General features: G+C 40.6%; 1 protein-coding gene across 2 annotated transcripts; it reads left to right on the top strand.

Moving 5' to 3' along the window:
- MAATS1 (MYCBP associated and testis expressed 1) lies at nt 17,041–101,461 on the top strand. 2 transcript variants are annotated; one of them, XM_013962739.2, is made up of 17 exons: nt 17,041–17,292; nt 28,299–28,375; nt 28,878–29,035; nt 31,490–31,573; nt 32,859–32,915; nt 46,872–47,053; nt 53,771–53,948; nt 55,809–55,966; nt 58,355–58,537; nt 59,846–59,988; nt 80,445–80,561; nt 82,697–82,768; nt 83,912–84,058; nt 86,071–86,292; nt 89,901–90,049; nt 90,604–90,695; nt 101,309–101,461. In XM_013962739.2, the coding sequence occupies exons 1-17, from the start codon at nt 17,169–17,171 to the stop codon at nt 101,458–101,460; spliced, it is 2,295 nt and encodes a 764-aa protein (XP_013818193.1). In that variant the 5' UTR covers nt 17,041–17,168; the 3' UTR covers nt 101,461. The 2 variants fall into 2 exon arrangements, with proteins under 2 accessions (XP_013818193.1, XP_013818196.1); XM_013962742.2 differs by lacking the exon at nt 28,299–28,375 and having other exon boundaries at nt 17,167–17,292.

Genomic DNA, 108,131 nt, shown 5'->3' on the forward strand with positions numbered 1-108,131 from the left:
CTGTCACTTTCACTGTATAACTGTAAGGGAGTTGATTTAGGTCGTACCTGAATGACCTAGTGGTTTTCTCTACTTTCTTCAATTTAAGCCTGAATTTTGCAATAAGGAGCTGATAATCTGACCCACAGTCAGCTCCAGGCCTTGTTTTTGCTGACTGTATAGAACTTCTCTATCTTCAGCTGAAGCGAATATAATCAATCTGATTTTGGTATTGACCATCTGGTTATGCCCATGTGTGGAGTCATCTCTTGTATTGTTGGAAGAGGGTGTATGCTGTGACCAGTGTATTCTCTTGACAAAACTCTGTTAGCCTTTGCGTTGCTTCATTTTGTACTCCAAGGCCACACTTGCCTGTTACTCCAGATATCTCTTGACTTCCTACTTTTGCATCCCAATCCTCTATGATGAAAAGGACATCGTTTTTTGGTGTTAGTTCTAGAAGGTCTTGTCGGTCTTCATAAAACCGTTCAGGTTTTTTGGCATCAGAGGTTGGGGCATAGACTTGGACTACTGCAATGCTGAATGATTTACCATGGAAATGAACCAAGATCATTCTTTAATTTTTGAGATTGCACCCAAGTACTGCATTTTTGGATTCTTTTGTAGACTATGAAGGCTACTCCAATCTTCTAAGGAATTCTTTTAGAGATCTCTTCAAGAAAATTTGAGATACCAAGGGAACATCTCATGCAAGAATGGGCACAGTGAAGGACAGAAATGACAAGGACCTGAGAGATGCAGAAGAGATTAAGAAGCGGCAAGAATACACAGAAGAACTATACAAAAAAAAGGTCTTAATGACCCAAATAACCACGATAGTGTGGTCACTCACCTAGAGCCAGACATCCTGGAATGTGAAGTCAAGGAAGCATTACTATGAAAAAAGCTACTGGAGGTGATGGAAGTCCAACTGAGCTATTTCAAATCCTAAAAGGTGATGCCATTAAAGTGCTGCACTCAATATGCCAACAAATTTGGAACACTTAGCAGTGGCCACAGGACTGGAAAGGGTCAATTTTCATTCCAATCCCAAAGAAGGACAATGCTGAAGAATGTTCAGACTACCACACAATTGCACTTAGTTCACATGCTAGTAAGAAATGGCAACCCACTCCAGTGTTCTTGCCTGGAGAATCCCAGGGACGGGGGAGCCTGGTAGGCTGCCGTCTATGCGGTCGCACAGAGTCGGACACAACTGAAGCGACTTAGCAGCAGCAGCAGCAGCAGCAGCAGCAAGGTAATACTTAAAATCCTTCAAACTAGGCTTCAGCAGTACCTGAACTGAGAACTTCCAGATGTACAAGCTGGATTTAGAAAAGGCAGATGAACCAGAGATCAAATTGCCAACATCTGCTGGATCATAGAAAAAGCAAGGGATTTCCAGAAAAGCATCTATCTGTTTTATTCACTATGCTAAACCCTTTGACTGTGTGGATTACAACAAACTGGAAAATTATGAAAGAGTTGGAAATACCAGACCATGTTACCTGCCTCCTGAAAAACCTGTATACAGTCCAGGAGGCAACAGTTAGAACTAGATATGGAACAACAGGCTGGTTCAAAATTGAGAAAGGAGTTCATTAGGCTCTATATTGTCACCTTGCTTATTTAACTTATATGCAGTGTGCATGGGTGCTAAGTCACTTCACTCATGTCCACTCTTTGCAACCCTATTAACTGTAGCCTGCCAGCTCCACTGTCCAAGGGGACTCTCCAGGCAAGAATATTGGAGTGGGTTCCCATGCCCTCCTCCAGGGGATCGTTCTCATCCAGGGATCAAACCTGCATCTCTTAAGTTTCCTACATTGGCAGGTGGGTTCTTTATCATTAGCGCCACCTGGGAAGTGCCTATATGCAGAGTAGTTGTTCAGTCGCCCAGTCATGTCTGACTCTGTGTGATCCCATGGATTGCAGCATACCAGGCCTCCCTGTCCCTCACCATCTCCCAAAGTTTGCCCAAGTTCATGTCCATTGCATAGGTGATGCCATCCAGCCATCTCTTCCTCTGATGCCCTCTTCTCCTTCTGTCCTCAATCTTTCCCAGCATCAGGGACTTTTCCAATGAGTCAGCTGTTCTCATTGGATGACCAAAATACTGGAGCTTCAGCTTCATCATCAGTCCTTCCAAGGAATATCCAGGGTTGATTTCACTTAAGATTGACTGATTTGATCTCCTTGCTGTCCAAGGGACTTTCAGAAGTCTTCTCCAGCACCACAGATTGAAGGCATCAATTCTTCGGTGTTCTGTCTTCTTTACCGCCCAGCTCTCACAACTGTACATGACCGCTGGGAAGACCATAAATAAGCCTTGACTATACAAACCTTTATCAGGAGAGACGTTACGTCTCTGCTTTTCAATGCACTGTCTAGGTTTGTCATAGCTTTCCTGCCAAGAAGCAATCACCTCTGATTTCATAACTGCAGCATCCACAGTAATTTTTAGAGCCCAAGAAGAGGAAACCTGTCGCAACTTTCACCCTTTCCCCTCTATTTGCCATGAAGTAATAGGGCCAGACACCATGATTTTAGTTTTTTTAATATTTAGTTTTAGGCTGGCTCTTTCACTCTCCTCCTTCACCCTTATCAAGAGGCTCTTTAGCTCCTCTTCGCTTTCTGCCATTAGAGTGGTGTGATCCACATGTCTGAGGTTTTTCACATTTCTCCCACCTATCTTGATTCCAAATTGTAACTCATCCAGCCCGGCTTTTCTCATGACATGCTCAGCATATAGGTTAAACAAACAGGGTGGCAGCAGACAGCCCTGTTGTACTCCTTTCTCAATCTTGAACCCCGTCAGTAGTTCCATGCAGGGTTCTAGCTGTTGCTTCTTGACCCACAGACAGGTTTCTCAGTAGACAGGTAAGATGGTCTGGTATTCCCATCTCTTTAAGAGCTTTTCACAATTTGTTATGATCCACACAAAGGCTTTAGCATAGTCGATGAAACAGAGGTAGATGTTTTTTCTGGAATATGCGGAGTACATCATGAGAAATGCCAGGCTGGATGACTCATAAGCTGGAATCAAGATTGCTGGTGGAAATATCAACAACCTTAGATACGCATATGCTGCTGCTGCTAAGTCGCTTCGGTCGTGTCCGACTCTGTGTGACCCCATAGATGGCAGCCCTCCACCCATGGGATTTTCCAGGCAAGAGTACTGGAGTGGGGTGCCATTGCCTTCTCCGAGATATGCATATAATACCATGCTAATGGCAGAAAGTGAAGAGAAACTTAAGAGCTTCTTGATGAAGGTGAAATAGAGTGAAAAAGGCTGGCTTACAACTCAACATTAAAAAAATAAGATTGTGGCATCTGGTCCCAACACTTCATGGCAAATAGATGGGGAAACAGTGGAAACAGTAACAGATTTTACTTTTTTGGACTCCAAAATCACTGAGGATGGTGATTGCAGCCATAAAATTAAAAAATGCTTGGCCCTTGGATACAAACCTAGACAATGTATTAAAACACAGAGATATTAGTTTGCCAACAAATGCACATATAGTCAAAGCTCTGGTTTTTCCAGTAGTCATGTATGGATGTGAGAGTTGGACCATAAAGAAGGCTGAGCACCGAAGAATTGATGCTTTTGAATTGTGTTGCTGGAGAAGATTCTTGAGAGTTTCATGGACTGCAAGGAGATCAAACCAGTTGATCCTAAAGGAAATCAAACCTGAATATTCATTGGAAGGACTGATACGGAAGCTGAAACTCCAATACTTTGGCCACCTGATATGAAGAACTGACTCACTGGAAAAGACCCTGATGTTGGGAAAGGTTGAGGGCAGGAAAAGATAAGGGTGACAGAGGGTGAGATGGTTGCTTGGCATCACTGACTTAATGGACATGAGTTTGAACAAACTCCAGGAGATAGTGTAGAACAGGGAAGCCCGATGTGCTGCAGTCCGTGGGGCTGCAAAGAGTCAGACACAACTTAGTGACTGAACAGCAACACAAAGAAGGAAAGTAGTAAGGCAGCTCGGCTCTCTCAACCCTGCGCCCACCACAAATGATGACAGCTGAACGAGAGTAACCGCTAGTGTAAGCCATTTCCTCTTGAATATCACATTAGCTCCCAGTATTTTACGCTCAGCATTATTTGCCATCTTATTGTCCTTCCTACCCCCCTTCACTGATGTAGTTAAAAGACATTTGAACAATCCAATCCACAAGTCTTGAAAAAAAATTCCCCACTACTCATACCTCACCCGACTCAATTTAAATTCTCAATTTATAGCTCATTCTCTTACTGATTTGATTTCAGTATGAATTGTCCAATCATAGGGCAAATATGCCAGTTAGTAAAACTGAAAATTGCCTTTTCCTTGTTATTTCTCAAAGTCAAGTAATACCTATCTTCCTAGGTAGTTAAGTAAACTGGTGCTTATGTTACTTGCAATAAAATGCACATAGCCATTGCTTTTTTCCCTGCAATGAATTGTTGGAGGAAGAATGAACGTATTTTTTAAAGCAAGATTTCCAGACATTATTTAAGTAGCTGCCTAGAGATAGATATTTGGGGTGATCAAGCTTTCAGGATCACCTAACTGAGGTTTCTTTCTGTATTTCAGAGATTTAGCTTAGGGAATCCTGAGGTGTATCTGTGACCTGGTGCTGTGTAGGAGTAATTTCTATATGTACGTTTTCAAAGATACTAAAACCATCCCCATTTTGTCATCTAAAAACTACTAATAAGCATGATTTTTACTTCATTCTGGGCTGATATGTTTAATAACACAATATATTTGTTGTTGTTTAATCACTAAGTCATGTCTGACTCTTTTTCTACCCCAGGGGATCTTTCCAAGCCAGGGATTGGCTCCTGCATTGGTGGCATATTCTTTACCACTGAGCCACCAGGTGAGTCCTTACATTCTCTCGAATTCACCTTTATCCACCATTCCTTCAGCTAGCCGTTCACTCCCATTGTTCAGTTATCTTGTTATTCATACAGTGCTTCTTGAACCAGCAACATCAACATCACTTGGAAATGGAATCTACAATAAACACAGTTCAAGTCAATGGGGAAAAGAAAAATAAACTAGAAAAAATTAAGTACTGCATCTACATGTAAAAGACCAAACTATACCAAGAGGTGGGGAACTACCTTTTTGACAACATTTCAAAAGCATAAATTGTAAGTAAAAAACTTCATGAAATTGATTACATGAAAATAAAGGCTTGAGGATGTACAAAGGACATGTTAAATTACTTGAACTGTACACATACCTGCCCCCGAGAATTAATGGATGCTTGCCTTGATTTATCTCTTTACTTATTTCAAAGCACCTGGTGTTTGTCAAGGATGTTTTACAGCTGTGCTTCAAGAAATGTGCAATGGTCAACCAAACTGGGCTGGCTCTGACATAACCACAGGAATCTTTCGGAGTAGATGAAACCTGGCAGAGTGCAAAAGTTACTTTTTGCTTCATTACTATGTTAAAATCTCCACCCAGGCAGGAGACTTGTGCTTTGCTAGGCATGATTCATGCTGTGGGCAAAGAAGCATGGAAGACTGTGTGTGCCCCAGCTGCCACTGAAAATCTCCCCCCATTTCCTAGAGCCTTGATGATGTCCCTACCTCTTAACCAATTTCCCCCTCCCCCAGGGGAGAAGGTGTATTTAGAGAATGAACTCTCTCTTCTCCATTTCTTGATCAATGAATGAAGTGTATGCTTTGCTATACTGAACCCCATGTTTGTTTGATTGGTATTGGCAACTCAAGGCCAAGGACCCACTGAGGAGGTCACTGACCCATTGGGGATCTGTAACAATAAGGAGACTGTTAGACTCATGTGGTTCTGATGCCATGACAACCTATGTAGGCAAACCAAAATTTAAGCCTATTAATGCCTCAGAGTTACAGACTTAAAATGCTAAAGGCAGAGTACATCAGGAGAAACCCTGGGCTGGAGGAAGCGCAAGCTGGAATCAAGACTGCCCGGAGATATATCAATAACCTCAGATATGCAGATGACACCACCCTTATGGCAGAAAGTGAAGAAGAACTAAAAAGCCTCTTGATGAAAGTGACACAGGAGAGTGAAAAAGTTGGCTTAAAGCTCAACATTCAGAAAACTAAGACCATGGCATCTGGTCCCATCACTTCATGGGAAATAGATGGGGAAACAGTGGAAACGGTGGCTGACTTTATTTTTCTGGGCTCCAAAATCACTGCAGATGGTGACTGCAGCCATGAAATTGAAAGACGCTTACTCCTTGGAAGGAAAGTTATGAGCAACCTAGACAGCATATTGAAAAGCAGAGACATTACTTTGCCAACAAAGGTCCATCTAGTCAAGGCTATGGTTTTTCCAGTGGTCATGTATGGATGTGAGAGTTGGACTATAAAGAAAGCTGAATGCCGAAGAATTGATGCTTTTGAACTGTGGTGTTGGAGGAGGCTCTTGAGAGTCCCTTGGACTGCAAGGAGATCCAACCAGTCCATCCTAAAGGAGATCAGTCCTGGGTGTTCATTGGAAGGACTGATGCTGAAGCTGAAACTCGTACATTTTGGTCACCTGATATGAAGAGCCGACTCATTTGAAAAGACCCTGATGCTGGGAAAGATTGAAGGCAGGAGGAGAAGGGGACAACAGAGGATGAGATGGTTGGATGGCATCACTGACACAATGGACATGGGTTTGGGTAAACTCCGGGAATTGGTGATGGACAGGGAGGCCTGGTGTGCTTCGGTTCATGGGGTTGCAAAGAGTTGGACACGACTGATCGACTGAACTGAACTGAACTGAAAGGCAACCAATCACAAGTAGTTAACAAGGCTTTATACTGCAGCCAGGCCATAACTAATATCCTTACTTTTCCTTCACCTATTTTCTATTAAAGCATCTCCCTAAGCTTATGCCGGTGAAGCTTTCCTAACCACTTCTTATTTGGTGCTACTGAATGGAATCAATTTTTGCTCAAATAAACTCTTAAAAAATTTAATATGTCTCAGTGTCTTTTAACAGACACTGTAGACCAAGTTAACAAGTTGATGACAAACTGGTAAAAGATACCTGAAACAATCAAGTCCAACAAGGTAGTAATGTCAAGAATATTTAAGGAACGTACATAAAATAACAACAAGAAAATAACAACCTCAATAGGAAAATGGAGAAGAGATATTAAAACTGTGTCTCAGATTGGGACTTGAACTCAGTCTTTTAACTGAGATCACACCTGATGTCAGGACTTAATGAAGCTCAGGTTCTTAATGTCTCATCACAGCTTGGTGAAAGACAAAGTGATAGATAAGAAGTAGATTTATTTAGAGAAAATCCACTCCATAAACAGAGTGTGGGTCATCTCAGAAGGTGAGAGTGGCCTTAGGGTATAGGGGGTTGTCAGTTTTTATAGGGGTGGGTAATTTCATAGCCTGTGAGTAGGAGTAGTATTCCAGCTATTTGGGGGAAGGGGTGGGGATTTCCAGAAATTGGGTCACCGCCCACTTTTTGACCTTTATGATCAGCCTTGGAACTGTCATGGTGCTTATGGGTGTATCATTTAGCTTGCTTGTGTTAAAGTGAGTGTATGAAAGTGAAAGTGTTAGTCATTCAGTCATGTCTGATTCTTGGCAACCCCATGACTGTAGCCCACCGGGCTCCTCTGTCCATGGAATTCTCTAGGCAAGAATACTGGAATGGATAGCCATTCCCTTCTCCAGAGGATCTTCCCAATACAGGGATTGAACCTGGTCTCCTGCATTGCAGGCAGACTCTTTATCATCTGAGCCACCAGGAAGCCCAATGAACGTATTAGTGAGGCTCAAGGTCTAGTGTAAGTGTACTTGCAGCCCATTCCAGAATTCTTGCCTGGAGAATCCCATGGACAGAGGAGCCTGGCAGGCTACAGTCCATGGGGTCACAGGAGTCAGACACGATAGCAACTAAACCACCTGCAGAAGAATGGAAAGGGGAGCAGGAGCGCTAATGTTGTTTCGGGACTTCCCTGGGTGGCTTAGACAGTAAAGAATCTGTCTGCAATGCAGAAGACCTGTGTTCAATACCTGGGTCAGGAAGATCCCCTGGAGAAGGGAATGGCAACCCACTCCAGTATTCTTGCCTGGAGAATCCCATGGACAGAGGAGCCTGGTGGGCTACACTCTATGTGGCTGCAAAGAGTTGGACATGACTGAGCGACTAACACACACTTGTCTACCATCTTGGAGCTCTTTGGTTCAAACCAGTTTATTTTGTGTCCTTGGGCTATGTCATTCTTTTAAAGGCTGTGTCCTGCCCCCTTCCTTCCTGTTTCAATATGAACAGACAATATATAGAAGCACAAATAGTCAACCAGTTTTTTTGTTTTTCTGCTTATTTAACACAGGAGAATATGTAGAATATATAGTAGCAAAAAACCAAGGTCAACACTCATGAGCTGTTCCAAGAGTACTAATCATAAAAATGGAAAATAAATTAACAATGAGGTATCACTTTACAGCCATTAGACTGAAATTAAACAACTGGATAATGCCAAGTACTCGTGAGTATGCAGGAATCCTTGGGAATGGAGACTGGTCCTGCCATTTTGGAAGGCAGTTAGGCAGTACCTAGTTAATTTAAGAATGGGTGCATACCTGCTGCTGCTGCTGCTGCTAAGTCGCTTCAGTCGTGGCCAACTCTGTGCCACCCCACAGACAGCAGCCCACCAGGTTCCCCTGTCCCTGGGATTCTTCAGGCAAGAACACTGGAGAGGGTTGTCATTTCCTTCTCCAATGCATGAAAGTGAAAAGTGAAAGTGAAGTCACTCAGTCGTGTCCGACTCTTCGTGACCCCGTGGACTGCAGCCCACCAGGCTCCTCTGCCCATGGGATTTTCCAGGCAAGAGTACTGGAGTGGGGTGCCATTGCCTTCTCCAGGGTGAATACCTATGACACAGCAATTCTATTCCTGGATCTATATTCCAAGTCCATAATGGAACATGTTATGGTGATCATTGTCATAGCATATTTATGTAGCAAGGAATTGAAGGCAATCTGGGTGTTCATACTGGGGAGGTAGATAGGTATATGTGGAGTTCAAGGCCCAAACTAGAAGAAACTAACAACATACACACAGAGTGAAATGGATGCATTTTTAAAATGCATGGGTAGTGGGAAAAAGTCAGAACGAGAATAGATACACAGCCCAATACTATTTGCATAAATTTAAAGAAGGTGTTTGGGGGCAGGAGGAGAAGGGGATGACGGAGGATGAGATGGCTGGATGGCATTACCAACTCAATGGACATGAGTTTAAGTGAACTCCAGAGTTGGTGATGGACAGGGAGGCCTGGCGTGCTGCGATTCATGAGGTTGCAAAGAGTTGGACACGACTGAGCAACTGAACTGAACAAAAACAAAAATACATGTTTGAACACAATGTGTGAAACAGTTTGCTTATTTAAACAGAGTGGTTGCTTATAAGCAGAGGTAAGTTGGGGCAGAGAACAGAGATAAATGCAAATAAAGTACCCATGCAGGGACCAATAATGATAATGCGTCCTGCACAGAGGAGGACAATTAAGTCAAACGTTTGTACTTGAGGTCCAAGGACAACTATGCTGACTGCATCCTACTCCATGAAGTTTAGAAAGCACTGCTTTATGGGGTAAAAATGGAATTTAATCATTTTAATATCCTCTTTCCTTGCTTTTAAGTGAAAACAGTCATGTTGTCATGATCAGATACTGTGACTTTCTAGATGTGTGGTCATCCTGTCATAAGCGTTTTGGCCTCCCAATAGTAGTGAGCACATGAGACATGGCACAAATGTTTTTACTCAAATTATTCCCCCCAAACTATTTTTCCCTGCCAAGAATCTAGAAGTCCTTTTTCCCATAGTAAGAGCTCTCTTAAATAAGCAGAGAAACAAACAAAAGAAAGAAAATGTTGCCTGAACTGATTTTCTCTTCTAGTACTGTCCAATAACTCATATTGGCACAGATAATTCTTAACAGAGAACCCAGATTTTTTAGAATGTGCTTACTCAGAATGAATTATCAGTTGAAATGACGACATAAATCTTCAGCTACATTACCTTCTTTCATATAGAACTACATACCTTTCTTACATATAGAACTGTTGAGTTTGTCAACCATCATTTAATCTTCACAGTAGTTGTGAAACTGAGCAGGGACCCTTTGGGGGGTCTTTCTAGGTCCCCCATTTCTTGTTTATAGGAAAAATGCTTCAGCCTCTTAGACCTTGAGTTCTTGAGGTACAGAGTCAAACAGTTAGTGATTAGAAATAGTTTCTCCTAAAGAGATATACCGGCTCAGAGGTTAAAGTGTCTGCCTGCAATGCAGGAGACCTGGGTTTGATCCCTGGGTTGGGAAGATCCCCTGGAGAAGGAAATGGCAACCCACTCCAGTATTCTTGCCTGGAGAATCCCATGGACACAGGAGCCTGGTGGGCTACAGTCCACGGGGTCGCAAAGAGTGGGACACGACTGAGCGACTTCACTTTCACTTTCAAAGAGATATACATAACAACCTGATACAGATCGCCGTTCTGCTGCAAGAACTAAGGTCCCCACCCAGGTGGAGGATGGTATCTTCAGGCTGAACACAAGCACATGGACCTCTGGCTGGTTGGAACCGGAATGCTGATTAAGATTTCTGGAGCACTACCTCACCACCAACCAATCAGAACAAAGTCACACACCCTGTGGCTATCCCCACAAATTTGCCTGAAACCCTTGGGGGAGTTCAGGTCTTTTCCACAGGAGCCGCCCATTCTCTTTGTTTGGCCCTCGCAATACACCTTTCTCTGCTCCAAACTCCAGCGTTTTAGTTTGTTTGGCCTTGTTGTGCATCCAGCATGTGAACCTGGGTTCAAAAACAGTTGAATGTGTTATCTACATCTCAGTCGGTCTAAATGAAAGATGAATATCATTTTAAAATCAATCATTATTATTACATATTTAATTGTGCTACTGAACTTTTGTGTCTAGGAAATGAACAAAGAAGAAATGAGAAATAGCCACGTGTTTAGGAAATTAACAGAATTGTGATAAGCTGTAGATGCAGGTTATAGACTGAAAAGCTGAAGCAGCCTTTCTGTAACCGAGGAAAGATTTTTCTTGCCCACTGTCCTTTGGTGCTTCAATGAAGACAGGGTTCTTGCAGTGACCACACTGACTTTCTCAGGGTAAGCTAGTATCGGCAGGTCTTGTCCCACCCACACTTCCTTTAAGCTGTTGCATTCAAGACATAAACAAGACCTTGTTTTCCTCCCTGAGCACTGTGGGTCTTAAACTCTTTCAAAAAGCACTTCTTTCTGATGAATGTTCTCCTGCCCTTGAATACCAAGGATATTCCTTTTCAAAGTGAAATATATAGCCATTTATATTCAGCTACTGAACTCTTGTTTCAGAAAAGTACAGCTAACCTACACATGTGGGTTGCTTTTTTTCTGCTTTTTAATCTATGAATAAGTAAGATTTCAGATCAACTGTTGATTTTTACTTTGACATCATGCTTTACTTTTCTTACCCAGCTTAAATGCCTTTAGATTTATGGTGACCTTAGTTAAAGAAAAAGGAGGATTATAAAATATTGTAATTCAATGTTTCCCATTCTACCCTAGGGAAAATCTCAATAATTCACTTCCCCCTGGAAAAACACAGCAGTTCGGGAAACCTGTAATTGGAGATTAAGCTGAGTAGGTAGCTCATGGAGATAATAATGAAAGACTGGATTCAACCAGCCACCTCTGTAAAGATGGGGGACACTTGGAGGTTCTATCTGTGGGGTTCCCTGGTGGCTCAGGTGGTAAAGAATCTGCCTGCAGTGCAGGAGACCCAGGTTCAGTCCCTGGGTCGGGAAGATCCCCTGGTAAAAGAAATGGATGGCAACTCACTCCAGTGTTCTCACCTGGAAAATTCTGTGGACAGAATTTTGTATCAAGTTCTCACTTCCCAGTTACAATTTTAACCAGCAATACTTTACTTTTAAGCCTCTGGCACTCTTTGCTGTTGCTGTAATTGCTAAATTAGTAGGCAGCAAGAGTTGCAATAGTTACTGTAATGGATTTTTTCACAATACAGTGGATATATTACTGTACGGTGCGATGGGAATGCAAGCTACAGATGGAACTAAGCGGGCATCTGTGGCTAGGATGACCAGCCTGGTGATATAACAAGCAACAACTAAGGGAATACTTTCTAAAATCTCTCCCATGATAAAGGCATTAGCCGTTTTTCAAGCCTAACTAGCTCCAGGTGTGGAGACTATTAAGGGTGGATAATTGAGGCTGGTAGAGAAGGAGTGACACCATATGCTGAGAGAGAGGAATTACAAGGCTTGAACTCTCAAGTTTCGCTAGAAATAATAGGTTCAGTGGAAACTTTGTATAGTATTTACATTTCTGCCCCTGGGGGGGAAAATGCTTTCCAATTGCCACAATAAATACGTGCTGTACATAAATTCTCAATAGCTTTTTAGGAAGTCTGAAGGGTCTGAGATTTACTTTGTCTGCCACAGTTTCATGAATGCTGGTAGAAACCGGCAAACTGTTGAGTCAGAGATGAAGGATCATTTATTACTTATAGCAGAAATGGCAAGTATCAGCATTTTTGCAACACTTCTCTAAGCCCCGAGTTCCACAGAAAGCCAGGTGACATCACAGGTGTTACAACACAGGAAAGGAAGCTTAGGAAATTCAAATCTTTGACAATGGGCAGTGAGAAAGATTGCCGTTTGCTCAAAGGGAGACAGGATCTCTGATTTCTAAGGCAGCAAGCAAACTTGCCCCTTGCTCCAGAGACAGACACTACCTCTATTGTCCAAGGTTACTCCCTACACAAACAAAGGAAAAGACAGATAGCTACTTCCTTGCAAGACAAGTAGAAGCAAGAGACCCATGGAGAACTGTCTCCCAAATGTGCATGGTGTAAGTGCATGGTATAATTTTGATTTTAATGAAGCTGTGTTATTAAGGAGCACCCCTCTCCAGCCTAATTTCATAAAGATTGCACATTAGTCACTTTTTGCTGTGCAATATTGTTACCACAAACCTAGTTGTAACACATGTATTTTTTTTTAAAGGTAATTGGATTCTTTAAAAAGTTTTTTTTAATTTATTTTTTAATTGAAGGATAATTGCTTTCCACAATTGTGTTGGTTTGTGCCATTTCACAGTTTCTGCACTTAGGCACCTGGGAATGGCTTAAATGGCTCCTCTGATTAGGGTCTCACAAAATGCACTGAGAATTTTGGCTGAAACTGTGGTTTATCTGAGATTCTACTGGAGAAAAAATATGCTTTTAATCTCATTCAGGTTGTTGGCAGTATTCAGTTTCTTGCAGTTATAGGACTGAAGAATTTTATTTCTTCCTTGTGGTCAGAGGCCACCCTCATTTCTGAGAAGCTACCTGTAGTTCCTTGCCATTTGGGGTTTTCAAATACGGCCACCTGCTTCCCCCAAGCCAGCAAGGGAGAGGTTGAGCAACTCCAGCAAAATGACCACTATGGTGTATGTAGAACAATCATGTTTAATATATATTAATATAATATATAAACCATTATATTTGACATATTCTATTGGTTAGTGTCTTCCAATATGTTTATCAAGGGGGCTGGCTGTTGGCTACTTCAGATAATATATCTGAGAGATGAAAAGTCTTTCTGAGGAGGGGACATCATTCTAGCTGAGACCACAGATGATGAGGGTGGGATAAGATAGGGGTGAGGAGCATTTTGGGGAAAAGGAACAGAAAATGGGAAATGCAGCTGTCCCCAGAGATAGAAAAATATCATCATGCCACTATAAGACCATATTTTACATGTTTTTTAAATCTGTTTTTTCCCATCATACAGTGAGTTGTACCAATATCTTAGATCTTCAGTACCTATTTCATAGTAGACAGTGTTGTTGTTATTCAGTCACTAAGTCATGTCTGATTCTTTGTGATCCCATGGACTGCAACATGCCAGGCCTCCCTGTTCCTCACCATCTCCTGGAGTTTGCCCAAGTTCGTGTCCGTTGAATTGGTGATGCCATCCAATCATCTCATCCTCTGCTGCCCTCTTCTACTTTTGCCTTCAATCTTTCCCAGCATCAGGTGGCCAAAGTATTGGAGCTTCAGCTTCAGAATCAGTCCTTCCAATGAGTACTCAGGGTTGATTTCCCTTAGGATAGCCTGGTTTGATCTTGCAGGTCAAGGGACTCTCAAAAGAATCTTTTCCAGCACCACAATTCAAAAGAATCAATTCTTCAGTGTTCAGCCTTCTTTACGGTCCTGTAAATTTATATAATAAATGGATAGATTTATTCATTTAGGAAACATTTGACTAAGCTTTCATGTACTAGGTGCCAAAGAATGCTCAAACTACCCGCACAGTTGCACTCATCTCACACGCTAGTAAAGTAATGCTTAAAATTCTCCAAGCCAGGCTTCAGCAATATGTGAACCGTGAACTTTCAGATGTTCAAGCTGGTTTTAGAAAAGGCAGAAGAACCAGAGATCAAATTGCCAACATCCGTTGGATCACTGAAAAAGCAAGAGAGTTCCAAAAAAACATCTATTTCTGCTTTATTGACTATGCCAAAGCCTTTGACTGTGTGGATCACAATAAACTGTGGAAAATTCTGAAAAATATGGGAATACCAGACCACCTGACCTATCTCTTGAGAAACCTATATGCAGGTCAGGAAGCAACAGTTAGAACTGGACATGGAACAACAGACTGGTTCCAAATAGGAAAAGGAGTGCGTCAAGGCTGTATATTGTCACCCTGCTTATTTAACTTACATGCAGAGTACATCATGAGAAATGCTGGGCTGGAGGAAGCACAAGCTGGAATCAAGATTGCCGGGAGAAATATCAATAGCTTCAGATATGCAGATGACACCACCCTTATGGCAGAAAGTGAAGAAGAACTAAAAAGCCTCTTGATGAAAGTGAAAGAGGAGTGAAAAAGTTGGCTTAAAGCTCAACATTCAGAAAACTAAGATTATGGCATCCGGTCCCATCACTTCATGGCAAATAGATGGGGAAACAGTGGAGTGGCTGACTTTATTTTTCTGGGCTCCAAAATCACTGCAGATGGTGACTGCAGCCATGAAATTAAAGACGCTTACTTCTTGGAAGGAAAGTTATGAGCAACCTAGACAGCATATTTAAAAGCAGAGACATTACTTTGTCAACAAAGGTCCATCTAGTCAAGACTATGGTTTTTCCAGTAGTCATGTATGGATGTGGGAGTTGGACTATAAAGAAAGCTGAGCGCTGAAGAATTCGTACGTTTGAACTGTGGTTTTGGAGAAGACTCTTGAGAGTCCCTTGGACTGCAAGGAGATCCAACCAGTCCATCCTAAAGGAGATCAGTCCTGGCTATTCATTGGAAGGACTGATGTTGAAGCTGAAACTCCAATACTTTGGCCACCTGATGCAAAGAGCTGACTCATTTGAAAAGACCCTGATGCTGGGAAAGATTGAGGGCAGGAGAAGAAGGGGACGACAGAGGATGAGATGGTTGGATGGCATCACCGACTCAATGGACATGGGTTTGGGTGGACTCCGGGAGTTGGTGATGGACAGGGAGGCCTGGTGTGCTGTGGTTCATGGGGCCGTAAAGAGTCGGACATGACTGAGGACTGAACTGAACTAGGTACTTCAGAGATACAAAATGACCATGTGAAGGCCTGTGCCCTCAATGAGCTCACAGTTGCAGGGAGCCAAGTTACAATTACTAATACAAAGTGGTCAATGCCACTGGTGCTACATAACAGCACTGGAATAAAGAAGTCTGGGTCTACTTGCAGAACTTGGGAGGCTACATAAAGGTGGCAAAATTAGCATTAAGTCTTGAAGGATACCTAAATTAATTGAGGGGCATAAGTACGAAAAGCATTTTAGGCAAAGCAAGCAGTTTGAGCAAAGGCTTGGAAATGGCAAAATACATGGCTGATAGGCAAAAAAACCAAGAAGTTCATGAGTAGAGCAAAATAAAACCAAGAATATGTGTGAAAAGAAGAATAGAAGGCAGGAGGCTTGTTGAAGTGCCTATGGATTACATGAAAAAGACAAAGAAGCTAACTCTAACGTGTGTCACTAGCCAAATGGGATAATTCAAACATCACAAAGTATAATGATCATAACGGACGAAAAGAATCTGATATGTAAAATGCACTCATTCCTAGTGATACTAAGCAAACAATATCTTTTTGGTTAACACTGGTGGTTACTAGGGCACCACCAATTTTTCTTAAATTTGATAACTAAAGTGAAAAAATCCGTATCAGTTTGAAATGCAGAATCTGCCTGCAATGCAGGAGACCTAGGTTCCATTTCTGGGTGGAGAAGATCCCTCGGAGAAGGGAATGGCAACCCACTCCAGTATTCCTGCCTGGAAAATCCCATGGAGAGATGAGCCTGGAGGGTCACAGGCCATGGGATCGCAAAGAGTTGAACACGACTGAGCGGCTAACACATACACACAGATAGCAGAGGGATAGCAGAATGCGCATGAACATTTAATTAGCCCACCACAAACGCTGATAATCAGGACCAGAGCTCATAGTGTGCCAAAGGCTGACGCTCAGATTCTTTAGTTCGAACATGCCCTGCGGAAAGGGGTTGTCCGAAATGAAAGTCCCCAACTATTCTAGAAGGCTCTAAGATTTCCCAGGGATTTCCGAAAGAGGCTACGGAGTGTGATTGGTAAATGGCTGCAGGGATTTCAGCAGCAACCTTCTCCCCAGTCTGCGGCCCCCTGGCGTTGACCGTGGGTGGGCCGCTAAATGCTCGTAACTTTATCACCGGAGTGCAACTGGGAAGTGAGGCAGTCCCTCTCCCACCCCGCCCTTCTCTCCCCTCCCTCGCCTTTCTCTCCACCGAGCCCTTCGTCCTTCTCTACCCTCGCCCCGCCCTTTTCTCCTTGCCCTCCCCTCCCTAGGCCAGCCCCTCCTTTTCTCCTTTCTCCCCTCCTCTTCCCCCACCCCTCACGCTCCACCCCTCTGCGCATGTCCCCGTCCTTCGGCTTCTGCTCCTCGCCCCGCCCCTTCCTGTCGTCACTCGACCCCGCCTCTCTGACGCTAGTCCCGCCCCTCTCCTCTGGACTAGCTGCCTATCTTCGCCTGGCGTTTGCTCTCTGGTCCCTGCGGAGGTTACCATAGCTACGGTGCACGCAGCAGCTAGGTTTCCCTAGTTGAACCTGGCTGGCGGCAGGGAAGAGCCGGCACCATGAGTCACGTAGTGACTATCGAAGAACCCCAGGCCAAGTCGCAGGTGTCTCAAACCCGGTTCGGAGGGAAGTCAGGGGCCTGGGGCAAAGTCTCTGCCAGTCGAACGTATGATTTCTTATACGGTAAGGGCGGCTCCAAACCTCCCTCCTGAGTTGTCGACACCTGGGCCAGGTGGGCGTCGAGACTGTCGGACCTGGCCGGGAACGCGGCGGACGAAAGACAAGCCTCAGGAGGGATCTCTAGCCCGGGTTGTCTTTTGTTGGTTAGGGGCAGCTCCACGCCCTGCAGGAGGTGGCTCTTGGGCTGGCTGGGGGGAGGAGGCGGTCTCGGAAGCCGCAGGTGCGCTCTGCATCTCAGAGTAGCGAGCAGGAACACCTCATTCTTCTTTACCCTGACAATTCGCACAGCCCTAAGCAATTGTCCTGAATGCCGTTCCTGGCGTTCTAACTTGGAGATTCACTCGACACTCCGTCATTCAAACTGCATAAAATGCCCAATTCTCTGGGCAACTCCAAACTTGTCATTCTGGGTAGGTAAAGAAGGGCCAGGTTGTCTCATCTTTGTTTTTAGGTTTCTCTTTTTATTTGAGCTTATTCTTATCCGTCAAAGTATTGCTTGTAAACTAGGTCCACTAGGTCTTTTGGGCCAGTAAAGCCCCAGTTTATTTAATGCCCTGATTGTTCATTTATGTTCTGTCTCTTCTACTGGACCATAAATTCCTGAGTTATTTAAGTTCTTGTTCTCTCCATTTTTGTAGCATTCTCAGCACCTTTTCCAGTGCTGGTACATATGTTGGGTGCTATATAATTTGTTATGAATCATTTATTTAATTTACTACTACAATAAGTACAATCAGTAAAGCATGATTTCCCTCCCCCGCCCCCCGTTTTGCCCTCTTTGCCCTTCTTTTAACGGTGTGGTATCTCCTCTGAGAATCCCAGGGTTTCCTTTGGATGGGAGTCTTTAGGGTAGCCGTTCCCTGCTGTTGGGAATATGTAATGATTGCTTACATTTGTGTATGCTTCACAGTTAATAGCATTCTTTTCTAAATCTTACCTCATTTATATACTGTTTCACATTTGACTGAATGTTATGTGAATACTTTGTATCTCTAAAGTGCCTCACTTGAAGTGCCTACAGTACTCTGTCGCTTCCCTGAATCTACATTTGTTGGTGGATTAATAGCTACACTATTGCACTGCTAATTATAAAGTCTTTTAAATATGATATATTTTCCTAGCTTCCAAAAATGTCGTTTTTAAAAATATTTATCTATTGGTTGTGCTGGGTCTTCATTGCTGCGCGGGGGCCTTCTCTAGTTGCAGTGTGAGGGCTTCTCATTGCAGTGGTTTCTCTTGTTGCGAAGCACGGGCTCTAGGGACAGGGCCTTCAGTAGTTGTGGGCTGTGGGCTTAGTAGTTGTGGTGCACGGGCTTATTGTCCCATGGCATGTGGGATCTTCCTGGACCAGGAATCGAACCCATGTCCCCTGCATTGCCCAGCAGATTCTTCACCACTGAGCTACCATGGAAGCCCCCAAAATATCTTAAATACTTCTTGGGTTTATCATTTATCATGAGCTCTTTCCCTCCTTTCTTTTCTTTCTCTATAGAATAAACAACAAGGACCTACTGTATTTATGTTAATTCCAAAGTCCTAATTTATTTCTCCCCTCCCCTCCTCTGCTATCCCCTTTGATAACCATAAATTTGTTTTCTATTTCCATGAGTTTGTCTGTTTTGTAAATAAGTTTATTTGTATTTTTAAAAAATTCTACACATAAGTGATACGATATTTGTCTTTGATTTACTTCACTTAATAGGATAATCTCTAGGTCCATCCATGTTGCTGCAAATGGCATTATTTCATTCTTTTTTATGGCTAGTAATAGTCCATTGTGTGCTTGTATACATATGTATATACATATGTTATTTATTTTATACATTTTCTTTATCCATTCATCTGTTGATAGACATTTAGGTTGCTTCCAGGGCTTGGCCTTTGTAAATATGAGTTGCTGTGAACATTGGGGTGCATGTATCTTTTCAAATTAGAGTTTTCTCTGGATATATGCCCATGAGTGGGATTGCAAGATTATATGGTAACTCTATTTTTAGTTTTTTGTTTTTTTTTTTAATGGAACCTCCATGATCTTCTCCACAGCGGTTGCACCAACTTTCATTCCCACTAACAGAGTAGGAGAGTTTCTTTTTCTTCACTCTCTCTCCAGCATTTATTTGTAGGCTTGTTAATAATGGCCATTCTGATGTGAGATGATACTACACTGTAGTTTTGATTTGCATTTCTCTAATAATTAGTGATATTAAACATCTTTTCATGTGTGTGTGGGTCATCTGTATGTCTTCTTGGAGAAATGTTTAGGTCTTCTGGCTATTTTTTAATTGGGTTGTTTGTTTTTTTGATGTTAAGCTATATGAGCTGTTGGTATATTTTGGAAACTAATCATTGTTGTAGCATCATTTAGAAATATTTTCTCCCACTTTGTAGGTTGTCGTTTTGTTTATGTTTTCCTTTGTTGCGCTAAAGCTTTTAGACTTAATTATATACTGTTTATTTCTGTTCCAGAAACATCTTGCTGCAGTGTATGTCAGAGTCTTCTGCCCATATTTTCCTCTAGAAGTTTTATCCAGACTTACATTTAAGCCTTTAATCAATTTGAGTTTATTTTTGTATGTGGTATTGGAGAATGTTCTAATTTCATTCTTTTACATGTAGCTGTCCAGTTTTTCTCAGAACCATTTAGCGAAAAGGCTGTCTTTTCTCCACTGTGTTTTCTTACCTACTTTTCTTAGATTAATTGGCCATAAGTGTATTGGTTTACTGCTGGACTGTCTGTTCTGTTCAGTTGATCTCTATGTCCATTTCTATGTCAGTGTCAGACGGTTTTGATTATGGTAGCTTTATAATATTGTCTGAAGGCATAGAGTGTGATTTCTACAGCTCTGTTCTTCTCTCTCAAGATTATTTTCATTATTCAGGGTCTTTTGTGTTTTCATCCAAATTAAAAATTCAGTTCAGTTCAGTTGCTCAGTTGTGTCTGACTCTTTGTGACCCCATGAATCGCAGCATGCCAGGCCTTCCTGTCCATCACCAACTCCTGGAGTCTATCCAAACCCATGTCCATCGAGTCAGTGATGTCATGCAACCATCTCATCCCCTGTCATCCCCTTCTCCTCCTGCCCCCAGTCCTTCCCAGCATTCGGGTCTTTTCCAACGAGTCAGCTCTTTGTATGAGGCGGCCAAAGTATTGGAGTTTCAGCTTCAACATCAGTCCTTCCAATGAATAGCCAGGACTGATCTCCTTTAGGATGGACTGGTTGGATCTTCTTGCAGTCCAAGGGATTCTCAAGAGTCTCCAACACCACACTTCAAAGCATCAATTCTTTGGCGCTCAGCTTTCTTCACCATCCAACTCTCACATCCATACATGACCACTGGAAAAACCATAGCCTTGACTAGACAGACCTTTGTTGGCAAAGTAATGTCTCTGCTTTTCAACATGCTATCTAGGTTGGTCATAACTTTCCTTTTAAGGAGTAAGCGTCTTTTAATTTCATGGCTGCAGTCACCATCTGCAGTGATTTTGGAGCCCCCCAAAATAAAGTCTGACACTGTTTCCACTGTTTCCCCATCTATTTCCCATGAAGTGATGGGACCAGATGCCATGATCTTCGTTTTCTGAATGTTGAGTTTTAAGCCAACTTTTCCACTCTCCTCTTTTACTTTCATCAAGAGGCTTTTTAGTTCTTTTTCACTTTCTGCCATAAGGGTGGTGTCATCTGCATATCTGAGGTTATTGATATTTCTCCCGGCAATCTTGATTCCAGCTTGTGCTTCCTCCAGCCCAGTGTTTCTTGTGATGTACTCTGCATAGAAGTTAAATAAGCAGGGTGACAATATACAGCCTTGATGTACTCCTTTTCCTATTTGGAACCAATCTGTTGTTCCATGTCCAGTTCTAACTGTTGCTTCCTGACCTGCATACAGATTTCTCAAGAGGCAGGTCAGGTGGTCTGGTATTCCCATCTCTCTCAGAATTTTCCACAGTTTATTGTGATCCACACAGTCAAAGGCTTTGGCAGAGTCAATAAAGCAGAAATAGATGTTTTTCTGGAACTCTCTTACTTTTTCCATGATCCAGTGGGTGTTGGCAATTTGATCTCTGGTTCCTCTGCCTTTTTGAAAACCAGCTTGAACATCTGGAAGTTCACGGTTCACGTATTGCTGAAGCCTGGCTTGGAGAATTATTTTGTCCTAATTCTGTGATAATGCCATTGGTAATGTAATAGGGATTGCATTGAGTCTGTAGATTCCATTGAGTAGTATGGTCATTTTAACAATATGGATTCTCCCATTTCAGGAACACATATATCTTTCCATTTATTTGTGTCATCTTCAGTTTCTTTCATTAGTGTCCTATAGTTTTCAGAGTAGAGATCTTTTGTCAACTTAGGTAGGTTTATTCTAGGTATTTTATTCTTTTTAATGCAATGGTAAATTAAATTGTTTCCTTAATTGTTTTCGATATTTCCTTGTTAGTGTACAGAAATGCAATAGATTTCTATATATTAATTTTGTATCTAGCAGCTTTATCACATTTATTGATGAGCTTTAGTAGTTTTCTGGTAGTTTCTTTAGGGTTTTCTATGTGTAGCATCATGTTATATACAAACAGCGACAACTCTGTTTTTTTGTAATTTGGATTCCTTTTTTTAAAAAAATATACTTATTTTTATTTATTTGGCTGCACTGGGTCTTAGTTGCAGAATGTGATATCTTTTGAATGGTAGCATGTGAATTCTTAGTTGTAGCATGTGGGATCCAGTTCCCTCACCGGGGACTGAACCCAGGCCCCTTGCATTGGGAGCACAGAGTCTCAGCCACTGGACCAGCAGAGAAGTCCCTGGATTCCTTTTCTTTTTCTTCTCTGATTGCCATGACTAGGACATCCAAAACTATGTTGAATCAGAGTGGTGAGAATGAGCATCCTTGTCTTGTTCCTGATCTTAGAGGAAATATTTCAGCTTTTACGTTGAGTATGATGTTAGCTATGGCTTTGTCATATATGGCCTTTGTTATGGTTAGGTAAGTTCCCTCTATGCCCACTTTCTGAAGCGTTTTTTAAAAATCATAAATGGATATTGAATTTTATAAAAAGTTTTTTCTGAATCTATTGAGATGTTCATATGGTTTTTATCTTCAGTTTGTTAATGTGGTGTATCACACTGACTGATTTGCAGATATTGAAAACTCCTTGTATCTCTGGAATAAATCCTACTTTATTACGGTGTATGATCCTTTTAATGTGTTGTTGGAGTCAGTTTGCTGGTATCTTGTTGAGAATTTTTGCATCTATGTTCATTTGTGATATTGGCCTTAATTTTCTGTTATTGTGATCTTTCCTGGTGGCTCAGACAGTAAAGAATCTTTCTGCAGTGTGGGGGAACTGGGTTCAATCTCTGGGTCGGGAAGATCCCTGGAAAAGGAAATGGCTACCCATTCCAGTATTTTTGCCTGGAGAATTCCATGGACAGAGGAGCCGAGTTGGATACGACTGAGCGACTAACACTTTCACTTTTGTTTGGTTTTGGTATCAGGTTGATGGTGGCCTTGTGGAATGAGTTTGGAAGTGTTCTTTCTTCTGCAATTTTTGGGAATAGTTTCAGAAGGATAGGTGTTAACTGTTCTCTGAATGTTTCATGACATTCCCTTGTGAAGCCGTCTGGTCCTGGACTTTTGTTTGTTGGGCTTGTTTTGTTGTATATTGCTTTTGGCTGTGTCATGTAGCTTGTGGGATCTTAGTGCCCTGACCAGGGATTGAACCCACACCCCCTGCGTTGAAAGGCAAAGTATTAACCACTGGACCACCAGGGAAGTCCCTAAAATACAATTTTTTATCCATTCTCTCTTTCTTCTTCTAGAACCCCTATTATGTGTAGGTTGGCACATTTTGTATTATCCTGTAGAGTTCAATTGTGGCCTTTACTTTTTTCATTTGTCTTTCCACTGTTCTGATTGAATAATTTACTATTCTGTCTTCCAGATCACTTATCATTCTTCTGTGTCCTTTAGTCTGCTATTCATTGCTTCTAGATTGGTTTTTATCTCAGCAATGGAATTGTCTAATTTTGATTGGTTCACCTTTATAGATTGCATTAATAGTTCCTTGTTACAGAGATCTGCATTTCTTTTGATATGTTTCTTAATTCATTTAGCATTTTTATTACCTTCTCTTAACTCAAAAGTTTAGACCTTTTAACTCAAGGTCTAAAAGACTGATGAGGACTGTTTCATTATTTGTTCTTTCAGGGCATTTCTCTTGTTCTTTTGATTTGAAATAGTTCCTATGCTTTTTAATTTTACTTACCTTTTTCTGTCTCTCTGAATTTAGGAGAATCTGCTCTCCACTGTGGTCTTGAAGGGATGTTTTTATGTAGGGTTGTCCCTGCGTAGACTCTGTGTCTCCAGTCCTTTGGTGGGAGACTGATTTTGGTATGGATGCCCACCATGTCTTTCCTCAGTCTGGACTGGTTGTTATCCCCTGGATAGGAAGTGTGGTTGGCTTGTAGCATCTACAGCCTGTGCTGGATGTGAGGCAGGGCTTCTTCTCAGCTCCATGGCTGTCATCATCCTATTGGGAGTGGGGTGCACTCCCCAGTTGTTTGAATAGAAGGCTTGAGGGTTGTTTGATCATGCTCTGTAGCCCTTGAGTGTGCTTCAGGTGAATCCTGAAGCAAGTAAGGTCTGTGAGGTCGCAGAATACCTGTGTCTCACCTGTGTAGACATCGTGCTCAGAAGCAGCCCAGATTCACGTCCCTTTCTCTGTTGTAACATCCCAGATCTAGGGCAGGGCTGTGTTGTGCAGTGACTGGGAGTCAGGTGGTTGTGGCTGCAGGAGCTGCTTTGCCACCTGAGATCTGGGCTGCCTCTATGGTGGTCTTCTCCCAGTCTTCTCTTTCTGCCCCAGATGTAGTGCTGAGCTGTGGTGTGGTATGGAGTGGGTGGAGCCACTCCAGCACACCCAGCGTGCTCTTGCTGGGAAATAAACTGCTGCGTACTAGTATCTGCACCCTCTTATGATGCCACCAGTTATGCATGCTGGCAATATCTGCCCAGCTAGACCCACCACCCGCCATGCGCCCATTTATAATGGGGCTTGCAGCGCCCCCAGATCACACCTCAGGCCCTCTGGTCTGTCTCTGCATGGCTAGACCAAGCCTCTGCCCAGATCTCACACTAGGCTGTGGTGTAGACTGAGGGGGCTGGGGCATTTGCCTGTTGGGGTTGGAAAGTGTGGTAAAGTGGCAACCATCACTTCCGGTGGCTCTCTTGGCCCTGACTGTTAGTGAGCCGGCACACATACACTCCTTATGAGTAGAGTCCAGCCTTCTTCAGTCTGTCTGTCTCAGTGAATTTCCTCGCAAATGAGGGGGTTTTTCTTGTCTGTGCAGGAGCCCAGGAATGGGATGCCAAAATTGTGGCTTGACCTGCTTGCTCCCCAGAGTGAAGGTCCACCCATGTGGACCTTCTCTTCCTTTCAGATCCCTCCCAGGGATGCAGGTCCCAACCTGATGCCTTTTTTTTTTTCCCACATCCTACCTTGCTTCCCAAATGTTGCTAGTAGTAAAGAATCCACCTGCCAATGCAGGAGACTTAAAGAGATGTGGGTTTGATCCCTGGTCAGGAGGATCCACTGGAGGAGGGCATGGCAACCCACTCCATGCCTGGAGAATCCCATGGACAGAGGAGCCTTGTAGGCTACAGTTCATAGGGTCGCAAAGAGTTGGACATGACTGAAGCGACTTAGCACACTCCCTGGTACATGGAGCTATTTATTGCAGCTCTGGTTGTTTGTATAGAAGTCCTGCTGCCAGTTTCCAGCTAGTTTTCACTGAGAATTGTTCTACATGTAGATATATCTTTGATGTGTTTTGGGGGGAAGGGGAGCTCTCTGTCGTCTTATTCCACCATCTTGATCCCCTTGGTTGCTGACTTCTTGAAGCCTTGGTTTCCTTTTCTGTAAAATGGAGGCCTCATGCTTACCTTATTAACTTTTTGAGAATTAAAAGGAATACTATACACAAAGCACTCAATACTGTCTAGGAATAAGTAAGTGATAACCGGGTGATTGCTATTGCTTGGGGCTTCCCTCCGTGACTCATGTTGATGTATGGCAAAACCAATGCAATATTGTAAAAATAATAATAATAAATTTAAAAATCTACCAAAAAAAAAAACAAAAAAAGAATACACTTGCAATGCAGGAGCCACAGGAGATGCGAGTTTGATTCCTGGATTGGGAAGATTCCCCAGAGGAGAGCATGACAACCCACTCCAGTGTTCCTTTTTAAAAAATATTAATTTATTTTAATTGGAGGCTGATTACTTTACAATATTGTAGTGGTTTCTGCCTTACATTGACATGAATCAGCCATCCACTCCAGTATTCTTGCCTGGAAAATTCCATGGGCAGAGGAGCCTGGCAGGCTAAAGTCTACAGGGTCACAAAGAGCTGGACATGATTGCAGCGACACTGCATGCACGCTATTGCTGGGGCATCTCAGGGGCCTCTCCAGTGCCGTTTGAGCACTGATTTTGAGCACAGTTGTAGACTATGCTTATTTAACTTATATGCAGAGTACATCATGAGAAATGCTGGGCTGGTTGAAACACAAGCTGGAATCAAGATTGCTGGGAGAAATATCAATAACCTGAGATAAGCAGATGACACCACCTTTATGGCAGAAAGCAAAGAACTAAAGAGCCTCTTGGTGAAAGTGAAGAGGAGAGTGGAGAAGTTGGCTTAAAACTCAACATTCAGAAAACTAAGATCATGGCATCTGGTCTCATCACTTCATGGCAAATAGATGGGGAAGCAATGGGAGACAGTGACAGACTACTTTTGGGGGCTTCAAAATCGCTGCATTGATGATGACTGCAGCCATGAAATTAAAAGACGCTTACTTCTTGGGAGAAAGGTTATGACCAACCTAGGCAGTATATTAAAAAGCAGAGACATTACTTTGCAAACAAAGGTCCATCTAGTCAAGGCTATGGCTTTCCAGTGGTCATGTATGGATGTGAGAGTTGGACTGTAAGGAAAGCTGAGTGCTGAAGAATTGATGCTTTTGAACTGTGGTGTTGGAGAAGACTCTTGAGAGTCCTTTGAACTGCAGGGAGATCCAACCAGTCCATCCTAAAGGAAATCAGTCCTGAATATTCATTGGAAGGACTGATGCTGAAGCTGAAACTCCAGTACTTTGGCCACCTCATGCGAAGAACTGACTCATTTGAAAAGACCTTGATGCTGGGAAAGATTGAAGGCAGTTAGGAGAAGGGGACAACAGAGGATGAGATGGTTGAATGGCATCACTGACTCAATGGACATGAGTTCGAGTAAACTTCAGGAGTTGGTGATGGACAAGGGAGGCTTGGCCTGCTGCAGTCCATGGGATCGCAGAGTCGAACATAACTGAGTGACTGAACTGAACTGTAGACTATGTTGTAGAATGTATAGTCACAAATCATACAGTATTGTGTTGTTGTCTGTAGATTAAAAAATGTTTCTATAGATATCATTTTCACATTCCTTATGGAAATATTAATAAGAGGAGAATGATTCATTATCCAGACTTAGGGGAAATGTGGGTTAAATTAATTTCAGATGACCAGCACAATTGCAGCCATTGACCCAGTGATATCAAGTTGAGAAGTGATGGAAATTGGGCTGATTAGGAATGAAGAGGCCAAATTTTATGCCCTCAAATTATAGGCTACTGAATTTGGAGAATGAATGCACCTATTTAGACAGAAGAATATATCTTCAGCATCGCTAATATGTTGGAAATCGTATAAGACAAAGTGAAGTTTCTACATTCTCTTGTCTCTTGTTTTAAGTGATTTAGAAGGTATCACTGGACCAGTGGTTGTGATTGTTTGTGTTGGCCAGCTGGGTCTTCACTGGTGCGCGGGTTTCTCTCGCAGCGAAGCACAGGCTCTAGAATGTGTGGGCGCAGTGTGTGCAGGATGCAGGCTCAGTGGTCGCAGCTTGTGGGCTTCTCTCGTTGTGGTGCATGGGCTCAGTTGTCCCACAGCATGTGGGATCTTAGTTCCCAGACCAGGGATTGAACCCATGCCCCCTGTGTTGGAAGGTGGATTTTCAACCACTGGACCACCGGGGAAGTCCTCAATGGTTGTGACTGTGCTGTTCGCCTGAAATTGGGTAACTGAGGAAGTAACTAAGTTCCGGAAATTGACAAATCGTCTAAATTCAAGAGACTTAATTCTAAATCACAATAACAATTTAATGATTTCTGCAGAGAAATATACGTTACCAAGATGTCTAGACTAGTTCAAGGTATTTATTTGTCTAGACATATCTACTTGAGAAATCAAGTCTATACCTGAAGATTGCTTGTGATTTCAATGTCAAATTGTTTGATTTTTAAGTGATAGTAAAATCAATCATGAATTTCATTGTCACTTTAAAGGTATACCTAACAAATACGTACTTACAGCAACAGGGCAATCTTATTTAAACTTGGAGGAAATAACTTAGTTCCATTTTAAGGGGTGAATTCTAAAAATAGCTGATCTTATTTATGTCTTACTAGAGAATGACATTTTTTTTACCCTGTCTACCAGCTCTGGGTGATACACTGTTAAGTGTGTATCTTCCCTGTGAACTGAAGATGGGAGGCAGTGCCCAAAGTTATTGTTTCTTTACCCTGGAAACGGGTGTAGTGTCTGTGTATACATGGTCCTTCCTCTTAGAGTATTTCCAGAGCTACCCAGACCCAGAAGGTGGTTTGTTCGTAAGAGAGGAGAGCCTGTTGAGGTTATGGTGCTTGAAAACATGTTCAGCCTTCTTTTTGCATTCCGATTCTATTCACTGACATTGGAGCGTACAGCGAACACATGCATCTCACAGACTCTCACTGATGGTGAGTAATAGAGCTATGAGCTGCCGCAGAGTTAGATGATATCTGAATTTTCTAATTTGTTTTCCAATTAAGAAATTACAATTCTTTATTGTTTTTTTCTACCTGGGAGTAGATATGTGCTAGATTTGTGGTCTTCCTTATACTGCTTTATTGTTTATTTCACAGACCCGTTGTTTATTGTATCAAGTGAGAAAGACCACAACCAGGCAAATATTCAGGCCACCGTGATTCGAAGCAAACTGGTAGGTCTTACTCATCTGCTCAGGCAGCCTAATGAACCTGAACCATCTAGTTTGGCTAACTGTGCTGATCAAATTTTCTAATCACCAAATCTCCACTGGAGTTTATGTTCTTCAGAAATTTCTTTGCCATGGTTACCAGGGGACAAGATGTTTTAATACTTGTGGCCTAATGTGAGGATTAACTAACTAATAGTGAATAAAGGACTCAGACGATAACCTAAATTATTTCAATGAGAAAAGTAATAGATGTCTGTGTTGAAAAAATTCCAGTAGTGCAAAAGCATATATAGTATAAAATAAATGCTACCCTTAGCCCTCTTCACATAATCACCCCTTGTCATCAGTTTCTTCAGTATCCTTCTAGAGATAGTCTATACATATACCAATAGCCTATGCCGTATAGATAGTTTTGTACCTTTCAAAAGTTTGCAGTAGTAAAATACTTTAGAAAATCCGGTGTAATTTTGTCCTTTTTCCCTCTGCCCTCCTGTCTTAACATTAGAGAAGGGTTCCCAGGTTTAGAACCATGTTCAGCAGCATGTTCCATTATCCAAGATATTCTGTTTATTGGAGCAAGGCAGATCCTGTTCCATCATTCATCAGCCGGGACTGGAAGCGACATGAGCCATGGCACAGAGAGGCCCTCCAGCAACTTGCCGCGTAAGTGTCAGGTGGCTCCAGCTGCTATTCATGTGTTTGATGGATGCATTTTTCTTCTTAAAAAGTTTTGTTTATTCATTCTGTATTATTTTAAAATGTACAATTGTGATGTTATACCTAGACCAGTTGAGCTCAAGTTCTCTTTCTTAACCCCTTTGACCAAAACAATCTGGATTTGGGAGCAACAGTTATAGGTTTATTGGTTAGTAATAGGTTGGTACAAAAGTAATTGTGATTTCAGACTGTGAATTTTAAATCATTATAATGAGGCTCAAACACATCTTTATTAATCACAATAGGAACCATTACAGTCAACACATTTGTGTCAATGAGAAATAAGTTGGTTGGTTCCTGTAGTGTAAAAATATATGTTTCAGGATTTGATGAACTCTTGGAAAGCATTTTCTGCCTTCTGCTGGTTGTGGAAGCGTTTTCCTGGCAAAAAGTTGTTGAGATGCTTGAAGAAGTGGTGGTTGGTTGGAGAGAGGTCAGGTAAATATGGCAAATGAGGTAAAACTTTTTAGCCCAATTTGTTCAACTTTTGGATTGCTGGTTGTGAAACTTGCAGTCAGGCACTGTGGAGAAGAACTGGGTCCATTCTGTTGACCAATAGTGGCTGCAGGTGTTGCAGTTTTTGGTGCATTTCATTATTTGCTGAGCATACTTCTCAGATGTAATGGTTTTGCTGGGACTCAGAAAAATGTAGTGGATCAGACAGACAGCAGACCACCAAAACAATGACCACGACCTTTTTTTGGTGCACGTTTGGTTTTGGGAAGTGTTTTAGGAGCTTCTTCTCCATCCAACCACTGAGCTAGTTGTTGCCAGTTTTGTTTTATAAAATCCACTTTTTGTCACGCGTCATAATCTGATCGAGAAGTGGTTCAGTGTCGCGTAGAATAAGAGGTGACATTTCAAAATGATGGTTTTTTTGATTTGCAGTCAGTTCATGAGGCACGACTGAGCGACTTCACTTTCACTTTTCACTTTCCTGCATTGGAGAAGGCAATGGCAACCCACTCCAGTGTTCTTGCCTAGAGAATCCCAGGGACGGTGGAGCCTTGTGGGCTGCTGTCTATGGGGTCGCACAGAGTTGGACACGACTGAAGCAACTTAGCAGCAGCAGCAGCATGAGGCACCGTTATCAAGCTTTTTCACGTTTCCAATTTGCTTCAAAGGCCAAATGACCATAGAAAGGTTGACGCTGAGTTCTTAGGCAGCTTCTTATGTAGTTGTATGAGGATCAGTTTCGATGATGGCTCTCAGTTGGTCGTTGTCAACTGCGGATGACTGGCTACTATGCTCCTCATCTTCAAGGCTCTTGTCTCCTTTGCAAAATTTCTTTAATCACCACTGCACTATATGTTTGTTAGCAGTTTCTGGGCCAAATGCATTGTTGATGTTGCTAGTTTCCTGCTCTGCTTTATGACCCATTTTGAACTTGAATAAGAAAATTGCTTGAACTTGCTTTTTATTTAACATCATTTCCATAGTCTAAAATAAGTATAAAATAAACAGCAAGTGATAAGTCATTAGCAAAAGAAAATATAAAGCAAGAAATGAGCATTAAAATGGTGTATAACATAACCACATTCCAGTATCAAATGGCAAAATTCAACAGTGCAAAACCGCAGTTACTTTTGCACCAACCTAATAGGTGTTCTCCAAAGGTTATAGTATATATTACATGATAACTTACCACCAAAGGTAGAGGTGACTGCATTTTGATCCATCCAATTTCTTTGATCCGTCTTAGAAATTGCAAGTGTACTTTTCTGCTAGTATCCAAGTAGACTTTTTGGAGACCTGCAACCAAAGTACCTTCAGTGATAGGTCTGTCAAATTCCTTATTTGTTTAAAGAATATTTACAAGTTCATACATAGTAAATTTCTTTTACAATGCTACCTTACAGCCTAGACATAAAATTTTGTGTTTTTTTTTTAAATTTTGTAATTCTCATGCACTGTTAACTAAAAATGAACATTTTTGTATGTGGAATTTCATAAATTTACTCATTTATTAGCTTTCAGTTCCTCTTGTTGGCTCCTGGTTTCCTGGCTCAGGAAAAGTAATTATTGAGGTGTAGGACAGTAAGACACATGTTATAGAAGACTTTGCTCTCAGTCTCAGGTGTATCTCCTACTTTATAGACATATAAATATGAAATAGGGGCTTCCCAGTGGTGCTAGTGGTAAAGAATCTGTCTATCAGTGCAGGAGATGCGAGAGACATGGGTTCGATCCCTGGCGTGGGAAAATTCCCTGGAGTAGAAAGTGGCAACCACTTCAGTATTCTTGCCTGGAAAACTCCATGGACAGAGAAACCTGGTGGGCTATAGTCCATGGGATCCAAAGAGTCAGACACGATTTAGCAACTGAGAATGAATATGAAATAAAAATTATATTTGGAAATAATATGTTCGACTTGAATAATGTTTTCCTGCTTCGTTTTAGAATTGATGCTTCTTTTCAGATGCCTAAAGAAGTTTATGAAGATCCTGATGTTACTGGAAAGAATCGCTATAAATATTTTGAAAGGTAGGAAATAATTACTGATGAATATGAGCCCTAATATTATTAGAGACCTCTTTGTAATAATGATAGCAGCTCTCATATTTAAGTCATGCAATATGCCAGGTATCATTTTATAAGTGCTTTACATATATAACATCAATTTTCAGAACAGAAATCTAGGATAGGATATATTATCCCCATTTTACCAGTTAGGAAGCTGAGACCAAAAGAGGAGAAGTAAATTACTCAAGGTTACTCTATTATGAATTAGCAAGTGTAGAGCTGGGATTCCAACTAAGTCTGCCTGACCTTAGAGATACTAATTGCAAATAAGAATGTATCTTTGAGAACAAAATGAAGTCATCAAATGAGGTGAGATAGAGGAAAGACACATGACAGCGATAGTGCAGGGAGAAGTGTTAAAAGAGGGCAGATAGGTGACATTTGCTGTCTTTGTGTGAATGTTACCAAAACCAACATAGTCAAAAGATTCACCTTGTTTCATTCGTGATGAATACACACATGTGATAATCATACGCTCAGATTAGAAAAAAATTAGATGCGGATTTCCCTCTAGGTCCTATCTGAGTCAGCAAAATAGCTAACTCGGATGTATAACTTGATGTCATACCTACATAAGCTCATTAGAGAAAGTAAATTTGTAATACACGTTATTTATGAACAACCTCCTTATGGATGTTTGATGATGCTGAGTTTTTCAGAGGAATGAAATTCTTTACATAGTATACTCAGTTCCTAGACTTTCGGGGTGGGGGCGGGGGGGCGGCCTAAAGTAAATCACTGGAAATTTCAGAACATCTCAGGGAACTTGAGAAGTTGCTGGGAACTAATGACCAGCTGAAGCCTAAGTATAAGGCACTGTTTCTCAGGTGTGGCTTGTTTCCCATCTGCAGCAAACACATGGGGATGTTTATTACAAATGCAGATTAATTGGCTCTACCTTGTATCCACTGAGTCTGCTGGGCTAGACCTGTGGATTTGAACTTTAAACAAGAATCTTCCTACTCCCACCTACTCCAGCGTTCTTGCCTGGAGAATCCCAGGGACGGGGGAGCCTGGTGGGTGCCGTCTCTGGGGTCACACAGGGTCGGATACGACTGAAGCGGCTTAGCAGCAGAAGCAGCAGCTTCCCACTCCCCAGTGATTTTGTGTGTGCCAAAGTTTGAGAATTGCTGATATACAAAGTATTCAAACTCACTGATTTTAAGGGACAAATATTGGCAGTGGCAGGAAACTTAGCAAACACACAGTGCAGAAGTCCCACGTTTGTGTTTCCTTTCTTCCCCAGGCCTTTCCTTCCAGTTTATCAGCAGATGCCATTCAATGTTGTTTTTGCATCAACCAGGTAAGTAACCGTTATTTTAAAACTTTTTTCCAGTTTATTTATTATTTGCTTCCACATTTGTTTCTAAAAGATAGTTCTCTGAATCATTATTTTTAAAGAATGGATCATAAATCATTAGAACATTTTCTAGTGGTCATTAGCAGCATTTAAAAAAACAAAATAGAAAATAACCAAGAGCTTCAGATGTATTGAGGGTAGTTATGTTTTTGCTTATAACTTTTGATTTAAATAGATAAATGTATATGTTCATAGGTATATAATTGTTATGGTATATAGTGTAGTTTTTATTATGAGTTATGGTAAAAATGAAAGTTGAAAGTGCTCTAAATGTTCTCTTTTGCTTCTCTGAAGTGTACTTATTTGACAACAGTTCTTCAACGTTTGATCAAGAAAACCAGTGAAAATATTTTTTAATAGTAGAATTTATAATTTAATCATCTAATGCACCCAAGGCAGTGTGCTATACAAAGATACATCCAACGTGGTGTCTGTCCCACAAAGGAATGTGAACCAAGGTGAAAAGAAAGTAAAGGACAAGAGCTGAATCTGGGATTATTGAGCAGTTCCTGGGTCTTTTGTTTTAGGGCAAGATAGCAGGTTTGGTAAAGTGTCCCATTAAAAAGCTAACTTTTGCTATACTCTTCCCCATGTCAGTATAACTTAATGTTTCTATAAGAGAAGAAAATCCAAGGTATTCATGAAGTGAGTGAGAAGATAAACATTTTTTAAGGCCTAAGATTTCTGAATAGAAAGTTAAATAGGTCTGGATTTTCAAACATGCATGCATTTAAAAGGTATGGTTACTCTTAATGATACAGCGTCTTATAAATAGGATATATGTTATCAAAGGTCTGTAATCCTCAATATAAGTGCCAATTATGATTCCAGTTTCTCCTCAAATTTTTTAAGACTGTGTATGGATTCCTTTGGCTCTTATATGGATGTAGGAAAGATGCTTTGCTTATTGCAGCAATATTTTGGGGGATCAGTCTCCTAAAGCAAAGGAAATAAAAGCAAAAATAAATAGAACATAATTAAACTTAAAAGATTTTGCACAGTAAGGGAAACCATTGACAGTATGGAAAGATAGCCCACTGAATGGGAGAAAATATTGGCAAATGATATGACCCATAAAGGGTTAATATCCAAAATATATAAACAGCTCATAAAATTCAACATAAAAAAATCCAAAACAACCTGATTAAAAAATGTGCAGAAGACCTGAATAGACATTTCTCCAAAGAGGACATGCAGATGGCCAGTAGGCACATGCAAAGATGTTCAACATTGCTAATCCATCAAAACCATAAGGAGATGGTACTCCCACTCCTGGGTATGTGTCTGAAAAAACCCACTATTTTGAAAAGATACATGCACCCCGATGTTCATAGCAGCATTATTCACCATTGCCAAAATATGGGAGCAACTCACATGTCCATCAACAAATGAATGGATAAATAAAATGTGGTTTATATACACAATGGACTATTAGCCATAAAAAAGAATGAAAATTTTCCACTTGGAACAACATGGATGATTTCGAAAATATGCTAAGTGAAGTTAGCAAAAGACAAATGCTGTGTGATATTACTTATTTGTGGAGTCTAAAAAATACAACAAACTAGTGAATGTAACAAAAAAGAAATACTCACAGATTCAGGGTACAAATCTGGGTGGTTAGCAGAGGGGAAAGGGAAAAAGGAAAGGCCAGTATAGGAACAGGGTATTAAGAGATACAAACTATAATACATATTACATAAAATATTATATAAAATAATCTACAAGGATATATTGAACAACACAAGAAATATAGCCAATATTTTAAACTATAAATGGAATATAACATTTAAAAATTGTGAAATACTGTATTGTATTTGTTGTTGTTCCATTGCTAAGTTGTGTCCAACTCTTTGTAACACCATGGGCTACAGCACGCCAGGCTTCACTGTCCCTTCACTATCTCCTTGAGTTTGCTCAAACTCATGTGCATTGAGTCAGTGATGCCATCCAACCATTTCATCCTCTGTCACCCACTTCTCCTGCCCTCTGTCTGTAAGTTCTTGGTTCTTGTGCTGATGAGGCCTGGCTTGAAGGATTTTGAGCATAATCTTGCTAGCATGTGAAATGAGTGCAATTGTACGATAATTTGAACATTCTTTGGCATTGCTCTTCTCTTTGGGATTGGAATGGAAACTGACCTTTTCCAGTCCTGTGGCCCCTGCTGAGTTTTCCAGATTTACCAGCGTATTGAGTGAAGCACTGTTAAAGTGCTGCTAAAGCATCATCTTGGAGGATTTGAAGTAACTCAGCTAGAATTCCATCACCTCCACTCGCTTTATCTGTAGTGATGCTTCCTAAGGTCCGCTTGACTTCACACTCCCGGATGTCTGGCTCTAGGTGAGTGACCATACCATTGTGGTTATCCAGGTCATTAAGACCTTTTTTGTACAGTTCTTCTGTGTATTCTTGCCACCTCTTCTTAATGTCTTCTGCTTCTGTTAGCTCCTTGCTGTTTCTGTCTTATATTGTGCCCATCTTTGCATGAAATGGTCCCTTAGTATCTCCATCTTGAAGAGATCTCTAGTCTTTCTCTTTCTGTTGTTTGCCTCTGTTTCTTTTCATTGTTCATTTAAGAAGGCTTTCTTTTCTCTCCTTACTATTCTCTGGAACTTTGCATTCAGTTGGGTATATCTTTCCCTTTCTCCTTTGCCTTTCGCTGCTCTTTTCCCAGTTATTTGTATGGCCTCTTCAGGCAATCACTTTGCCTTCTTGCATTTCTTTTTCTTGGGGATAGTTCTGGTCACCACCTTCTATAAACAGTGTTCCGAACCTCCATCCATACTTCCTCAGGCACTCTTGTCCACCAGATCTAATCCCTTGAATCTGTTTGTCACCTCCACTGTATAATCATAAGGGATTTGATTTAGGTCATACCTGAATGGCCTAGTAGTTTTCCCTGCTTTCTTCAATTTGAGCCCAGATTTTGTGTAAGGAGCTGATGATCTGAGTCACAATCAACCCCAGATTTTGTTTTGCTGACTGTTTAGAGCTTCTTCTTTGGCTACAAAGAATATAATCAATCTGATTTTGGTATTGACCATCTGGTGATGGCCATGTGTAGAGTCATTTCTTGTGTTGTTGAAAGAGGATGTTTGCTATGACCAGTGTGTTCTTTTGGCAAAGCTCTGTTAGCCTTTGTCCTACTTCATTTTGTATTCCAAGGCCAAACTTGCCTGTTACTCTAGGTGTCTCTTGGCTTCCTATTTTTGCATTCCAGTCCTTGTGATGAAAAGGACATCTTTTTTTGGTGTTAGTTCTAGAAGGACTTCTAGGTCTTCATAAAACTGTTTAACTTCATCTTCTTCAGCATTAGTGGTTGGGGCATAGACTTGGATTACTGTAATGCTGAACGGTTTGCCTTAGAAATGAACCGAGATCATCCTGTAACTTTTGAGATTACCCCCAAGTACTGCATTTCGGATTCTTTTGTTGACTATGAGGGCCACTCCATTCCTTCTAAGGGATTCTTGCCCACCTATAACATGTTGTACATCAACTATATTTCAGTAAAAATGTTAAAAGAAAATAAATGGATAGAGGAAAATATAGCATGCTAACATTAAAAGAAAGCAACAGTAGCTATAATAATTTCAGACAGAGCAGACTTCAAGGAGGAGTATCAGGGATAAAGAGAGGCATTATGTAATGAAAAAGAGGTCAGTTCTCCAAGAAGACATAATAATCCTTAATGTATACATACCTAATGACAGAGTGTCAGACTGCATGTGACAAAAACTAATAGAATTACAAAGTAAATGAATTCACTATCACAGTGGGGGCTTCAATACCCTCATGTAGAAAGTGGATACATCTAACAGGCAGAAAGTCAGTAAGGCCCTAGCATACCACTTATCAGCTGGATATAATTGGTATCTATAGACTACTTATTCAGCAACAATAGAGTATACATTCTTCTGAAGCTGGAACATTCAGCAAGATAAACCACATTCTGGACCATTAAACATACTTTAATAAATGTAAAAAGCACAAAAGTTATACAATGTCTTCTCTCAGATCATAGTGATATTAAACTAGAAATTAAGAACAGGGAGATAACTGAAAACCCCCAAATCTGTTGATATTAAACAATACATTTCTAAATAGCATGGGTTAAAGCAGATGTTTCAAGAGAAATTTTAAAATATTTTAAACTTAATGAAAAACTTATTATGAAAACTTATGGAATGAAACGAAAGCAGTGCTTAGTGGGAAATTTATAGCATTGAATACATGTATTAGAAAAGAAGACAGATTTAAATCAATCATATAAGCTTCCACCTTGAGAAACTAGAAAAAGAAGAGCAAATTACATCCAAAGCAAGCAGAAGAAAATAATAAATCAATGGACTTGACCAAGGAAATTGATAGAAAAAGTAAGTGAAACCAGAGAGTTCTTTGAAAAGCTCACAAAAACTGGTAAGTCTCTAGGGAGACTTAACTAAGAGAAAAAGAGAGAGGGCACAATTTACTAACATCAGAAATGAAAAAGGATCACTACAGATCCTATGGCACTGAACAGATAATGAAGGGATATTGTGAATAACTCTTTGCCTACAATAGAATTGATAATGTAGATGAAAAGGGCTAATTACTTGAAATACAACTTGCCAAAACTCAGAAGAAATAGGAAATCTGAATAGGCCTTAATCTATTAAACTTCTTTGACGTAATAATTAATAGCTTTCTAAAACATAAAGCACCAGGCCCGGAAGGGGTCTCTGGTGATTCTACCAAACATTCAAGGAAGAAATTATACCATTCTCTACAATCTGTTTCAGGTAGTAGAAGCTTACTCATTCTATAAGGCCAGCATTACCCTAATACCAAAATCAGACAAAGACATTAAGAAAGAAAGAAAGAAAGATAGTGCTAAGTCATGTACCTCTCTTGAGATCCCATGAACTATCGTCTGTCCGTGGGATTCTCCAGGCAAGAATACTGGAGTGAGTTGCCATAAAGAAAACTACAAACCAACATCCCTCATAAATGTAGGCTTGGAAATCCTCAACAAAATACTAGCAAATCAAATCCAACAATGTATAATAAGAGTTATACACCACATCCAAGTGGAATTCATCCCAGGCATGCAAGGTGGTACCACATTTTAAAATCAGTTAATGTAATGGATCATGTCAACAGACTGAAAAAGAACATGATCATATTAATAGAGGCAGAAAAACTATTTGACAGTACCCGATACCCTTCATGACAAAAACTCTCGGTTATCTAGAATTAGAGAGGAACATCTTCAACCTTATGAAGAATGTGTACTGAAAACCTACCTCATACTTAATGGTTATTCTGCCATTTTTCTAGATTTTTGAGTTGCACATCAAATCTGGGCTGATCACTCCACACTTACTTAGCCTGCCTGTGAGGTTCATGACAGTTTCCCTAGCCCTGTGATCATCAATGATTTCAAACTCACCAATGCAACCATGCTTCATCATCACAGTTAGAAACCTGGCGATGACTTTGCAGCATGGCCTAATAGGGACCTGGCGTTTGCCTCTCTTTTCAGCATTGTTGATACTCTTGAGGGCGTCAGCCAGGACATTCATGTGCACCATTCTGGCAGCATGGAAAGGTGGTGCAAAGAGCAGTGATAAAACTTTTAGCAGGTGGCATGTTCATCTTTGTAGAAAATCAGAATGAATTGACTTAAAAAAAAATAAGTGGGGTTAATAAGTAAATAAGTGATTATAGCAGGGTTGTAGGATACAAGGTTAGTATACAAAAGTCAGCTGCTTTCCTACATACCTATATAGAACAAGTGGAATTTGAAATATAAAACACAGTGCCATTTAAATTAGCATCAACAACTGAAATACTTAAGTATAAATTTAATAAAATACAAGATCTATTTAAGGAAAACTATGACACTTCAGTGGAATAAATCAAAGAAGAACTATAAATAAGTGGAGAAATATTCCATGGTTGTCGATGGGAAGATTCAGTGGTGTCAGTATGTCAAGTCTTCCCAGTTTGAAGTATAGACTCCATGTAATCTCAACCAAAATTCCTGCAAGTTATTTTGTGGATATTGACAAGGTGATTCTAAAGCTTACCTGAAGAAACAAGAAACCTGAGAATAAGCAGTACAGTATTAGAGAAGGGCAGAGTTGGAGGACTGACACAACATGACTTCAAGCTATTATAATCAAGAAAGGGTGGTGTTGACCTTCCCTGGTAGCTCAGTGGTAAAGCAGCCACCTGCCAGTACAGGAGATACGGGTTTGATCCCTGGTTCTGGGACAATCTCACATGCCATGGAGCAACTAAACTCGTGCACCACAACTAGAGTCTGTGATCTAGAACCTGGGAGCCACAGCTACTGAAGCCCTTGGGCCCTAAGCCCATGCTCCTCAACAAGAGAAGCCACTGCAAGGGAGGCCTGTGCACAACAACTAGAGAGTAGCCCCTGCTTGGTACCACTAGAGGGAAGCCCCCCTAGCAACAAAGATCCCGCACAGCCAAAAATAAATAAATAATTTTTAAAAAAGCTGCGATGTTACGGAAAGAATAGACAGATGAAATAGCCCAGAGATAGACCCATATCCTTATAATCAGCTAATCTTTCACAAAAGAGGAGATGGTTCGATAGCATCACTGACTCAATGGACATGAATGTGAGCAAAGTCCAGGAGGTAGTGAAGGACAAGGAAGCCTGGTGTGCTGCAGTCCATGGGGTCGCAAAGAGTTGGACACGACTTAGTGACTGAATGACAATCTTTGGCAAAAAGAGCAAAGACAATACAATGGAGCAAAGATAGTCTTTTTAACAAGTGATGTTGGAACAACTGGACATCTACATTTAAAAATGAATTTAGATACAACTCTTACACCCTTCACAAAATTAACTTAAAATGGATCACAGACCTCAGTGTAGAATACAAAAATATGAAATTCTTAGATTACATGGGAAAAACCTAGATGGTCTTGGGTAGGGTGATGACTTTTTAGATACAACATCAAAATCATGATCCATTAAAGAAATAATGGGTAATTTGGACTTCATTAAAAAAAGGTCAAAGACCTTAACAGACACCTCACAAAAGAAGATATACAAATGACAAATAAGTAGAAATGCAAATTAAAACAATATACCACTATACAACTGTTAGAATGGCCAAAATCTGGAACACTAACACCACCAAATATTGACCAACAGGAATTTTCATTTTTGATGGAAGTGCAAAATGCTATAGTCACTTCACGTTGTCAGTTTCTTACAAGACTATGCATACTGTATACAATATGGTATTATCTTCTGTTCTGAACGATGCACTTCATGGAAATGAGACATCTGTAAATGACTATCTGGATTGAACTTTAATCCCTATGCACTCAAGACACATTTATTTAATGAGTGAAAATTACTAATACTATTATGACTCATCTGTAGAAATGTTAGTGATTCTAACCTGAATCGTGAATGTTAATGTATTGACACACCAAAATAAAATTTCTCTAAACTCTTAAAAAAAAGTCTATACACATACTCTTAACATATGATTCGGCAGTCCTACTCCTTGGTATTTACCTGAAGGGGTTGAAAACTCATGTCTACACAAAAGCCTGCACACAGATGTTTATAGCAGCTTTATTCATAGTTGCTGAATCATGGAAGCAACCAAAATGACCTTCAGCAGGTGAATGGATAAGTAAACCATGGTACACTGAGACAACAAAATATTATTCAGCACTAAAAAGAAATGAGCTATCAAGTCATGAAAAGACATGGAGGAACCTTAAGTGCATATTGTTAAGAGAAAGAAGCTAATTGAAAGGGCTGCATATGTATGATTCCAACCATATGACATTCTGGAAAAGGTAAAACTATGGAGATGATAAAAAGATTATTGGTTGCCAGGGGGCTGGGGAGAATGGGGAAAGGATGAATAGGAGCACAGAGGATTTAAAGGGAGGGCAAATATACATCATGAGAAATGCTGGACTGGAAGAAACACAAGCTGAAATCAAGATTGCCAGGAGAAATATCAATAACCTCAGATATGCAGATGACACCACCCTTATGGCAGAAAGTGAAGAAGAACTAAAAGCCTCTTGATGAAAGTGAAAGTGGAAAGTGAAAAAGTTGGCCTAAAGCTCAACATTCAGAAAACGAAGATCATGGTATCTGGTCCCATCACTTTATGGGAAATAGATGGGGAAACAGTGTCAGACTTTATTTTTTGGGGCTCCAAAATCACTGCAGATGGTGATTGCAGCCATGAAATTAAAAGACGCTTACTCCTTGGAACAAAAGTTATGACCAACCTAGATAGTATATTCAAAAGCAGAGACATTACTTTGCCGACTAAGGTCCGTCTAGTCAAGGCTATGGTTTTTCCAGTAGTCATGTATGGATGTGAGAGTTGGACTGTGAAGAAGGCTGAGCGCCGAAGAATTGATGCTTTTGAACTGTGGTGTTGGAGAAGACTCTTGAGAGTCCCTTGGACTGCAAGGAGATCCAACCAGTCCATTCTGAAGGAGATCAGCCCTGGGATTTCTTTGGAAGGAATGATGCTAAAGCTGAAACTCCAGTACTTTGGCCACCTCATGCGAAGAGTTGACTCATTGGAAAAGACTTTGACGCTGGGAGGGATTGAGGGCAGGAGAAGAAGGGGACAACCGAGGATGAGATGGCTGGATGGCATCACGGACTCGATGGACGTGAATCTGAGTGGACTTCGGGAGTTGGTGATGGACAGGGAGGCCTGGTGTGCTGCGATTCATGGGTTCGCAATGAGTCGGACACGACTGAGCAACTGAACTGAAATACTCTGCATGTTACTATGTGGTGGATACAGATTATTATACATGTCTATTTCAAATCCTGAAAGATGATGCTGTGAAAGTGCTGCACTCAATATGCCAGCAAATTTGGAAAACTCAGCAGTGGCCACAGGACTGGAAAAGGTCAGTTTTCATTCCAATCCCAAAGAAAGGCAATGCCAAAGAATGATCAAACTACCGCACAATTGCACTCATCTCACATGCTAGTAAAGTAATGCTCAAAATTCTCCAAGCCAGGCTTCAGCAATACGTGAACTGTGAACTTCCTGATGTTCAAGCTGGTTTTAGAAAAGGCAGAGGAACCAGAGATCAAATTACCAACATCTGCTGGATCATGGAAAAAGCAAGAGTTCCAGAAAAACATCTATTTCTGCTTTATTGACTATGCCAAAGCCTTTGACTGTGTGAATCACAATAAACTGTGGATAATTCTTCAGGAGATGGGAATACCAGACCACGTGACCTGCCTCTTGCGAAATCTGTATGCAGGTCAAGAAGCAACAGTTAGAACTGGACATGGAACAACAGACTGGTTCCAAATAGGAAAAGGAGTACATCAAGGCTGTATATTGTCACCCTGCTTATTTAACTTTTATGCAGAGTACATCATGAGAAACGCTGGACTGGAAGAAACACAAGCTGGAATCAAGGTTGCTGGGAGAAATATCAATAACCTCAGATATGCAGATGACACCACCCTTATGGCAGAAAGTGAAGAGGAACTAAAAAGCCTTTTGATGAAAGTGAAAGAGGAAAGTGAAAAAGTTGGCTTAAAACTCAACATTCAGGAAACAAAGATCATGGCATCCGGTCCCATCACTTCATGGGAAATAGATGGGGAAACAGTGGAAACAGTATCAGACTTTATTTTTGGGGGTTCCAAAATCACTGCAGATGGTGACTGCAGCCATGAAATTAAAAGACGCTTACTCCTTGGAAGAAAAGTTATGCCCAACCTAGATAGCACGTTGAAAAGCAGAGACATCTTTGCCAACAAAGGTCCATCTAGTCAAGGCTATGGTTTTCCCTGTGGTCATGTATGGATGTGAGAGTTGGACTGTGAAGAAAGCTGAGCGCTGAAGAATTGATGCTTTTGAACTGTGGTGTTGGAGAAGACTCTTGAGAGTCCCTTGGACTGCAAGGAGATCCAACCAGTCCATTCTGAAGGAGATCAGCCCTGGGATTTCTTTGGAAGGAATGATGCTAAAGCTGAAACTGCAGTACTTTGGCCACCTCATGCAAAGAGTTAACTCGTTAGAAAAGACTGTGATGCTGGGAGGGATTGGGGGCAGGAGGAGAAGGGGACAACAGAGGATGAGATGGCTGGATGGCATCACGGACTCGATGGACGTGAATCTGAGTGGACTCCGGGAGTTGGTGATGGACAGGGAGGCCTGGTGTGCTGAGATTCATGGGGTCGCAAAGAGTCAGACACGACTGAGCAACTGAACTGAACAATGACATGTAAGGATTTGTCTATACCCATGTAATATACGACACCAAGAGTGAACCTTAACAGGGAACTATACTCAATATCTTGTAATAAACTATAATGGAAAATAATCTAAAAGATTATGTGTGTGTATATAAATATATATATATATATAACTGAATCACATTGCTGCGCACCTGAAACATTGTAAGTCAGCTGTGCTTGATTACAGTATATATATTTAAAAAAGAAAAAACTGAACCTTAATGTAAACTGTGTATTTTGGATGACTGTGAAGTGCCAGTGTAGGTACATCAGTTGTAACAAAGGTACCACCTGGTCAGTGATGTTGATGGTGGGTCGGGCTATGCACATGATGGGGAAGGGGTATATGGGAAGTTTTTGTGCCTTCTCAATTTTGCTGTGACTTAAGATTGCTCTAAAAATTGTCTTTAAAAATGCGAACGTTCAATAGAGTTCATAATAACAGAATAAGATTTGCTAGCTTTGTGAAGCTCCTCTTTGTGTGTAGGTTTTTAAGTGTGTATTTATTATTCATTTTTAGTTGAGTGGGTCTTTGTTGCTGTGCTTGCTTTTCTCTAGTTGCAGAGAGCGGGGGCTCTTCTTTGTTGCATTGCAAGGGCTTCTCATTGTGGTGGCTTCTCTTGCTGATGGGCTCTAGGGCACACGGGCTTCAGTTGCAGCGTGTGGGTTCAGTGGTTGCAGTCCCTGAGCTCTAGAGCAAGCCTTAGTGCTTGTGGTACAGGGCTTAGATGCTCCATGGCGTGTGGGATCTTCCTGGACCAGGGATCAAACCTGTGTCTCCTGCACTGGCAGGTAGATTCTTTACCCCTGGACCACCAGGGTAGGCCTGCGTGTAGTTTTGTTGGGACTAGAAGGGGAAAATTAAAAAGACTGTGGGTGTGCAGACAGTGCCTGCTTTGATGGTGGCTGGTATTAGAGGAGGGAGGGTCTAGATGGAGGGTATGGGGCAATAGGAGCTGCTGAAAGGATACCATCCTTAAACAGACTAAGTGAGGCTAAGGATGTGATCCAGGACCAGGCAGAGCTCAAGCCAAGTATGGAGCAGATGTGGGGTCTTTCTGGTGTTGGGTCCTGTTTGAGGTTGGGCAGAGCTGGGAAAGAAGATTTTTTTGCTTGTTCTTTTTCACATTTTACTCTCCCTTGAAACCAACTGAAATGGAGAGAAGAAGAATAGGTTGGAGAAAAATAAGTTAATTAGGAAAGGAACTGTGCTATTAAGTGACACCAGACTTTTGTCCAAGTAGCATTGCTCCTTTGCATCCTCTCCTCAGACCCACGGAGAAGGGTCCCAAGTCAGCAGAAAGCTTTGGCAGAACGATTCCTCAGGCTTTGCCATAATCTTAGCACGTTTAAGCAGATGGGTCAAATGTGAAGCTAATTTGGAAAGCAATAATTTATTCTCTTGATCCAAGCTGATGGTTTTATAATAATATTCATGTGACCTGGGATGATATAAAGGTAATTTAAAGTTATTTCCTCAAGTAGAATTTTTATAGTAGAATACTTTCTGCTGAAAACATAAGAAACTATATATACTTATATTGTCTATTTATGTTAGAAATTAATAGCAACTGCTGAAAAAATGATTTCAGTACCTGTTAGATTTCAACATTAAAATCTGTTTAAAGTACTGTTCCATCACAGGTTGAACTGCAAAATAGACACTTCTTTCCAATTGGCTTGAAATGCATTTTTCTTTGAGCTAAGATGTACATGCTGTGCTCATGTATAAGCACCTCCCATTGCCTTTGACTATTTTTCTTAATGGAAATCTCTTTGTTCCACTATATTTATTTATGTAATTAAATAAATTCTTCTACCAACTAGAAAAAAGATTTATTTTAAATGGAAGTGGTATATATACATATATATATATTTCTTACTTTATAAGTAGTATATGTACAGGTTAAAAAAAGTTAGAAAATTCAAAAGACTATAAACATGAAAAAATTCTCTCTTTAATCATACTATCCAGAAATAATTCGGAGAAGGCAATGGCACCCCACTCCAGTACTCTTGCCTGGAAAATCCCATGGATGGAGGAGCTTGGTGGGCTGCAGTCCATGGACTCGCTAGGAGTTGGACATGACTGAGTGACTTCACTTTCACTTTTCACTTTCATGCATTGGAGAAGGAAATGGCAACCCATTCCAGTGTTCTTGCCTGGAGAATTCCAGGGATGGGGGAGCCTGGTGGGCTGCCATCTATGGGGTTGCACAGAGTCGGACACGACTGAAGCGACTTAGCAGCAGCAGCAGCAGCAGAAATAATTGCTTTTATTATTGTATATCCATTTAGGAATTTTTATGTGCCCAGTAGCACAGTCTATAAAAACATAAAAATGTACTCCTAATGTACATAACTGCTTTATAGTGTTCTTTTTTCTACTTTACATTAGATCATAGACATTTTTGTTCATTCATATAGATTACCTTGTTAATTTTAATAGCTGGATAAAAATTATGGCTATGCCATTTTTTAAACAGTTTTTCTACTTATGGTCAATATTTAGGTTTGTGACTTTTTTAGAGTCACATGAGTAGATTGGGAAAGATTTCCATGAAGTGTTGTTTAGTCAAAAAAGCAACATGAAAAACTGTACTTATAATATGATTTCATGTTAGTCAAACAGTAAAATAAACTGTATTTGTGTCAGTTGTAGAAAATAAGTGTGCAAAAAATAAGGAGGATGTAGTTCAAGGATACATCTGGGGTATATATCCTAGATGGGCTTCCCCGGTGGGAACCCGCCTGCCATTGCAGGAGACTTAAGAGACACAGGTTCAACCCTGGGGTTGGGAAGATCCTAGGTACCAGGTATATAGAAAGGGTACTGTGATGGGTGGAAAAGGAACAAAAAGGGATTGCGGGATGCAAACTCAAAAGTAAAAGAAAACACTGTGCTAGAAGATTAAACCATGTGTGCTACTATACTTTTTGTTAAATTATGGGTAAGGGTAGGCACGTGTTTAAGTGAATTTGTAAGTTTTTCTGTGCTTAAAAATAAAATGAAAAAAAAAGGTGAAAATAATGGATCCAAGGTTGATGCCTAATGACTCCAGATGTAACCACTTTTAAAAATAAAATTAGCCATTAAGTTTTCTACTCTTGACTTTATAAACATGTTTGCATATATCTTTGCACACTCATTGACTTATTCCCCATAATAAATTCCTAGGAGCACAGTTTCTTGGGCAAAAGGGTGTTTTAAGGGTTTGATATATATTTAGTCACTTGTTAGTTAGGTTTACCTGTTTGCATTTTAATCAGCAGTTTATGAGAATGCCTGTTTCTTCACAAGTTCATTAATGCTAAGTACTTTCAATTGTTTAAATCATTGCTTATGTGATATAATTAAATAGCATCCTGCTGTTTTAATTTAATTTTCTTTGATTATGTTATGTTCATTATATTTTCATATGATTGTTAGAAGTTTTACTTTTTGTTTTCTGACTCTCCTTTACTCATTTTTCTGTGGCTATTTAACTGTCTTATTGATTCACAAGTGCATTTTACATAAAGAGACTATTTAACTCTTAATCATATATGTTGCAAAACCTATTGATAGGTATAAAGTGATTATATCAGGTTTCAATTTTTAAAATAATTTTCCCTTTTAGGGCAGATCCGTATACTTTTCCTCCTCCTCCAACTAAGTACCTGCCCCTTCCTTCGAAGTACACGGTGGGCACTCAGACTGATTATCGGGATGCTGAAGTTCAAACAGACCCATATTCTCCAGAATATGTAGTATGTCAGGATTCCATCCCTGAGCTCCTGACCCTGGCTACTCTCACTTGGGGTGAGTTGGAAATTCTTTTGAATATTTGCAGATGACAGTCCTGATGACCACACATGCTATTGAGTTCTTGGAAATGACACAAACAGGCAACTGTGTTTTAAAGTATTGCTGTTTAAAGTGTCTTGCTCAGTAGAGCTACTTCATAGACTCATACACTTTCTGATAGATTTGTTCAAAGAGAGATACGCCATTATCATTGTAAGGACACTTCTTGTCCTTTTTCCCTGAAGTTGAAGTTACATTTAGACTTAATTTTGTGGTTACTTTGCTGACGATTCACCTCCCGCTTCTCACTGTTTCTCTCAGTGAATCAGCTCCTTTTCACTGAGAAATTTATATTCTTTCTTTACACAGAAGTTTTTTTGAGTATATAATACTGAATGCATATTCCAACATGTAATACACATGACATATTCATATTCCAACAAGAAATAATGTTATCTTATAATATACATTATGCATATTGTAAATAAAGCAATAATATGCATTTTGCATTTTCCAACAAGTAATAATATCCTCTTACTTTGCTAAAATATCTTGGGATTTATCAAGGCTCTCTTATACACTTTATTTGATGATTTGGATGATTTCTTTTGATATTGTATCTGAAATGCTCAGAAATTCACTCTCAGAGTATAGAAATTCACTCTGGTCTAGGCCTTTATAATGTGAAACTATAAAAATTAATGAGAAGGGGCCTTTAGAAATTGTTAGAAATTACCTTATTAAACTCATTTGATTGTGCCTAGGAAGCTGAGAACCAGAGACTGATTCCTTAAAGGTCATGGAAATACTTAGTACATTGTAATGATTTTTATTAAAATCATTTTATCAAAATGAGGTTACTTTTGTTTCCCCAATGTAATGAATTGCTGTGATCAAATCTGTGTTAGTAGCAACAAGGATGTTCACGTCTGAGTTCTAGTTTTGATTCTTGTTTCTTGGCTCACTTCTTGGATCCAGATTAAGCATTCTTAACACCCACAGTTTAAAGCAGAGACTCTACCTTAAGTCTAGATGACAGATTCAGAGTATGCTGAAATCTTTCCTTCTCCTTTGAACACACAGAAAACATAATTATGAAAATTAATAACCACACTTAAAATCAAGAAAATCGATCATTTAGCAGTGAAGACTTCTTCCTAAAAGGGAATCTGTGATGATGAGCAGGGACTCTGAATGGTGAGGAGCCAGACCTGAGTTACCTGATTAAACTAAAGGAGGGAGAAACTTCTCTCCTGCCCACAGGTAGGACTGAAGCCCAGTGCTTGCCAGTCTAAGCCAGGTACTCCTACCTGCAGCCTTGAGCTTTACCTCTTGGTGTGGGAAGGGCTTAGCTTTGAGCTGCAGAAGGACTGGGGCCACACCCTCAAAAACAAGAGGTTTAGGTAGGGGCTCAGAAATGCTTCACTTGGTAAAGACCTAATTGGAGCCCTGCCCTGGCAGCTCTGGGGTTGAAGTATCAATAAAAAGCTCCATGAGTCAGGCCTACCTCCTTGTTGGTGAGGCCCTGGGTTAAAGTTTAAATGGAGGCCTACATATTATGTGTGTAGACGTTTAAACATTATAAATCAAGCTACTGTCTTTTAGATACAATACAGTCTATATTTTTCACAAATTTTTATAAAAAGCTGAAAGGACAAGTGCGCACTTGAAGCTCTTAGACTCCTTGGGATTGCACGCTGGCGTGTGGCCGCAGCGGGAGAGGCTGCCTGGTGGCCGGCCCTTTTCTCTGGCTCTGTTCCTCATCATGAGGGCTTGCTGCACATGCCTGTGATTGCCTCTCCTGTCCTGCTCTTCCATTTTCTGTTTAGACATCCTTGCAAACAGCTGCTCTGTGGCCACCCCTTGGGCTTAAGGCTGAACAAACAGCAGCATGTAGTCTGCCCTCAGGAGTCTGAATCCTGCGAAGTGGCCCGTATAGATTTTGGAAGTGGGCATGGGGCCGTTTACGCAAGGAATTCCAGGCTCCCCAAGAGATGGAGTACCTCCAGGTGGGCATTCTGTAGTATCTTTAAAGTGCTGTGGGAAAATAAGCCAAATCTAGAATTCTTCCACTAGCCAAACTCTTACTCAGGAGAGAAGGTGAAATAAAGATACTTTCATAGGACAGAACATTTCATAGGTCTATCTCATAGGATATTGTAAACACTAATTAAATTCATTTATGTAATGTGCTTAGGCCAATGCCTAGTATGGAAATAAGCATTCTATAAATGTTAGCTATTGATCTGAATAAGGTAAGAATAAAAGGACATCGTTGAACATACTTCCAAGTTCAGTCGCTCAGTCATGTCCAACTCTTTGCGGCCCCATGGACCGCCAGGCCTCCCTGTCCCTCACCAACTCCCAGATCTTACTCAAACTCATGGCCATTGAGTCGGTGATGCCATCCAGCTATCTCATCCTCTGTCATCCCCTTCTCCTCCTGCCTTCAATCTTTCCCAGCATCAGGGTCTTTTCCAATCAAGTGGCCAAAATATTGGAGTTTCAGCTTCAACATCAGTCCTTCCAGTGAATATTCAGGATTGATTCCCTTTAGGAAGGACTGGTTGGATCGCCTTGCTGTCCAAGGGACTCTCAAAAGTCTTCTCCAACACCACAGTTCAAAAGCATCAATTCTTCAGCGCTCAGCTTTCTTTATAGTCCAACTCTCATGTCCATACATGACTACTGGAAAAGCATAGCTTTGACTAGATGGACCTTTGTTAGCAAAGTAATGTCTCTGCTTTTGAATATGCTGTCTAGGTTGGTCATAACTTTTCTTCCAAGGAGTAAGTGTTTTTTAATTTCATGGCTGCAATCACCATCAGCATTAATTTTGGAGCACCCAAAAATAAAGTCTGTCACTGTTTCCACTGTTTCGCCATCTATTTCCCATGAAGTGATGGGACCATATGCCATGATCTTAGCTTTCTGAATGTTGAGTTTTAAGCCAGCTTTTTTCATTCTCCTCTTTCACTTTCATCAAGAGGCTCTTTAGTTCTTCTTCACTTTTTGCCGTAAGGGTGGTATCATCTGTGTATTTGAGGTTATTGATATTTCTCCCAGAAGTCTTGATTCTAGACTGTGTTTCATCCAGTCCAGCATTTCTCATGATGTACTCTGCATAAAAGTTGAATAAGCAGGGTGACAATATACAGCCTTGACGTACTCCTTTCCCTATTTGGAACCCGTCTGTTGTTCCATGTCCAATTCTAACTGTTGCTTCTTGACCTGCATACAGACTTCTCAGGAGGCAAGTCAGGTGTTCTGGCATTCCAATCTTTTGAAGAATTTTCCACAGTTTATTGTGATCCACACAGTCAATAAAGCAGAAGTAGATGTTTTTCTGGAACTCTCTTGAAAAGATCTCTAGTCTTTCCCATTCTATTGTTTTCCTCTATTTCTTTGCACTAATCACTGAGGAAGGCTTTCTTATCTCTCCTAGCTATTCTTTGGAACTCTGCTTTCAAATGGGTATATCTTTCCTTTTCTCCTTTGCCTTTCGCTTGTCTTCTTTTCATAGCTGTTTGTAAAGCCTCCTCAGACAACCATTTTGCTTTTTTGTATTTCTTGGGGATGGTCTTGATTCCTGTCTCCTGTACAGTGTCCCGAACCTCCGTCCATAGTTCTTCCGGCACTCTATCAGATCTAATCCCTTGAATCTATTTGTTGCTTCCATTGTATAGTCATTAGGGATTTGATTTAGGTCATACCTGAATCATCTAATGGTTTTTCCCTACTTTCTTCAATTTAAGTTTGAATTTGGCAATAAGGAGTTCATGATCTGAGCCACAGTCAACTCCCAGTCTTGTGTTTGCTGACTGTATAGAGCTTCTTCATCTTTGGCTGCAAAGAATATAATTAATCTGATTTCGGTATGGACCATCTGGTGATGTCCACGTGTAGAGTCTTCTCTTTTGTTGTTGGAAGAGGATGTTTGCTATGACCAGTGCATTCTCTTGGCAAAACCCTGCTTCATTCTGTACTCCAAGGCCCAATTTGCCCATTACTCCAGGTATTTCTTGACTTCCTACTTTTGCATTCCAGTCCCCTATAATGAAAAGGACATCTATTTGGGGTGTTAGTTCCAGAAAGTCTTGTAGGTCTTCATGTATGCATGTGTGCTAAGTCACTTCAGTCATGCCTGACTCTTTGTGACCCTATGGATTGTAGCCTGCCAGGCTATCTTGTCCAAGGGATTCTCTAGCCAAGAATACTTGAGTGGGTTGCCACTCCCTCCTCTGGGGGATCCTCCAGAACCAGGGATCGAACCTTCGTCTCTTGCATCTCCTGCATTGGGAGATGGGTTCTTTACCATTAGCACCACCTGGGAAGCCCATAGGTATTCATAGAACCTTTCAACTCAGCCTCTTTGGCATTAGTGGTTGGGGCATAGACTTGGATTACTATGATGTTGAATGGTTTGCTTTGCAAACAAACTGAGAAAATTCTGTCATTTTTGTGATTGGACCCAAGTGCTGCATTTCAGACTCTTTTGTTGGCTATGAAGACTACTCCATTTCTCCTAAGGGATTCTTGCCCACAGTAGTAGATATAATGGTCTTCTGAATTATTTTTGCCTTTCCTGCCCATTTGAGTTCACTGATTCATAAAATGTTGATGTTTACTCTTGCCATCTCCTGTTTGACCACTTCCAGTTTATCTTGGTTATGGCCTGACATTCCAGGTTCCTGTACAATATTGTTGTTTACAGTATGAGACTTTACTTTCACCACCAGACATCCACAACTGGGCGTCATCTCCACTTTGGCTCAGCCTCTTCATTCCTTCTGGAGCTATTTCTCCGCTCTTCTCCAGCAGCATATTGGACACCTACCAATCCAGGGGGCTCATCTTTCAGTGTCATCTCTTTTTGCCTTTTCATACTGTTCATGGGGTTCTCAGGGCAAGAATGCCGAAGTGGTTTGTCATCTTCTGCAGTGGACCTCGTTTTGTCATATCTCTCTGCCATAACCCGGCAGTCTTGCGTGGTCCTATATGGCATGGTTCAAAGTTTCATTGAGTTCTACAAGGCCACCATTTTGGTTCATTTTCTGTGATTGTGGTTTCCATTCTGTCTGCCCTCTGATGGATGGGAGTGCATGCTTCCTGATGGGAGGGACTGGCTGTGGGGGAAACTAGGTCTTTCTCTGGTGGGCAGGGCCATGCCCAGTATATCTTTAATCCAGTTTTCTGCTGATGGGTGGGGCTGTGCTCCCTCTCCGTAGGTTGGACTAAGGTGGCCCAGTCCTTGAGTTTTCAGGCTCTATGGTGGAGCTATAGGGTCTATGGGAGGGGTAATGGTGACCTCCTCCACAAGGACTCATGCTAGTACATTGTGCCTCCCAGGACTATTGCTGTCAATACCTCTGACCCTGTGGCAGGCCACTGTTGACCTGTGCCTCTGTTGGAGACTCCCAAACACTCATAGGCAAGTCTGGCTCAGTCTCTGTGGGGTCACTGCTCCTTTCTCCTGGGTCCTGGAGCACATATGGTTTTGTCTTTTCCTTCCAACAGTTTATTTCCCCAGTGCTGTGGGAACTTTATAATCAAATCCCACTGAGATTCTTATCATTAATGATAAGGCAAATGGGTTGGGTTTGGGGGAGCTAGGCTGGTGTGGATACTAAGCATCCTGCCCTGCATGGGGCAGGCCCATCCAAAAATTAATTGTTGACCTAATACGGTATTAATAGCATCCTGATTGAGAAATAATTGAGTTAATGCAGTAAAATAAGAGAAGAAAAATTAGGTTTGCGGATTAGAAAGAAGCAAAACTATTTTCACTTGTAGGCAATGCACTCATTTTAAAAATTTTAATGAACTGAACTAAGAATCTCAGTTCAGTAAGGTAGCTTATTGTGATATCTACATATAATTTTACTTCTTCCTTCCCTGGTAGCTGTACAGGAGACACTGGTTCTATCCCTGAGTTGGGAAGATCCCCTGGAGAAGGGCATGGCAACCCGCTCCAGTATTCTTGCCTGGAGAAGGGCATGGCAACCCGCTCCAGTATTCTTGCCTGGAGAATTCTGTGGACAGCCCATGCGATTGCAAGAAGTCAGACATGACTGAGCGACTCACACTTTCACTTTCCGACTTGGATGCATTTTTCTTTATTTCTTTCTCTCTCTCTCTCTGTTTTTCCCCCAATTTCTCTGGTTAGGGTTTCCAGTACTATGTTGAATAGGAGTGGTGAGAGTGTGCACTGTTACCTTGTTCCTGATCTTAGAGAAAAAGCTTTTAACCTTTCACTGTTGAGTATAGTATTAGCTGTGGGATTCTCTGTATAGTTCATTTTTGTTTAATATTTGTTTCTAGAGAGGGAGTATAGTGTATGTAAGACTGCAAGGGCCAGATTGTCATGGGCAAATTATGGGTTTCACCACCTACTAACTATGATCTTCTGCAAGTTATTTTGATATTTCTTTGTATTTCAAAAGATGGATTTTTCCAATACAGAACGTTCCAAGGTGTGATTATTTAGTAATCACCTAATATCTTTAAATACTTCCATGTAAATAAAATGTCTTCCGACTGAGTTGCTAATAAGAAAGAGTGCAGGCACAGATACTATACTCTCAGGCACATGTGGAGACGTATCCCAATATCATTTCATCTTGTCATAACCTTGTTTTTAAAGAGGACAGGAGCTGAGAGGGAGTCAATTAAATACTAGTAGGTATGTGAGTGTGTCTGTGTGTTTATTAAGTGTTCTGCCTCATCCTCTAGGTCGAGGTCTCCCGGCAGGACAAGCTGAAGTAGAGATGATAGAACGTGCCCGGGAGAAGCGTGCTTGGGAAGACACCCTGCCCTCTCTGAGTGACACCTCCCAGTTTGAGAAAAGGAGGCGGATGATGAATGCCATGGAGAGGAAGGAGTGGGCCTTCAGAGAGCAGGAGATTGAGAAGTAGGTTCTCCGTTACCCAGACAATTGCTCCTACACTGATGGGATTACTGTTAATACTTTTAAGCAACAGAGCAAATAGAGTTCCCAAATGTAAGGGTTTAAAAGCAATCCTTAACCTGTAGAGTTAGGAGACTGGGTTTTAGGAGCAATAACTCCATTATTTTTTCTCCAATAATATAAATATATATATAATGCCTTCTTTATGTGTGAAGTTCAATGTGGGACCCAGATTTGAACAACTCCTCACAGCATCTCTCATCTTCTCTTTTCTCTTTAGTAACTTATCTAGACTGTCACAGAATTCCACTGATTTTTGCAAAATGTCTTTCAGACTGACCCTTTCTGTTCTTTACCAGCTCCAGGGTCCCTCGACTTTGACCCTCCTCCTATCCGTCAAACAGCCTCCTGGCTGACCCTGTCTCTTCCCCCTGGTACCGGATTCAGTCAGAACCTCTTGGGTTCTAGCTGCAGCTAATAAGGCATTTATATTTAAAAGACAAATTGTGGAATGTTTCAGTTAAGAGATGACCTCACAGTACATAAGTAACAATATGCTAGGGTATTTCTGGTTGAATTTTTAGACATTTTAACTGATGCATTTTCAGTAATGAGATTATCTCTGAATATGTAGAAATGATGAGGACCAAAAAACTCCAGCTCCTTAGCAAGAAGGGGGGGGGGAATTCTTGAGGTGCCCTTTGTTCCTGTGCTGAGGTGCTTCGTTGCCCACAGCATTGCTGCCAAGCCCCTGACAATGTGCTGTCTCTGCTGAGGCCCCACTTCTCGCTTGTCAGTGTGGCGAACCTCAACCCTTTTGATCCTCAAGTGCCGAGCTAATGGCTACTTTTAAGAAGCCTTTCCCACCACCCCGTTCCTTCCTTCTGATCAACTGGGAATAGCACTGAAAGAGGTGCAGAAGTCTTTTCATTCTCTGCCCTGGGGTTTTGATCCCTGTGTTGTAAATGTTGGCTTATAGGCCTACTTCATTGAAACAGTGCTCCCTGAGACGGTGCATTTTATCTTGTTCACCATTGTTTTATTCCCTGCCTGGCATACGTGTTTGACAAATAAGTGATTGGATAAATTATTATGTAAAATTTTAAGTAAGAGTAAAATGTTCACATCTCCATTTTAGAAAGGAAAATCTTGACCACGACATGGAGCAAAGATTGGAAGGCGGCGAGACTAGACTAACACGTAGAGTCCGAGTCAGGAGAGAGGTGACCAAGACCTGAGCTAGGGGACAGGTGCAAGAAGCGTTTCAGAGGAGGGAAGGAGGTAGGAGAGGGAGTAGGTTTCCGGGGGAATAAAGTGAGTGAGGTTTCTTTGAAGGGATGATTGGAGATTCAAGTAGATGGACGTTCCGGTTCAGAGATATCTGGGCTGAAGCAGATACTTTGAAGTCGTATGTGCACATAAGCAAGGTAGTCCTGGAGAACAGTGAGAAGGTGAGGTAAAGGGAAGTGAAGAATGAATATCCGTATGCGTCAGATGCTGGCATTTTCGCATTCACCCCTTAAGGTAGCATGCCACAACCACGTTTTCTCTCAATCCTCCTGTTCCTTACCTCTCCAGCAATACCTGTCGGCCTGAAACTGTGGACAAACATTTTTCTGTTCATTTAGGCCCTTCTGCCTAGAGATGCACCCATATAATATTCTTCTTATATAAAGCCTATAGAGTGCCTACCCCAACCCCCAACTCATTTTCCACAGTTTTGCCAGAGTGGTCTTTTTAAAATGCATGAATATGGTGCCAGCCTGAAGAGAAGGTCCTATTTATGGCAAATGTTCCCTTTCTTTAATAGAGCATCCTGTTTGAGAGACCATAGGCTTCTTTATGATTGTAATTTGCTTGAAGATTGCAGGAGATTCGCCTGGAAGTTCTAAAAGAGCTGCTGAAGAAGCGTGACGAGAATCAAAAAGAAGTGAACATGGCACGCTTGAATGCCCAGTGGTCTAAACTACAGGAAGCGAAGGAGGCAAAGTTGGCACAGATTCAGCGCAAGCACGTGTCAGGTGATGGTGCAGCACCAGCCCGCAAGGGGTGGAAAAGCTGGCTCCGCTTTGGGTTTTTGGCCAAAGCTGATTTAACTGTGATAGAATTCTTTTTTGGTCCTAGTGTTATTTAACTGATAAGTAACAATATGATAAGGAGATGAGTTATTTCTCAAAAGTAGAAGAGTGGAGGAAAATTCATCACTAAGAAAATCAAGTAATGGTATTCTAACGGGTAGCAGGTGTTGGCATTTATGGAGTGTGTGTGTGTGTGTGTTGTGTGTTGTGTGTTGTGTGTTGTGTGTTGTGTGTAGGTATTGGGCTACCCACATTCATAGGCTGAAGCCCTGGATAGAGAGCTTTATTTCTCAACCTGTTTTTCATTGTTTCCCACTAAAAGAGGCATTCAGATATCTTTTTTCCTATTTATCCCCCTTCCATGAAATTAAAAAATTTTTAAAAGCCCCCTGTGCTGGGTCTTCTTTTCCATGCAGGGCCTTCAGTATTGTGGCACGTGGGCTTAGTTGCCCCATGCCTGGCATGGGAGATCTTAGTTCCCCGACCAGGGATCAGATCCACATCCCATGCATTGCAAGGCAGACTCTTAACCACTGGACCAGTAGGGAAGTCCCTCTTATGAAATTTTAATACCATAGGTGTACTATATATCTGTTTATATACTATAAATATATCTGTACTTTATACGTAAAAGAGAAGTCAGTGGAGGATTAAAAATGACTTAATAAAAATTTTTAGTTAGAATTTAAAGTAAAAAATTTTAATTTAGCATTTAGCTTTATAGCTGTACTTGCTGAGTAACTTTTAATATAATTTATTTACTTATAAAAGTTATACTGTACCATTTATATATGCAGATTAGCAATCTATACACATAATAATAGCAATGTAATCACAGTAAAGAAGTATTCAGAAATTTCCTAGTAAAACAATTACAAAAATTAATTTCTTAAAAATTATTTTTAGTGAACTTTTAACTTGTTGATGTGAGAAAATAACTTTAACTTAATTAGCTGCTACATATGCATTTAGATACTGCCCACATTTTTTTCTTTTCAGCAGTTGACATAATTAGCAATGGGTTGACTCTGTTTTTCTTGTTACTCCTTCTATCCCTCTCTCTTCATCCTCTGGGATCACCTCCCAATAAACTACCTGCACACATGCCCTTATCTCAGGTTCTGTCTTTGGGGGAACCCAGGCTAAGAAAGGACTCAAATGTCACTTCCTCCAGGAAGACCTTCAAGGACCCCTGCCCCCAGAAAGTCAAGTGCTTGTTGTCTGCTCTCAGTGTTATATGCCCCTGAATTTTTTTGAGTGTGTAAGAAAATGACTTTTCACTTAACTAGCTTTTAGGTATGCATTTAGATATTGTCAACAGTATTTTCTTTTCGGTCCTTGAAATAACCAGTGATGGGTTGACTAATTTTCATAAATAACTAAGGCTTCCCAGGTGGCTCAATGGTAAAGAATCTGCCTGCTAGTGCCCGAGACACCAGTTTGATCCCTGGGTGAAAAAGATCCCCTGTAGAAGGAAATGGCAACCCACTTCAATATTCTTGCCTGGGAAATCCCATGGACAGAGCAACTTGGCGGGTGCAGTTCATGAGGTTGCAAAAGAGTCAGACACAACTTAGCAATTAAACAAAAACAAAATAAAATATGCAGTATTTTGATCATGGAATTCCAACTCACACACAAAAGCCCTGAGGGTCACATATAGATAACATTCAAAAGGCAGCAGTGGTACATGCAGCCACCTCTTACAATATGGCTTCAAAATCTCACAATCTGATTTTACACCCGTTGAGAGTACCTGATGTAGAGCCTTCAAAAGAGGGTGTCTGTGTTGGGTTTGAAAGAAAAGGAGCACGTAGAGGTAGTAATCCTGACTCCTTAAATTAGTAAACTAGTATGTACAGCTGAGCCTGCCAAATAATTCTGAAACTATAAGCTTGGATATATTCTAATTTATTCTGGTGTTAGCCAAGATGACCAGAGATTTTTTGAAGAGCTTGTAGCCTTCCTTTCCTTTTAATTATTCTCTTAGGAGAAAATAATTCCCTTATCTCTATTGAAGAAATGTATTTTTCAGTTATTTTGAGTTTCTTTCATTCACTGCACAAACTTATTTCTGGCCCAGAGCTTAGAATGCAGTTATAAAAGATTTTTGATGAATACCAATTGAGGACACTAGCTGATCCAGCTTCTGTCATATCCACCTGTTCTTTGTCTTAAGTGTTATATTCGGGCTACAGTTAGTGATCATGATGAAATTTATTCAGCTCAATAATCTCCTTGTGAATAAAACTACAACTGGTTTACTAGCCTGTATTTGGATCATTCAGAAAAATATTTTAGAGATAGTCATAGAGGTATGTTTTATTTTAGCAATCAGAAAACTTATGGGAAAGGGAAAGAATATAGAAGGGAAGTTGGAGAGAAGAAATATCATCAAGGATTATTGTGATTATGCATCACAGGTCTATGGACCTCTATCTCGCCTTGGTCGTTTCCCAGACAACAATTCAGAGGACTTTGTAGTAAAAAACCACTATCTCAACACCTATGAAGGTAAGCAGTTCCCATAATTATAAGCCTAGTATAAGAGAGTTATCTTAGAAATATGAAATATAGCAATTTAGATTAAAAGCTAATCAAAAATAAAATATTTGCAAGAAATAGCCATTACACGTTTAGTATTATTAATAATGAGTTCATAGAAACCAATAAAAACTATAAAGACCCAAATAAATGGATACACTATGCAACAATTTACCAAGCAGTAAAGTCAATAAACTACTAAACATTTAAACATGTTTAATGTCACTAAAATCAAAGTTATGCAAAAATAAAATAGAAGAAGTTTTTATACCAGGTTTATGATGCAAACAAGAAATATGTAATGAAATCAGCCCTTTATGAAGAAACACCAGAATACTAGTGGGCAAGGGAATGGATAAACTAGGGGATAAATTAATGGAGAGGGTTATACCTGTTGTATACCTGGAGAAGGGAATGGCATCCCACTTCAGTATTCTTGCCTGGAGGATCCCACGGACAGAGGAGCCTAGCAGACTTCAGTCCATGGGGTCACAAAGAGTCGGACACGACTGTGTGACTACCACCACTATGCTGCTAAGTCACTTCAGTCGTGTCCGACTCTGTGTGACCCCATAGATGGCAGCCCACCAGGCTCCCCTGTCCCTGGGATTCTCCAGGCAAGAACACTGGAGTGGGTTGCCATTTCCTTCTCCAATGCATGAAAGTGAAAAGTGAAAGTGAAGTCGCTCAGTTGTGTCCGACCCTCAGCGACCCCATGGACTGCAGCCTTCCAGGCTCCTCCATCCATGGGATTTCCAGGCAAGAGTACTGGAGTGGGGTGCCATTGCCTTCTCCGACCACCACTATACCTGTTGTAAAGTCCAAGAGAGCCTTAATTAAATTATGTAAATTTCAGTTGAGAGGTTGGAGAATCATATGGCCAAGATCGTGCATTGACGGTCACACCACTGAACTTGCACCTCTGGCTGACCCTCTCTAGAGCTGAATATGATAACCTGGTGTACAGCCACTTTAGAATGGTGGTGCCATGTATCATATGATCATTAACTTCCTGTTTATTATTGTGATATTATTACTTTTTGGTAGGACAGTGGTTTCATTTTAGACTGCATTTCTTATTTTATAATCTAAGTTACCAAGAATATGTTAATTATATAGAAATTTCCTTTGTATTTCAAGGACAATTCAATTATATGAGGTACACCTTGTCAATAATCCTAAATAAAACCACTTGGCAAACTGCTAATAAAATTAACAGTATGCTTTCAAATGATATATTTAAGCACCAGATGCTAATCATGTACTTCCTTTCCATAGGATTAGTTGAGCTTGAGTCATGTCTCCCAGATTTTGTGACACAACCCCGAGTTAAACCACCAAAACCAAAAGTCACTACTACCAAAGATGGTTTTCTAAAGAGGGCTGCAAGGGTGGACCGTGAGTTGGCAGAGGTTCATAAGGTATGCTGCTGCTGCTGCTTTTTTTTTAACTTTCTTAGCAAATTTTATTTATTTTTATTTATTGGAAGATAATTGCTTTACAATGTTGTGTTGGTTTCTGTTGTACAACTTGAATCAGCTATAAGTATACATATATCCCCTTCCTCTTAGCCTCCCTCCCACCCTTCTTGATCATCACAGAGCACTGAGGTGAGTTCCTATCTGGATGACAAGATGCTTCTAGTGGGGCTTTTGCAGAGTTATACTACACTCCAAAACTGCACTTTGTCTTGGGCAGCAATGGGCACAACACACAAGCCTACTTTTTTTTCTCCTCTCTAGACCTTTCTGGTGGTTGCCTGTGTTGTGCTAAATCAGAGTTTTACCCCCTCATTTCAAAACGTAGGAAAACCCTCTCTTGGAGGGTATTCTCCCCATTTGCAGAAGTCACGGTACTTTCTAAAAATGGTTCTGACTTGGTATCTACCCAATAAAATATGACACAGCATTGATGTATAACAAGTTTCTAGCATTCAGGATTACTGTTGGTTTTAATAGTGTAATAGGCCTTATTTTTCTCCTTTAAATTTGTTAGCATCATGAATAAAGGGAGTCATGTTCAGCATCCCTCTCATCTAGTTTAAAATCAACTAAATGAGAACGTTTGATGGTCATCCCATGAGCCAACTGTACAGCTTCATCCATTAGCTGGCCTTTCTCTTTTCTTAATTGGACTATAGGTGTTCAGACTTGTATACTTTTGAATCTGTAGGTTATGATTGTAGTGCTCAGTCTTTATGCTGCATCAGAATCACCTGGAGGGCTTGTTAAGACATGTGCTGCTGGGCCCCACCCCCAAAGTTTCTGATTCAGTAGTGGAGAGAGGCCTGGAGTATTGGCATTTTTCGCAAGTTTCCAGGGGATGCTGATGCTGCAGGGACCACACTTTGAGACTCACTGATTTATGACATACCCTCCTCACTGGCCCAAGCATGTTGGTTTGTTCAGTTAGTAATAGCGTAAGGATCCAGGGCTTCCCTGGTGGCTCAGACAGTGAAGAATTTACCTGCAATGCAGGAGATGTGGGTTGAATCCCTCAACTGGAAAGATCCCCTGGAGAAGGAAATGAACCTGCTCCAGTGTTCTTCCCTGGCGAATTCCATGGATAGAGGAGCCTGGTGGGGTTGCAAAGGGTCGGACACTACTGAGCAACTAACACTTCCACTTTCCAGGGAGCTCACACTGAAGATAAAAATTAGGTCCTTGACAATATAAGAATTAGGACATTTAAAATAGTATATGTATGTGGTTCTTTCCTACCTCATCCTGCAGTCTCTTTACTGATTCTAAATTCTATATTCATCATTTTCTCACTTTCTATAAGATTGTTTTGTAGATATTCTTATTAGAGTGTGGAAGTTCCCATCTATTCCTAACATACTGAAGCTTTTAATGATGTGTTTATGTTGAATTTTATCAAATGTTTTATCTGCATTTATTGAGATAATTATACAGTTTTTCTTTTGAAAAATTACTATTCTAATAAGGAACATTTATAGCTTTTTATAAATGTTAATTTGTGCTCACATACTTAGTACTTCCCTGAAGTACTTCCCTTAGTACTTCACATACTTAGCCATATTTGGGCTTCCCTGGTGGCTCAGCTGGTAAAGGATCCACCTACAATGCGGGAGACCTAGGTTTGATCCCTGGGTTGGAAAGATCCCCTGGAGAAGGGAAAGACTACTCACTCCAGTATTCTGGCCTGGAGAATTGCCTGGACTGTATAGTCCATGGGCTTGCAAACAGTTGGACATGACCGGGTTACTTTCACTTAGTATGAACATAACATGGTCAGAGTGTATTATTTTTATTACATTGTTGGATTTGATATATTGATATTTTGCTCAGAATTTTTATTGTATATTCATGAGGGAAACAGCTTTATTTTTCTTACTCAGAAAGAAGAACTATATGACTGTATGTGACACTGGTCTTAGAGTTATACACATCTTCTGAAATGGACTGGAGAGTATTCCTTCTTCCTTCCTTTGGAAAGAGTTTAAATAAGTTTAAGATGATCTGTTTCTTCAGTTTGGTACCTATTCGTATAAAATTATCTGAGACAGATGTTTTCTTCATGGGAAAAATTCTTAAACACTCCTTCAGTTTTCTTAAAACTTATAGAACTTTGTGCGTCGTATTGGTAAATTATATTTTCTTTACAAATTCTATTTCACCTAACCTTTCAGTATTTTTGCATATGGTTGTTGATAGTATTACTTTAAAATCTTTTTTAGTGTGTTTATCTATAATCATGCCCATTCTTTTCATTCATCAAGTTATTTATTTGTCCTTTAACTCTTTTTTCCTTAATCAACTTTACTGAAGGGTTGTTTATTTTCTTGGTATTTTTTTCAAACATTGAACTTTTGATTTTGTTGATTTTCTCTGTTGTGTATATATTTTCAGTTTCATTAGTTCCCACTCATATTTATTTTATTTTTCTTTAGACTTTCTTTGCTTCTGTTTTGTGGTTCTTTTCCTAACTTACAATAGAAACGTAGCTCATTAATTTTCAGGTACTCATCAGTTTTGTTTAATATCTAAAGCTAACCATTTTCCTTCAAAACACTGATTTTGGTACTTTCCATTAGTTTTGGTATATAGTTTGACATTATTGCTAATATCTTTTTTTTAAAACATTTATTATGATTTTTTAACCTGTGAGTATTTAACAATGTGTTTTAAAATTTCCAAACATGCAGGAATTGTACTCAATTGCTCTGTGGTCAGAGATCCTAGCCTGTATGATACCTATTCTTTGAAATTTAGTGAGACTTGCTTTGCGAACTAGTATAATGATTTTACATATAAAATAATCTAAGTCCACCTTCAAATAATATGTCATGTGGTCACCGTATAGCAGATTATTCTAATTCCTCCGTACCATCCCTGTGACGTTGCTGTCATTTATTTCACTGATTCCTATGCTATAATCACCCAGTACATTTTTACTCTTACAGTTTTAGCAGTTATCCTTTACAGCAATTAAAAATAAAACATTTTATTTTACCTTTATTTATTCCACCTCTTCCACTCTTCCTTTTTTTAAAAAAAATTATTTATTTATTTATTTATTTATTTATGGTGGTGCTGGGTCTTTGTTGACGTGCTCAGCTTTCCCCAGTGGCGGAGAACAGGGAACACTCTCTAGTTGCAGTGTGTGGGCTTCTGGTTGTGGTGACTTCTCTTGCTGTGGAGCACAGGCTCGAGGGCTCACAGCCTCAGTAGCTGTGCTCCCAGGCTCTGGAGCACAGGCTCGAGGGCTCACAGCCTCAGTAGCTGTGCTCCCAGGCTCTGGAGCACAGGGGCTTACTCCATGGCATGTGGAATCTTCCCAGACCAGGGATCGAACCCTTGTCTCCTGCATTGGCAGGAGGCTTCTTTACCAATGGGCCGCCTGGGAAACCTCACTCTTCCTTTCTTAAATAGATCCAAGTTTCTGACCTATGTTATTTTATCTCCTTCCTAAAGAACTTGTTTCACTATTTATTACAGGGCAGGTCTACTGGGAGTGAACTCCCTCGGTTTTATCTGGAAGTCTTTACTTCTCCTTTACTTTTTATTGAGATATAATTCATGTACCATAAACTTAACCTTATAAAGTATACAATTTATTTATTTTTAGCATTCTTAAAGATTGTTCTCCCACTTACCTGTGGTAATAGGATGATAAGCAGTTTCTGAAATTATGAGAGAGAAAAGCATTCAGTATGGTAATGTATTGGAGAATGAAATGGCAACCCACTCCAGTGTTCTTGCCTGGAGAATCCCAGGGACGGGGGAGCCTGGTGGGCTGCTGTCTATGGGGTCGCACAGAGTTGGACATGACTGAAGTGACTTAGCAGCATGGTAATGTAATTCTTTGAAAGCAAAGTTATAAAACAGTAATAAAACTTATGTTAATTTCATATTAAATATCACTCACCTTGTGTCTGTGTTAAGATAGGCTATCCATTCCAAGACAGTCTTTTTTTCTCATTAAAGTACAGTTGATTTACATTGTTAGTTTCAGGTATACAACACAGTGATTCAGTAGGTTGTCTTTTCATCTTGTTGATGGTTTCCTGTGCAAAAGCTCAAGTTTAATTAGGTCCTGTTTGTTTATTTTTGCTTTTTGTTCTTTTGCCTTAGGAGTTGTTACTGTTGTTTAGTTACTAAGTCATGTCCAACTCTTTTGTGAACCCACGGACTGTAGTCCACCAGGTTCCTCTGTCCATGAGATTTCCCAGGCAAGAATATTGGAGAGGGCTGCCATTTCCTTCTCCAGGGGATCTTCCCAACCCAAGGACTGAACCCGTGTCTCCTGCACTGGCAGGTGGATTCTTTACCATTGAGCCACCTGGGAAGCCCTTGGCTTAAGAGACGGATCCATAAAAGACATTGCTACAATTTATGTCAAAGAGTGTTCTGCTTATGTTCTTTACTAGGAATTTTATGGTCTCCAGTCTTAGATGGAGGTCTTTAATCCATTTATTTTTGTATATGATGTGAGCAAAGTTTCTAGTATTATCCTTTTTAAAAATTATTTATTTATTAATTTTTTGGTTGAACTGGATCTTCACTGTTGTGCGTGGGCTTTCTCCAGTTGCAATGAACAGGGGCTACTCTTTTTTGCAATGCACAGACTTCTCATTGCAGTGGCGTCTCTTGTACAGCACAAGCTCTAGGCACACAGCCTTCAGTAACTGTGACACAGGGGCTCATTAGTTGTGGGTCACAGGCCCTAGAGTGCATGAGCTCAGTAGTAGTGGTGTACGGGCTTAGTTGCCTGCAGCATGTGGAATTTTCCTGGACCAGTGATCAAACCTGTGTTTCTTACACTGGCAGGCAGATTCCTATCGACTGTACCACCAGGGAAGTCCTCTAATATTATCCTTTTACATGTTGCTGTCCAGTTTTTGCAGCACCACTTACTGAAGAGATTGTCATATCTCTATTGTATATTCTTGTGTCTTTCGTCAAAGATTAATTGAAAATAAGTGCATGGGTTTATTTCTGAGCTCTTTATTCTGTTCTGTTGATCTATGTGTGTCTCTTCATGGCAGTATCATACTGTCTTGATTACTATAGCTTTGTAGTATAGTCTGAAGCCAGGGAGCATGTTAATTCCAGATTTATCCTTTTTTCTTAAGATTGCATTAGTAATTTGGGGTCTTTTGTGATTCATATGAATTTTGGGGTTGTTTCTTTTGGTTCTGTTGAAAATGTCTTGGATATTTTGATAGGGATTGCATTAAATATGCAGATGGCTTTGGGTAGTATGGACATTTTAACTATTAATTCTTCCAATCCAAGAACACAGGTTATATTTCCATTTCTTTATCATTTTCAGATTTCTTCATCAGTGTTTTATAGTTTCAGAGTATAGGTATTTGACCTCAGTGGTAAGTTTATTCTTTGGGTATTTTATTCTTTTTGGTGTGTTTTCAAATGGGACCATTTCTTTATTTTCTCTTTATGATATTTCATTATTAGTATATAGAAAAGCAACAGATTTCTGTATATTACTCTTGTATCTTACAACTTTAGTGAATTAATTCATTGGTTCTAATAGTTTCTTTTGTGGAAACTTTAGGTTTTCTATATATGGTATCATATCATTTGCAAATAGTGACAGTTTTACTTCTTCTGTTTCAGTTTGGATGGATTTTTTTCCTTGTCTGATTGCTGTGATGAGAACTTCCAATACTATATTAAATAGAAGTGGCAAGAGTGGGCATTCTTATCTTGTTTCTGATTTTGGAGAAAAAACTTTCAGTTTTTCACCATGGAGTATGTTAGTCCTTGTGGGTTTGTGATAAATGACTTTTATTATATTGAGATATGTTCCCTCTGTATCCACATTACTGAGAGTTTTTATCATGAATGGATGTTGAATTTTATCATGAATGGATGTTGAATTTTGTCAAATGCTTTTTCTCTGTCTGTTGAAATGAATGATTGTTGCCTTTCCTTTTGTTAATGTGGTGTTTCATATTGATTGGTGAATATTGAACCATCTTTGCATCACCTCAAACAAATCCCATTTGATCATGGTGTGTGATCCTTTTTATTATTGTTGATTGGGTTTGCTGATATTTTGTTGAGGATTTTTGTATCTATATTCATTAAATTTATTGGCTTGTAATTTCCTTTTTTTTCTGTCTGGTTTTGATATCAGGGTAATTGCCGGGGTCCAGCCCCGGTGGATCCAGGGTGATTCGAAGGTGGGGGGACGGAGTCGGGGTCTTTGGAAAAATACATATTTAATCACAGATATAGAGAGATTAGAAATGGATAGTGTAGTAGGAAGATTGGTGGAGAAAAGGAGGCTGAATAATTTGGATTACATGGAATAGCATCCATGCTGCAGATGGGAATTCAGCCAGAAAAACGGGAGCAAGAAAGAAGCGACATGGGGGAATCAGTCTTTCCGGAAACTGATCCGATTTCTTTATTTTTGGGTTTGCTTATATACCTTTTGTTACACATAGGGATGAATACAGAGTCACGCGGGGGTCAGCAGTCCTGACCTTTATCAAAATCAGGTGCTTCACATAAATGTATTAAAAAAAAAGGTCTTAGGGATATTACATCATCTTCTGGCCATGAGTGAGACCTGCTGACATTTTATGATCCTTTCTTTCTGATAACCAAAAAAACTTATTTCTTCCAAGGGTGTTTTTTCTTAGACCAGGCACCACCCTCCAAATAAAGTTACATTCCTATAGGGTGAGGGTGTAGTGAGTTACAATCAAGAAAGGAATTTATTTAACCCAAGGTTAATATGATTAGTCTTAAAGGTTAATACTTATTTCTTCCTATATGCTTAAAGGTTAATACTTATTTCTCCTATATGTTAGTTATATTCATTATAAGAGTAGGGAACATGAAGATTTAGCAGCAAACATCAGCCCAACAAATGAAAATCCTTTCACCAATGCTCCCCTTAAGATCTATTTAGTCTTAAGATATGATAAAGTTACATTCTTACATAGCAAGGACACAGTGATATATAACAAAGTACAGTGATCTATTACAAAAGAGAAAATCCATTAACTCAAAAAGTCTAGTATTGCTAACCTTAAAAACTACTATATTTCCTTTGCTATATTCCAAATACATTGATTAATATATTCCCAAGTGCCTAAGGATATGGAGGCCTGGCGGCAATCATTGACTCAACAAGAAGAAAAAGTCCTATGCTAATTAAGACTCTCAAAATACTCCAAAACTCTCTGTGCTGTTTATGGTTAAGAGGTAGTAAACAATCATGTGACTAGTGGCAGCAGTATGGATAATCCTGTCACACAAGCTAGTCTGTCAGCAGAGAGGTTTGACCTGAGACATCCTTGTCCCACCCAGAGCAGGGAATTAGCAGCAATTATTGACACAACAAATGAAGAACCCTTCACCAATATAATTCCTAACCAACACATTATACTAATAATTTCTAACTCCCCAAAATAATTTGCCTTTAGTAAGTCTAAAACATCTTGTGCCTCTCAGGTTGGGAGGCTGTAAGCAATCACATGTGGCCGGACAAACCTATACAGGTGGGCTAGATAACCTTCAGAGGAGTCCGTAAGCTGAAACACTCTTGTCACGCCCAAGAGTTTTTATTGTCTTGGAGCTGCATGTTTACCCCTTCTCCGAGAGAAACGGTTATGGGGGAGAGCCCCCCGTAAAGTCAGAAGTGTAGGTGAGAGCATAAAACAGACTCTGGTTTTGGGGTTAGATGCTCGGGAACAGGGGGTTTCCTGAGGCTTGATCACGCCTTTGCGTATGCCAAGCCTCCTTCCTCATGACCTTTGCCATGGGCGGAATTCCTCACCCTGGCCCCCGGCAGGTAATGGTAGCTTGAGAATGATTTTGAAAGTGTTCCATCCTCATCTATATTTTGGAAAAGTTTGAGAAGGTTACCGTGGTAGAATTCCCTTGTGAAGCCGTCTCATTCTGAACTTTTGTTTCCTGGGAATTTTATTGTTTTTATTTTGTTCATTTGGTTTTGATGGGGTTTTTTTGTTTGTTTTTACAAATTCAAGTCACTAGTAGTGATCTATCTGTTCAGATTATCTGTTTCTTCCTGATTCAGTCTTGGAAAGTTATGTTTCTAGACTTTTGTCCATTTCTTTAGACTGTCCAATTTGTCATATAACTATTCACATTATTTTCAAAATTTTGTTTGTTTTTAGCTGTGCTGAGTCCTGATTGCTGTGCCAGCTTTCTCTTGTTGCAGAGAGCAGGGGCTACTCTCTAGTTGCAGTGCACGGCTCCTCATTGTAGTGGCTTTTCATGTTGTGGAGCGCGGGCTCTAGGGTGCACGGGCTTCAGGAGTTGTGGCGTGTAGGCTCAGTAACTGTTGCAGCTTCCAGACTCTAGGGCACAGGCTCAGTGGTTGTTGCACACAGGCTTAGTTACTCCACGGCATGTGGGATCTTCCCAGATCAGGGGTTGAACCTGTGTCTTCTGAATTGCCATGTAGATTCGTTACCACTGAGCCACCAGGGAAGCCCAGTATTTTCTTATTTTTGTGTCTTTGTGACATCTGTTGCTATTTTTCCTCTTTCATTTCTTTTTGTGTTGATTTGGGTCCTCTCTCTCTTCCTCTTGATGAGCCTGGCTAAAGGTTTGTCAGTTGTGTTTATCTTTTCAAAAACCAGTCCTTGGTTGTTGTTTTTAATTGTTTATTTGGTCTCTAAATGTTTATTATTTCCTTCCTTATGCTGACTTAGGGCTTTATTTGATTTTCTTTTTCTAATTACTTTTGATGGAAGGTTAGGTTGTTCATTTTAGATTTTTTGTTTGTTTGTTTGTTTCTTGAGGTGGGCCTGTATCATTATAAACTTTCCTGTTAGGACTGCTTTTGCTGAATTCCATCAGTTCTGAAAAGTTGTGTGTCCATTTTCATTTGTCTTGGGGTGTTTCATCTTTGACATCCTTGTTGACCTATTCTTTTTTTCAGTAACACATATTTTAGTCTCCATGTGTTTGTGCTCCCCCCTCCTTTTGTTTTGCTATAACTGATTTTTAGTTTCATAGGTTTATGGTCAAAAAAATTTCTATTCTCTTAAATTTACTGGGGACTTGTTTTGTGGCCTAACATGTGATCCATCCTGGAGAATGTTCCCTGTGCATTAGAAAACAAAGTATATTCTGCTATTTTTGAATAGAGCATCCTTCAGTTCAGTTCAGTTGCTCAGTCGTGTCCAACTCTTTGCGACCCCATGAATCACAGCACATCAGGCCTCCCTGTCCATCACCAACTCCCAGAGTTCACTCAGACTCACGTCCATCAAGTCAGTGATGCCATCCAGCCATCTCATCCTCTGTCGTCCCCTTCTCCACCTGGCCCCCCTCTCCCAGTATCACAGTTTTTTCCAATGAGTCAACTCTTTGCATAAGGTTCTTAGATATCTATTAAGTCTAACTGGTTAATTGTATCATTTGAAATTGCTATTTAGTTATTGATATTCTGTCTGGGTGATCTATCCATTGATACAAGTCAGGTGTAAGCCCCTACTATTATTATATTATTATCAATTTCTCCCTTTATGTCTATTAATGTTTAATTTAAATATTTATATTTAGTTGTTCCTTTAATGGGTTACATATATGTTAATGAGTGTAATATCTTCTTTATTGATCTTTTTTCTTTATATAAAGCTCTTCATCTCTTGATAGACTTTTTAAAAAAACCTATTTTATCTGATATGAGTATTGCTACCCCTGCTTTCTTATTTCTATTTGAATGAAATATCTTTTTCCACCACTCACTTTCAATCTGTATGTGTCTTTAGCTGTGAAGTGAATCCTCTTCTAAGTAGCATGTAGATGGGTCTTATTTTTAATCTTCTAAGTAGTATATAGATGGGTCTTATTTTTAATCCACGTCTTTTGTTTGGACCCTTTATTCCATTGATATTTAAAGTAATTATTGGTAGGTATATACTTATTACTATTTTATTACTTGTTTTCCGGTTGTTTCTGTAGTTCTCCGTTCATTCTCCTTTTTGCTTCTTCTCTTGCAGTTTGATGATTTCCTTTAGTAGAATGCTTATATTCCTTTCCTCTCCATTTTTGAATATCTATTGTAAGTTTTTGATTTGTGGTTACCATGGGATTCATACATGTTGATCTATAACTAAGTCTGCTTCTTTCAAACCGGTAGTAACAAGTTCAGATACATTCTAAAAGATTTACCTTTCTCACTCCTTCCTCACATTTTGTGTTTTGATATCCTATTTTATGTCTTCATGTTTATACCTTCATTGTGTATTGTAGTTACAGTTACTTTTACAGTTGTTATCTTTTAACCTTTGTCCTTGCTTATTCAAGTGGCTGAAACTTAGCCCTTACTATTTGCCTTTCTTAGTGGGATTTTTCCTTGACTATAGTTTCTAAATTCTTGTCATAGGGTTTTTTAATTGAGAGAAGACCCCTTAACATTTCTTTTAGTGTAAGTCTAGTATTGAACTTCTTTAGTTTTTGTTTGTCTGAGAAATTCTTTGTCTCTCCTTCAATTCTAAATGATAATCTTGCTAGATTACAGATTTTTCTCTTTGGACACATTATGAATATATTATGGCCCTCCCTTCTGATTTGCAGAGTTTCTGCTGAAAAATCAGCTGACAGCTTTATGGGGGTTCCCTTGTGTATGACTCTTTGTTTTTCTCTTGCTCCTTTCAGAATCCCGGGTTTAACCATTGCCATTTTAATTATGTCTTAGTGTGGGTCTGTTTGGGTTCATCTTGTTTGGGACACTATGTGCTTCCTGTACCTGAATACATTTCCTTCGTCAAGTTTGGAAAGTTTTCAGTCATACTTTTAACAAATATACTTTGACCCCTTTTTCTCTCTTTTCTTCTTCTGCAACCCTTATAACACAAATGTTGATATCTTTGATGTTGTCCTATAGATCCATTAAACTATTCTCATTTTTTTTTGTTTTCCTTTTCCTGTTCTGATTAGATGACTTCTGTTATTCCATCTTCCAGATTACTTATGTCTCTTCTTTATCACCAGTAACCTATTCATGCCTTCTAACGTGTTTTCTTTATTTCAGTTATTGTATTCTTTGTTCTGGCTAGTCCTTTTTTATATTTTTTAGTTCCTTGTTAAAATTCTCATGATGTTCATCTATCCTTTTTCCTAATTCAATTAGCACACTTATTACTGATGCTTCAAATTCTTTATCTGGTAAATTGTTTATTTCTGTTTAATTAGTTGTTTTTTCAGGTTTTTTTTTTAAATGTCTATATTTATTTATGTGGCTGTGCTGGGTCTTAGTTGCACTGTGTGGGATCTTTAGTCATGGCACACTGATTCTTAGTTGCAGCGTGTGGGATCTAATTCCTAACAAGGGATCAAACTCAGGCTGCTGTGTTGGGAACATGGAGCCTTAGCCACTGGACCACCAAGGAAGGCTCTTTCAGGGGTTTTGACTTACTTTCAATTAAGACACATTCCTCTGTCTTCTCATTTTGGTTTTCTTTCTGCTTCTATGGAATTAGATAAAACAGTTACCTATTGTGGTCTTGAAGGGGTGTCCTTATGTGGGAGCATCCCTAACAGCCTGTCTGTACCCAATGGCTTTGGTGGGAGAGTTGGGTTTGACATGAACTCAAGTGATGTTTTCTCAGGGCATGTTGGCATCTATCCCTTGGTAGGAGGTGAGGCTAGAGGTGGAGGTGCTAGGGCTGAAGCCAGTTGTAAGACGAAGTTTCCCTTCTGCTTGGTGGCCATACTGCCCTGTTGAAGGTTAACTCCTATACCATGTTGTAGCAGAAGCCCTGAGGATCGGGTCAAAGCTGGCTCCATTCCTTCCAAGTGTACACTCTCCCCCTTCTCAGCTCTGACACGCTTGCCCCAGATGAGAACAATGCTGAGGCAAGGGGGGGTGGCGGGGGTAGTTGGCATGGATTAAAGTGCAAACCTTGGCACAGGCCATAGTGGCCCCACTAGGACCAGAGATCTGGACTATCCCTGCTGCCCTGCCTCTGTAAGCACCAGAGATGGCTGTCCCCCCACCGTGTTCAGATGCTGCTTTATGTTGAACCACTTCTCTATCTCACAGCCAAGTTCCTAAGAGGGCTGGAGTGTTCTCTTGGCTCAGGCTGGTCTGCATGCCAAGGCATTCATGAGAAACCAACCAGCCACCCATGCGATTTTCAGCCCACCCTCTTTGTTCTGCTTTGTGAGCAATCAAGCATGCATGTGCTCTTTACAAGCAGAGTCCAGGCTTCCTACAGTCCTCCTGTTACTCCCACTGGCTCTCTAACCCGCCAAGGAGACTTGTCATCCCTGTGTCAGACCCCAGGGCTGGGATGCCCAATATGTGACAAACTGCTCACTCTCTTGGGAAGATCTCTGCCTGTGTTAACCTCCTCCTCTTCTGAATCCCCTGGGAAATCTTGCCTTAATCACTTCTCTCTTCTTTCTGCCCAGTTCAGTATAGGTCTTACAGCTGTGTTTGTGCAAGAGTCCGTGAGTCTCCAGGTAGTTTTCACTGAGAATTGTTCCACATGTGTATTTGTAGAACAGTTTTTGGAAAAATTAAATATATTTTTGATATGCTCAGTGGAGGAAGTGAGTTCTGTGTCCTACTCCACCATCTTGATCTCTTTCTTCGGACAAATTAGACTTTAAAACAGACTCTCCAGTGAGTCTGCTGTTGTCCGGCAGTGCCCTCTGCATTGCTAGCTCCCACACAGCAGTCAGATCTCTGTAGTATATGACTGGTGATTCTTTCCTTCTTGAAACTTTTTTCAATTGAAATCTGTAGCACAGCTTCCTTGTTTGGCCTTACTTCACTGAATTTAATACAAGTCTTGGGCACGATGCTCCATATGATAAATACTTAGGTGATCATGATGACATGAAAATGTATAGTTATTCGATTTTTACACAGAGACAGTTGCACGCGTGTATAACAGATAAATTTATTAACTGTATGGCATGGTGATTATTTACCGTTCATTAGATGGAAGTGGATCACAATAAAGGTCTTCATCTTTGTGGTCTCCGTGTTGAATAGACTGAGGATGAGGAAGATGAGAGGTTGGTCTTGCTGTCTCAGAGGAGGCAGAGATGGAAGAGATAGAGGAGGTGGAAGGGGAGGCCAGAGAGGTAGGCACACCCAGTGTAACTTTACAGAAATACATTTTTTTTTTTAGTTTTTTATTTTTTAAATTTTAAAATCTTTAATTCTTACATGCATTCCCAAACATGAACCCCCCTCCCACCTCCCTCCCCACAACATCTCTAATACATTTAATTGCTGTCTGACTTTTTTGGTTTTTCATTTTTCCAAAAATGTTTCTATATAGTACCAATCCTTCTTTCATCATTTGCTTTTTGTTTCAGTGCCATAGCCCTGAACATAGAAGGGTCTGTGTCTTACATGAAGTCACGTGCAGCCTTGAGTAATCAAAATTGCTCTCCCGGGTCATCCATCAGTTGTTTCCTGTCGCTGGTTCTTCTACACTCTCTTCCTCACTGGTGGCCCTCATTTGGAAGCAGTCCCCTCCATCAGGTCATCTTCTGTTCATTCCTCTGGTGTGGTATCCTTCTGCTGTTGTTCAGTCACTAAGTTGTGTCTGACTCTGCGACCCCCATGAACTGCAGCCTGTGAGGCTCCCCTGTCCTTCACTGTCTTCCCAAGTTTGCTCAAACTCATGTCCATTGAGTCAGTGATGCCATCCAACCATCTCATCCTCGTCACCTCCTTCTCCACTTACTCTTAGTTTTTCCCAGCATCAGGGTCTTTTTCAATAAGTCAGCTCTTCACATCAGGTGGCCTAAGTATTGGAGCTTCAGCTTTAGCACCAGCCCTTCCAATGAATATTCAGGGTTAATTTCCTTTAGGTTCCTGGTTTGATCTACCTGCTGTCCAGGAGACTCTCTAGCACCACAGTTCAAAAGCATCAATTCTTTGGCACTCAGATCCATGTCTTGAAACCCTTCACCCCCACCACCACCTTTTTAGCCAACTCCAGAATCTCTTTCGTGATTTCCTTGAATGGCTTTGTCATAAATCCTGTGAAGTCATGCATAAAATCTGAACACAGTTTTCTCTAGCAGGAATTCATTGTTTGGGGCTTATTGACTTTTACAACTTTTTCTGTAACTGTGATGGCATCTTCAATGGCAGACTTGCATGGTGTCTGCATTAATAATCCTTTAATAAATAATCCTTTCCATAAAGTACCATGTGTAACAAGCCTTAAAGGTCTTTATGGCCTGCTGATCTAGAGGCTGAATTACAGCCATTGTGTTCAGGGGCAAGTAGATCACTTTGATGCCTTTGTTGTTGAACTCATGGGATTCTGAATGGCCAGGTATGACCTAAATCAAATCCCTAATGATTATATAGTGGAAATAACAGACTCAAGGGATTATATCTGATAGAGTCCCTGAAGAACTGTGGATGGAGGTTTATAACACTGTATGTGAGGCAGTGACCAAAACCATCCCCAAGAAAAAGAAATGCAAGAAGGCACAGTGGTTGTCTGAGGAGGCCTTACAGATAGCTGAGAAAAGAAGAGATGAGAAAGGAAAAGATATGTCCATCTGAATGAAGATTTCCAAAGAATAGCAAGGAGAGGTAAGAAAGCTTTCTTAACAATGCAAAGATATGGAGGAAAATGATAGAATGGGAAAGACTAGATGTCCCTTCAAGAAAATCAGAGATACAAAGAGAACCTTTCATACAATGATGGGCTCAATAAAGGACAGACATGGTAAGGACCAAACAGAAACAGAAGACATTAAGAAGAGGTGTTAAGAATACCCAGAACTGTACCAAAAAAGGTCTTAATGACCCAGATAACCACAATGATGTAGTCACAGACCTAGAGCCAGACATCCTGGAGTGTGAAGTCAAGTGGACCTCATTAGGAAGTGTTACTACAAACAAAGCTAATGCAGGTGATTGAATTCCAGCTGAGCTATTTCATATCTTAAAAGATGATGCTGTTAAAGCGCTGTATCAATATGCCACCAAATTTGGAAAACTTATCAGTGGCCACAGGACTAAACAAGGTCAGTTTTCATTCCAACCCCAAAGAAGGGTAGAGTCAAAGAATGTTCAAACTACCATACAGCTGTGTTCATTTCACATGCTAGCAAAGTAATGCTTAAACTCTTTCAAGCTAGGCTTCAACAGTATGTGAACCAAGAATTTCCAGATGTACAAGCTGCTGGATTTAGAAAAGGCAGAGAAACCAGAGATCAAATTGCCAACATCCATTGGATCACAGAAAAAGCAAGAGAATTCCAGAAAAAAAAATCTGCTTCTGCTTTGTTGACTATGCTGAAGTTTTTGACAGTGTGGATCACAGCAAACTCTGGAAAATTCTTCAAAAGATGAGAATACCAGACCACCTGACCTGCCTTCCTGAGAAATCTGTATGCAGGTCAACAGTTAGAACTGGACATGGAACAACAGACTAGTTTCAAATTGGGAAAGGAGTACATCAAGGCTGTATATTGTCACCCTGCTTATTTAACTTATATGGAGAGTATATCATGTGAAATGCTGGGCTGGATGGAGCTCAAGCTGGAATCAAGATTGCTGGGAGAAATATCAACAACCTCAGATATGCAGATGACACAACCCTAATGGCACAAAGCAAAGAGGAACTGAAGAGCCTCTTGATGAAAGAAAAAGATGAAGGTGATGAAGGTGAAAGAGGAAAGTGCAAATACTGACTTAAAAATCAACATTCAAAATATTAAGATTATGGCTTCTGGTCCCATCACTTCATGGCAAATAGATGGGGTAAAAATGAAAGCAGTACAGACTATTTTCTTGGGCTCCAAAATCACTGCCGATGGTGACTACAGCCATGAAATTAAAAGATGCTTGCTCCTTGGAAGAAAAGCTATGACAATCCAAGACAGCATATTAAAAAGCAGAGACATCACTTTGCTGACAAATCCTTTGAGGATTTCCCAACCCAGGGATTGAACCCACATCTCTTGCATTGGCAGGCATATTCTTTAGCACTAGTGGCATCTGGTAAGCTCTTTTGAATCATATTAGAGTCTATAGATGTGCCTTTCTTTTTTCCCCAAAACACTCAGACTTTTGACTCCGTTGAGTCAAAGTATGGTTTTTCCAGTGGTCATGTATGGATGTGAGAGTTGAACTATAAAAAAAGCTGAGTGCCAAATAATTGGTGCTTTTGAACTGTGGTGCTGGAGGAGACTCTTGAGAGTCCCTTGGGCTGCAAGGAGATCAAACCAGTTGATTCTAAAGGAAATCAACCCTGAATATTCTTTGGAAGGACTGATGCTGAGGCTGAAGCTCCAATACTTTGGCTACCTGATGTGAAGAACTGACTTATTGGAGAAGACCTTGATGCTGGGAAAGATTGAAGGCAAAGGAGAAGGGGACGACAGAGGATGAGATGGTTGAATGGCATCACTGACTCAATGGACATAAATTTGAGCAAACTCTGGGATATGGTGAAGGACAGGGATGCCTGGTGTCTGTAGTTCATGGGGTTGCAGAGTTGGACATGACTTAGTGACTGAAAAACAATGAACGTCAACAGGGACATTGTCCAATATCTAAAGAACTTTAAGAGGCAGTCCTTTTTAGGCAAGGTACTTCCTGACTTTAGGAACAACACATTAATTAATGGAACCAATCCAGAAACCTGGAACCTGTCCAGGCTTTCTTTTACAGCCAGAAGATTGGCAACTGGTGATTGTCATTTTCCCTTCAAGGCTGGGGTCTTAGCAGCTTTGTAGATAATGCAGTTCTGATCATAACCTAACTGCATTTGCACAAAACAGAGTTAGCATTTCCTCTCCTGCCTTGAATCCTGGTGCTTCCTTCTACTCCTTACTAAAAAGTATCTTTTGTGGCATTTTCCCCCAGAGCAGGGTACTTTCATCAGCATTAAAAACCTGTTCAGGAAGATATTCTTTCCCCTCAATGATTTTCTTAATGGTGTCTGGGAATCTTCTGCCTTTTGGTCAGCAGAAGCTACTTCTGTTATCTTGGTTTAAGCCAAACCTCTTTAGAAAATTATCAAACCATCCTTTGCTGACATTATATTCTCCAGCTTTAGATCCTCACCTTCCTTGTACTTAAAGTTCTCATATAATGACTTCAATTTTTTTTTAATCGTGTGTGTGTGCACGTGCGTGCTCAATCATGTCTAACTCTGTGCTACCCATGGAATATAGCCTACAATACTTCTCTGTCCAGGAATTTCCCAGGCAAGAATACTGGAGTGGGTTGCCATTTCCTACTCTAGGGGATTTGCCAACCCGGGGATTGAACCCACATCTCTTGCATTGGCAGGCGTATTCTTTACCACTAGTGGCATCTGGTAAGCTCTTTTGAATCATATTAGAGTCTATAGGTGTGCCTTTCTTTTATCCCCCCCAAAGCTCATCAAATTATGCTCTGTCCTTTACTTTTGACTGTGCCGGTCTTTGTTTTGCATTTCTCCAGTTGTAGCCAGTGGGCTACTCTCTGGTTGAAGTGTGCAGGCCTCTCATTGCAGCGGCTTCTCTTGTTGCAGAGCACGGGCTCTAGAGCACATGGGTGTCAGTAGTTGCGGCATGTGGGCTTAGTTGTTCGATGGCAGGTGGAATCTTCTTGGACCAGGGATTGAGCCTATAATCCCTGTACTGGCAGGCAGATTCTTAACCCACTGAACCACCAGGGAAGTCCAAGTATGCCTTTCTTATAGCAATCCTGCATCCACATGAAAGCTTCCTTTTCAACATGAGATAAGGTGTTTTGCAAATGGTGCAAGGTTTTCAGTCTGCTTGTAACCATGGCTTCTTGAATTTCCTTTTCTTTTTTCACAGTGGTCCTTACGCTAGATTCATTTATCCTGAAATGGTGGGGAACTGCAGCTGCAAACCTCCATTTATGGTGAATATAAAGCACTTCACCTTTTTCTTGTTAATATCATGACTTTTCTCTTCTTCTTGGGAGCAAACCCAGCATCACTAGTGGCATTTCATATGGGTCCCATATTGTTACTCAAGGTTTATGGTATTGCACTAAACACAGTGAAAAATATACAAGAACCGCTAGAGATCACTTGTTACCATGACATGCAGGTTATTGCAGAGACGAATTTCTCCTTCAGATGCTTGGCATCACCTTACATTTTAAGTGGACACTCAACAATGCTTGCTGTTCAGTTGCTCAGTCATGTCCGACTCTTTGTGACTCCGTAGACTGCAGAACACCAGGCTTCCCTGTCCTTCACCATCTCCTGGAGCTTGCTCAAACTCATGTCCATTGAATTGGTGATGCCATCCAACCATCTTGTCCTCTGTCGTCCCCTTCTCCTCTGCCTTCAATCTTTCCCAACATCAGGGTCTTTTCCAGTGAGTCATCTCTTCACATCAGGTGGCCAAAGTATTGAAGCTTTAGCCTCAGTCTCAGTCCTTCCAGTGAATATTCAGGGTTGATTTCCTTTAGGATTGACTGGCTTGATCTCCTTGCTGTTCCAGGGACTCTTCAAGTGTCTTCTCCAGCACCGCAATTCAAAAGCACACAGCACTCAGCCTTCTTTATGGTCTGACTCTCACATCCATACTTGACTACTGGAAAAGCCATAGCTGTGACTATATGGACCTTTGGAGGCAAAGTAATGTCTCTGCTTTTTAATGCCTCTAGGTTTGTCACAACACTTAAGTTCACAGCAAAAGCAACAGGAGTTAGTTATGAATTTATTATAGTAGTATAGTATGTCCTACAGCTTTGTGCAGTTATCATTTAATATTGCATCTTTGTTTACGTTCCTCTTGACTTTGAATGGCATCACGTATGGTCTGTAAGTGTCTGTGTGCATAAGTTCAATAAACTTTAACTTTTTATAATAGATTTGTGTGTAGTCTTGGGAAGGATTGAGGGCAGGAGGAGAAGGGGGTGACAGAGGATAAGATGGTTGGATGGCAACAATGACTCAACGGACAAGAGTTTGAGCAATCTCTAGGAGATGGTGAAAGACAGGGAAACCTGGTGTGATGCAGTCCATGTGGTTGCGAAGAGTCAGACATGACTTAGTGACTGAACAACAACAAAGGGATAACACAGACTAATAGCTACATATACTTTATGCATTCATGACATACCTGACTTTTTCTATATTTCTAGGCTGTGTGGTTCATATGGAAGTTTCTTCAAATTGTCAAAAATCTCCAAAAATTTTTCCAATATATTTATTGAAAAAAATCTGTATATAAGTGGATCCATGCAGTTCAAACCTATGTCGTTCAAGGGTCAACTCTACTTTTAAACCACTGCTGCTTCCTGTTGATCCGGTAGTTTTGGCTATTATAGAGCTGTTATATATATATATATAGAGAGAGAGCTGTTATATATATATATATATATATATATATATTTGCCATCAGATTTATTTTCAAGAAACTCAGAGTCTCTATTACAGCCATGGTAATTGGATGTGGCTCCAAATTTTACTCATAATTAGCATATTTTTTATAAATCTTAACTCTTGACTTAGTGTTTGTTTTGTCACTTATTTATGTTTTTGTGGAAAAACAGTGTAAAAATTATTAAATGATGAAAAAGTAATTAAAGTGTGGTTTTAAAATTTAAAATCATAGAGAACACATTTTTTGATACTTTTAAGCTAAAAACATCCCCCTATGTCTGAAAATGGAACCAATGAACAAAACCTTATGTATAATTCTGTCAGGATTTTTTGATGATCAAAAGTAAAATGTGTATATATCATGCATGTTGAAATAGAAACACATTCTTTCACAAGGAACCAGATTTAAAAATCTTGATGTGCTTGGCTTCAAGCCCAAAGTCAAGCTGTCTTCACTTGAAAACAATTGCCAATTAATACTCTTCATTTCCCCCATAACAATAAAATATACGCTATGTTTCAGTCAGACACTGCACAGGACAATTTTCTATTGCCCCAGGCAAGTCATTTAAAACAGCAGATTAGCTTATGTGGAAGAACAGAAGTTGGGGGATTTGCTTGCATACACACATCATAGAACCTTTTAAAAACTCAAAAACATTTTTAAAGTCTCCAAAACGTTTTATTAAAATGGATGCACCCAGAATGTTTCATGTTTGTTTAGAGGTTAACTTACTCATGGAATATCATAGGTGCACCCTGGTTTGTACTTTCTCAAACTGTCCTAGCATGGCCGTAGAGAAGATTGTTTCTGACTGATCTGGTAGTAGGAAAAAATACAAATGTAAGAAATGACACTGATTTTTTTTTTAAAGACTTCACTTTTCAGAGCAATTTTAGATTCACAGCTAAATTAAGAGGAAGGTAGAGATACTTTCTTATTCCCCCATATGTATAACCTCCCCCATTATCAATATCCACCACCAGAGCAGTACACTTGTTACAGTTGATGAACATATGTTGACATATCATTGTCAGACACTGGTGTTATTTCAGGCACTGTTGGAAAAGAAGAATAAGGATTTCGAAGCAAAGAAACCTATGCGTTTTCTTCAAAGAAAGCCAGTACCTCAACCTCGACTTCCAACTCCAACCCTGGAGATGAGTTCCAATGTAAGTTTGAGGCTTTTTCAATTTGAAAAGCTAAATTCAGCTTCGCTATTTGTTTGTTCTCCAGATAGTTTGGGTTAAAAACAAACCTAGTATAACCATGTTCATTTCCCAAGATCTGAATTACATTTCCTTTATCCTTATATTTCAAATGCACACAGGAAAAAAAAGCAAAATGAAATCTAGATCCAGTCCTTTTCAAGAATAAATACACAAAGAATGAAGTCTTCCCCAGAAAAATAGGCATCAGAAGGTAATCCTGATGTATATCAAATAAGAAGATGGAATGATGATCAGATACTGTAACTGTATTCCCACATGAAGTGGTTGATGATAGCTGAAATTAGCAAGGAATCATCAAGACAGGCCAGCTTCTGGGTTAAGATTGGCCAGAGAGCTCACTCTGACTCCAGGGCTGTGCCTTACCTTCTCAGGGCCCCACACTCAGTTTAGTCAGCATTTCCAGAGTTGGTTAGGATTTAAAGGACTGACTCAGAAAACTCACAAGAAACTGCTGGAGATGCCACAAATTTGCAAGTTTGTTATTTATAGTCAAAGCTATGGTTTTTCTAGTAGTCATGTACAGATGTGAAAGTTAGACCATAAAGAAGGTTGGGCACTGAAGAATTAATGCTTTTGCACTATGGTGCTGGAAAAGACTCTTGAGAGTCCCTTGGACTGCACAGAGATCAAACCTGTCTGTCCTGAAGGAAAGCAACTCTGAATATTCATTGGAAGGACTGATGCTAAAGTTAAAACTCCAATACTTTGGCCACCTAATGCAAAGAGCGAAGTCACTGGGAAAGACCCTGATGTCAGAAAGATTGCAGCCAAAAGGAGAAGGGGGCAGCAAAGGATGAGATAGTTAGATAGCATCACCAACTCACGGGACATGAGTCTGAGCAAACTCCGGGAGATGGTGAAGGATGGGAGCCTGGCCTCCTGCAGTCCATGGGACTGCAAAGAGTTGACACAACTTAGCAACTGAACAACAACAACATACTTTACAGAGAGAACTATAACTACCTGGTATATCAAGATGTTGCTCTCGGGAAGTCAGCTTGTTCTCTCCCAACACAGGGACATTCTCACACAAAGCCAAACTGCACATAAGGTTGTGCTTTGCCAGAGTGGGGGAGTTGATGGGAGACCTCACTAGCACCTCCAATGGCTCTGAGATCTCTGGAGGGGTGGGAATGTTCCTGCTGACTGGCCACAATGCACTTCTGGGCAGCATCCTCTTTTCAAGACTTTGTGCTGACCACTGCCTGTGGTTAACATGTCTTTCACAAGTGTTAATGCCATTGATTCCACTATTGATGTCTTTTGCATTCAGAGGGGCTTTAATTTGTAGACTCTGCTCTTTTTGCCTGTACACATACTTATTTAAGGTGACTTTTGTAGATTGCTGATTTTGTCCATTATATTCTGATTTTACCAGTTTAGCTAAATTCTTGTGAAAAGCACCTCATTTTTGACTCCAGTGTATCCCATCTGCATTCTTTGTCTCATGTTCATGCTCAATCACTAAGTTGTGTCTGACCTTTTCAACTCCATGGACTGTAGCCTGCCAGGCTCCTCTGTTCATGGGATTTCTCTGACAAGAATACTGGAGAGGGTTGCCGTTTCCTTCTCCAGGGGATCTTCTCCCTTCTCCCAGGGATCAAACCCTTGTCTCCTACATCTCCTGCATTGGCAGGTAGATTCTTTACCACTGACCCACCAGGGAAGCCTGCATTCTTTGTCTACTCATGATTAAACATGGAAAAAAAAAAAACTATTGCAAAAGGGTTTTTATTAACAATACATACTGCTTCAAGAAAGATTTTGTTAGAAAGGAATATAGAAAAAATGAAAATGGCTTAACTTGTAAGGATAGCACAACAGTGGATGAATTTTTTGCTTTTGATATAATTTACCAGTTTTCATGATATCTTATCATGAAAAATATGATGAATTTTGACAATACTTTAATGTCATGTTTAAAGTCCTATATGTTCAAAGAAGGGTGATTTTTTGCTTCTCTTTAAATCCTTCTGGTGTCTAGTTTTTTTGCTAGATATAAATCTTCAAAAAAGTATTTGATGCCAACTGCTGCAGTTCTCAAGCTGCTTCGTTCTCTCTCTTTGTTTTTTTAGGAGGAAGAAGATATAGAAATGGCTGTGATCTACCTTCAAAAGCTGCTCCGGGGCAGAGTTGTTCAAAACATGGTGTGTAGGGTGGAGCCTGGTCCTGTTCTTCTCCTTTGAGGCCAGATTCACAGAGTGCACCTGTGCTTATTTCCTTGGGGTGAATTGCCTCCCACACCCTGCCGTCCTGTGGAACGATGCTGTTGAGTTACCTACTCTTTCCCTTTTCCTGCCATAGCTGGCCCAAGTGAGTGGCGCAGTATCAAGGAAAGAAAGGAGCCGCCTGCTGTTTCCCGTGTGTAACCAAAGCAGTGTGAAGCTAGTGTCGTCCATGGAACTGCTGAATCCAGCAGTTTTCATACATGAATTTTGACTATTAAGCATTGCAAACTAAGTGGATTCTCTAATTTTCCACAGTCATAATAATCTGAGTTTGTATATTAGCTAGCAATGCATGAATAATAAATGAAATAGCTAAGTAAATAACTATAGTTTTGAACTCTTACTGTATGCTCACATTATATATTCTTTGCTCTACATATATCAGCATATTTTTTTTTCTATCAATTACCCATTTTATAGGTGAGTAATACGAGCCTGAATGAGATTATGTTAAGTGCCAGCAAATTCAACTCTGGTCTTCCTGACCGTAAAGCCTTAGTCAGATCATTGTGCTTCTTAAGTTTAAAAAGGGACTATTGTAAAGCCTCAGCTAAAACATTTTTTCTTCCCCAGACAGCTATAACTTAAGAGACTCAGTTATGGTGAGTCAGTCCAGGGAGGCTGGATGAGCGTCTTGTGTTCACCGCTCTTCCCTGTCCTGCCAGTATTTCTGCAGGAGAAACGCCGCAGTGAAGTTCAGACAGCAGGTTGTGTATTCCAGACCAGGAGCAGATCTCTCAGAAAAGAAAAATGACAATGAAAAATACCCCCCAGGCTTCTTAGGGGAAGAGCCAGGAAACGAAGGGAAGGTTCCAGTTTCTTAACATTACCCTAGAATTGTCACCTTGTCTTTGAGAGGCATTTTAAGAAATTCAATCAACGGTTACCTGATAGTTGAGTTCCTGTCTGCCTGAATAGCTGAAGGAGCTTTAGAAAACAGGGCTGATGCCCGGCTCAGTGGCATACACCTGGCCCGTGGCCCTGAATGGCGGAGCAGAACCCGCGGTTCATGAGCGCCTCACCGGTCTGATTTGTGGGTCTCTCTGATTTGATTTGATACAGATGTTTGAAGGGAAGGAGAAGCGACTGGAGTTGATCCAGGAGCTGCGCACCAGCCATGCACTGCAAGAAGATGACAGGCTGGTGAAGAAAGCCGAGAAGCAGGTGACCCTGGCCCTGCAGCGGCAGAGGAACTTGCACGAGCACAAGGTTCTTTCCTCTCCTTCCTTCTCCCATTTTCACCCGTGATTTTTATTACTGTGCAAACAACAGATGAGGTGGTGTAAAAGAAACAGCCCCCACAATCCCAGCATTTTTCACCAGTGGCACGACAGTCCACAATTTGAATGGACTGTATCCTCCCTGAGTTGAATATGCTTTTTTTTTTTTAATTTGCAAAAAGGAAAGGAAAAAAGCTTCACTGTTTTAAAAGGTTTTCTTTTCCAATTTTTCTTAACTATTTAGTGACTCTATTATATTTCAGTGGAAGCTAAGTAGAATGAATAAATACTGAAAGCAATAAGAAAAAGTGAGAAACGAGATTTTAAAAACTGTCCACACTCATGTATGCGTTTTGGAGCTGTACATAGCTCGTGCTCCTTAAACTGCACATTAAATATGTTAATATGTTATTCTGTGACTTTCCTCAGGTTCTCTGAGCTCTGTGTGACTGACAATAGCTGGTGATTGCAGGTCTAACCCAACAACTGTAAATGTGTTTCCTACTTTCTGCTGGTATTTGTGTATATATACACAGTATTTAACGTTGACTAAAGTGGAGGTATACTTTTACTGTCTCTCCCACTTATCTGTAAATCAATGTGAAAAGAATCAATTTGCAAAGTGTTGTAAGAAAGTAGACGTACAGCAAAGTTAATATTACCCACCTTTAGTGACACACACAGCTCTCATGCTGTGAACTGGGCACAAATGGTCAGCAGCTCTGAAGCGAGCATCCCTGTGCTCCCTTCATGTGACAGCAGGGCTGAGAGTGCTCTCTGAGTGATGGGGGCTGGTTTAGGGGAGGGAAGAAGAAAGCCACAGATGGTGAGACCCAGCCAAGGGACCAGAGAAGGAAGAGGAGAATGTAGTCGCTGGAGTCTCTGAATCTGGGGGCCCTGGAGCCCTGGATATGATGGAAACGAGCTGCACATCTGTTCAGAGAGAGAGCAGAATGCTCAGGCAGTGGAATGCCCAGGACCTGGATGCAAGAATGCCCGCTTTGGCCCCTTCAAGGTTTCTGATTATAGACTTGAGCGGCTATAGCTAAGACAATCCAGAGTTTTTAATTCATCTATCCCATTGAGTGGATAAATACTTGACTGATAGACATGATGACGGCTAAGAGCTAAGGGAGGAATTAATGGGAAGAGCTGTCACATAGCCACAGACTCGCCCTGTTTACCTTCGGCTGCTCCTGGCTACGCCTGTGGGATGCGGGCATCTGGGGCAGTGGGCGTCTCACGTACCTATAGCAGTTCTGATCCTCTCATTTTCTCCCTCTCTTATATCAAGGGGAATCGTCAGTGTGAGAGCAGCAAGTGTCTGGGAGAAGAGCCTTTCCCCCTTACCACTGAGGCTAGGAGCAGGAACACAGTACAGTCTTCTTAAACACTTTTATTCTCATTGTGCCAAAGCCAGGATGGAGGGATCCATAAATAAACACAGTGGCTTATTCCTGGCCAGGAACTCTGGGCCCCTATCTACCTCAGTGACTACATAGACATGTAGGCTTATTTCCTACTCTGTTTCAAAGGCAGTTCTTAATGACTTTGAAGTTACTTAAATTAATAAAAAGTACCAAGGTTTTCTACTTTCATGTTACTGAAAAGCTTGAAAACTTGGTGTTAAAGGATCAAGCATTGAAAAATTAAAAGGTATCATGAGTGAATTTCTAGGAGATTCTATTTTTTTGAACTCCAATATTATCTTTTAATCAAAACCTTGACATTTCCCTTCATGTCTGGGGAGACATAAGCACTTTACCTTCTGGATAAAATTGAAAAAAAAAATTGTGTGGATGCTAACTAATGTTTTGCTAAACGATCATCCATTGCTGAACAATCCGCTTTCTCAAGTCTAAGTTTGTATCGTAAGTTTTCCTAGTAAAACCATTGCGTCCTGAAAGGGAAGTGCCTGCCGAGGGTAATCCAGCATCCCTCCGGATGAATCACACTTCTTAGTGTAATCTGTATCCTCACAGTCATATTATTATTTTTAAGGTGTCGCTGGTTGAAAACCACTTGGCTGGACTGGAAGGAAGGGTGCTGGCAGACATGTTTGACTTCCTGTCCAAAGAGCTGGTAAGACTGCAGGAGGAGAGGCGGGTCCACGCCCTGGCCATGCTGGCCGAGCGGCAGCGCCGGATGCGCGAAGCTGAAGAGAGCGGCCGGCGCCAGGTGGAGCAGAGGCGCCTGCAGGAGGAGGACCAGATATTTAAGGAGGCAAGTGGGGATGTCGTAAGGAAGCCGTTTATAAGGAGCTGAGTCAAACCCAAGGAACCTCAAGATAGGAGATGGCTTTCATTTCTTAATTGTCTTCAACAGATAATATATTGGGTTCCTAGGATATGCCCAGCAGTATGTAAAGGCATTGTGGGGTACTCTGGAGGGAAATACCAGGCATGGCCCCTTCTTTCCTGGAGCTTAAATCCTATATAACATGCAAATAAGGGTAGAATAAGAAAAGATGGTGTTTCATGAGGGAAACAAATGGGGCCCAGTGACACATTTTTACAGAGGTCATTGGGGGTACTTGTTGTATGAACAGGTTGGAGGGAGGACAGGGTGGAAATAAGGGACTTGAAAGGAGGCTGATGAACTAACTTAGGTCAGAGTGAGAAATAGGGTGAAGTCAAGTATAAAGTCCAGTTTCCGGTGTCAGTGAGTAGGGAGATGACGGTTGTTTTCCGAGGCAGGAAAGCTGAGGGCGGAATAGGTTTGGGGCAGGGGTGGAATCAGGAGTTTGATTTACATTAGGTTGAGACATCTTGGTAGAGGTGTCATTTCAGCAAATGAATATATCAGATGGAATTTAGAAGAGATTTTTTTGACTAAAGATACAAACGTGGGAGTTAGGAATGCCAGGCTGGTAAATTAGAATTCTGACCAAGTCCCAGTGGATGTGAAATTCCAGACTGACCCAGATGCAAACTCAGAGGAAATTTGAGGAATCAATAATATCTCAAAGCACTCTTGCCCTCATCAAGAATGCAAAAGCTCAAGTGATAAAATTGGAGGGGATTTGTGAGGAAGATTTCTTTAAGGGGAGCTGTGCTGTGACTAATACCCACCCCCCCATATCACACCTAGAGTCTGGGGAGTGCATGTCCCCTTTCTTGGGGAGCTTGATGTGTGTTCTTTCAGTTAGAGTGTCTGACCCCCAGGAATGCAGAGGTGGAAGCTGGGCAGGCTGAGGGGTTTGAGCACAGAAGAGGCTGCGTGGGCGGCCAGCACACCCAGAATATGTCAAAGCAAAGACTGTGTGAGTCTCCCTTGGGCCAGATGGGAAAGACGGAAAGTGCCAACCTTTTTTAAAAAGTGCCAATTAAAAAAAAAAAAAAATTCCTGTCCAGGAGGCTATCTGAATTGTAAATATGGATACTACTTTTGAGCTCCTTGGGTAAGAAAAAATAATGCTATGTCAACTGGAGGTTTTATTTGATCTGTGATCTTAAGGATTTACCCAATTCCCAGGGAATTAGGATTGATTCATAAATAGTATTTGCTGTTTTTTCTAATTAAAAAATTGACTAAAATTAAAGATTTTCCATCTTCTGTACAGCTTAAAAACTTGTAGGTTGTATATTGTCAAGTTCAGCTTTTTTTTTTACTTTACAGTGTTATATTGGTTTTGCCATACATCAACATGAGTCCGCCACGGGTGTACACACGTTCCCCATCCTGAACCCCCCTCCCCTCTCCCTCCCCAAGTTTTTCATTGGAGTGGAGGATCATCTCTGGTGTCAAACAGCCTATAATAATAATTCGTATTCTAGTTTCCTGTCATCCTAACAGCTTTTCTTTAAATAGGATTACTGAGATTTAGCAATTTTTAGCAAACAGGAGCATACTATCCCCTACTGAAATCACTAAGGAAAAACCAGCTGGGATGGGAAGAACCAGTTGGGAGTGAGAATAAAAGGAGAGAGACAAAGGAACTACTATACTCAGAAATACGAAGAGGAAGATACTGGTCAAAGACTTCTAGGAAGGTGTCTTTTAGATGGGAACAGCCCCAGGAAATGTCAGCACGTCTGGGAGGGGCATGAAAGGGTTAAAATGACCCTTCTGGCCTGATTTAAGGATCATTTATGTAAAGAATGTATCCATCCAGGGACGCCCCCATGCATCATTTAAATTCCCTATCTTCCATCATATGATCCTTTTATAGATAAATATACTTGCATGCACATAAGTATACCAAAAACTAGAAATGTACACATTAGTAAATTTCCAGAAAAATAACATATATTGAGAAATATAGTCATAGACTCATATTTAAATGCATATACACTTCATGTCCATACATGAAGACACATTCACAAACATAATCCCATGAGCACAGTATTAGCAAAGATGTGGAGGAACATATAGACACACATATAGCCACCCGAACGTTTCCTTTACTCACTTATGCACATACAAGCACAAATGTGTCCATACACACACATTTATAAAGATGCATGTAAACACACAAGTACATATATTGTTAGAAGTAGACCACATTAAACTTCCCACCTCTGAACAAGACTCAACTGTCTCATTGTTCCGTTCTAGGTGTGACTTGTCTCCTGAATAAGTCTCCTGATTGTGGTCTCCAGGGTAGCAGCCATGTTGTATATCCCTTTGTGCCTTCCGCAGCACCAGCGTAGCCCTCTGTACAGAACAGGCATTGAGAAAATATATGTTGGTTTGTTGGTTGATACCATATTGAACTATGGTCCCTGGGTCTCTCCCATAGGGAGCCACAGGGATTCAAGGATATGGACTTGGTATTTCACGGGTAGATACACAGTAGACATGTCATATTCAGAGTCCTGCTGCAGTGCCAGTCAAGATACAGGTACTAAGTTGTTACTGAGTCCCAAGCATTATCTCAGATATAAAGAAATATTTAGACATTAAATAGAAAGTACTTTCATCCCCCAAAGCTCAAAATCTATTGAGACTATATAGAGAACACAGTATGACACCCTTGATGTTTGTGATACTTCCTGGGTATCTACCTATCAAACAGGCAAAACTAAATTGTGTTATTTATGACTGAAATCTTAAGGAGCAAACCTCTAAAGAAAATGAAGTCTACCATAAACTCATGAGAATGGAAAGGAGCTGTGGTCAGATGGAACCCACTGTGGCCTCTGGGCTACTACCCGTGGCTTGACCAGAATTCATTACACTGTCCATTTGTGTGCTGTGCACTTTTCTAAATGTATATTCTATTTCACAATTTCAGAAAGCTTTAAAAAGAAGCAGTCCAGGACTGGTATGATAGTTTAAAAAAGTTCATCAGAGACCCAGAATCCTTCTAGACTTGTGCTTTTCTGTCCCTGGGACGTGACCCTCATGGCAGTTTAAGATGACTGGTGCTTCCTGCATTTTGTCCCCATGAAATGAGAAATGAGAAGAAAATAAGCTAGGTCTTTCCCTTTAAGAATCCTTTAAGAGGAAGAAGAGAAAGGACGTTGCGTAAGTCTTAGTCTCTGCCACAATTAGGTAGCCTGACCAAGTCACACTGCTGTAAGAACAAAGCCAGGACCTAAAACAGAGTTCCTGAGTCAAGCCTGTGATCTTTTTGCAGTGTTTTGTATTGCCCACCCCAAACTGAGACCCATAATTCTAAAATGAGCCAAATATGTAGGGTCTGCCCAGAATGGGTAGATATAGGTGGATGAGAAATGGACTAAAGGAATGTAAGTGCAGGGACTGTTGACTGGATAAATGAAATAGGCATGCTAAGAATGTCGGCCAATGTTTGTGCGTTTTTCTTGTCTTGTTTATGGTAGTAGCATCCCTTTTCTGAGTAGCCGGCGTATTTGGGACTTTTGCAGGTGATTAAAGTTCACCAAAGCACCGTAACTTCCTATCTGGAGGACATAATACTGAACACTGAAGAGAACACTGCAGAAGAACAAGCCAGGGCGGAAATAGAGAAGATGGCTGAGGAAATCAATGACATTGCTTATGAAATGGAAAGCCGGTGTGTACCAAGGGGACAGATGGTGGGATGGACAGCCCCTTTGCTGTTACTCATGTGTGTTTTTCAAGGGCCTAAGATTTCACCACCAAGGAGAAACAAATAACTGACTCATGCTTCAGCATGCTTTGTTTTAACGGCTGCCAGCAGACCTGTACTTTTGTATGGCAGGAGCCACACGCTGGGAATAGAATTTTCAGTTATCTTCTGCAGTCTGGATCACTTTCATATTTCTTACTTTTAGAATATCACAAAGCCTGAAAGAAATGTATGTCCAATTTTACTTGGCTGTCACCCCAAGGTTTTTGGCTTCCATGTGTAAATTGTGTCTCTTAACACTCCTTTCCTGGGAGGCAGGGGAAGTAAAGGACAAATTTGGATTTTCCATGGAGTTAAGGAAACTCACCAGGAATGCGCTATTTCAGATCACGCAAGGAAAAGGCAGTCGTAGGATCTGAGCAGTGGAGCTCCTTAACACGCGAGGAGGATCCAAGTGTAAATCGGCAGCTCAAGCAAGGCAGCAAAGGAAACGCTTTTAATATGTTCTTATTTTTCAGTCGCACTCAGCTTCAGTCAGAGGAGATTGTGGCCGAGCTGGTTTACAGTTTCCTAATCCCACAGGTGCAAAAGGACTTTGTCAAAGAAAAGGGTAAGTCAACATAAATGCTTCATTTGATAATCTTTTTAAAGATAGAAGCTATTTTCAATATTACAGAGATTTAAAACTGAGCAGAGGTATGGGGGAAATTCTGAAGAGGAATCAGAGTTATCTTCAAAGTTTGTCAAGTTCTCTTGATGCTGTCCAGTGGCAAAATATAATCTCCTCCAGTATGGATGCATGCGGTTCTGATAAGTTTGATGAAGCATTAAATTCAAACCAAACCTTAAGATGCAGTTCTCAGAAGAGGTGTATTTTGGGGTTTTTGTTTTTGATTGAAATAGTTGATTCACAATATTGTTAGTTTCAGGTATATAGCAAAATAATTGTTATTTATATATGTATATACACACACACATATCTTCTGATTCTTTTCCACTATAAGTTAACAAGATATTGAATATAGTTCCCTGTGCTATACAGCGAATCCTTGTTTATTTTATATATACTTGTGTGTATATGTGAATCCCATATTCCTAATTTATCCCTCCCCCATCTCGTTCCTCTTTGGTAACCATCAGCTTGTGTTTTGTGATTTGATTTTTTCAACGTAAAACAAATGTTGAGAGTATGCAGGGTTTTCCAACTGTGGCCGCCTTTTGGAGGCAGGGCACGTGCAAGTCAGGTGCTGAAAAGCGGGAAGCCTGACAGACCTAACGCTATTCTGCAGCTCTGCTGAGTCACAGTATCTTTTGTTCCTGCCAGAGCTCATCTCAGTAGAAGTAGCCTCACTTATCATTTGCCAAAAGTGGCATGTTTTTAAACATTGCTGCTTTTATTCAGTAGAGGAGGAGAAGGAAAAAAAATGTGTTTTAAAGAAACAATGTTCTTCCAGAGCTTTCAGGGTACTAGTGATAGTCCTGAGCCCAGAGAGAGGGGGTGCGACCAGTAGATCAATATTAAGTGAAATACGAGCCTGGGAGGTTTCAAGAGTTTGCAAGAGAATTCTAGACAGGTTTAAGAGAAATGTAATATTTCAGATCATGTAACTAGGGAGTAAGGAATGGTGGAGTTCTAATGCATTAGAAGAGAACAAAGAAATACCCTGTTTTCCCATTACACGATTGTACCGTAGTTTTTAAACCACTACCCCCAGCAGTAAGCACTTAGTTTATTCCTGTGTGTTTTCCTATAAAAAGCTATGAACACCCTGGTCATTCGTCTGAGAGTAAACTCCTAGTAGTACAATGCTGGAAATACAGTATGTGTGTTTTACATTTTGATAGATACCACCAAACTGCCCCCACAAAAAAACTTCAATCCATATCCCCATCAACAGTGTATGATATTGCCTCTACCAAAAAAACTTCAATTTTCAGATCAAATAATAAGTATTCCTGTATCACTTTTTATTATAAAAGGGATCTTATGTTTTCTAGATCCTTAAGAAAATAAGTAACTCCTTTCTCCTCCTCAGTGCAAAGTGAGGCCAGCCTGTTTCATATCAGTTCACCTGAAGAAGAGGAGAAATCCTGTGTTTAACAGTTACTGTTTTATGACCCTCTCCCCCAGCTTCTCCTGACTCTGTGAGGAAGGAGCTGAAGGAGTCTTGATCTATAGAGATCAGTGGGAGTCATCTGTGGGCAAACTGAGCAAATCCTAACCTCTTGCCTTTATATGGATGTAGCCCGAATGAAGAAAGCCATCTGGATGGGGAGTATACATTATATTTCTTTCTCTTTCCAAGTAAGGCGTCCATGGTTATAAATACTCTTTACCCCAAATTAAGAACTATCACATACAGACCATTAGAGATATCTCATTATTGATTTATTTGGATGCATTAAAAAAATTTATTGAGGTCTAGTTGACTTATTAGTTTCAGCTGTACAACAATGATTTAAAATTTTTATAGATTACATTGTTTAAAGTTATGATGATGTATTGGCTATATTCCCTGTGCTGTACAATGTATCCTTGTAGCTTACTTACTTTATACATGGTGGTTTGTATTTCTTAATCCCTTATCCCCATCTTGCCCCTCCCAGCTTCCCTTTCCTCACTGGTAACCACTTGCTTGTTCTCTGTATCTGTGGATCTGTTTTGTTAAATTCATTTGTTTGATTTTTTGAGATTCCACATGTAAGTGATAACTGCAGTATTTGTCTGTCTGATTTATTTCACGGAGCACAATACTGTCCACATCAATCCATGTTGTTGCAAATGGCAAGCTTGTTTTCTGTATATGGTTCTGTAGTATTCCATTGCGGCTTCACTCTCACTTTTCACTTTCATGCATTGGAGAAGGAAATGGCAACCCACTCCAGAGTCGCAGAGTCGGACACGACTGAAGCGACTTTGCAGCAGCAGTATTCCATTATATATGTGTGTAAACACACACATACCCGTGTCTTTTTATGCTTTCCCCTGTTGATGGACTTGTAAGTTGCTTCCATATCCTGTCTGTTGTAAATAATGTGAGGAGCCAGCTCATTGGAAAAGACCCTGATCCTGGGAAGGACTGACGGCAGGAGGAGAAGGGGAGGCAGAAGATGAGGTGGTTAAGAAGCATTCCTCCAGCCGCAGTTTTTTGAAAAGTTTGAGAGTAGGTATTTACCTGTGAAGCCATCTGGTCCAGACTTTTGTTTGTTGGGAATGTTCTTTTATTACTTATTCAATTTCAGTACTGGCACTTGCTCTTTTACACTTTCTATGTCCCCTGTTTTAGCCTTGTGAGATTCTACGTTACTAGTAATCTGTCCATTACTTCTTGCTTCTTTATTTTATTGGCATACAATTGTTCATATTGTTCTCTTATTTCTGTGGTGTTGGTTATAGCTTCTCCTTTTTCATTTCCGATTTTATTTATTTGGTCCCTCTTTTTTTCTTAATGAGTTTCACAAAGGATTTATCAATTTTATCTTCTCAAAGCAAGAGCTCTTATTTTCATTGATCTTTTCTACTTTTTAAGAAATAGGCTACATTTCAATTATTTCTTCTCTGATCTTTGATTTCTTTTCTTCTATTGGCTTCTGTTAGTTGCTCAGTGTACGATCAGGTTCTTGGTTTGAGATATTTCTTTCCTGAGGTAGGCTTGTATCACTATAAACTTTCCTCTTAAGAGCTGCTTTTGTGACATCGCAGAGATTTGGATCATTGCATGGTTTACTTCATATGTCTCCATGTATTTTTTAAATTTCTTCTTTGATTTCTTTAGTGATCCATTGGTTGTTAGTGGCATATTGTTTGGCCTTTGTATGTTTTTAGTATTTTCTCATAGTTGGCTTTTAGTTTCAGAGTTGTACTTATAAAAGATGGTGAGATTTAAGTTTTATTAAATTTATTGAGACTTGTCTTGTGGCCTCGGTTCAGTTCAGTCACTCAGTCGTGTCTGACTCTTTGCAACCCCATGACTGCAGCACGCCAGGCCTCCCTGTCCATCACCAATTCCCCGAGTTTACTCAAACTCATGTCCATTGAGTCAGTGATGCCATCCAACCATCTCATCCTGTCGTCCCCTTCTCCTCCCACCTTCAATCTTTCCCAGCATCAGGGTCTTTTGAAATAAGTCAGTTCTTTGCATCAGGTGGCCAAAGTATTGGAGTTTTAGCTTCAGCATCAGTCCTTCCAATGAATATTCAGGACTGATTTCCTTTAGGATGGAATGGTTGGATCTCCTTGCAGTCCAAGAGACTCTTAAGAGTCTTCTCCAACATCATGGTTCAAAAGCATTAATTCTTCAGTGCTCAACTTTCTTTATAGTCCAACTCTCATGCCCATACACAACTACTGGAAAAACCATAGCTTTGACTAGACAGACCTTTGTTGGCAAAGTAATGTCTCTGCTTTTTAATATGCTGTCTAGGTTGGTCATAACTTTTCTTCCAAGGAGTTAGTGTCTTTTATTTTCATGGCTACAGTCACCATCTACATTGATTTTGGAGCCCCCAAAAATAAAGTCTGTCACTGTTTCCCCATCTATTTGCCATGAAATGATGGGACCAGATGCCATGATCTTAGTATTCTGAATGCTGACTTTTAAGCCAACTTTTTCTCTCTCCTCTTTCAATTTCATCAGGAAGCTCTTTTGTTCTTCTTTGCTTTCTGCCATAAGGGTGGTGTCATCTGCATATATGAGGTTATTGATATTTCTCCCAGCAATCTTGATTTCAGCTTGTGCTTCATCCAGCCCAGTATTTCTCATGATGTACTCTGCATATAAATTAAAAAGCAGGGTGGCAATATACAGCCTTGATGTACTCCTTTCCTGATTTGGAAACAATCTGTTGTTCCATGTCCAGTTCTGTTGCTTCCTGACCTGCATACAGATTTCTCAAGAGGCAGGCCAGGTGGTCTGGTATTCCCATCTTTTGAGGAATTTTCCACAGTTTGTTGTGATCCACATAGTCAAAGGCTTTGGCATACTCAATAAAGCAGAAATAGATATTTTTTCTGGAACTCTGTTATTTCTTCGATGATCCAGCAGATGTTGGCAATTTGATCTCTGGTTCCTCTGCCTTTTCTAAAACCAGCTTGAACATCTGGAAGTTCATGGTTCACGTACTATTGAAGCCTGGCTTGGAGAATTTTGAGCATGACTTTGCTAGCGTGTGAGATGAGTGCAATTTTGCGGTAGTTTGAGCATTCTTTGGCATTGCCTTTCTTTGGGATTGGAATGAAAACTGACCTTTTCCAGTCCTGTGGCCACTGCTGAGTTTTCCACATTTGCTGGCATACTGAGTGCAGCACTTTCACAGCATCATCTTTTAGGATTTGAAACAGCTCAACTGAAATTCCATCACCTCCACTAACTTTGTTCATAGTGATGCTTCGTAAGGCCCACCTGACTTCACATTCCAGGATGTCTGGCTCTAGGTGAGTGATCACACCATCATGATTATCTGGGTCATGAAGATGTTTTTGTACAGTTCTTCTGTGTATTCTTGCCACCACTTCTTAATATCTTCTGCTTCTGTTAGGTCCATACCGTTTCTGTCCTTTATTGTGCCCACCTTTACCTGAAATGTTCCCTTGGTATGTCGAATTTTCTTGAAGAGATCTCTAGTCTTTCCCATTCTATTGTTTTCCTCTATTTCTTTGCACTGATCACTGAAGAAGACTTTCTTATCTCTCCTTGCTATCCTTTTGGGACTCTGCATTCAAATGGATATATCTTTTCTTTTCTCCTTTGCCTTTAGCTTCTCTTCTTTTCTCAGCTATTTGTAAGGCCTCCTCAGACAACCATTTTGCTTTTTTGCATTTCATTTTCTTGAGCATGGTCTTAATCCCTGTCTCCTATACAGTGTTATGAATCTCCATACATAGTTCTTCAGGCACTCTATTAGTTCTAATCCCTTGAATCTATTTCTCACTTCCACTGTATAGTCATATGGGATTTTATTTAGGTCATACCTGAATGGTCTAGTGGTTTTCCCTACTTTCTTCAATTTAAGTCTGAATTTGACAATAGGCATCTTGTGGCCTAGCATGTAATTTATTCTGGGGAATGTTCCTTGTGCACTTGGAAGGAATGTATATTCTTCTGCTTTTGGATTACATGTTCTGTATACATATCTAGCAAGTTCATCTGGTCTGGTGTGTCATTTAAGGCCAGTGTTTCCTTATTAATTATATATGTGGATGACCTGTTCATTGATGTAAGTGGGGTATTAAAGTGCCTAGTTTTGGAAACCTGGATGGAGTCAAACAAACAAAGATTAAAATGTTTTGGGGTTTTCTATAAATATGGGAATTTCTAGATGAAGAGAAGACTGTTCTTGCAGGAAAGCTGTTTGTAATTCACTGCAGAGAAATTTCTGAATAATTTCATTTTTCATTGCCTGTGACAGAGGGACCCATATCCTAGGTCTTGCTGTAAAATAAATTCTTACACACACACATACATGCCCTAGTATTGTGTGTTACTGTTGACTTCTGTCTTTATGTCTGTTAATATTTGCCTTATGAATTAAAGTGCTCCTGTGTTGGGTACATCTATAATTATTTCTTCCCTTGATTATTATATAATGTCCTTCTTTGGCTCTTGTAACAACCTTTGTTTTAATATTTGTTTATAAGTATTTCACCCCTGCTTTTCTGTTGATTTCTTTCTGCATATAACACCTTTTTCTATCCTCTGATGTCAGGTGAATTTTTTTTTTAATTTATTTTTATTTTTGACTGCACTGGGTCTCCATTGCTTTGTATGGGCTTTTCTCTGGTTGCGACAAGGCGGCGCTATTCTGTTGCAGTGCTCAGGTCCCTTGTTGTGATGGCTTCTCCTGGTGGAGCATAGGCTCTAGGCAAGCGGGCTTCAGTAGTTGCAGCGTGCAGGCCCAGTAGCTGTGTGTATAGTAGCTGTGTGCACAGGCTTAGTTTCTCTGAGGCATATGAAATCTTCCCAGACCAAGGATCGACCCCGAGTCCCCTGCACTGGCAGACAGATTCTTATCCAGTGCACTATCAGGGAAGTCCCAAGTGAGTCTCTTATAGGCAGCATGTATATGGTTCCTTTGTGTATACATTCAGTCACTGTGTCTTTTGATTGGAGCATTTAGTTCATTTACATTTAAAGTAATTATTGATACTTTTTTTAATTAAGATCCCCTGGAGAAGGGAATGGCAACCCACTCCAATATTCTTGACTGGAGAATTCCAGAGACAGAGGAGCCTGGTGAGCCACAGTCCATGGGGTCACAAAGAGTCGGACGCAACTGAGCAACACACACACACACACACACACACACGTTGATAGGTAGGTATTAGCATTTTGTTCATTGTTTCGGGATTGTTTTGGTAATTCTTTTGTTTATTCTTGCCTTCTCTTCCCTTTTAATGATTATTCTTTGTGTTATTTGGATTTCTTTCTCTGTGTGTATCTATTGTAGATTTTTGGGTTTTGGGTACCATTAGGTTTATACATAGATGTAGACAACTCTGTCTATATATAATTAAGTGCTTTATCTCTTAATTTCAAATGCATTTTAACAAGTCTGAATTTTTATTGTGCTCCCTTCATAATTACTGTTTTTCTCATATTTTGTGTATAATTGCTTTGTGTATCCCTTAGCTGCTTATTGTGGCGATAGGTGATTTTAGTACTTTTCTCTTTTAGCCTTCCTACTAGCTTTCTACGTGGTTGATTTACTACCTTAACTATATGTTTACCTTTACCAATGAGTTTTCCCCCCCATAATTTTCATGTTTCTAGTTTGATCTTTTCTTTTTCACTTAGAGAAGTCCCTTTAACCTTTCTTGTAAAGCTGCTTTGGTGGTACTGAACCCTTTTAGCTTTTGCCTATCTGAAAACTTTTGATCTATCAAATCCAAATGAAAGCCTTTCCAGGTAGAATATTCTTGGTTGTAGATTTCCCCTTTCATCATGTTAACTGTATCTTGCCACTCTTTTCTGGGCTGCAGAGTTTCTGCTGCAAAGTCAGCTTGATAGCCTTATGGGAGTTCCCTAGTACATAACTTGTTTCTTTTCCCTTGCTGCTTTTAATAATCTCTCTTTATCTTTGATTTTTGCAATTTTAATTACAGTATGTTTTGATGTGGTCCTCCTTGGGTTGATCCTGTTTGGGGCTCTCTCTGTGCTTCCTTGACTTGCATGTTTCATTCATTTCACAGCTTAGGGAAGTCTTCAGCTATTATGTCTTCAAGTATGTTCTCTGCCACTTCCTCTGTCTTCTCTTTCTGGGACTCCTGTAAGGTAAATGTTAGTGTGTGTGGTGATGTCCCAGAGGTCTTTTATACTGTCCTTATTTCTTTTTATTTTTTTCTGTTTAGCTTGAGTCATTTCCACTACTCTCTTACTGCTTACTGATCTATTCCTCGGTATTACTTAATCTACTGTTGATTCCTTCTAGTGTATTTTTCGTTTCAGTTACTGTATTTCCATCTGTTTAGTCCTTTATATTTTCTAACTCTTGGTTAAAAACATCTACTGCTCGCTCTGTTCATCCATTCTTTTGTAGAGTTCCCTTTTTTGTTGCTAGTCTGTCTATTTTTTTTTTAATTGAAGTATAGTTGATTTACAGTGTTGTGTTAATTTCTGCTGGACAGCAAAGTGATTCAGTTATACATATATATACATCCTCTTTTTACATTCTTTTCTGCTATGGCTTATCACAGGATAGTGAGTCTAATTCCCTATGCGTTACAGTAAGACCTTATTTATTAATTCTGTGCCTGGTGAATGGGGGCTCCATTCTGGGGAGGCTGTGTGGGGGGTGGTGTCCTGCTGGTTGGTGTGGCTGGGACCCAGTGGGTCCAGGACTGGTGCCAGCCTACCAGTGGGTTGAGCCAGGATCCAAGGTCTCTTGCTGTAGTAGGCCCTGGGGGTCCCAGTTCTATATTACCTGTGTCCTGGTGTGTAGGGCCAGGTCCTGGGCCCTCTGGTGGACAAGGCTATGTCCATGGGTGGCTGTGGGCTTAGGGTGTTCTAATGCAACCTGCCCACTGGTAGGTGGTGCTGAGTCCCTGCCCACCTACTTGCTTGGCCTGAGGTATTCCATTACTGGTGCCTATAGGCTGATGGGTATAGCCTAGGTCCCAAGGCAAATAAGTTACAGGGAGGATTACAAAATAGTGCTCACTAGCACTAGTATTCATGTGGTAGGGCAAGCTCCCCCAGGTGGTTCCTGCCAGTGTCTTTATCCCCAGGGGTGAGGTCCAGTTGCCTTCTACTACCCCGGAGACTCTCCAAGATTTAACGGGTGGGCCGGACCCATTTTTTATTATTTCTTCTGCCCTAGATTGCACAGTGTATAAGATCTTGTGTGTGTCCTTTAAGAGTGGAGTCTATTTCTCACAGCTCACAGGGTCTGCTGAAAGCAAGCCCTGCTGGTCTTCAAAGCCAAATGTTCCAGTACTGTCTTACCAGTGCTGGTACCCTGTGCTGTGGAGCCCAGTGTGGGGCTCAGACTCCTCACTCCTTTGGTGAATCTCTGCAGTTGTAGTAATTTTCCTGTTTGAGGGTTGCCTACTAGGGGTACGGCTCTTGACTATAACACAACTCTGCCCATCCTACCCGTCTATTATGGTTTGTTCTATATTATCTTTAGTTGTAGAGGTCTTTTCTGGTAGGTTCTGGCCTTTCTTATCCATAGTTTTTCTGTAAATAGCTGTAATTTTGCTGTGCCCATGAGAGGAGTTGAGCTTAGAGTCTTCCTAATCCACCAACTCTTATTTTCCTAAAATTTGATAGATGGAAATGACCTTGAACACCTGTATATAGATGAAAATAATAGTAACAACCAAGGTTTAAATGCATACCAAGTTCCAGAAAATGTATTAAGCATTTTTAGAAATACCTTATCAAAATTTTTTATAACTTCTATAGATGTGTTCTCATACTTTAGTTAAGGAGATTAGTGCTTAGAGATGTTATACAATTTGCAGATTGCACCGTGGTCTATGTGGCTCCAAAGTCCCCATTCTTTCAACCATACTACTGTGAAGTGTTCTAAGTTTCTATGTGATTTACCCTATATAAACTAGCTGACATCTGAACAGCATAGAAACCATGGTACTTATTATGCTTTACTAGCTGTATGACTTTGGAGAAGGCGATGGCACCCCACTCCAGCACTCTTGCCTGGAAAATCCCATGGACCGAGGAGCCTGGTGGGCTGCAGTCCATGTGGTCACGAAGAGTCGGACACGACTGAGCGGCTTCACTGTCACTTTTCACTTTCATGCATTGGAGAAGGAAATGGCAACCCACTCCAGTGTTCTTGCCTGGAGAATCCCAGGGACGGGGAGCCTGGTGGGCTGCCGTCTATGGGGTCACACAGAGTCAGACACGACTGAAGTGACTTAGCAGTAGCAGCTGTATGACTTTAGGCAAATCACCTAATATCTGTATCTCAACTGCCTCATCCGAAAATGGGGATAGTAATAATACTCTTTTAGGGTTGTGATTAGTTTAAATGAATAATTATATGCCAGCTATTTAAAACCATACCTGGCGCGAAGTAAGGACAAATGCTAACTGCTACCCCCATCATCATCACAGTTACCACTTTTCAAAAGGGAAATGGGATGCTTAATGTACTAAGCCTTGATAATAAATATTCTTAGAATGTAACACTAAGAACAACTGCCAAAGCCATGAACTCAAATACATCAGTCAACAAGTACCCTTCATATTAGGGACTGAAGCACAAAGAGAAGCATGAGACAAGATCTTTACCTTCAGGTCATTTATAATCTAGGTGAAAAGCAAAATGAAACTCCCCTGAAGCACTTGAACACTGAATAGACTGGCCCAGACTCAAGTGTGGTCATGAGAAATGTGAGCTGCCTCAGTCAAAGACTTCCTGGAGGAGCTGGACTTGGGCTGGGCTTTGCAGAAGGGCAGGATCTGGAGTACAGGTATTCCAGGTGAGGGAGGCCACTCAGCCATGGAGTGAGGCCAGCCTAGTGGGGAGGAGCATGACTGAACTGAACAGAGAGTGAGCAGCAATATTGAGATTTAGGTTGAATTACCTTTGGAATGTGTCCTTCCAAAATCACAGAAAATTTTCTTTAATCTCGTCAGCTTTAAGCAAGAGAATATGTGGCTTGCAAAGTTACCATTTCTGTCTCTACTCTTTTGAAAACCTTTGGGAATGATCCGTTCTGACGTCCAGAGTAACGCGTCTCCTGTCCCTTCGGCACAGTGAGGAACTCTCAGCGGAAGCACATCCTGGCAGCCCATCAGATCATCCACAGGCACACAGAAGACATGCTCAAGACGCATTTTGCTGAGCAAGGGCGGACATCAGACACTGAGCTACTTGAGGGAGAAACTGAAAATGAGCAAGATACCTAAGGTGAGTTTGCTTTTTCCTTTGGAAGGGAGCAGGAGGACAAGCAGCATCACTGAGCTCTGTGCTGTACGCTAACAATCATAATGTGGAAAATGAAGCACTCCCATTTAAACTGGTGCATTTCATGCATCTGTTTGACAAGCCTGAAGCAGTTACTGTCTGCCAAGGTTTCCACTACAAATTCAAGAAAAAAATACCCTTGTGCTTTCTGTCTGTGGCAGCCCAGACTGAATGCAGGAATACAGCAGGGAAAATATTGGTGCATTGCATCTCGGTTATGGAATCTGCTATTGAAACTATTAGTTGATATGACAGCAGTTAGACTGTTTTGACCAAAAAACAGGACTCAAAATTATTTTTGTAGGTTTTGTTAGCAGATGACTATACTCTATCACAAATAAAGCTACAAAACATGTTTGTGTTATTTAAAACAAAAGCCTTGTTCTCATGGAATTAGATGAGGTACCCCTGTCGCACTGAGCCGGATACTCAGCATGGTGTGAGGCACAGCCTGCCCAATTGAAGCCCTGATGCCCTCTACAGTAGCCACAAGGCTGGGTCTTAGGTGCACCTAACATTCATACTCACAAGATGAACACAGGCCATGTTTGGTATGATTTGAGTATCGATCTCCTCAGAAAGCCATAAGGCCCCACAGCTTCCAACAGCACAGCATCGGGGGTCTCTCTTCCTGTGGGAGCTCTTGCTGAATCCACACAGAGGACCATGTATCAGAATCCTTTAGTCCCCAGGTTACAAAGCTCAGATGCAAGGAAAAGAGCTTCGCATTGGGTGGGTGCAGAAGCTGCCTTGGTTTACATGCCCTGGGACCAGTCTCTCTCATAATTCCATTGGCATAGTTTCCAGGGTCCCCCCAATGGATCTGCCCAGATACAAAAGTCAGCACACTCAGGAAACCTCAAAGTTACAGTTTCCTGTTAGGTATTAATAGTTTATTTAAAATCCCTCCCTGTCAGATGCTAGTTACTAATCGGGTCATTTTTACCTTTAGTAATGTTGCTTACATGTGTTCAGTCACTCAGTGGTGTCCAGCTCTTTGTGGCCCCATGGACCATAGCCTGCCAGGTTTCTCTGTCCATGGAATTTTCCAAGCAAGAATACTGGAGTGGGTTGCCATTTCCTCCTCCAGGGGATCTTCCTGACCCAGGGATCGAACCCACATCTCCTATGTCTCCTGCATTAGCAGGCAGATTATTTACTACTAGCACTACCTGGGAAGTCCAGTGTTGCTTAGTGACGTAGTTGACACATATACCACCTTATCAGATTACTGGAGAACAGAGCTACCCTCTAAAATTTCTGGTTAGGGAAGGCACTAAGGCTTAGGGAGCAATCTCATCCTGGCATCGAGGAGGTTTGGGTGTCGGCAGCCTACCACTAACTGTACAATCTTATACTTTCATTGAGGTTTCCTTAAGGAAATTCATTAATAATGAAATAACCTCTGAAATCACTGAAAATATAAGCCATATATTTACATGTAATGTAACATCTATATAATAGCTATATAGTATAAATTCAAGAATCAAAGCATTTTGCCTAACTTATTATTGTGTTAAAAATCAGCCTTAGAAGTGCAATTCCTCTGCTGGGTCCCTTGGATCTCTCCCTATCCAGTTGATGTATGAGAGTGAGGGAAAGAATCTGAGCATGCACTGGGAAGAACTCAGCTGTAAGGCATTGCCAGCCAGTGCTCCAGATGGATGAAGGACTGAGTGCTTTGGTCTTGAAACAGTGATCTGGGCAGCATATCACAGCATCCTATGGACGTATAAAGACCCAGCCTTCTGGTGGAAGATAGGAGATGGTGAAAGGGAAAGTTGCTCAGTCGTGTCCGACTTTTCTCAAGTCCATGGAAGTCCATGGAATTCTCCAGAGGGGTGATGAGGGCTGACTTAAGGCAATAATATAAATTATAACAGTGAGCCGAGACATACCACTGAGACAGGATGGTGGAGTAGGACATGAGTTTACCTCTTCTTATGGAAACATCAAAATCACAACTAACTGCTGAAACTCCATCAGCAGAAAAACGGAACCTATCAAAAAAGATACCCTGCATCCAAAGACAAGCCACAATGAGACGACTGGAGGGGCGCAATACAGTCGAATCCCATCCATGCCAGGTGGGTGACCCAGTAACTGGAAAATAATTTTACTGTGGAAGCTCTCCTACATGAGTGAAAGATCCGAGCTCCATGTCAGGCTCCCTACCTTGGGGTCTGGCAGTGGGAGGAGGAGCCCCCAAAAACATAGCTTCGAAGGCCATCAAGATTTGATCAGAGAAATTCCACAGGACTGCGGGAAACAGAAACTCTGCGTGTGGAGGGTGCACTCAGGGTCTCATGTGGCCCAAGGAGAAAGCGGTAACCTCTAAGAGACTGGGCCAGACTTCTCTGCTAGTACTGGAAGTCTCCTGCAGAGGCGGGGAGCAACTGTGGCTCAGTGTGGGGACAAGAACGTGGGCAGCAGTAGTTCTGGGGAGTGCTCATTGGTGTGACCCTCCTAGAGGTTGCCATTTTCTCACTGAGACCTGGCCCCACCCCACAGTCTGTAGGTTTCAGTGTGGGTGCCTTGGGCCAAACAGCCAACAGGTCAGGAACAAAGCCCTACCCATCAGCAGACATGCTACATGTAAAAGGATGAAATTAGAACACTCAACACCATACACAAAAATAAACTCAAAAGAGATGAAAGCTCTAAATGTAAAGCCAGACACTATAAAACTCTTAGAGGAAACAAAGAATACTCTTTGGCATAAATTGCAACAAGATCTTTTTTGACCCACCACCTAGAGTAATGAAAATAAAAATAAACAAATAAAACTTAATTAAAAGCTTTTGTACAGCAGAGGAAACCATAAATGAGGCAGAAAGACATCCCTTAGAATGGAAGAAAATATTTGCGAATGAAGTAAGTGACAAGGGATTAACCTCCAAAATATACAAACAGTTCACGCAGCTCAGTATCAAAAGCACAAAGCCAATCAAAAAAAAAAAAGGGGGGGGAAGAAGGCCTAAATAGACATTTCTCCAAAGAAGATATATAGATGGCCGATGGCCAAGAGGCACAGGAAAAGGTGCTCATTACTAATTATTAGAAAAATGCAGATCAAAGCTGCAATGAGATCATCACCTCACACTGACCACAATGGCCACCATGAAGGAGCCTACACACAGTAAATGCTGGAGAGGGTATGAAGAAAAGGGAACCCTCCTGCACTGTTGGTAGGAATGTCAGTTGGTGCAGCCACTATGGAAAACAGTGTGGAAGTTCCTTAAAAACCTAAACATAGAACTACTCTGATCCAGCAATTCCACTCCTGGGCATACATCCAGAAAAAAACCATGGTTCAAAAGGATACATTCACCAATGTTCATTAAAGCACTGTTTACAGTAATCAAGGCATGGAAGCAACCTAGATGTCCATCAGCAGATGAATGGATAAAGATGTGGTGCATGTATACAGTGGAATATTACTCAGCCATAAAAGGGAGTGAAATAATGCCACTTGCAGCAATATAGGTGGACCTGGAGGTTATCATATCAAGGGAAGTAAGCCAGCCAGCCAGATTATCATGCTATCACTTACACATGGAATCTTTTAAAAATGATAAAACTAAACTTATCTACAAAACAGAAATAGACTCACAGACTTAGAGAAAATAATCATGGTTACCAGGGGGGAAGGCTGGGAGGGATAGATTAGGAGTTTGAGACTGACATGTACACATTGCTATATTTAAAATGAAATGCCTTTCCCTGAGGAAAAAAAATGTAGCAGGAAAAAGAAAAGTATGGTACTGGCAAAAAAAAAAAAAAAAAGGAAATATAGATCAATGGAACTAGATAAAAAGCCCAGAAATAAACCTGCACGTGTGGTCAGTTAATCTACAGCAAAGGAGGCAAGAACATACAGTGGAGAAAGAGCAGTCTCTTCATTAAGTGGTGCTAACTGAACTGGATAGCTACATGTAAAAAATGAAATTAGAGTATTCTTTTACACTATACACAAAAGTAAATTCAGAATACACTAAAGACCTAAATGTAAGGTCAGATACTATAAAACTCAGAGGAAAACACAGGCAGAATACTCGGACATAAACCACAGCAATAACTTTTTCAGTCCATCTCGAAGAGTAAGGGAAATAAAAACAAAAATGGATAAATGGGAAATTAAAGGCTTTTGTACAACAAAGGAAACCATAAACAAAACAAAAAGACAACCCACAGAATGGGAGAAAATATTTGCAAGCACTGTGACCAAAAAGGGGTAAGTTTCCAAAATTTATAACCAGCTCATGAAGCTCAATAAACAAAAACTCAAACAATCAAAAAATAAATTATGCCTATCAGTGAGGAATGGTGGTAGGGGAGGGATAAATTGGGAGTTTGAATTTGACATACACACACACACACACACACACACACACACACAGCTGTATTAAAATAGGTAACCAATTAAGACCTATTGTATAGCACAGGGAATCTGCTCAGTACTCATAAAAACCTACGTGGGAAAAGAATCTGAGAAAGGATACACAGGTATGTATAACTCAGTCACTTTGCTGTACACCTGAAATGTACACAACATTGTTAAGCAACTATACTCCAATATAAAATAAATTTAAATAGTAAATCAGCCTTAATGTTAGAGCAGTCACTATTTCTACATGCAAATTTAATAAGATTAATAATTATTCTCATAATAGGTGGCTGAAAAGCTGAGCAATGCTTCCACAAGCTTTATAAGACCAGAGGGACAAAAACTGGAGTCAAGGTTGAGACCCTGGTGAACGTCCTCTGTTTAGGCTGGGACTCCACAAGGCTGTGCCCTAGTAGAAAGTGTCCATTAGAAGTAACCATCCTTGAATAGACTACAGTTTAGCTTCTAATCACCTGAATGATCCCCAGAACCCTCAGTTGCACAAAATGAATTTAAAAGATCCTTGATTCCTGTTGCCTCAAAGAAATTATCAGAAACAAAACTTAAATTCTCCTTGGAGAAAGTTGGCATCATCCTAGACCTGAATTTATTTTCAGAATTTTTCGTGAATAATTTCCAAGCAAGGATATACAGGTCCATGAAGGATATACAGGTCCATGACAACTTGAGCAAGTAGCAGAAAGCACAGATAATAGAAACAAACCTAAAGGGATCTAAAATTGGAATTACTAGACACAGACTTTAGAATAACTGTGCTTACCGCTATACACTCCTAGCCTCCAGAATTGTGAGAAAATACATTTTTGTTGTTTAAATCACCCAGTGCATGGTATTTCGTTATGGCAGTCCGAGCCAAGACAGATTTCAGTACCAAACGTGAAGCTGCTGTAATAATACCTAAATCTGTGGAAGCAGCTTTGGAACTGGATAATGTGTAGAGATGGGAAGATTTTTGAGGTGCATGCTGAGAATATGGATGTTAAGGGCAGTTCTGGTGAGGTCTTAGATGGAAATGTGGAATGTGTTACTAGAAACTGGAGGAAGGGCAATCCATGTTATAAAGTGGCAAAGAACTTGGCTGAACTGTGTTCTAGTGTTTTGTGGAAGATAGAACTTCTAAGCAATGAAACTGGATATTTAGCTGAGAAGATGTCTATGCAAAGTGTTGAAGGAGCAACTTGGTTCCTTCTGACTGCTTTTATGGTAAAATATGAAAGGAGAGAGAGAAACTGGAGAAGGAATGGTTAAGCAAAAAGCAAGGATTTGTAGATTTGGAAAATTCTCAGCCTAGCCATATTTCAAAAAGTGAGAAAGTCCATTCTGAGAAAGAATTCTAAGGGTATAGCTGAGCAGCTATCTAATAAAGAGTCTATGGAATTAGAAGAGCAGGAACACTGCTGGTTTGGAATGAAGGAATAGATACGCTGTGAAATGAAGGAAGGCTGTCAGACTTGTCCGGTTTGACAGGATTATACAATAGAGCCATTATGCTGCAAATGTGCACCATTATTTAAGAAGAGAGAAAACTAATGCTGAAGGTGATTCAGAGCTTGTCAACCAGTGTTCCAGTTTCCACAGGTCAGATGGCCTCTGCCCAGAACTGAAGGACAGGACTGCCCATGGCACCCACCTGGATCTCCGAAGTGGCCATGAAGATGGGGTACACCAGAGCTGGAGGGGTGGGCCACTCCGAGAGCCATGGAGAAATGCTGCCATCCCAGTGGACCTAGTAGGCAGGACATTGCACCAAAGGGAATTAAGCTCAAGCTTTAAGATCCAATAGAATTTGTCTAGCTAAACCCTGCACTTGCTTGGGACCCATTAGTCCTTTCTTCCTTCTGATTTCTCCCTTTTGGAATGGGACTATCTTTCCTATGCCTGTCCCACCACTGTATTTTGGAAGTGCATAATGTATCTGGTTCATAGCTGGAGAGGAATATTGCCTCTGGAAGAATCATACCTTTGAGTCTCCCCCATTTCTGATTTAGATGACAATTTGGATTTCAGACCTTAGAATTGGTGCCTGAATGAGTTAAGACTCTGGGGGCTGTTGAGGTGGAACGAATGTATCCTGCATGCGAGAAGAACATGATTTTGGGAGGCTTTGGTGGAATGCAATACAGTGAACTGTGTCCTCCCCAAATTTGTATGTTGAAGCCCTAACCTCCTATATGATGTCATTTGGAAATGAGGACTGTGAGATAG

This window comes from Capra hircus, chromosome 1 (assembly GCF_001704415.2).
Source record: "Capra hircus breed San Clemente chromosome 1, ASM170441v1, whole genome shotgun sequence".
In the NCBI taxonomy this organism is placed as follows: Eukaryota; Metazoa; Chordata; class Mammalia; order Artiodactyla; family Bovidae; genus Capra; species Capra hircus.

Excerpts from the sequence above, each read along its gene's own strand:
- MAATS1 (XM_013962739.2), top strand. The coding sequence starts at position 17,169 with ATGAGTCACGTAGTGACTATCGAAGAACCCCAGGCCAAGTCGCAGGTG. Across the intron at positions 53,949-55,808 it reads AGAGAGCAGGAGATTGAGAA|ATTGCAGGAGATTCGCCTGG; the intron begins GTAGGTTCTCCG and ends ATTTGCTTGAAG. Across the intron at positions 82,769-83,911 it reads GCAGAGTTGTTCAAAACATG|ATGTTTGAAGGGAAGGAGAA; the intron begins GTGTGTAGGGTG and ends GATTTGATACAG.